Raw genomic sequence first — 111,129 nt, 5'->3', positions numbered from 1 at the left:
GTCCTCAGAATCCAGCCAGAATCTCCCCTAGCACATTATAACACATTTTACTGGCTTGAGCAGAGTCAAACACAGCCGTCTCCTCAAATGGCTGGCTGGTGAGCTCCAGCAGCCCCTGCACGAGGCCGGGCTCACCATCTGTGTTCCTCCCAACGTCCGAAGCCCCTGCACAACTGCCAGCCCTTTGAAAAGCCAGCCTGTTTTTCTGATTGATTCACTTTTTAATGAACTGGGAAAGCCTGTGAACTTAAACCCTGACACCTCCACCTCCCTGCCTTCCTAGCCATCCCTGCAGCAATGTACTGATTATATTTCAAGTTATTATGGGATTAATACAGCTGCCCCCGGTGCCTCTTTCCCCTGAACTTCATCAATAAAAGTTGTGTCCTAGTCTTACTCTGGTTAGTTCAGATTCTTCCTGAATCTCTCCCTGTAACCTGTGACGTGTCAGCAAGGCTGTATCAGCCCTTCAAAGCTGCCAACACTGCTGATGTTTAAAACTTACTTGTGTCACGGCCTTGCATAAGCTTTGTGTATTTAAGAGGACATCTTGAGCTTTGCTGTGCACCGCATCAGCTCTCTAAGTGGGTAGCACATACTTAGCAGTATTGAAAATAATGAAATAAGATAATCCACCAAAAAACTTAAATAGATTGTGCCAGTGTCATCTTTCTTTGAATTCACAGTAGAGCTATAAAAAAGTACTTTATGCAGGCAAGTTCAACAGAAGAAAAAAAATAAGATGGGGGGGCAAAAATCCTGCACCCAGCAGAGTCCGGTTTTTCACCAACAGCATTTCTTTATACAGTACAAGCTTTAGGCTTACTTTTCTTGGTGGTTTATAGGTTGGGGTTTTTTCCCTCTCCAAGAATACTATTTCCTAAAAACATCATTAAAAATGTAATTAACTGGCTTATTCTTTGGAATGTCTGCAGTTGTTTACAGAAGAATTGCCACACAAGCTGCCACCTTCGACTGTGTTGAAGCAGGGAGTGATGTTCTTGTTTACAACAGTGCATCAATTTCACAATATATTTAGTTTTGGTACAAGTTACATATAAAATTCTTACTGAGTTTAATGTTGCATCAAATAACACATATAGTAAGTGAGTAGGATTTATCACTGGCTGTAATGTCGTTGTACATATTCAAAATATATACTGTGAATGATAGATACACGTGCACATGCAAACAAAATGGAAATATATTTAGTTTAAGAAATGATGAATTGTGCTTGCTTTCATTGTTCTCATTTTGTACGTAGGAGAATGGAGATGGAGCACATCCATGGAAATGTGGCTGGTTGGGATGGCATGTGTGAAGCAGCACAGTCACCGAGGAGCAGGCTGGAGAGGAAACAGCACCTCTGTACCCACGGCATGAGACCGGGGGCCCTCAGGAGCCAGCACCCCTGGGGTTGGTGGGACACAAACAAACCCCGTGGAGTCCCAAGGGGCTCCCACGAAGCATAAAATATCTATCCAGGTAAAACCCTTCCCCCAAGATGTTTTATTCAGGCTTGTTTTTTAGAAAGAAGTGGTAATTTTCCCCTTTAAATTCTGTTTTCTTTCCCCCCCCACCCCCCCGTTTGGTCTCTCCCATAAACACAGAGGCCAGAAGGCTATGCTTAAATAATTCATCTACAAATTTGCAATATCTTTTTGAACTATAGCAATTAAACGGAAAATAGAAAAATCAGCTCAGCATCCTGTTTGGATGTAATTAAAGGTATAATCTGTTCCATTTGAATACTTCAGTGCTTACCCTTCTTAAAACAACAAATAAGAATAGTAGCTCATTTGCAATATGCTTTTTTTTTTCAAGTCAGCTAAAAAGACTAACTGATGAAGCAAGAATAATAATTTTTAAATGTGGCATAAGCACAAAAATACCAACTACAGCTTTCAAATGATTGCTGCAGATCTCAAGTGTGATGAGAGTTCAGTAACAAGGGGTATAAGCTTTATGGCAAAACACTGAAGTCTTCCACTATTTGGTATCAGCATCTCGATATGGCTGATATAATTACCTATCAAATGCATCAGTGGAATGAATATCAGACAATATCCAAAAATATGTAAGTGGGATACATATCAGCTCAGTCTTTTAGGAGCTGTTTGATCTTAATGTTTTTTTCTCAGAATAAAAGGCAAATACTGCATTCGTTGCCCCTTTGTTTTCTATAAGCAGCTGAAGATTTTACTGCATAATAAAGTTAGCCTATTAATGGCTGGCTTATGAGTTTTAGCTGGATTTTTACCCTCCTACTGGACATTTCTTCTCTGCTCAAAGAAATTGAAGTCAGGTGTAAAGTTAATATCTGCCTTGTTCATTTATTCATATTGTAAGCAATCAAGATTTCCCCAAATCACAGGGCAATCTCTTGCCTTTCGAGAATTAATATAGGCCCCGTTCTCTCAACTTAGTTTAACAAAACAACTGGCATAGGTTCAATGGAAGAAATGATTATTCTGAGAGGTTATGGTGAACCACAGAAGTTGTTAGCGAGAACCTTGCCCGTAAAATCCCCGAAGAGGAAAAGTATATGGATATTTCAAAATGTAATTAACAGCATATTCCAACAATGTGGGAAAGAAACATCATCTGATCCAGCTGCAGAGGTGTCTGACTGCACAGGGAGAGCTCTGGCTCGCTCAGCAGCCACCACGAGGAGCAAAGGACATGCTGGGCACCAGAGGGGACCCCTCAGCAGTGCTGGGGCAGGCTCTGGCTGTGGGGGCTCCTTTCATGCTGCCCAGCACAGCAGCTTCCTCACGGGCAGCTTCACTGCAGCCAGCACCCAATCAGGAAGAACAACTTCTTTCAAAATGTCCATTTTCTCTCCATTTACTCTCTCAAAAAAAAAAAAGTCTTTTGGGGCAGGCATGTCTCGAGCCTAATTTTGATCTTAATGCTACAGTTTGTAGGATTGTTTCAACAAAATTGTTGAGGCTTTTTGTTTTGATTTTGGTTTTTTAAAGTTAAATACATAGCAGCCAATAAAACAATTCTGAAAAGCAAAACATTTTATTTTTTTAACATTTTGATAATTAAAAATAAAAGCAATTTTCAAGCTTCAGCGTTTGTAAGCTCAGGTGAATAATGAGGCAGAGAACTGATTGAAGACGAAATGATCTCAAAAATGTAAGAGCAGTGTTACACAGGGGAACACAACAGCACAGTGGTCTACAAGGTCTCCATTATGACGATGAATATGAGAGAACTTTCAGCTTACATTTGCTGAAAGTTAGCGCCTATTAAAATCTCCAGCCTTGCTGGGGTGCATGCTGTGCTGTTTGAAAGGCCAGGCCCTTTTCAGGACTGGTCGTTCAGGGCCTTCAGTGGCCAAGCTGCAGGTGAGCAGGGTGAAAAACGCCCCCGGTGAGCCACCCCAGTACCCCCTACACCCTCGTGCCTCCCCCGCTGACCTGTGCAGCCTCCCGCACGCCAGAAACATTTCTGGGAGCTTAATGCTAGAACTACGGTTAAACTGCACAACAGCAGAACTCATTAAAAATACCCACAGAGGAAGAAAAAATTCCTCAACACAGTAGCGTCTGTCTCCAGTAAACAGGGCTCTTTTCAGGCCTTGGGCTCAGACACAGGACCACTCTAGCAGGGTGAATGAATTACTGTCAGCCGGGCCATTTGCACTCGGGTTTAAGCACAGGCATTTTACCTGCCGTTTGCCAGGAGCCAGGGCTGCTCAGGTGGCGTTTGTCATCCATGTGTCACCTGAGCACCAAACCTGCCGCAGTTTCCCCAGCAGCAGTCACCCACCCCATGCTCACACTGCAGGACCCAGCAGCAATCACCCCCACCAGAAACATCTCTCAGAGACAAGAATCTGGGCCTAAATGAAGCAATGCTTATCTCATGCATGCCACAGGTGTGATGTCATCCCCTCTGGCAGAGGAACCAGGATGTCTACAGCCTCCACTCTACAAAAATGCAGGAACTGAAGTTAACATGTCTCAGACTTGGTTAAAATATGGTGATAATTAAAAAACAAAATTACCACCACAAAGTTAATTCCTCTCTGAGTTCTTACAAACAAGTTTGTAATTTGCACCAAAAATTTACATTTCAGATTTCACGTCAACCAGGAATGGCACAAGCTTGGCCAGGGACTCCAGGCAGTGGCTGGTGGGTTCTGTGAAGCCTCGGGGCAAGAGCACTGTGGCTCCCCAGGAACATCACAAGCAAATAGCTGCCAGCTAACCCCAGGTGCACACAGGTAAGCCCGTGGGATTGCTTTAAACTCCCATCCCTTGTAAGAGCGTGAAAATGATCACTGTGTCAGATAAACTGCTTTTTTTTTAAAAAAAAACCCAAACAAAACAAACCAAACTTATAAGGTAATTGATTGCTTTCTTCTAGTCTTTTATTAGTTATGATTAAGGAGCTATAGTAGCCCTGTTTACACAGTCTAACAAGTCAGGACCTGCAGAACGTTATTGGCTTGGGGCCCACAACTTGCCGTCCATTCTCAACAGAATCAATCTGGAGCTGAAAACATCCCCGCAGGAAGTGTACACATCCCTGCTTCTACAGGAACAGAAACAGCAATAACTTCAGGTCCTGTAAGCTGCAAGTTCAGCTCACAGAGATCAGCCCTGGCTTGTCATCGCTCTCAGCATGCTGGGGATGAGATCAGAGCACCTCGCCAAGGACTCCTGCTCCAGCTTGACAAGGGACAGAGGTGAGCGTGTTACACCTCACTGCCACCCGCCCCTCCAGCTGCAGAAGGGAATCGAGGGCCCCCCTGTTTAACATGCACTCACAGCACTGCCAATCTAAAATGGCTGATCAGTAATACTTTAATTGCAGTTTCATAGAAACAAATTGCTATTTAATTGCAATAAGCTTGTCTGTGGCTTAGCTGGACTGACAATAGGCATACACCTGGAAGTAACAGTAACAAGCAGCAACAAGGGTTATCTGGTACTGCAGGTACACGAGTGTCAGGCAGTGCCATCAAACCCAGAACACAATTTCACACCGATTAAATGTAATACTTAAAAAATGTATATACATAAATTCCCTAATCTCAATTTGATTATTTTAATAGAGCTGTTCAGAATAGATACTTGCAAAAAGCTGCACACTTCACATATAACTACCAGCAAAATACTTTGGTGGAAGATTTAAATTGAAGTGATCTTTTGAAATCACAGAATGAGGTTGTAAAAGACCTGTGAGATCATCGAGTTGAATTGAACACCACCGTGTCAAGCAGACTGTGGCACTCAGTGCCATGTCCAGTCTTTCCCTAAACACCTCCAGGAGCGGTGACTCCACCGCCTCGACAGCACTGCATACTCTGCCAGTATGTGAGTATGGGGGTTTTAGTGTTTACCCTAATGTCAGGTGATGCAAGTTTTATCACTGTTAACTAACAGGGAAAAAGGGAGACAAACTCAGTGTGGTTAATATTCTGAAGGTGTGACTTAATTTCATAGGCTTCATTTTGTTAAGACATTCTCATTTTATATTTCATAAGATACTGCATAACCTGTTAAAATATTTAAAGATAAATCATGTAGGACTGAAAAGACAGTATCTTGTTGCAAACAGAATTTGGTTTGGAAAAGCTTAATGTCCCACTGCCTGCCAGGATGCGTAAATCTCATAACTAGACAGCTGGATAGGTAAAAACATTAAACCCATTTAGAGGGCAATCTTTTTACAAAATTGTTTCATTAATAAGAGTGACAATTTATATGATTGAGATGTTTAGATGCAGTATAGACAGAGCATTTTATCCAGGTTCATGAGGATGATTTCAGATTAGTAGTATTTCCTTTGATTCTTTTTTTAACAGCATTCATTTTTGAAAGTAAGGGAAGCTCTTACTGAATGATTATTTGACTTTTCAGCAGCACTAAATGCAAAGAGTGTATTTCAGCCTCAGTGCAGCAAATACACGTGATAAAAGGTGAACACATATGTGTTTTTCTTTAGAGATCTCCTTAAAAAGAAGTTATTTTTCTTATAAAGAAAAATTTAAGTGTATCCAGTAGCCTTCTGCCCACACCTACCATCCCCATTACAGCCTGTTTCATTGTGTGAAATGCCTCTGGTTTCAAGAAAGTGTTTTACCTAAAGCAAGAATACTACTTAAATATGTTCTATTGTATATTCATAGCTCCATTAGTCCTCCTGCAATTTAGCACATCAAAGCAAAGGCTTCATCACTTGCATGTGGATTATGCTAACATGAGTGACATTTGTAATCTTATAGGTCTGCAACTTAAGAAATGCTTTTAAAGTAAGCTATTAAATAGGTAGCTGTGCTTTACAAATGAGTCATATAATAGTTTATTTAAAGCTGTTAATGAACTTCAACCTCTACATCACTAAATGCAATACTACATTACTTACTAGAAGTTATTAGCTATCTTCTTAGCACTTCTAGGTTATATTGGACAACCAAAAATCTGTACATGTTAGATTTAAACACTGTACCTTGAGTGCTTATACTGAAAGAATATAAAAAGATGTCGACAGTCTAACTAATACTTGAATTCTATATTCATATGACTGCTAGTGTCTTTTCAAAGATATTGAAGCAGCACAATTTGCAGGACTCTGAAGACTTTAATGCCAGATCAAAAAGCTTAGAAACTTATTTAAAATACCCACAAGTGCATTTAATTAAAAGTTATACATAGTGTCAGTCATTTATGTTGTGTTTTACGTTATGCAAGTAGTCTTTTGTCTTTACTGTCTGATACTGTACGTGGCTACATTTTCTTTTCTCTGAAAGAGCTTCTTCCTCAAGCACTGAAGTGTTAAAAGAAATTCTGCCCTCCAATATACTAGAGGTCACGAAGTAAAATCTGAAACAAAAATATCTGCTCTTGGTTGTTTAGACAGATAAATCTATAAATCAGCTTTTTGTGTATTGGCATCACAACAAAAATAAGTCAAGCTCACTCCATAACCAAGCAGCGGAGCAGTGAACACCTTCTCAAAAAACGAATTAAAATAATGATGTGTTGTGAATGTATTAGTTTCCTATAAAAGTAGAGTATTTCTTGATATTGATTTGCTTTGGATTGCAGCGAAGGTAGATTCGTTGCTTGCAGCTTCCTGACTGAAGTATACAGTGGACAGCCACAGATCCATGTTAGTATGCTGGCTAAAAACATGAGAAGTCAGATTTTTTTGTTTTTCTCAAAAGTATTCCGCACAGATCTACCACAAAACAGCTGATGGGAAAATTGTGCAGAATGAAGTTGTTCCCTTTCTAAGCTTCGAAGCTCTGCTGCTTTACGGGGAGGTGGTTTTTGTTTGTTTGCTTTCAGAGAACAGATCACATTTTGAGATCAGCTGGTTCTCAGAAACAGCCCAGGAAGCAGGTTTTTCTTTCCTTAAGATTATCAGCATTGAAAAGTTAAAGTCTCTTACCCCAGCAAACACAACTTTATGTTGTTCAGATGAGAATAGCTATTGTATTCCTTTTCATGAACACTCAATTCTAGTGCTCAGCATGAGGTTCAGACCTTTCATTGGCTTTTATTTTTTTGACCTCTTATGGTATATTCATATCCTCTTATGCTTGCATGCTCAGAGACACAGGCACGTCCTTAACACAGAAGGAACTGGAAAGAAAGAGACCACAGTACCTCTGTGTGTGCTGTAATTCACTGCAAGAGGAATTATAATGTACTTGCTGTAACCAGAATTAAGAATCTCCATTAAAATATATATCATTTTGAAGTAGTACTTGTTATCCCTTGCCACAAGTAACACAGTAAGTAGTTTAGCAGAGTCTTTCCTGGTATAAGACAAAAAATCCGAACCAAAACCCTACTTTTAAAGGTAACTGACAATGAAGGTAACGACTATGAAAGATGGAAGTTGCAGAATGTTCTGAATATAATTTAAAAAAAAGCAAAGCTTCTAAAACCCATACTCAGTTTTGTTTTACTTTTTATTATTTAAATACACCATACTAGAGCAAATGTCTCTGAAAATATCACAAATAAAAGATTTTTCTTCATTCAGCAAATTAGAAGTAGGTGAAAATTTCTACACAGTAGCTGCTATGAGCCTGACTTTTTTTTTTTTTTTTGCCATGGGAAGTAGCAACATTAGGACAAAAACACTTACATGCATACATACATTGTATTTTACAGAGATACAATAAAAGTGTTTGTGATAGAATATCACAAAAGCCACATCTTTATCTCATGTTCAGTTTGATTGAAACACATTTCCTTACAACACTTAAATATACAAAGAGCAAATAGAATGTTGTTAAGGTAAAACACAGGGTACAAACTGGCCAGTGCCCTGCTAATTGTTAATGAGGGTAGAAAGCAGATTTCAATGCTTTTAATTAGCTTCATTAGTCATCTTCCCCACCCGCCCCCCCCAAGATGTCCTCCGGTGGATCTTTTTTCATTTTCTCTACAGTCTCCCATTAGCCCAGGTTCATGGAGTCCTTAATGTTCATATTCAGTCATTTTAATACACCAATAAATGTGGGAAGGGCAATCAAGAATAAAGAAGGTGCAATGGTATGGAGCTGGCATTGATGCTAGCTACAAAGGTGACTTGTCTACTTGGAGACATGGGATCCATCTGTGATGAACAAAATTTGAGATGAAGGCACGCATTCTGCATTACTCTGACCTTTTAGCAGACCTGTAAGAAATAAAAATGGGTATCTTAGCTAAATTTGAGATAGGAAACTACAACATGACTGCTTTTGTTTTTCCCTATTCACTAATCTCTTTTTTATTAGACTACTTTCCAACTGTGACTTGATTAAGGCTTTCTGCACTGTCCATTCATACTGCTAACGTTTCAACTTTAAATAGCAAAAAGCAAACATTTTTTCAGTTTCACTACTAAAGAAAGCAGACATGGAAAAAAAGAGACTACAACAAGAAATAAGTGTACTTTCTGGTAACAAATCATGCAGTGAATAAGGTGGTTTTTCTGGGCCCCGTCTGAAAGGGAAGAACCATTATGCCATGCCTTTGAAGGAGCGAGTAATATGATCTTGTAATTGGAAGAAATAGTGTGTAAAGCAAATATGAAGTACAGCCAATATCCTCCCAAGGCAACTTTGGTTAATATGCTGCATTGCACAAGAGCTAAATATAGATATTTCAGGATTCTCCCCTCCCATTTAAATTCCTCATCTGCTACGTTAGTTAATGTTACATAAACATTTTAATATATGAAGTCAAACATGTGCTTTCATACTGGTGTTAATGAATTGTGATAATTAAAAGTGTCTAACTCAATAAAAATCTAAACTTTCATGGATAAAATAGGAATGATCATCCATAGTCTTCAAATACAATCTATTTGCAATTACCAAAATGAAATAATATATATTAGATTTTTATGGCTTTTAAATGACATTTTGCTCTTCCCAGGAAGTTCTTTTTTCACCCTTTCTCTAAGTTACTAAAAGCCCGAGGTCTATTAGTAACTGCAACCCCCCACTTTCAAGCTAATTAAAGTAGTAGAGGCTTGGAGGTTTAATTCCCCAGAGCCGAAGCTCAGTGTGAGAAAGGTAATTTGTCTGTCCAGAACAAAGATTAGGGAGCAGCCAGCAAGCATATTTAATAAATGAGCATCAAATATCTTCTACTATGGACACAGACAACACCAATTATGTAACTACAAGGGAATTGTTGAGTGATGTGTAAACTAGAGGATTTTTAAGATCTTCTCTAAGAGATGTAACTCATACTTTATTTAAAATTATAGAAGCTGAAGACAAGCATTTGTTACAACATTGCCAACCCGTGGAAAACTTACACTTTTAGTAGGTGGTAATACTGTTGCAAACAAGAAATACTACAGGAATACTACCAGTACAAAAAAAAAAAAAAAAACGGAGAGAATTCTTGACAATACAACCCCTCCAAATGAACTGGCACACAGAACATCACAAACTAACTTTGCACTCTGCAGGCAAGCAGTACTGAGTTTAGAGAAAAAAACAGGGGGGTTTAAACTACAGGGCAGGTGATGGGAAGTTATAATTTACATGTGTGAATTGCCTCAGGGAGGCAAAAGGCAAGAATGGCAAACATCCCTGCATTAGCCTCCTTTAAAAAAAAACAAAACAAGTTTTTAAACGAAGTTATGCCATGCAACCTTTCCTGCCTGCACTGGTCACCTGTAAACTGCAGGGACACAAGAGTAAGTTCGTAATTGTCACCTTCATATGCACAACAAAAATGTGGTTTAATGCTGGGAGTGTCTCAATCTCTTTGGTTAAATTAAAAAAAACAAACCTGTATTCTGCTGTCTCTGTAATCTCTAGTGACAGAATAACATGGACAGTGATCTGTAATGTTTAATAAAAAGTATCTGGTACAGCCAATTCTGTTACACTGGAAGAATATTTTTCATCAGTGCCCCTAAAACATGCAGCTTTCTGGAAAACATCTCTGATGTTAAAATCTTTAGACTGTTAAAAAGGCAAAATATAAAACATAACTCTCTTAGCAACTGCCCCTATAGCTTCCGAAGTTCCCAAAACCTGACAAATACATGAATTATCAACTTGAGTGCTTGAGCTCAAGCGCTCCTCTTTAATTGTGTTTGGTTTCTGGTGTTTCGGCACTCTGCAATTCCCTTTGAAAACCAGTAGGAGAAGTTATAACAATTTCTAGAGAGATTGTATTATAAAGAAAAAACCCCTCAGACTAAGTGTCCCCTCAACCTTCTCCCCACCAGCTGCTCATCTGCCTCAGCTCTGGCCACAGCAGTCAGTGAGAGCAGCTAACAAAAACCTGCTCTCACCACCCTCCTTGCGTTTGGCTCCCACCAGCACCTGCAGTCACAAGCTCTGCAAGCCCAGTCCTGTTTCACTTCTCTTTCCCATGTTCTATGTTCCTCATCATGTCTGCTGCTTTTATTGCAACTAAATCATTTTTATGTTTTGCTAAAGCAGAGAAAGAAACTGATAAAACTAAATGACAATTTAGACACCTATTTGAAGTTACATTAAACTTTACATTCGGAGAAGACAAGTGGATAAACCACTCTCAGAATGGTAAACCTTTTACTGCAGTGTATAAAGATGAATGGTTTTACCTATATTTTGAAATGGGATACCTATAAATATTCATTTAACAGAATCACTGCTAGCTAGTCTATATTACAGATTTGTTTCATTAAAATTCACAACAGTATAAATCTATGAATCTTTAACTGTATTTGTACTTCCTTGAGAAGAGGCTGCACATTCTCTTCCAATCTTAATTATCTTTGTTCTGCCTAACTATGTAGCATTTTTGTACTCAATTCTCTCATCACCCCGATTGACAAATTAAGTAAATAAAAAAGGTCCATGCTTTATTTTGATGTAATTACATTCACAGTATAAGACTTGAAAGAATACTTAAAATTAATCAGTAAATTTATGCACAGAAAAAAAAAAAAGCAAATACAGATATTGAAATGTAGCAACACAACCAAAAAAAAAAAGTCACGTAAATTAAAGAACAGTTTCTGTTTTCTCAGACATATTTCTCCCACTGACTAGAAGCACTACAAAATATACTGTACCCTACAGAATAGATCAGCCCGGGATTTGTCCCAGATTTTTTTTTTTAATATTATGAATTCCTACTTGCAGATAAATGTTATTTTTTGTGATCCTTGCAGACATTAATGAAGTTCCTATTGTAAATCTATAAAGAATTACCAACTGAAGTGTGCACTTTTTGTTTCATTGCAATAACTCAGTGCTGTGTGATTGCCTGGGTTAATGATGAAAAAGTCAAATATACTATCAGAGCTGATGGAAAAATCTATCACCAATCTGAAATTAAAATTCATCTGTGGTCAATAAGATTTAATATCCATGCAAGTGGCGCTGTAAAGAGTAAATGAATCAATGTCATCAATACATAATCAGTATGAAATATGATGTGAATAAAATTATGTGCAAGAGTCATACATCCACTCTTTTCTGGACCAGGGTGGAATGAACAGTCTCTTAACTCAAGGTTGACAGTAATTGTTACAAATTAGGCACAGCAGTTATCAAAATGCACTCACTTGCATAGCTTTAGGACTGATTAAGAAGATTAAAATACATCTAAAACTATCTAGTTTCAGAGTTACAAGACAACTGTTGATCAGATTTTTCTTTCCTTCTTCTTCACTCTATGATCTGTACAGTCATTATTTACTCATTTAGCTAGAAACCAAAACCATCAACCACAGAGATACACAATCTCTAGTTGAGCTATTAGTGTTATGGAACAGTAAGAAAATAGGACTTTGGTTTTAAAATCTGAGTTATGACACACAAAACAGGCAAGAAAATACTTCTGAAAGAGCACCCCAGCATGCTTCCTCAACTAAAATCTTAATATTAAAATGAAATACATTAGATTAGTCCAGGAACCTTCTCTTCATAAGACATTTATTTCCATATTAAAGGACCTAATTGTCCTCCCTCAGAAACCTGCTCTCTTATAGCCCTTAATTTCAAGATTATAAAATAAAATACTTCTGTTTCTCAAAAGTCTGTATTAATGTACGCTCTCCATTTTGCTTAGTACATCAGGAGTTCAACACCTGTACAGATGCACGTGCCCAACCCAAAATAAACTGACTCACCCTAAATGTCATATTTAAAAGGTTACTATTTTCTCCCCACACCTTGTGCCTAAATAACTTCAGGTAAGTTCAGCTACTTAAAGGTCTCTTTGCAGGGGTAGGGAATGTCCACTATTAGAATGAAAAGAAATTGATCTTCATTTAGCTCTAAGAAAGCTTATTAGTAATTGTGGAGTATTCACCTTCTGGTCTGGCAGTAGTGGATTACTCTGAAGTGAATTCAAATGGCCGTTGATGAGAGCTGTAGGTCTATCATGTTCACAAAATAAACTGCCATTGATGTAGTGAAACCGATCTCCGGGGACCAGGCGATTCCGGCAGGTAGAGCATGTAAAACACTGGGAGAGGAGAGAGACAGCAAGTGAAACTACAGCACAAATTAACTATGCTGCAGGTTGGAAAATTACACTTCAGAGACTGCACGTGCAGCTGAGCTATGGAGCTGCCTGGTTTCTGGTACCTCCAAATATGGCATTAGTCTTACCTGTTGGGACTACGCAGGACATAACTCAAGCAGAGTTTTACCGATGACGAGGGAACAAAGCTACGCACTAAGGAAAGCTTTATAATAGACACCCCTTCTCCTAGTTACTATTGTACATTTCGTTCATTAGCAGATGCAGGTTTTACACTAAAGAGGCATCGCAGTACTACTCTGCTGCTAAAAATTAAAGTACACAGAAAAAACCCTCACCTTAAGATGATAGACATTGCCCTGTGCCCTCATGACCAGCTCACTAGCAGGAATGGACTGTCCACAGGCACTGCAAGCACCACTATTTCCAAATAACCTGAAACAGAGGTGATGATCGTGAATAATTTAATACACAGAAGGCTCTAGGCATTTTTGCACATCACTGCCATGGTTTATTACACAACTATTTTAGACTTCTGACCCCCGTCTTCCAACTTGCTTATGTTTCATAATACGAAAAAGTATATTTTTGTGTAACAACTGGTAGCTTCACCTTACCTTGGATGTGGTTACACAGGATTTAATCAGAAATATTGACTTACACCTCTAGAAACACAAACAATTCTGTACTACACACATTTTATCAGATTACTGGGTTCATCATAAAAAAAAGATACAATTCATGACTGGAGTTTAAATGCATTGTGTCCTTGAAATTATATGAAGAACTCTTTTGTACTTTAATCATATCTTGAGATATGAGTCATCAAAAGGGTTAAGAGGATTTGATTGTATATCTAAGAAGACATCATGCTCAGTGTATTGAAACTCCAGTAAACCTCCATCAGTGCAGAGTTTCCATTAGAAACTCTCTGCTATCCAGGTTGATATATAATGTGTATGGGTTAACCTTTTCAATCATGGTGTCAACACTTTAGATTTGCCTCTGCTCATCTCTTTCATCCTAACCTTCTCTCTCTCTTGATAATGAAATGCTTGCTCCAACTTCCCTCTATCTGCTCCTGAGTCCACAATTTAGATTACTTCATCTCTGCTAGCAACAAACTGAATGAAATTTCGATTTGAGCAGAAAGTAATTTACCGGGATCTGGACCCATTTGTCATCATATCTCTCTGGGTGTTTGCTGTATCACTGCAGTTTTCCTATGCAATCAAATGAGACCACAACATCTGCCATTGGGGGGGGCACACGCAGTGGGGGGAGGGGGATAGGCAGAAGAGTGGTGAAGAAAAATATATACATAATTCTTCAAATCCATTTAAAGGCACAAGGCATCGATTCAAAATATAATACAGTAATGATTATTGAGTTCTACTTTTACAGGCGGCCTTAGCTAGAATTAGAAAAACCTTTATTTGCTTTCGCGCGAGTCTCTAATAGACACAAATATTTATAAAGACTACCACAATTCATTTTGCAGTAAAAAAGAAAACTGAACTAGCTGGCAGGGTCACAGACCCACTTTTCTGCACGATGTAAAACATAGTGATAGGATTTACAAATTAGCGTATTGGTGTCATAATAAATATTAATATTTGCATCCCCTTCCTGTCCAAATAAAGTAATAAAATTCTGTTTGTGTCAACCTAGGACACGCATTACAACAGAATCCCCGTAATCTGAATGATTGCAGTGTGCCTCTGTATAAAAATAATTGCTTTGAATTTTCAGAATCTGAGCTTGCAGAGGAGGCTTGTCATGTTCAAACTACTAATTTGCTGTCGCCACTTTATTGAAAATAGCCTGTAAGTTGTTATTAAATGTATCGACTGAACGACAGAGAGAGTAGTAAAACTGCCCCTTAAGATGGCTTTTAATAGGAAGCTGAGAAACAAATTTTGCAGCAGCATCGATTTGAAGAGTTCAATCAAAACTCCATTTCAAAACTAATTAGTCTGAGATCCACGACACATTGACACGTTCTTGCAGAATCACAGCGGTTACAAAGGGAAAGCTGAACTAATACATTGTCAGGACCTCCCGCCAAAGGGGCTAAACTGTCTGGAAACGAAAGGTCCATCACTGAGGCACCTTCCAAACCAGGACCAGGTCTGAACAGCTACATGATACACCCAGGTTACTCCTGAAGCACTGCAATCCGCATTTTTCCTCCTCCATCGTCTCTGGTAATGAAGTTGGCACTAGAGACAGTGCACGGGGAGGGCTGTGAGAGGAGGCAGAAAGGCACTGCTGCATTTCTAGAGCAAAGAGCCAACAGTCCAGAGTAGGGGGCCAGCAGGGGCATTGCTGGGTAGGAGGGCAGAGATGGACAGGTGATGTCAGTTGTTCAGGAGAATCTGAACAAATCACAACCCCCTTCTTCCCCTTGGACAATTGCACCACCCAACTGAAAACACAGCTTTCAAAATGCTGATCTCATTGCACTGCTTGTCTTGCATTAAGCATTCATTGGTTATACTATTCTCTCTGAACCAGAGTGGTCCCACACCTTGAATGTCTGAATTCTAATAAACAGTCAAACTAATCCCAAGCTTTCCACACATCTTAAGTCTTCCCCAGGCACATTCCCAGAACAACTCTACTTTGGGAAGTCACTTCAGCTAAATCTTCTGCTAAAATAGCTAAAAATTACTTACAAACTCAGAACACCTTTCTGCTGCTTATTATTATTTACCAAGAAAATTAAACTTATTTTTCCTTTTCTACTGTTATGAATGGTTTTGCTCTGTAATGCCATTAACAGGAAAAGGTTTTATCTTTTAAAAAATGTTATTTCTCCTTACCAGAAAAGGAAGTCTTCCACATTAACTATTCTTTACTGAAAAAGTTGTTTTGCATGGTTTCTGGGAAGCTGGAGAGCTAATTATCTAACCAGGGGGACTGTCCAGGACAGTATTTGATTTAAAAGGCTTGAGGCTTTAGGTGCTCAATTAAGTAGCTATCGGTCTCAGACTGGACTTTAATGGGCTCTTTTCTCTTTAACTGCAGCAATGGGTAGAGATACCCCAGGTCAGGCTAATTAAAGCCAGGGGACTCTTTAATTGTGATGACAGAATTGGTTTCAGTTTCCTCTTTGGGTCCTCAGTCCAAGAAGGTCATTAATATTTCAACATTTGGGCAATGCAATCAATCACAAACATCAAGAGGTTCCCTGTACGGACAAGGCAGCTCTTCTACACTTAGCAGCATTTTACTGAGCCACCTTAAATTAACTACTGTGTGGTTCCAACACAGCATTCCCCGCACCCCCACATGCTTGCAGGCTTTTTTTGTTAGTGGGGTTTTTATTCGGAACTTTCTGTAGGAGAGTGGGAATGAAAGCAGCAAGAAATCTTCTCAACCCCGTTTCCCATCTTGCTGCTCAAAATTCAGCATCAGCAGAAACACGTCTCTAGCAACTTGTACCAACAAAGTAAGGTTCCACTGCTTTCCAAAATCATGGAGACAAATTTAAGCACTCTGATTCTTGCACGACATGGTGCACATTTGTGTCTACATACATACATCCAAGCCCTAGCAAAGAGAAATGCACATCAAGACCTACTGATCCAGAAGGAATCAGTGTTTTTGTACATTCCTCACATTTAATCTAAATTCTGCACCAGCTATATTAAATGTAACAAAGAAAGGCAACACAGAAATTACGCCTCAAGCCAAGTCCATTAAAGGTACTTCAGAATAACTAGAGACCAAGCACCTTAAAAGCACCAGAAGCTATTGATACTTAAAAGGGGGGCTGTGCATAATGGCAAGTGCTGCATTAGAGAAGAGGAAGAAAAAAAAAGGGAAAAAAAAAAAAAAACCAGCCAAATTACGCTTGGTTAATTCAGAGTAACAGATCTGCCCCCAAGTGAATTGGAGGCCTTGAATTAATTCTGTTATGACAAATCAAGATAAACGTTCCCCCTAAATTGCATGCGATTTAATTAATTTTTGAGATCCTGTTTTTTTTTTTTTTTCCTAGCTAATAGTTCACATGCTCCTGTGCTGTCATTGTGCTTGAGTGGGCAGACTTCAAAGTGATATTAAATAACCAACTATTAGATTTACCTAGCACGTCCTATTGGAAAAGTGCCATTTAATTACCTAGCCTGTTCAATTAAAGGGACAGCATTCCCTGAATATAGCAGCTTGCCGCTGATTACCAGGGAAATGAACTGGCTGCCCGCGGCCCCTCCCCGGCCGCGGCCGCCCCCGCCCCGGGCCGCGCTGCGCGGAGCGGCCCCGCGAGGGGCGCCGGGCGCTGCCCCTTTAAGAGGCGCCCGGGCAGTCTCCCCCTCTCCCCCTTCCCCACCACTCCCTGCTCTCTCTTAGAGGCCAATTTTGTTAATTAAATGTTTTGTTTGCGACGCGGCTCTCATTCATTTCGGACACGTCATTCCGAGCAGATCTAAGCCAGCGACCAGATCTCATTAGATAAAACCTATCAGAACTAAGAGAAAATGGAGGAGACACTAATTAAAGCTTTTAATTGTGCGGATTCGCTGCCACGCTGCTGCTTTATCTGGCATCTCAAGGTTGGGAGGGCTGCGCTCCGCTCCCCTCCCTGAGCGCCCTGCTCGCCGTGGGGAGGGAAGGGAGCGGACCGGGGTTTTCACCTCCCTCTTTTCCCAGGAACCTTGGCCTTCAATGAAGGCAGCTGTAGCTCTACGGCCAGGGGTTTTTTGGTTTTTGGAGGGGAGAGGGAGGGAAAGGGGAGTGTTGTGTTGTTTAAGCAACAACAACAACAAAACCCCACATATGCAGCCTCAGACCGCTAAAAAGCTCATTAATAAATGGCCCTGTGGTCTTGGCCCGAAGGAGTCGGGTCCCCTTCACCTGGCGCCTGCAGGGCAGATCAATCCTCTTCCCACTTTGCCAGCCGTGCCCAGCACCGGCTGAGAGCGGGCCCTGCCTCTTGCCTGGGGAAGAGAACGCGCCACCACAAAGGCCCGCCGGAAAATTAACAGGGGAGAAGGATGGCAGAGGGAACCAGAGAGAGTCAGTGGCATTGCCTCCACAACCAAACGTGACCATCTCAAACACAAGAAGGGCAAGGGCTTTGCTCATGCCAGCGTGACCCAAGAGGAGCCTGCGAAGTCCATTTCCAGCGGGAAAGCTCCAAGTTAACTCAGCCCGGGCAGCACCAGGCCATCCTACCCCACCTTGAGTGTACAGTGTCCAGTTCAAGTTTCAGAAAGCATCTGCCAGAGTTATTTTTGCAAGTCAAATTACACAGATCTAAAGAGAAGTCAGGCGATAGGACAAGGAGATCAATTCAAACTCCTCATCTGATAAAGCATCCTATTCATAATTGCCTACATTAAAATAAACGAGTATTAATTTTTGGCAACACAAAACCAGAGGACAGCGATAAGCTTGCCTGAACTTGCCTCTGGGACACAGTGGACACATCTTCTCTTTTTAATTAGTAGCAATCAGACATGAGGGTTTGTTTGATGGTGTTGGTCGAGTGATGAATCTGTACTATTCAGTGCATCTTAACAGTAGAGTCAATTTTTCCACTTCAAACGAGAGACTTTCCTTACACCGTTCTGCTCTATTTAATTACTATTCTGCCAGGCTTAGGCTTGTTGCTGAGGATGACGACCAAAAAGCACCATTAACCCCCCACAACGTGCTGATTTTTCAGCATTTCTCTCTAAAAGTACCTCTAAAACTAGCAAAGCTAAGGCTTCAGTTCCTCAGCCATACCACAGGACCCGCTTCATGTACTTCACTACGCGAAGCCAAGGCCCGCACTGGGTCAGAGACTGCACTATCAGAGTCACCAAATCTTAACTCCATCCTCCAGACTAAGGAGTTCTGGGCACAATCCGCATCTTCTCAAACCTAAGTTTTACAATATAAGCAAACTTGTAACATTTGATGGCTGCTTTTGGTAGGGTGTTTTTTCCTCCTTCAGAAAATATTAAAATAAGTGGAACTTCTTGGCCATCAGAAAGAAGGGAAATCCTGGCTTAACTCTTGACATTTACTGTTAATGAGGAGCCAGAAGCATTTAAACAGAACACAATTTGTTTTAACTAAGCATTTCTGTGATGCTGGGAAGGTATGGGGCTTTTTTGTTGTTTTTTTTAATTACTGAATGTTGAAACAGAACACCTCCTTGAAGCATTCATGTGCATCAGTCTATCAAACCATTTACTCAAATTAAATGTGTAATCCTTCAAAATGCCTCCTTTTAAATTAATGAGTTTAAGTAGCTTGAGTTCACCTGAAAAGATCGTACAGGCACCTGACCTCATGAATTCTTTCTATTAATTACATTGGAAACTTGTTGGAAGGGATACTCTGCATAATCTTACTGCACCCCAACAGATGCCAGATTAGTGAGGCCCCTACCCAAATCTGTGAAATTTAAAGCAAACAGCTTCAAAAGAGGAAGAGATAAGAAATAAAGGGCAAGAGCATATAGCTCCTCTGCTATCTCCTGCATTGTCTATCCTGGAAGTTAAGAGAAATATCAGTTCAAAGCTTCTCTACAACAATGCTGAGACAAACATCATACCGCTGGTTTTTGCTATAAGTAGAATCCGTAGCCCTCCAACTGATGGTTAATCAGCTCTTTCACAAGGAGAACAGAGAATGAGTCATTCTGTTTCCACTCAAAGGAGTTTAAAGGTGCTTATGTAAATATCATAATTAATCAGATACTAAAGGCAGGCATTTCATTATTTAGCACCTCTGCCACAGCCTTATTTAAGCTCTACGATTTTAACATTTACTGCTCAGATATGCACACTTCTCCTTCAACACTACAACAAAGCAGATTAATTTAGCCTCTCTGATTGCTGTTTATTTTTAGTTAGGACTTGTTTTGTGCTGACAAACCACTTTAAAGTTACAGTCGTCGCTCAGCCCCCCCACTCTTTCCTCCACTTGGCAGTCGCAACTCGCCCTGGGCTAGGCGCTAACATCCGCACCCGCACGTCTCTCCCTCCTAATGAAGGAGCCATCCTCAGCCAGCCCACCCCTCTGCCCTGCGGACACCCACCACGAGAAATAAAGGGAGGGGAAGAGAAAAATGGAGAAAAGGCAGCGAAGAGGGGGGAAAGCTGTCCTCACCAGCCTGGCCGTCGCCTCACCTGATGTAGTCGTTTCTGCAGAGAATCATCCCGCTCTTGGTGTAGCAGGAGGTGCCGATGTCGCCCAGCTGGGCCTGGCAGCAGGAGCACTTGAGGCAGCGGCTGTGCCAGTAGCTGTCCATGGCGTAGAGCAGGAAGCGGTCGGCGATCTTCCCCCCGCAGCCGGCGCACCTCTTCCAGGAGAGGGAGCCCGCCGTGACCGGGGGCGGCTGCGCGCTGCCGCCGGGGTTCACCATGGCCTGCGCGGAGAGAGGGGCGGGGGCGGTCAGCGCCGGGCCGGGCCCTGCGGGGCAGCGCGGCCGGGCCGCGGGCAGGGGCGCGGCCGCAGCTGGCGGGAGCGGGGCGAGCGCGGCCCGCCGCCCCCCCGCTCCGGGCTTGTGCAGCTGCAGCTCGCAAGTCAGGAACAGTCCCGGGGTTTGTTTTGCTTATGAAAAAAGTGTGTGAAGAGTGGAGGGAAAAAAAAAAAAAAAAGTTGTGAAACTGGTTTTTCAGTCTAGGAGAGGCTCCGTAGGCTCGGGGCGGCAACGAGGGGCTCCGGACCGGCCCTCGAGGCCTTGGGATTTTATTTTTTGTAGTTTTATTTTTTGAGAACTAAAAGCACCCAGAGAAAACACTCCAGATTGAGGACGTTGGCCCGAATAATAGATCATTGAACTTTAGGACGCCTGTTAACTTCCTACACAAACATACTCAACTTTTGTCTCGCTAATCTGCCCTTGATCAGCAGTTTAAATGCTAAAGCTTTGTTACTAAAAAAAAAAAAAAAAAAAAAAAGAAAAAGTTTACCGACCCTAGGAAAGCAGCAGAGTAATGAAGTGCATCGCTCCGGCTGCGGCTACTCTGGCCGCCCCCGAAACTGCTACTAAGGGCATTTTTCACTTTCTAATAAATGCTTTATGCAAGCAGGACAACCGAGAGATAATATAGGAATCAATTCATAAAGCTTACTCTAAACCGATTAATTTGTTGCCTTCAATCCAGGGTCCAATAAACTCCCGGTGTTCCTCTAGTCACTTATACTATAAAAAGATCAAGTTATTTACTGCCAATTAAGCAGCATGTTTTGTCTTTGTCCTTTGTAAGCCGTATGTGCTCATGCCGAGGCATCTGGCTATCTGCTAAGGACCTTCAGACTGATACGTCCAGAGCAGCGAGGACGAACTTTTCCTGCCACTGGCCCAACTCGGCTGCAGGAGGAGAACTGAGGCCGATTTAAACACACATTTCCTCAGAAAGAGTACCTGGAGGTATGTCCAGTGACCGCACAATAAACCAGGAGAACTGCACCAATTAAGCTGTAACAAAAACCCCGAGACTTTGGAAAGAAAACCACTCTAAAAGCCATTAGCATTGCATTTATCCGAACGCATCGCGTACCTTTATGTAAATTGATTTCTGATGCATTTGTTCAAGGAATTGCCTTTTGTTACAGTTTCCAGCTACAGCCTAATGAATCTGCATTTCCTGCTCCGAGTCTTTAAACCGTTTTCCTATGCCTTAAATCACTTTGTATTTCTTAAAAGAAAGAAAAAGGCTCCATGCCACCACCTTAACCTGTCTTTGTCGAAGACTAATATGTATAAATATAAAATGGGAAACGTTACACTGAGAAAACCATCCAGTAACCCCATTAAGCTAAAGCTCTTAAGGACAAGCAATACCTTAATGCTGATTAAATCTAAAAAGATGAATCAAGAGGACTGACCAGAAAGTGACTCCCTTGATAACTAAGGACGGGCCCTCATCAAGTTTCATTTAGAGTTGGGGGGGGGGAAGCTTTTAACTTAAATAGGCTTACTCTAGTAATTACAGAGCCAAGCAATTTAGGTCCTGGGATAGGAGTCAGTGAAATAGAAAGCAGAGCTACAAGCTAGAGGCAAAATATCCCCTTTTAACAGCGTCTCTGGTGCTTTTTTAATGGAGACCAAGGGAGGGACAAGCGGAGAGCTGGAAATTTGTAGTACAAAAATGGATGCTTAATTCATGTCTTGGTTTTAATTAGGTGATTCACCGAATTTCTCCTGGATTGAAACAAAAGACTGTGTGGGGGGCAGGACGGGAAACGGAGAGGAGAAAAATAGAGAGCTCACTTTGATCTTTTCTGCCACTGTTTCAGAACAGTGTTTACTACGGGGGAAGCGGGTGCCCCAGCCTCCCCCCACCCACCCCCCCGTCCCCTCCATTCACAGCCGAGGCAGGCAGAGCCCTTTCCCGGCGGCAGCTGGGAAGGGGGGTAAGGGAAGGCGCTCCGGAGGCCGCCAGGCTTTGTACGGGGGCCCGCGACAATGCCCGGGGCCCGCGGCGCCCCGCTCCGCGCCCCTCCGCCCGGCGGCAGCGGGACGGCGGCGGCGGGAGGGCACCGCGCACACAACGCTGCGAAACGCGGGGGAGCGACCGGCACTTCTTACCTGCTTCCCCTCTATATTGCAAAAGGCCGGGGAGCGCCGCTCGGGGTGCCTGGAGAGGTCTTCTTGCAAAGAAACAAGCACAGCGCTCGCCCTCTCGCCGGCTGGAGGGAGCCCCCCGCCCGGCAAGGGGCAGCCCAGGCTGGAAAAATATAGATATTGCTATGAGAGGCGTCTGCCCGGGTCCTTCCTCCAGCTCCCGCTTCCCGGGAGGGGAGCTGCAGAGCTCGGTCCCCGCCGCTGAGCCGCACACGCAGGGCGCCGCCGCCGCTCGCTGCTGCAATCGCCGGGCAAGTTTGGCAATGTGGCTTCACTTTGTGCCGCTTCCCCCGCGCTCCCCCACCTCCGCCCCCTCTCCGGGCTGCGGCGGCTCCCGAGCCTCCCGCGGCGCGGAGCCGGCCGGCCGCGGCCCGCCGGAGCGCCTCAGCGGAGCGGGCGGGAGCCGGCGAGTTTGAGCGGGGCCGGGCGCGGAGCTGCTGCCGGGATCCTGCGGCGGCGGCGGCGCTGGCGGGGCGCGGGGGGCGGCCCTTGTGCCCGTCTAAGCGTGAGGCTGCAAGTGCGTGTGTGCCCGCACGGTGCGCGTGTGCCCGCTGCCCTCACACATGTGTTACTGACAGAGCAGAATCCCAACTACACTCCGGCTCGGCGCCCCCGTCAGCCCGCCGCAGCCAATCCGCCCCCGGCTTGTTCAGGCGGAATAATAAAACCTGCCAATCCCCGGGAAGACAAAGGAATGAGTGAGAGGGGAGGAAAAAAAAAAAAAAAAAGAGAGAGAGAGAGAGGAAGGGAGGGGGCGAGGAGGAGGAGGAGGGGAATGGAGAGGAAGGAGGGAGTCAGGTGGGCAGCGCTGGCCGCGCCGTCCGCCCGGGCGCTGAGGGAGGCGCGCGGCCGTGAGGGCACCGTCCGCCCCGCCCCGCCCGCCAGCTCCCGGCCACCAGTTGAGAAACTTGGCGGCGAGGGGTCGTCCCGGCTGTGTCCGAGGGCAGGCCCGCTCTGCCTGGGGGGAGACGTCCCTCGGAGCCTTCCCGGCCGCTGGGCGCTTCCCCCGCCGGGCCGCGGGAGGCGCCGAGGGGAGGCGCGGCCGCCGCAGGCGCTGCTTGCCGCCTTCGTGGCGCCCCCCGCTGTCCGCGGCCGCGTCCGGCCGCAGTGCCCTCACCCCGTCCGGGGGTCCCGCGGGCGAGGTGAGAGGCGGCGACGGGCCGTGCCCGGCTGGCCCTGCGGCGCAGGGGCCGTGTCGAGCCGCCGACTGTCACGCGTTCCCCGCGGAGCTGCGCTGCGCCGCTCAGGCGGGGCCCGCGGTGGCCGCCCCAGTGGAGGTTTCGGTGGGTAAGGAGCCGTAGTTGGCGGCACCGCTCGTCAGCAGGGCAGGCAGCTGCATTTCTGAGGGAGAAGCCCTGGGATGACGGCAAATCGAAAGAAGTGATGCCTAGTGGGGACGCTTAGGACTGTGAAAAACCCGCTACGTATTAACCGCACGCCTGTGAGGCCTAAGTGCAGCAGCCAGGCTAAGCACAGCCGCGCACCGCTGAACAGACCCCCGGTTGGCCAAGGTGCTCCACAGCGCGGGCGCTGTCCCTGCGCAGCTCCGCGCCCGCCAGTGCCCGGCACAGGGCACACGCGGCCGCGCTCTGCTCGCGGCGGCCGAGCCCCCTCAGTGCACATTCCCGGCATCTGTTGAAGGACAGAAAAACTTCCTAACAGGAGTTTCTCGATCCCACACCGCTGACGTAAGCAGCGGCCACTGCAGCGCTGGCCGGACGGCAGCAGCGCTACGGCCGCGCTGGACGTGCGCCGCGGGCAGGGCACGTTCGCTGGCCGGTCAAGTACGTGGTGATGGCAGCGTGACCGAGCTACGGGCTCCGTGCGCCGCCCCCGATGCCCGAGACAGCAGAGTGTTTTAAACGTGCTCCTGCCGGCGGCTCACGCAGAGGCGGTGCCCCGCACAGGTACACGGAACTGTTCCCGGGAGCGCTTCCTCACGAGTGAGCGCCCCGCGCAGGAATGCCCCCGCCCGCCCGCCTGCGGACAGCCTGACGCTGAGCCCGCTCCGGTAGGCGCAGCCCAGGTGTGCCTTAACCACAACGCCACCTGTGGGTGTCCTGCAGCCCCGGCCTGCGCTGGGCACGCAGCCGGGAGCCCAGCAACCACTTAGAACTGAAAGGAAAATCGCCTACCCGGGAGAAATGGACTTGGGAAAACGTAGGATAGCGAAGATACATTTTGCTTCTAAATATATAGGAAATAAAATATCGACATTTGAATGGCACCGCAGGTATGATTTAAACACGGGAGAAAATTCTATTTGTATGTTTCCCCATAGAGTGGGTATGTTCAGAGTCTGCTTAACGCGGTCTTGGGAGCTCATGGAAAGCTTCCACCAGGAAAGGGGAGAGGACCAGTGTTATGGTTAAAATATTTTTTAGCATAGGTCTATGAAATACATCATCTGGATGTAATCTCCGTGTACATATTACATTGAAACATACTCAGCAGTTTTAGATTTGTTATGTAGGATCTGGTACAATTTAAAATATATAAAGCAACAAGGCATGCTACAGATAATCAACAATCACTGATATTTTAGCTCTCTGACAGTTAAGAGCACAAGAACAGAGCAAATGCCAAGCTAAAATAAAATCTACATTGTCTAATTATCTAAGCCTGTAATGGCTGGAAGCTACCAAATTCAGACTCTGGGAGAGCCATTAGGACCTCTCCTTATTGGAAAAGATATTCTACCAAGGAACTCTGCCATAGGCACTAAAATGTTTACTAGTCTTAAAAATGAGAGTGATACAAAAAACAGGAATTACCTTCTCAAGGAGTTTTAAATCGCTTAATGATGTCTTCCAAATAGCATTACAGTGTTCATATCTTTTTCTGAAATCTGATCATCACTAATTTTTGTGATTAATTTTAACAGAGGAAACCTTAACTGAGAGCATTTTGCAGAGCAATATTTTTCTAATTTTTCTTTTGTGCAGCATCTGCTGTTGCTGTGCTGTCATCTTCGTTATGTTTTTCATTGTCTATGTGCCATAATGTAATTAGTTAGTTCAACATCATCTGTGCTATTAGATGAGATGTTTCTATGGTAAGTTAACATAGTTCTGTGTAATTGGTAGATTTCAGCAGTAGGCATGAATGTATCCATCAACTTTAGGTCGATTTGAGTCCACAAGATTTAAATTCACTTGGCATACGTTATCCTAGAAGACTGTTAATTTTGGCTGAATGGATAAAAAACACAATGCAGAAGAAAATCTGGCTGCTTATATTGCAGTACTGTTGGAGTCAGGGAAGGGAAAGCATAAAATTGCTGGCTTAGTAGTTGCAATCTGAATGTCTGGAAAATGTTACAGCCTGGGATCCAAATCATTCTTAAACCTAGATGTGCCCCTAAGATACCAGGTAGTCCAGAATTCATCAGTTATCTCTCTGTTCAGGAAAGGAGTCTTGGTTCTCTCCCTAAATACTGCATTCCTATGGGACCTCTAGGTTCCTGAATAGTGCACACCTAGGGGACTTTCTTTTCCTTTTCTCTTTAGAGAGAAAAGTTGAGGCTGCTGCTTTGAGATCTTCCATGTAGCACTTTGCTAATCCATATGTCTTGCAAACTGTACCTTTTGAACAAACAAGCTTCTAAAACCCTCTGACCCCAAGTCCTTCCAGAAACAGTGATGAAAAATCAACAGCCATTCCTTACTTTAAACTAATGCATTCTCTTACTGACATAGGATCTTCTGGTTCAGGCCTCAATCAATTTAAAAATGTGACTGGATTAAGTATTTAAGTTGGATATCCAGTGATAGGGCAGAGTCACATCCTGGCAGAAGCTGGAGAGAATCCTGGATGGCTTCACTCTTAGCATTCTTTTCTAAGCAGTAGACAGCACTGTTTGCCCAAAAGAGTAAGATAAGTTACATCTAGAAATATGTGTATGGATTTTGACTTGCTTATAAATATATGAGTAACTTTATTTACAGGAACCCAGAACCATGGGAGATAATTAGTAAGCACAGTTTGCTTAGGTAAGGGCTTGCAAGGCCTTTTATCATCACTGTATCCATAACTTAGGACAGAAGCCAAATAATATAAATGTCAGTAATTACAGACATATATTTATAATAACAATGAAGTCCACTTTTGGAAGAGCTAAGGCTGTATTTGTAATGACGTCAAATGGCTGAAATTCCATTCACCAATTTGTCCTGTGCACATTTCTGTCAGGAGAAATTGATACATTACCACAAGCCATCAGTAGCAGCAAGTCCTGCAAGAGGGTTCTGTGACTACAGGCAAAGCTATCAGACTTTGAAATTATATGCAGTTTTTGTTTAAAATTAAAAGTCTCAAAAGGCCTCTAGAATATGTGTATGTAATAACAAGTTCATGACATTAAAAAAAAGTTGGAAATGCAATGTGAATTTTGAAAGAAGGCTTTACATTCCACAGTCTATAGGCTTTTTTAAGCAAATCAGTTAACATTAATTTGCTACTCTTAAACATACTGATAATTGATTCTTGTGATTACATAAATGTAGTGATATTTTGTCTCAAATATGAATATTTTTATGATTCATATGTCTCCATCTTTAACAGGAAAAATATCCTTTGACAAATACCTAATATAAACTGATATAGAACTTACCCTTTGGGGTAAAAAAATTATTTCTTCACAGATACTTTTATAGAACTGGCATTAACATGTTGCCTCTATTCACTAGTCACCTCAACAAATGGGAGGGTGGGACAGCACAAATTGATGCTGTTTGGAAGGCTCAAATTATACATAAAAGTAGCCACTGAGCTACTTTAAATTTATAGTACAAAGAAGATCAACAGGAAAGGAATTACAAAAATAAAAATCTGACTCAATCAGCTGACCAAAATGCACTTACCTAATGCAGAGGTATGTGTTTATAACATTATCATTTATGCAATGTCTTGCAATGAAAAATGAAAACTTAACTCTAGCCTGTATTATCTAATTAATTAGCCAAGTAACTTTAAATATGCAGAAAAAATTAGTATATTATTCCTGAGTGAATAAATAGCGTGTTTAATATTTTTTCATGGTGTTGTCCACACAAAATACCTTTATAATTGCATTGAAATTATTTTCAAAGATGTGTGTCCAGTAGCAAATCCTGTGTAATTAGAATATCTGTCTGAGTGTATCCAGGAAATGAATTATTTACATGTGGCTCATTGCAATGGAGGAGTATGTCTGATATCTTTATGAAGTTCCCATGATCTCTGAACAATGCTCTAATGTACAGAAAGGTCCATGACCAGTGTTTTCCACCTATTTTTCACCTATCCACAGAGAAGACCTCGGTGGTCCCTGGATTGAGCCGTAGTAAACCAATGCAGGAACATTTGCTTGAGCTGTTTTCTCTGTAGGTCTTCAGGGGTTCTCAACCTAGAACTTCATAGGGTGTTGTTGTGTGATACATCATTCATGAGAAGGCACAGTTCTAGCTAATCCATCTAGATGTTTGTGGTGGTTGTTTCTGGAAATTTGGCACGGGGTATTGTTTCAGAAAGCTGAGAGAAAGCAGGGTGCAATCTGAGCACTGAAACACATCACAGAGATCCCCTGTTGAAGCTGTCTTTTTAATTTAAGGGCTACCAGCAATGCCATGAGAAAATGGAGGGTTACAAAAATGAAGAGGAAGAGGAAGAGCAGCCTGGTGACTTGTGCCTGGCAGAGATGCCTCTATCGTATTTGATTTGAAATTTACATAGATGCCAGCAGTTATGACACAACAGTCATTTTAAGTTCACTTAACTGGACATGAAACAATAATGACAAACAATCAGAATGACAGTTCTCCTTCTATTCTGCAGTGAGGTTCTTCACATCTCAATTCTGCAACATTTCTTCTGTTCACTCTGCCAGACAAATGTGTTTCTGTTATTATGATTTCTCTGTTTGGCTCGGTGCAGCATTGCTAAAAGCAAGAGCGAGAGTTTCTAAGCTTTCTATTTAGTTTTTCAGCCATAACATTTATCAAGGAAGGAGTTTCTCAGTAACAGTTTTTAACATTAACTCTTTAATAGTTACCTTCCCAATGTAATCCATTATTTAAAAACATTGTATTGCATAAGAATATTACATTATTTTTCATATAAAAATATAACTTTCTACTCTCAGGTTGTTTTTCATAACTGAAGGGACTACTATACTCCATGACCATAACTCTTTTTATCATTCTACTATGATTCAGTAGCTTTTGCTGTCTTATAAACAATCTTACAATTAAGAGCTAATGTTAATGGAATAGATTGTTGTCATAGGATAATGGTTTCCTGCTGCTAGATAAATGCTGTGGCAATGCTAGGACATTTATTGAAAGTAATAGTGAAGACAAAGCTAAAAGATTTATTTTTAAAGCAGGTGCCACAGATCCAGTGACACCATTCTGTTAAAATTGTTTTATTTCTATTTCACTAAGAGACTGATGAAGATGGAAGCATTTTGCCTGATGTATGCAAGTGCAGCAAAGTGACAGTGGCTCATTTCACTGTAACCGAATAAGCTGCATTGCACTTGGCTTGGGAAGAGATTTATTGTGTGGTTCATCCAATCAGAAAACAGTTTATCCATTAACTACGGCTTTAAAATATGTTGTATTTCCATGAACAAGATGGGGCTTGATGCTTTCTTTCACAGGAACAGTTATACAGGGTTCACAGAACAGGAGGGAAGTGTGGCCCTGCAGTGCTTGTTCCACCAGTCATTCCAGAGGGCTCCGTGTCCTCCGTGCCGCAGGGAGGGCAGGCTGAGGGAGTGAGCCTGTCTATGCTGTGTTCCCCTGCTCCTAAATCAATGGCTCCTTGTCTCCCTTCTGCATTGGAGGCTGTTGTCTCAGCGTTAGCAAAACAGAAATGGCAGCATTGTTCTTACCAGCACTGCTGTGCAAAGGGTGGACAGGAAAGTTTTTGTGTCGTCTAATGTTTCCTTTGTCTTTGCATTTACAGGATCTCAAAGTTTTAGAAAATATGCATTCTTCCTTTTCCATGACTCTCAAAATTGCTCACCCCTGAATTCTCTAACAGAGAACTGTGAAAAGCAGAGCTTGTAGAGCTGCATATGGCCTCTATCTGCTCTTGTGGAATTGTAATAAAACACCTTGATTGCCCCAAATCTACAGCTCCTACAAAACTGGAGTCAGTTGTCAGGAAGTACATGGGATCCATTCAATTCAATGAGCTTTCTCTGGACAGATATGCCCTAATTGCCTGACTTAGGCTTCAACAAATCCTTTGTCTTTGCTTTTGAACTGTGGAGCAGCTATTCCAAGTGGCAGTGCTGTAGCCATGACAGCTTGAGGATATTCCACAAATAATAAAAAACATAATCCCTTCCCACAAACTCTGATCATTCCAAAGCATCTTTAAAATTGTGTTGTAAAACAGTATAATGACTTTATATAACCATGAAGTCCCTGCTAGGGTTTCCTTAAGAAACAAACTAATTTTATGATTAAGGCCCACGGACCTTGACATCAAACCAGCAATTGACTGCTGCAAGGACTTACTCTCTGTAGCGCTCAAAGCACAGTTCTGAATTAACTTCTAAGACCAGAGCTTGAAGGCAGTAAACAACTTTAACCTTTTCTTGACCCCAGACACATCGCACAAACAGGAGTTCAGTAAATACAAAAATTTCACTTTAACCCATGTGCAGATATTCTGAGAACTAATTCATTCTTCAATTTTTGAGTTTTAAGAAAATGTTTATACTAACAAGTGGGCAAGTGTCACAGTACTTGTTCCAAAGGGCCATCAGGTAAGGTTGTTCCTCTGCTGAGCCCTTATGAAGGGTGAGCCCCAGAGAGAACATCACAGAGAAAAACAGAGACCAGCAATCGTGACAGAATTAACCCTTGCAGCTGTGAGGTCTGTTAGGTCATCTGCAGAGCACACAGTGCAGAGCTCCAGCAAATACTTACCTTCCAACTAAATCTCCATAGCACCTGATCTTCTGTTTGTGTCTTCTGGTATCAATCTCCTGTCTAAAGTTTAGGATTCACAGGAATGATCTAAGAGATGGAGAATTCCCACATCGTTAAATCATTGGAGTCATTTACCTAAGTACCTTTAAGGATGTGACTGTAAGCATTGTAAAGCCTTATGATTTTATTAAAATATTTAGTGTACCTGTTTAAAGTCCAAACTCTGGAATCATGGTCCAAATCTGCTTTCAACTTTTTAGTAGGAATTTTGAGTCTTCCAGGTTAAGCAAAACATTGGTATCTCTTTAAGAACATTAATTCTTAAGGATCAACCAGAGACAAATGAAAATAATTTGTTCCCATTTAGTATTCTATTAAAAAATATTCTCCATTTGATCTAATAAATAGTGAGGAGTCATGACTTCTGGATTTTTGGGATTGCCAGTGCAGTAGTCAAATGTCCTATCACCACATCCTGAATCTGCCCAAGAAATCCTCCTCAATTCAAGGAATTGTTAAACCTATTTTGTTGTTAGGTTTCTCAGCATCACATGGGAGTGCACACAATCAATCAGTATTTCATTTCCATACCCCATACTGCTCCCCCAAGAGAGCAGAGTCCCCCATGTCAGTTATCCTATCACAAGGCAGATCCCCAGCCTCTTGCAGCTCTTTGAACTAAGGCTGTGTATATCCCACCTGGATCTGGCCCAGATGCTTTATTTCTATTGCATGAGATGATTAATTATGTGGTTTCTTTCTGTTGGTCTGATAGAAGCTGAGGTAAGAGAATGATGGTTGCTTAGTGCACTGTTATTAAAAAGCTGCTTTTGATAGCCCTGAACAGGCTTGAGTTGTGTGCTACAACTAATCATAAAGCTGCTTGCTTGGAAATGTAATGCTTGTTAATACTACACTGTACTTTTGTAAGTAAACGAAATTTTGATTGGCTGGAGTTTAACTATAATCAGTAATTAAGGGTCAGCCATCCAGTAAACTCATTAGTTTACACCAATTACATTTGGTATAGTAACTAATGATTTCAGGGATCAAGCCATTTATTTCTAAGCTTTCAAAGTATAATTATTGTGTAAATCAGATAGAGTGTAAATCTTTTCCATACGTTTTGGTTGGTAATTGAGAAATAAAATGGTTTCCAAATGTATTCTCTGTCCAGTTTTTGTTCTGCAGTAGATCTCTCTGGGGACTCTTTAAAATATATGGAAAAGGTGATGTCAACAGAAGTGTACGCTGGGCAAACTGAAACAGGATTAATTAATAGAGATGAAAGAGAAAAGCCAGCCCCTTGCAAATCATGGTCCAGGTCTCAACTTGGACATCACACCTTAAAATGACAGTTTACAATCTTAAGCATGAGTCACACAGATTGACAAGTATTCAAAATAGAAGGGAATTAAAAGTCCTTTATGTTTAATGTATAAAGGCCTTTCCAATATGCAGTCTTTAAGATGGTGTAATCTCTGGAGCATTTTGCTTTGAAGTTTAATATGTAGCTCCTCACATCCACAGAACATTTTCAACACGTTAAACAAATTAGTCTCTGGTTACAGAAGTTTTTAGATATTTACAAGTTGCCGTTTAACTAAATTTAATATGTGCCAGTGAAGTTGCTCATGCACTTGTTCATTTAGAAAAATGCACTTTTGGAATGATTAATAAATAAACCAGCCTTTCCTATGCCTTCAACTTTGGTGTTTATTTGAAAGCGATCTACTTTAAAAAGACATTAATATCCCTAGAATTATTATTAGAATAATTGCTTTTACTCTTCTTGGAACACACATTTTTTCTCATTTCCCTTCAGCTTAGACAGCTTTTGACTCAGATATAAACTTCCTATTATTATTCCTCACTCCCCACCCCAAAAATGAAGAATAGGAATTATACACTTTTCACTAAGGAATAATTAATTTGTCTCAAGTATTAGAACAGAGAATTGTAGAATGACTTTGAATGGTAGTCTCGAAGGAATAGCATTGTTTGTTCTCTTCAGTCTTTAATGAGCTTTAGTAAATGGCCAGGAAAAATTACCTTCTTTCTGTAATATGAGAGAAGCGAAGAATGAAGGAAGCTATAGAATCCCGAGGAGAAAAGGAGCAGCCACACACACACACACACACACCCTGTAGCACATCACTTCCAATGGTTAGTGTTCTTCTTTGGAACTGAGCACTAGAGCTCTAGTTTTCCATTACAGTTAATACATATAATGTCCCTAATATTTTTGCAGGAGAGAAAATTCCTGGATGTCTCCCACATACTGACAGTATCTGGCTTGTGTTGGGGGACAACTGTGTATAGCTGAGATCTGGAAGTCATTCTGGCTTTCTCTGTTTTGGCATTTTGTATTTTAAGACTCTTTAGTCTGTTTTTATTGTATTTCCACCTTTAAAAGCAATTTGCCTTGTAGTGCTCCAGCGTGCTGCCCTGTCTTTTAACAGAATTCTTTTCCCTCCACCACATATTTGCTGCCATTCCTGTCCAGAATGGTGACTGAGGCAGCACTGGCAGGTGTTTGTTTGAGCTACAACTACAAACCTGGCACCATGGATAAGAGAGTATGTTCAGGAGCACACGACCCTCCCCTCCAGTCTCCACACATGTCCTCAGTTCCCAGTCCCATATCAAGTCAGTGGTGCTGAGGCAGCTCCGTGGCTGCTGTGGGGTATGGGGGAGCTGACCCACAGCAGCCAAGTGGGATCAGCACAGTTCTAAAAGGATCTTGTTGAGCAGGGTCTTTCTCCAGTCCATCCTGTTGGAGCTGTTCCAGCTTGTGTGGAATAATTAAATGGATTAAATTGATTGTTCTGTCTGATTGCTCTCAAAGCGCTACTGAGAGGCAGAAACCTGGAGTTTGCTACTGTCTTCCAGGGAATACCTCCATATTTGGTTTTAAGTATGGACTGGGGCAGACGTGGTTTCCCCACCCAGGTGAGTGTCTCCACTACAAGACTGAAGAGTCAAGCTCAAGCTTTCCCACCCGAAGAAAGGACTCAGGTCACCCTGCTCACAGAAGAGCTGATAATCTCTTGGGTAGGGTGCAAATTCAGGGGGCGAGAGATTCAAGTTCAAATTGCCTCAGGCAGAGCCTAAATACAAGTCTCCCATATCCTGGCTGAACTGCACCAGCCAGGAGACTGAGCCACAAAGCTCAGGGGAGGAAGATGGGCACAGGAGCAAGGAGCAGAGACGTGCAAAAGGCGACAGTGCTGTCATTATTATTCTGTGAGAACAACCTGGCACAGGTGTGCAGTTCCTAGAAAGCAGCAGAGCAAGCGTGGTAAGTAGGTAAAGCAACACACGGTGTTACAACATCTTAGTCTGATTGTGGCTTTGGCTCATGGGAGGTGCTCTCATGGCAGACATCAGATTGCTGACTAGAGCTCAGGGTCACGAGGGATGTGAAGACAGATGATGAAAGCGGGGAGAGCTGCCTGGACCCATCCCAGACATTCAGAGAAAAGATAAAAGTAAAAAGCTGCTGCCAAAGTAAAAATCATTTCTATCATGGGCTCTCTTCAGTGCAATTGTCGGAGAAGAATAAATGGAGAAAGATGGTTGAAAGAAAGATAGGAGACGGTGAGAACGGGACTAGTAAGTGAGGCAGAAATGTTGGAAAGAAGACAAAGAGGAAGAAACATCAGAGAGCAACAGGAGGATTGGACAAAGAAAATGGAAAAAAACATTACTTACCAAGACACTTCACCTCTCATTGCCTCAATCTTCTGGCAATAAAATAATAACAGTAAGAGAATCACAGAGCATTTCAGTGACTTTGAAGTCCATAAATATTTAGAAGACATTTAAGTGTCCTGTTGATTGGGATTGTGTTAAAAAAACAGCAGGAAAATTTACAAGAATATTTTGACAAGTCTAAATCAGGGCTATCAGGAGGTAAAAAAGGAATAGGACTTACATGCTTAATTTTGTATGTGTAACGGAGTATTAAAATCCACACCCAAGAATAGTTATGCTTCTTAATAGTAGAAAAAAAGGGGCCTTTTTCAGACTAGAAAGAACACATGGTTTAAGGCATGCAGCCGCTCTTTCTTCAGTAACAACCCACTGTAACTCCTATGATTTATTTCTCCCAAGATTCATTTGAACATCTGCAGTATCATTATTTGAGTTTGTTATACTATTAGCTTTAAAATTTTATAAGCCATACAGTAGGATAGGTGACAAGTTGAAAAGTTAAGGAGGGTTAATTTAAAAGTTTTAAAGCAAAGCTATTTTTGAGTTATATAAGTTTAAAAAAAATGCATCTGAATCCAAACCTCCATGGTTACATTTAAGTAACTCAGAAACTGCTGAAAGGATTTTCTTCAAACTTCACTCAAGACAAATCCCTCTGGGCTAAGACCAAGCATGAGAATTTAACTCAAAAGGTGATTGTTGTCTGAAGGGAGTTTTCTTTTTCCTTTTTTTTTCCCTCCCCTCTTTTTGCTTGTTTTGTTTTCAATGTTCTGAAAAAACTAAATAGCACTAAAAAAAAAAAAAAAAAAAGGATCTGGAGTGTAACTGTTTTGTATCCATTTTATCATTATAATAAGAAAAATTATGTGCATGAACTACCTTTTCATTAAAAGCAGACCTCCTGCTTTGCCTTCAGCCGTTCTAGCAGTCTTGGTACCCACCTCTAGTGAGCATTTGATAATGCTGTAACTGGTGGCTGAACAGAGAAGTATCAAGCCGTACTCTCAGCCCCATCTGCAGCTCCTCTGCATGCCTCAGCAGCTCTGAGCAGCTCTAATACTACCCTAAATGGACAACTGAGGATTCTCCCTAACAGGAAGTCTTCAGAGAGCAGACAAAGAGCTGCACTCTTCCCTTCGCTTCCCCATCCCCAGTTCATGGGAGGTGAAGCATGCTCTGTACCTGCACACTGACCTAAACCATGTCTTGATTTCTCGCTGCTCCAAGATTTGGAAGGCAAGAAAGGCAGCTGGCAGTCAGGCTTTTCTCACTCACTGTTAATTTGGGGCATCTGGCACTGTCATTCAGCCTTCCCCTTTACGGCTGCAACTAAGGGACTCACCTCTTAGTTGTGTGGCTAAAGGAATCTCTGTAAAGGAAAAACCTGAACAGCAAAGTTTGAAATTTCTATTTCCTTTTTCAAAGGCCTTGAAGTCAGTCATCTTTCATAGCAGCATCATGGGTCCTGGTAACCTTAATATTGGATTAAAAAAAATAAAGGGCAGTGGAATTTTTTTTCTCCTATTCATTTCAACTCTCCCCCACATTTTGGTTTCTACAAATTGTCCCAGGGCAGACAAGAGCCTTTCCCTCCCCCTTCTACCAAGCTTATTTCTGATTCTCTGGCAGCACATCCCAGTTACTCACTCTTTGTTTGTTTTTCCATTTGCAACTTTTGCCCCCTCCAAAGAGCTGGCTTGCCCAGGGAAATTACAGTAACTTATTTCATTTCAAATGCATTCAGAAAGGCATTTTAATAGTTTCTTTTAATTTAGAGCAACATCCACATTTGGAATTTGTGAAAAACTGAAGGGGAAGGTTTAGAATGTATTTGCTACAATAACTCACCATGTTTAACACAGGCAACTCAGATATATGCAGAATCAGCTTCCCTTGCCTATCTTTCATATACATGACCTGGATTAAAGCTGCTTTGGGCAAGGGCCAGCTCATTGTTTGTGGCCCTAACACAATGTGGCAATACTGTAGCACCTAGGGATTTGTTTCAGGAGACCCTGATTTTGGAACCAAAATACATGTTTTACAATGACTGCTAACAGTGAACAGTGGGAAATATAGGCTGAAATGAGATGCATCAGGAATCCATAGTCTTAGATTCAGTTCTTTGTTTTAATTTTTGGGAAGTCTACTGTGGCAAAGCAGAGAGGCCTCAGAGTTGATGTCAGGATGTGGTAGTCTGCAGAGGGATAAGCAGATCCTGGAAGCTTGCAGCTGTACCACCCTACAGGCACAGGCAAATTTGTACAAACATTGGAAAAAACAGAGAAACTTTTTAAAAACCCAAAACTCCACAATATTTAAGCATTCAGAAAGCTTTTCCATTCATAAATGTCCCATTTACCTCCACTACCAAATTCTGGGTATCATTTTTCAGTCAGCAATTGGCATTCAGCACTTTTAGCTGTCTGCTGCTATCTCATTCATACAGCTTTTTCATTGCAGGTCAATATTATCTGACTAGGTTCAGATTAAATCTTAATACACCGTTCATCTGAAAAACACCAACTCCAAGCACATTTGAAAAATTGCAAACATAAACAGTATAGCTTCCATGGATGAGGATGTATTAAAATGTATTCCAAAGGGAAGAGTACCAGGAAAAAGAGGAATGTGAAGTTATGATCACAGAAGAGAATGCCCTTTTTCAGCTGGGATTTTATGTAAGAGCGAGAACGAATGTGGCAAAGAGAAGAAAGATCTGTCTCCTCACTGCTGCTTCTCTAGCAAAGATGATTTCCACATCAGCCATGGTAAAATTAGACAGAGGAATAGCAGATCTGAATATTGTATGGGAAGATGTGAAATGAGGAAGAGTTCAGTGCAGTTCAAGGATGGCAAAGCATAATGAAGGCAAATGGAAAGTAAGAGCTGAAACTGGAAGAGATGAACTGAAGGAGCCTAATATGAAGCCCCAACTTTAATTAATAAAGAGAGGCAGAGCAAGATGAACAGAGAAGACTCAATGAAAATGTCAAAATGTATCTTTCGTTCCGGCAGCTAAAGTAAAAATAAAGGCAATATACACAGAAAAAACATGGAAGTTGAGGGGTGCAAGATTGAGTTCAAGGATGGGAGTGCTGTGAAAACCCGAGATTATAGGAAAGCTCCTCTGGCAGATGACAGCACTGTTTCTAGAGCTTATTGCTGTCTTCCAAAAACCCAACACACTGCTCCATTAGTAAAAGGGATCACAAATCACCTAATCTGTTTAAGCTAAGGCAGCCAGTGTCATTTCACCTGGTGATGAACATGGATATGAGCTAACCAGGCTGGCTTTACTTGTAGTGCATTAGGGAATGCTTGCTTCTGATGGCAGAGATATGGGGAGGCACCAGGGCAAGCAGCAAAATGTGGTGTGGTTTTCAGCTAGTAAAGGGTGTCTAAAGGCCCTGTGAAGATATTTGTTTGGTCTAGGTGAACACATGAACATGAAGACTGGAACCAATACAATCTTAAAGTTAAATAAAACTCAAGGAAAAAGTTTTCATCAGCAACACAGAGAGGAAGAAAACATCATCTTTCTACATGTCACTGATATGAGTAAGGAGCACTTGCATCAAGTGAATTGGTAGAGCTAGGAAGCACACCAAAAACTGAGTTTCCATACCAATAATTTACTTCTGTTATCCAGAGTGGTTCTGTTCTTCAAGGTAGGTAGATCATCGGAAGCTTGTTTCACTTCAGCTATTGCTACAACAATTCAAAGACAGAATTTTGGTTCTAAAAGTGGAGAGATTTTAGAAACATTAAAATAACATATTACACTGAAACACGGAAATATTCTCAGTAGTCACCCCTGTGTTGCTCCCTGTAATTATAGCTGAGGATCACAAATACACATTTTGTTGAGAGGCCACCCCTTCTGTATTTTTAGGGGCTCTGAAGCTCTAAAATCTTTGCCATTAACTTTATATCTCTCTTCCATATTATCACTTGTATTGAGGCCCTGACTCAGTAGGCCTTATGTTGTTTAGTTTTCCACTATTTATCTCCTTATTTTGGCCAGCTGTCATTCACATTTCTGTAAAGTTCAGCTTAAAGTTCAGCTGAAACCAGTAGTTCATGCTACTGGTACTTTGCATTGTAAAAATTAAGCAGTAGACTTTGCAATCCAAGTTGTTCACAGAACACACTTACACAGCACATAATTTGCCAACAGCTAAATTAATCTTGCTTCACAATGTGTGGCTGTGTACATGCGGTTTCTGATACAAAGGACTCCAGTGAAATCAACAGTATAGGCATCATATTAACTCAGAACCAGCTTCTTCAGGTCCATGAAGCTTAGTCATGTGCCTGCTAATTTTGAACTCAAAGGTAAGCAGGAATCTCAGCTCTCCTTTTTAAACAGTGTGAAGTTTCAATCCAATTTACCTTGCGTAGATGAAAACATAAATCAGTAGCTGGTCTCCACTGCACGTACTAATTTCATGAGCTGGAGCTTTGACCACATGTGTATACACACTCTGGAAACCTGAAGACCTTTCTCTCTGTACTGCATTAAGTTTGGATGCATGCCAAAGAACTATCTGTAAGCTGAAGGGAATAGGGAAAGGCAGTTTGGCCCCCCAGTCAGCACCAGGGCTAAAACAAGGGAATGAGACACAAGTCAGGGGTCAAGCACCATCCATAACCTCCAACTGATGATCAGTTGAAGATATTCAAGAGCTGCTGCAAGTAGCACCAAAGCCCAGGCAGCAGCCCCAAACATATCTCAGGACAATGTCTAAGGTCACCACAGCTCAGCTGGCATGGGCTGAATCCAGTACAACACAGAAGATCTGGAAGAAAGTTCCAAGAAGAGGGTGACACAAAGGTTTCCTCAGACCTACATTTTGGCTCATTGCCTAGGGTACTACAAAACAAAGCATATTTGCCTTTTTTTCCTAGTAGGTCTTTAAAAAATGTGTGTAATGACAACTCTGTTGGAATGTGAAATGAAGTTTATAATAAAAAAGATAGAGGATAAGTATTTGTTCACAACCACCAAGTCTGCTACGGCACGTTTCATACTGTGACTTTTGTTGACCTGACAAGACTGTGACCTGAAACACAGACTGCAAGACAGCAGTGTCTCCTGAGTTCTGTCTCCTCTCTGTCTTGTCCCAAAGACCATTGACCCAGAGGGATGAAGCCTTGGATTTATCATTCTCAGACCTCCATGCATCTGAGTCTATTCACAAACAGCTCCCTTCTGCAGTACTAGTCTAAACCAATTCTCTTTACACACTTGTCCGGGTAACAATTCATCCAGTCCCAAGCTGTTGTTTCAGACGTGCAAAATAGTGAAAATAGACTTATCTGGGGAGATGATCCTGAGCAGATAATCTTAAAAACATGACTACCAACGTCAGGTATCTTTGGCTTCACAGAGAAAGTCAAGGTAAAGCCAGGAAAAAGCAAAATAAAAGCAATGGATATTGGTACAGTATAGAAAATGAAAATGCTGCTGGAACATCAATTCATCATACAAAAGCAGAGATTGCAAGGCACATTCAGATAGGGTCATACTGGTCACCTCTGGTTATGGTTACACTCCTCTGTCTACTACGAGAAGAATTAAATCCATGTCAGATTTTTGCCTAGGTGTCAAAGGAAAAACAAAATTATATTAACCATCTTTGAGAATCTGAACAACAGAATTAGTAATTTATGCCTGAAATTAATTTAAAAGCATGTTTATCTCAGCTTATCAAATCACATTTATTAAAAACAAAAAAATGAGAAGTTCTGTGATGTGAGAACAAGTTACACTGGGAGTGGAATGTCAGGACATCTCCAGTCTGTGGGATGTGATGGGAGGGCCATCTGCTATCAACACCTAGGAAACCTGCTTTTGGTGGAGAATTTTCTTGCAGTCTCTGTTAAAGTAACTGAGTTTGCTCTTATTGCTTTGGTTCTATCCATAACTGTAGTTCAGAGTGTCTCAAATCTATGCCTTGCTGAGGACCCAAGCTCACTGCCCTCTAAAAGGGGGTAGTCCTCTATGCTGGGGTCTCTTGGTGGAGTCATGCTGAAATCAAAATAACTCTGCACAGGCACAGGAATCCCTGCTGCCAGGATCCAGACCATAATACAAATAACACTTGTCTAGGGAACACACACACACAGGTTTTCTGCCTTGAAGAAAAGCCAGCAGAAACAATTTGATTATATTTCTTTCTCTCTTAGCTAGATGACAGTGTAATTTATTTTTGCATATTTTCATATGCAAAGTCACACTGGACCCAACAGTGCAAGTATCCCCTTCGTTCTGCTGGTGTTTGGTTTCTTATTAGAAATGTTATCAAAAGATAAACACAATGCACAGGAAGGTTTGCTGCAAAGTAACAAGGTTTCAATACCATACCATATCATGCCGACAACACAGAAATATTTTATCAGGTTAAAACTATTTTTGGTAATTACAAAGAAACTGAAAGAAAAAGCATACCCCTTAAGCTGACAACACACATTTTATACAGAAAGAGACAAGATATGAGACCATGAAAATTGTACAGACACAAATATTTGAGATGTAACTGAGAAGCAGAAAAATATATTAAAATGATTGTTGACTGAGCAACATGGAAAAAATTATCTTAGCAGGAAAAACCAGATTTTTACAGGTCTCTGAGAAAGCAGAACAGACACTGTTTGTGTTATGTGACAATACATAACACTTTCACCTGAAATTTTACAGCCACTTCTAGATATTGATGACTGTCTCTTTTGATATAGCTATTATTGCCTTTTTTTTTTTTTTTTTTTTTTTTTTTTTTTTTTTTTTTTTTTTACAGACAGAGAAACCAGGTTTCCAGAATGACTAAAAGACTTTACTAAGGTCAAACAGTAAGTCAGGGACAAAGACAGAAACAGACCGGTTCTTCCCAATCTTTTTCTCAATCTACCCCATTAACAGATCGTACAACCATGAAAAACGATCTCTTCCCTGTGAAAAGGTAGGTTTTGCAAGGAAGATAACAAGTTCCACCCGTCTCTCCAGCTGATACTAGCAATAGTGAAAATTTCATTCTGCAGAAAAACTGCCGATGCAGCACTTGTAAAAAACCTCCAAATTCATGTGCAGATCAGAAACTGCCGGAGCGCTTTCAACAGCTGCAGCTACCACACACTTGCAGAGAGTCATTTGAACTCATCAGATCTGACTCCGGGACAGAGAGCAGAGCCCAGATGGCTCGGCTGTGCACAAAGCCATGCAGCCTCACGTGGGACGGGGCACGGCGTGCTGGGGCCCCGCACATTTTCTGGGCGCCAGGTTAGGATGGCAGGGCGCAGTGCAGCAGCCCAGCCGCCGGCAGGACACACACACGTGCAAGCGTTTAAATAGTTGTTCTTGGGGACTACACGAAAGCCTACAATAGACATTTTGCCTTGGGATGTTTTTACTGCTCTGTTGCAAAAAAAGCAATAAAAATATGTGCTAGTCTGAGGGCTCTTTTTCTGCTTAACCAGCCCCTTTATTACTGCCCAGCTTCTCTCAGTGCATACCCTTTCTCCTGACAAGCCTGTACTGCTCCAAAGGGCAAAGCTTATATCTCAGGGGTTCTCGACACACACTTTCCTCACGTGTCTGACTGCGCTACGGTCGGTCTGGGATGAATTCGAGGGTGTCTGTCCTCAGGCCTGTACAGAGCCGGACCACGTAAGCGATCCGAAGCCCAGGCTGACTGCACAGGGCGGGTGAGAGCCGTGCCGGCCCTGCGCTCAGCCCCAGCGCCCCGCCCGTGCCGCTGGGAGCACCCACAGCAAAAGGGTCTGCAGCAGCGCCGGCCGTCCACATCCCCGGCAGAAACCAGCTGGAGGAAGCTTGGAAAGCCCGGCCTTTTTATTCTCCAGAATTAAGACTTTGATTAGCTGCTGGCACAAGACCAAGACTCCATCTGAAATGCTTTAGACAACCCATCTGCACTGGGTTTGGGAGTCTGAGGAGCGCATGCTGTGGCCCGCTCCTCACCCGTGCCAGGCGAAAACACGGGGGAGAGCAGGGGGTGAGGAGCTGGCGGGGAGCAGCGCCCAGGGGCAGCGGGAGCGCTCTCACCGCGCACCCAGCCCGCACACCCGGCTGCCCCGCCCGCAGAGCCGCGGCTCCGCGCCCAGCCCGGGGGTCGCAGGGGGGAGCCTGGGCCCCGCTCCCCCTGCACCCGACCGTGCCTGGGGGCCCTTCCCTCCCACACCCCTGTGGTCCCATGAGCACCTCATGATAAATTCCACAATTATTCAGCTCTTACTACCAACACCAAAATACATCGCTCAGAGTAAGTTAGCAGAGATTCATTAGAATAAGATATCTAGTAGGCACATGTACTTTATTAGCCTCTTACACCAATAGTTTTAATTAGGTACATATTTCACAGCTCTGAAGCTGCTCGAGTGAAGGGCTCCTTTTATCTCTTTTATTTACAGTAACAAGCTATCAAACAAATACCACCATAATTAAACTCAGATTAAAAAAAAAAAAAAATCACTAATGGTGACCTGCTCAGAGCCTTAGGTTTGGGAAACTTTGGCTTTTCAGCTGATGAAGGAAACACCCGCAGCCGGACAGGGCGCTGGGGTGGGTGCCCCTGGCTCCAGCCCTGCCTCCATGTCACCTTCAGGTAGGGAGAAGAGCGCTGCCTCGGATAGAGACCGCGGGGATGAGAAAAGTGATTAAAATCCAGAACGTCGCTAAATTATTAATGAGAAATTTAAATGATGTTATAAAAGAGGGAAATACAGGCGAAAATGTTACACATTCATGGAATTTTTACTCATGCATAATAATAAGTTGAAAACACTTTAGTTGTAATGCTTCCGAAATTGCAGGGCGGACAGGGGGGTGGGCGCGATGCGTTTCTCGGGCCCGCCCGCCCTCACGCCACTCGCCGAGCAAGGGCGCCACCTGGCGGGCGCTGCGGCGAACGGCGCGCGGGGCCGGCCATGGCGGGGCCGGCGATGGCGGGGCCGGGGACGGCGGGGCCGGCGATGGCGGGGCCGCGATGGGCCCTGCCCGGCCCGGGGTCTGCGTCCCGGCGGGCAGCGGGCGTGGGTGCGGCGGTCCCGCTGGCGGGCGTTAGTCCCGCGGCGGCCCCCGCGTTCTTTGCTTTCCCCCACGGGCAGACGGGTTTTCGCAGGTGTTGGCAGAGCCCGTGCGTGGGGAGAGCAGCCTGTCTGCTTACATCCAGCCGCCCTGTCAGCCTCTGGGGCTGATACTGCCTATGCTGTAAATAAACAAATAAAAACAACATTGCGGGGAATAGGCATACGAGAAGACCCCTCCTTTGTGCCCCCTGCATACGGAGCCCGCCTGCTCCTGGGCAGCCGGGTGAGCTGCTGGAGCCCGCCAGGGGCTGTGGACACCTGTCCGAAACCTCGCCGAGCCGCCCCCCGGGGAGCAACAGCAGCAGCTGGGACATGGACAACAAAAGGACAACCCACGGCAACGCTGCAAGTGGCATGTACCGCACAGAGCTGTGTTTTTGTCAAATGTCTATATAGGCTTTTCTGTAAAGAATTACTACACTGTCTCTCAAGACTCTCCATGCCAAAGTGCAGTTTGTCTCACCTAAAGAATCAGACACAAAGGTTTCCTTTGCCACAAGTTCCAGTCATCATTTTCCTCTTCCATGGCAGGGAAAGAAACCTGCTGGTTCACAAAACTGGAATACAGCCTTAGCCACAAAATCTCTCAGACCTCCAGGTCCCTCTGGATGAATTCCTTGGGGACATCCTGTGCTTCCAGGTGCCTTTCAGTCTGGTCAAGCTGGTTTTGGTAGTTCTGCAAAGCAGAGAGCCACCAGCTGATTATAGTGGAAGCAAATAAGGCAAGAACAATCCCAGGCCATTCTGGGCTGTAAGGTCTATACAAATCCTGAAGTCCTGCTGAATGCTAACTGGCAGCAAGCACCAATTACTGAGTAATGGGCTCTCCACATGCCCTTTCACTTAATAAGTAGACACAGTCTGCACTCACTTTCGGAGCTCAGTTGTCTCTGGTTGTAACACCAAGTGAATGCTTTGCAGAGGGCCAGTCTCACAGTGACTAAAAGCTCAGATTGTTATAGCAAAGTCTCAACCAAAAGAAAGTGCCATGCTCTTCCCAATTGGAGCAGATGAAATAAAGGCTCTTGGACACAGTTCCTATGTAGGAGCCTGCCAGAGCCTAAAAACTGCAACACAATGTGAGTCTAAAACAAAGTGTCATGGAGAGATACCCAGGCTAATTCTGAGGGTGTTAAATTTGCCTGGATGAAACTCTTCATTAGCACAGTGTTATTTCCACCACTTCTCCAACCATTTGTGGTCCCTTTGCCTGTGTCACTGCACAGAGTATATTCACTGTGGTGAGCCGTGGATGGCAGCTGGGGTCCCTCTGGGCAAAGTAATGACATTCAGACCTGGATAAAATTTGTGCTTTCTTTTCTCCTTTGCTTCCTACGAAGTCTCAATTGACCATATATTCTCATTATTCTTTTGCCTGGACAACACTATGTAAATTTTTTGCTGAATTTTGGGCAGTGTGGTCCCTTCACATTTTCTATCACAGGACAGGCCTGACTTTAGCTAGGTGGAGATGCAAACTAGATTTCACTGAATGCTCAAGCACCACATTTTCTCCCCAGATCTTCAAAGGAGTATGCTGCAGAGAAGATAACAGAGATGATCTCTGTGAAATCATGGTGCAAAAAGAAGTTACTGCCAAATAATCCCAAAGCATCTGAGATAGTTTCCACAAAGAAAGCAGCAGGGACTCCTAAAACACAGTTTGTATGCATCCTTATTAGGAATATGACACCATTACTATCACAGCTAACACTATGAAAGGCTGCTGAAATGTTCAAAGGAACTTTGGTAGGTTTATTTTTCTCTTTGGGAAACAAAAGTTATCACTAAAGGTCTTATAAAAAGTAAGAAACTTTGACAACCTTGAGTCTCTGCAGGCAGCAGTTAAATGCAAAAGGTTGCCTCCAGTTTATATCCCTTAGCTGTTTTACATTTTTGACTGAAAGGAGGGTTTTTGTAGTCAAGTAGTTCGCATCATGTTATTGTTTAATGAAACCAGCTGCATAAGTGTAATGCCATGGCCAAGACTTTTTTACATGTAAGCAAGTCAGTGAATTCAGAACCATGGTTTTGCAGCAGCCACGATTTTTACCCCAGGTATTACAGACAAGGAGCCATCTCTGTGCGTGCCAGAAGTGAGAAGCCAGCCACTGCACAGAAGCCCAGCTGAATTTCAGGTGTCCCAAAAGACACATTAAATTCAAGCTTCAGGGATTTGTTACCATACATTTAATTGATGTGGTCATTTTTATCTGAAATTAGTTTCATCCTTGTTTTGTATAGAATGTTCAACACAGTGAGGTAATGATGACTGTCCCATACACACAGTTTAGTTCTATGCCATGACATCCTGTTAAATGTAGTTACCAGGGTGGACTTTCCTTTGGTTTTAATTCTGAAGTGTGTACAGGAGGTGGAAATAGAGCCCACTGACTGCACTAGTTCATTGTGTGAACCAGGCAGCCAATACAGATGTGGAACTCCGTATTCATGCCTCAGCATGGGTATCTCTTCAGTATCGCACCTGCAGGTATTTATATGATCACACACTGAAATAAATGCAGCATGTGTGGGTGTGTAGAGCTGCACCTGTACACATAATGAGACATTGGAAGAAAGACACCAAGTTTTGTTGCAATCTCTCTTGACAACATTCTTGTCCATTTTGTCCTGTGTGTTCTATGTTCTCTAGCTTTGTCCCTGCTGCCGCTGAATCTTTCTCTGGTCTGGACTGGACTGTCCTGTGTACTCACCTCCCTCTCTCATCCCAGGGGAACAAACCTCCTACTTTGTCACTTCCTAACTGCTTTCATTCTAAAGACCAAAATCTGTGAACCATCTGCCCGTCCAACCTCTGCTTAGCATGAAGTAGCTAGAAATGAAACTGTGCAGAGAAGACAATTTCCACACCCTTTGGGTCGGCTTATTTGCCTGCTTCATAAAGATCACATGAGCTTTTCCTATAGGGCAGCTACTGACTGGCAAGTCCTGCTCTGGCACGGAAATATTACATGTCCTGGGATTGGTTTTGAGAGCCCTCTTCCAGACAGGGAAAGGACACAAACCTAAAATCTCACAGGGTTTGTGCAGTGTAGAGCCTAGTATTTAGTATAGTAAAAATATTATTACATCAAAGAGCACAAGGAACACAGACATTGTTCTCCCCATTTTTCAGAGGAGGAAACTGAGCCAAGGTATCCAAGTAAACTGCCCAAGAAAGCATCAATTAGGCTGAATGTTGGAACATCCCTTCTTACATGGAATTTCAAGCTGTGAAGTAATTTAAAGCTCCTTAAGACTGAACATGTGCCTGCCAGAAAGGTTAGACATCACATCATAGGTGGTAACTTAGACTACAAGAGAAAACAGCAAGAAAATGAAACCATTATTGCTATGCAAAAGTTCTGAAGCCACTGGACAGTGACTTAGAAATATTTGGATGTTGTGTCGTAGTTCCACTCCACCATAAAGACTTGATGTATGTGTATCTGTATATATTTTAAGGAAACAGGAATATTAAGAAATATAAGTTGTCAATACTTGACAGGCAGACTCAGCATTTCCTAATTGTAAGTGTAGGAGAAAGTGCTACTTTAGTCTTTAGGCTAAGGGACTTTTGCCTCATAACTGGCTAAATCAATCATTCCATGCTTTAGTTAACACATCTGTATCACAGATAACATCTCAAAGTATTTCCTTCTTCCAAAGGGGAGGGCCCCTCTTTACCCAGTCACAGATTCTGTTTTCCCTTCCCTTCTGACAGATGCTTTGGTGAAAGAGAGATTTGTTTTATGACATTTATTGCATTTGTTGTGCTGACATCACAGAGTCAATGAGAACAAGTATTTATACTTCTATTACGCCTTCATTGAACTGAACAAGGTGTTCAACAGGACATTTTAATTATAATCCCACTTCTAACAGCATGAGTAAAGGTGTTTAAAAAACACAATCAAGCATGAAATAGAACAGTAAACATGCCATTTCAATTACAAAATTATGTATAAGCACATCCTTGCACAGCATAACATTTGAAGACTGCAAGAGATGCTAAAATCCTCACTGAAACCCTGGGAGGTTTTGTACACAGGACTGAAGGAGCCAAAATACTCCTTCCTCACACTCCTTTGTAAATTTGCATTGAATGTTTGACTCCAGAGAGAAATTCATAAAGCCCCAAACTGACAATTTTTTGTAGATTTCCATGGAGAAAAAATAGCCTTGAGCTTTTTCTCCCATTGCACTGTCATGTCAGACACCTGTTCTGTTTGCAGAGCTCTCTTTCACTTCCCAGCCCAACAGTGCTGGAATTGAAAAGCAAATGTCCTGCCAGATCCTTGCACTGTTATCTAGCCCGCCTACCTGTACCAGTAAAATGCTCTCCAGCAGGAAGGTAGCAGAGGAAATACTATTTCATGTGTATAATGACGTGTGACCCACCAGAAACTTCTGGACATCTGTGGCCCTGCTGGGCACAGGAGGATACTGGGCTGCCCTGCAAAGTGCTGTAAATCCCCCAGGCTGCCACGGATGTGATGTGACTTCACCTAGTCCTCGGTTCAGGAAGCTGGTGCAACGCATTGTTTTACTGTGGATGTTCGGGGAACTTTGCTTCCAAAGCTGCAGCCTGCAAACAGCTGTGAAGCTGCCTTCTGATTGCACAGACGCTCACTCCAGGAGCTTCTGAGCGAGTATGGATGATGTTCAGTTTGGCAAATCCCACCCTCTCTCTTCAGTGAATCAACACACACTGCTCAGAATAGTACAACCAGGTTGTCACAGAAGCCTGACAGCTGTGACAGGCTGCTGTAACTCAGATCTCTCCAGCATTCTAAACAAAAGAGAATGTTGGTGCTTCTAGTGGTTAGGGCCAGGGGCAGGACAGCAACGCCAGTTCTGTCCAATATCTTGGGGTGACTGAGACACTGTGTGGAGACAAGTGTGCAGGAAAAGGGCTGCTGAGATGGGAAGATAAAGGTGGATTTGCCAGCTTTCTGCAGCCAGATGAGGATGGGACACTGCTAGGTGCAACTTTTCCCTGTCCTTCAGGTAAACTCCTCTCTCCAAAGCAGCAGAACAATGCCCTCCTGTTTCTCCGCACAGCCCCAGCAAAGAGAAAATTGGAACAACTTGCATTTCTGCCATGCAGATTAGACTTAAACCAATGCTGTATGCATTAAGCTCACAAAGACATCTGGAATTCATAATGTGAAATCTGGTGCTATCTCATGATCTGGACTATTATCTTTTCCACAAAGTGTATGGTTCTGTTTAATAGACTATGTGATTGTCCATGGTATAGAGTCTTCTAGAAAATTCAACCTGAAAAATGACTCCATTACTGTAATTTGATATTATTAACTTTCTCAAAAATTTTATGGTCATTTAAGTGACCCTGAAAATACAGTCAATAATTAGGTGAGGTATGTATCAATATTTAATGAGCTGCCAAATATATATGTAAAAGCATTTAATTGACAAGAAACTATATGGACATCTTTAGGTATTTAATAGCACAGACAGCATTAAAAGTTTGATTGTCATCCCTTTTTTGAAATACAATTTGTTATTCTTTCACTAGCCTTTCAGAACTGAAGGAAAAACTCAGCGTATTTTTTCCATTTCTGGAAGAACCTGTCTTTCTTAAAATGCCAGAGCACCTCATTAGTGGAAGCCTTGGTTAGCTTGTAGATAGCTGGCAGAGGTGTTTTGTTGTGCTTGTTTCCACTTCATTTTTCTCCGCTATTATGAGTAAGTAGAAGTAAAAGCACAGTTTTCATTGCCTTTAATGGGAGCAGAATCTGCTTTTACTTCATGGCTATTTTCCATTCTTCCCCTGGCACTACACAGAAATGCATGCGAGGTGAGATGCAGTAGAGAGGTGACTCAGCGGTGAGAGTTCCAAAAGCCAACACTAAATGCAGATAACATATTTTTTACTAGTTATGCACATCTACAGGCCCTGACAGAAATTTAAGAGAAACCCTATATGGAGAAGTCATTAACCAAGATTTAAGTTTGGGAAACACAGGAAATATGGAGGAACCTAAAATTAAAGGCTCACATTTAACATCTCTCTACTTAAAGCAAATCAGCAAATGAAGCAAAGCTGTGAAGTTCATTAATACTAGAAGAAATGAACATGAGACCTGCCTGATTCCTGAAGCTTCTCCTTGAATGTACCATTTTTGTTAGAGGACAGTTGTGCTGCTTATTCTCCCTTTCCAAACGGCTGGAGCCAGTTCAGGTCTTCCCCAGCTTCTGGATAAATTGAGTTCCAACATCTACAATTGAACAAACACAGAGAAGGTTTTAAATAATTTTCTCACCACCAGATATAACTCAGGGCATAATTATAAATTGGGATCATAACTAGTTTGTCCTGAATAGTTATGAGAGGTAACGATGCATGGGAAGGAAAACATCTCATTGATGAAGAGAACATAATTTTCAGGGTCAGTTTTAGAAAGCCATATATTTTATCTATACATTCAACACAGAAACAAGCATGAATCTTGGCATTTGAAAGGTCAGATTTTAAATTGAAGCCATTGTTCAAACATCTTCCCTTGCAATGAGAAGCAGAAACAGCTAAGGCAAAGCAATCCACGTCTTCCCTTTCTGGCTGTTTTGTGCATGAGGGAGCTGGATTCAGGAGCAGTCTCAGGGCTGGTTTATCTGTGCCTGCCTCAGTAGGCATTTGTTTCTCTTCCCCAGGGACAGGCATGCCCAGAGGATGAAACCTGTGGAGGAGGAGTTCCTGACCATTGCTGCTGGGCATTGCTGAGGCCCAGAGCCTGCACCGTGGGTCAGCGTGTGCTGCTGTGGGGCTGGGCACCTGGAGCACCAGCCAAGCCCACAGACAGGGTGAAGAGCGGTGACATCGGCTCATCAGCAAGCCCAGGAGATGTCAAGACTTTGCAGGCACAAAGGCAAAGAGGGGAGTGGAAAGGAATTAGCTGAGAGATGATACAACTGCTCTGCAGAGCACAGCCACAACGGGAGCTGTAATCACAGAGGAAACAGAGTGTCTGTCTGAAACACTATTTCTGCTTTTTTTTTGTGTAAATATAGGAACTATGACTTCATGTCTCGCACTTCGAGAGATGTACTCTTGGGTTTGTTGTCTTCTATATCAGAGCTCTAAGAAATCCAAAACGTGTCTCTCTATTTCAGTTCTGGCTGGAGGTTAATCTCTAGAAACAAGTAATGTAACATTTCCATCTATCTTTTCTACTCTTTTGGCAGTTTTAATTATACTAATATGCTATGACAATTTAAACAAGACACATCTCAGCTTCTGGCCTGCTCTGTAATGGTTCAGCTGCTACATGTGCTCCAGCATATTTTGCTCAGACAGGCTGGTGCTGGAGGCAAGGGGGAGGCAGAATAGTGCCCTTCTGTCATGAGAGGTTTCATTGCACTGATCATTGTATGTTTGACAGATTCTTTGTCAATGTCAAGTGTCTTTTGTGGTTAAGCCCAGTAAAGCTAAAACAAAAGGTCTCCTAGATATTAGATGTATAGTGACATTACTGAATTCACTTGGAGGCAGTAATTTTTTGTCAGCCTATGAAAAGAAAAATGGAGCTAATGGGAAAACAAAAGGAAGATGCTGGCATGCCTTTTTAGCTATTTTTGTTTATGTCAGACATTGTGATTGACATCTGGCCCAGAACACCCCTTCAACCACTGAGCCTGGTGTCATGAAATAGAACAAAGAGAAATTGCCAGCCAAGAAAACACCACTGGCTCAGAAAGCACAGATTTTTGTTTATTTTCTTTTAAGTGTTTCATTTTCAGTGATCAGTATTGTTACACAAAAGTAGTTCACTCACATGCACCCCCCCATTACTACTTGGACTTTTAAGATTCCTTCATGTTTGCTTTTTTCCTGCTTGCTTGAATGGTAACAGAATGCTGGTTTGGTTGGATGACAGTCTGTCATAACAGTGATGTTTGAGGTTAGTGAAAACTGACATGAAAAATAAAATCCACTGGCCTTTAACCGAAATAGCAGCTCTGGTTTTTGTGGAGTTGGCAGGCAGCATTTTTAAACCCCTTTTACGGTGAAGGCAGTTACAACATGTTTTTCTCTGTATCAAGCAGTTCCATCATGAACTACATTATCTATGTCTGTTGTCATATCAGGATATTGCCTTTGAAGAGCAGTCTGCTGTTTCTTATATGAGCACTGCTCTTTTGAAGTGTCCTAAAAGGGTTAAGGTAATTTTAAGGCTATTCTCCAGGGCCAGGCCAAATACAAAGCTTTAAAATTTGTTTAAGAGTGATTTTAGGGAAATACCAGAGAGCAGAATAGGTCATGCAGACACAACAGCAAGGAGTCTTTGTCACCATTGTTCTACTTGTGCAGCAGAATTTCAGAGACCTGATCAAAATTATGTATCAGCAGGAGGAAATTATTCCTTAAATTTCTAACTTCATCTTGAAAGTATGATGCTGAACATAATAGCAAAATAAGACTTTTCACGAGATGAGAGCAAGGCAGTCCATCAGCCACTTCCCTCCATACACTTACATGCTGAAATCATATCAGAATATTTACCCTAAGAAAACCCTACCTTAATCACTTTAAAAAATTCGGTGGAAGTTGGCCCTTGAACGCATCACATGTTCCTGAGTTAAACATTCTTGCACCATTTTAACAGGGTGCCCTTCAGGAACACTGGGGTGTATTCTCCTGTAGAAGCAGACACTTAACTCCCCTCAGCATTCACAGCAGATATGCTTACACTTCGAGTGGAGAATTTCTCTCTGTCTCTTTGCACAGTGCTCTAAGAGGAACTTTGAAGAAATTGAGAAAAACAGAGAGCACAGTATATTAATTTTAAGGAGATGAAAGCAGTACATGTCATCCCTAAATTTCATGGAAAATGCACCGTTAGTAACAAAGATGAGTAGAAAATTTCAAAATCATTCTGAGCAGCATTAAAATCAGTCTTCCCTGATTTTCTGTTTTCCCCTTCTTTTCAAAGCACATACATTAAACTCATTTTATGCTTATAATGTATATAATGATTCTAGACAACATAAGAAAGACATCGGGATTCTTCCTATTTCAACATATAAAGTGGCAAGCCAATTTATGCAGCTTAAACCATAGCTAAAGAAGATGTATCAAAAATTGCCTGTGATCATTACAAATAACAGCCTGAAATGTTCACAAGAAGCTGTTTGCTTATCATATTTTCATTAAAACATCTTTTCACCTGATTTTCTTTTCCCATGCCTGTAACCTGCATTGTAATCAGTCTTATTAACTGAGAACATAAATATGATTTATTATGGTCTGATAATGGAAGCTACATGGACCAAGAGAAGGGATATATTGTCCTTTGATAAAATGGCTCTTTTCTCTCAAATAGAGCTCTATCATGAGAGCATGCAGAATGTAGTGAGTGATTATTTCCTGAGGGTGAATGATGGCAGAACCCTACAGAAAATCTTCTTGTTGGCCATGACAGCCTCCGAGTGTCCCCAAATCTCACTGAGTTTGACAACCTGCAGACACTTTTGATGAACTGTATTCTTCTGTCAGAGACAGCCTGTCTGGGAGGAGAAAAGGGAACCTTTATCGTCTGATCTGCTATTATTGTCTTGATCTTTTATAAGCAATCTCTAATGCACATGAATATAATATCCTTTCACAGAAGTGCCAAACATAATAGAAATGTAGTTAAAGGACCCTTTTCCCGGTTATGTAAATGTCCTAATACCATAATTAGAAAAGATGGGTTGTGAATGATAGAAGCAAGGAAAGGGTAATCAAAATGTTTTAACATTATCTTTCTGTTTTAAAGACCAAAATCTGTGATAAATAGCATTTATGGTAGATCTGGGGAACCAGCTTGTGCTGAAGCTTTTACCTAAAAAGAAAATAGTTTTGAGTGTAAAACTGTTATATTTTCATAAAACACATAAATGGCAGCTGGTCTTAAGCCAGGAATGATTACTGGCAGATATGACTTAAAGAAAATGAGTATTCCACTCAAAATCCCTCCATGGCTGTTACAGAAAGAACAAAGCGCTATTATTAAATAGTGTATTCGAACAGAGGGGTGTTCAAAACCAACAAAGTTCGCCAACAAATCTCCCTTTTATCTACATCCAGAAGAACAAGCATACCCAAATCTTTTTCAATTAGCAGCTGTACACATTAGCGAAATACCCGTCTTTCTCAGCTCAAGCAGTCTAGCTTATTTATCAGAAAAAATGAACTGTTTTGGAGGGAAGGTTTCCAAGTTCCCCAGTAAAAGCAAGATACTTGATTTTTCATTAACCTTTTGACATCTGGGGCTGGGATGTCCCAATATTAACTACTAATGGTCTTCAGCATTACCAGTTGGTGTTGAGAGAAGTCCCAATTGTCAGAGTCAAAAGGTTAATCAGCAATTTCACACCGGTGATGTGGTCAGAGTTCGCATGTTACTGCCTAAACAGGAAGAAGAAGAAAATAAAGTCATTAACAGAAAACAACATCCCAATATTATTAAATCCCTCTTGGTTTTGTTTTTGTTTTTGTTTTTGCTAAAAAATATTTCATGATCTGTTTACTAAATATCCTGACTTTTTAGAGGACTTCGCAAACCTTTGCTGAGAAGTCTAGGTCCAAATATGTGACCAACTTCTTTGGTTTGTTCTACTTTTCAAAAGGAAAAAGAAGTAAAATTTTACTTACCCACCAAGTCCTCAGTCCAGACCAGTGTGAGAGAAAAGTCTCGTGTCTGTAACCCATGGAGATTTTGGTAAACCTCTCCAATTGGCCTAATTCAGCCTGACAGTTGTGTCTTCTCTGCTGGAAGTGAAGACATCTGAGTGTCCATTCTTTCAGGGTGAATTTCATAGAGCAGATGCTGTATCAGAACACTGCAGAGCAAAAATGAGAGTGTAGACTTTTCCCTCCTACCCCTCTTTCTGTTTTGATTGCAGAAAATAAGTCAACAGCAGCATTCCCTTAACAAATAAGGACAGCAATATTATTTCATGAGAAAGTATCCACATAAACAGCCAGACCACCACCTCAGCTGGTGTCACGTTACCATAGCATACTTTAACTTGGGGGTCAAGAGCTCTCCTCTACATAGAAAATACAGATTTATTTTCTAAAACAAAATATAAAATATATGAATACTGAAAAATACTGAAAAATTACAGCTTAGCATTTGCTAACAATAACAATGTTCACACAAAAAGACTTCTCGTTTGCCCTGCTATTATCTGAAAATGTTAACCATTGCTTATCTTGTGTTTAGCCCTGATCAAAGATCTTCTGATATCACCATATTTATCAGCTGAGTTCTATGGTCTTGAAACATTCTGTCTTTTTCCTGTGTCCAAGACAAATGAGTAAGGAATCTTGCCCAAAACAACCACCTTCATCCTGGATATTTTCTGCATCAGATAATTCCTCTCATCTCTTTCTCCAGTTCCAACAGAATCTATAGCAAAAATCTTTCCTCTCTTGATTGCCTCAGTTTAAATGGGGACAGGATTATACCCTAGAATGTTCTGAAAAAATGCCAGTCTTTCCAAGTGCCCTATTACTTAGTCCACCAATTAGCTGCTCATGGAGCCTGAGTGTCCTTGTACATCATCCCAGTCCCCACCTGCATACTTGGCTGCTTATGTTTATGCAGTTGGAAATGGCGAAAATCTAATAAAATTAGGACAAACCTGAGCGAGCTATAATTCTGTTTAATCTCTCAAACTGGATTGTTGAAAACTTGCTGAATTCCCCAAACGTCTCTGAGGTGCCAATGAATGAGTCAATATCATACCAAAGATCTCACAGCATAGCAGACATAAATTCTACTTCCAGAATCTCATACACACCCTCAAATAATGAATCTAATGTCTCTAAAGTACTGCCAGAGGGGAAAAAAAAATAAGGCAGTTTCCTCCAGTTACCAGCATTGTACTCAGTGGCCCACAGTGTAAAAATAAAACAACACAGGGTAGATCTGTGTGGAGAAGGAGAGGTCACTTTAAAGGCCTGAGCCTTCTTGCACTATATATGTATATATCTACTGGAGCAATCCAAGTCTCCTGCCTCTAAGAGAGGACCATTGACATTAGCATACTTGGCTTTGCTAGGTCCTGTTGGCAAGCCCTGAGAAATTCCAAGATGGGAGAATTAAAGTTTGTTTTGTTTCACCTCAATCTGATGCCTCTCCAGATTTTACTTTTAAAAGTCTGTTTTGCACTTTGTTTTATAGAATGATAGTAACCAGTGCCTTGCATAGAAATAATCACCAGTCTAGAATAATCCCAGATCACTTCATTAAGTGTGACTTTGGTTGAAATAAGAAGGAATTTTCCTTGAATGGGAGAACAGAATTATTTAGAGTTGAAGCACAGTAGATCAATTAATAACTCTGTTCTTGGAAGAAAGACCCTGAGATCTTTTAACTCAAGTTGTTTTGAGGGCTTTGAGTTTGTATCTAAGCCAAACTATGTATTGTTGCAGAATGGGGCTGTTCAGTATGAGGACGAAATCACAAGTTTTGTGGCATTGGGTCCATAGATCAGAAGAAAATGTTGTCTGCAGATCAACCAGTTCCTTTTCCTTTTTCCCCCCTCTATATTAATTTTCCTCATAGATTTTATTTCCTAATATGTGCCTTGTTCACTCTTTGAGATCATAGAGAATTTTGGTGAGGACGTGACCAGGTCAGAAACAGGTCTTCCATGATCACACAACTGAGGCACTGCTCCCACTCATGCACTATGGAATGCTGAGGTCATAGAAAATACAACTGGAAGGGTTCATCCAATAGCTGGCAGCATTCCCCAGATTTTTGACTACTCTGTCATAGCAGTGATAAGTACTTCATCATCACCCCAGTCAATTATCCCAACAGGTAACTCTCCTTTCCTAAGTGACAAATACAGCCTAACTGTGAGAGAGACCACTTTTTTAGGCATTATATTTTCTGCTCAAATACAGCTTAAATGTATTTATGCCTTTCACCTTGCTTTTTCATCTTTTTCTGTCTCTGTTACCAGTCCTTCACCATTTTTTATTTCACTTTTCTCCCTACTACCTTACTATTTCTACATTAAGTCTTCTGAACTACATGCTCATTGGTACCCTTGGATTTCTTTTCTTCTTTGTGTCTTTCCAAACACATGAAAAACAAACTCTCACATACCAGCAGCCTGGATACAGAGACGATCTCCTGACATTTCCCAGAAGGCAGCTAAAATGCCACACTTTTATTCATTGTATCAGAACCACTTTCTTTAAACAATGAGAAATTAAACAGACATATTCAAATTCAGGTCTGAAGGTGATGTTCTTGAGATACGACTGAAGAGCTAGCTATGAGGAGTACTCAATATGCTCTGAACTCACATATGAAGGAGCAGGCATTACACAGCCTCTGAAGAAGTAAATCAGAACTCCTGGCAGTCGTGGAAAGCAGATGCTTGCTTCCTGCTGACTGGTAAGGCGTTTCGTGTACAAAATGAGTTACAACACAGGTGTGGACCTGCAGGTTCCAGAGCACCAAATTAAGTGACTTTGTCTCAAATTTATGCCAGATAGAGTACCATCAAAAAGAGTTAAGGTGGAGCATTATCATGGCAGAAAATTGTTTTACTTTTATTGCCTCAAGTCAGGCCCTTTGCAATATTGTAAGGTACAGGTAGTACAGAAGTCCAGTACTGTCCCTGGGGCACTGAAGGCTGCTTAGTCTGACGGACATTTGGAGATCCCAAGATAATGTCCAAAATTCAGTGCAGCTCAAGCACCAGTGTTTCTTAAAAACAACTGTTTCAATTTATTCTTTCATATTTTGGCAGAAAATTATTAAAGAGGTGACCATGCTATCTTCATGCTTTGGCAGGAAGCAGTATGATCAATAAATGGGAGGAATAAAGAAACTTACTCCGTGCTTACAAGAGGAAAACAAGTTTGTTTCCCTGCACATTTCACAGTGTATTGTTGCTACCATGTAAATTTTTTGAACTGCAGTATTTTCCTATCTGCTTTGACCAGGATCTGTGCCTGAGAGGGCTGAATGCAGTGGTCTGAAGCCAGACTGTTGAGGTCACCTGATAGAGGAGCAGCTGGCATTAGCACTCAGGGTGCACAGCGAGAAGCTCAGGCTGTGCCTCTCCATGGAAGGTACACATATAAAACAGGGAAACTAAACTTGGACTTGAGAGGTAGAGGTTCTTTGTTCCCTACATGATCTCGTACAACATATTTCCTCTCTCCAAGACTCATTTTTTCCCCAAAATAGGGACTGACAGCTTCCTGTCTTTTCTCTCTGGGCTGGTGGCTCTTCTGGCTAGTGGCTGTTCCTGATTATGGGTAGGTCTGAGGACTGTGAGTCTGACCTCCAGGAGGCCTCTGGACACTTCTATATTATATTTGATAATGAAGCCTCCTGTCTTATCCAATCAAGACAAAAAAAGTAAGTCAGACCAGAAAAAACTGTCTCAGCACAAAATGGCAGCCTCAGTGCAGCAAAGTCAGAGCCATTAGCTATTGACTACTACAGAAATACTGAAACTGCATCAGGGATTTCTTTCTTTAATTGCTATTTAGGGATTTAAATGAGATTTTTAAAAAGAGAGAAAGACAGAATGTTTAGTCTACAATCACTCTTTGCTGCCAATACAGGCTATCATATAAATTACTTAGACACTTTTAAAAATACATTATTTACTCAATAACCCATAATGGGTCCAGAGCTCCTTTTACACGCTATTATAGAAGTACATAATTGCTGAATTTTCAAATGGATATTTCTTTTAGGCAATAGTCTGTAATGGCTCCTTCAAAGCTCTTAGGCTTTTATCATATGAAGGCCTAAGTAGAAAATGTTTAGTTCACTGATCATTGACCTAATAGAGAGCAACAGCTTCTCTGGAACAACTATTGTCTGTTGGGGCAGATGATGTATGAATGACATTTAAAAAAATTCTTGGAAGTATGTGCTAGGGAAAAATTACTGTTCTGTACAAAGCAAATACTGCTGATGAGCTCTTCAGAATTCTTTTGTTTGGTTCTGCTTGGTTTAATTTTTTATTTGCTGTGTGAGCCTAAGAGCAAAAGAAAACAGTTGGTTTTGTGTATGAAATGCAAACTCAGTCTAGGACCCATTCAGATCAATGAGAGACATTTTGATGTTCTCAGAGATCATTCAGCTCAATTAAAAGTTGTCTCAAATGAAAATGCAATATAAGAAGCTGAAATGTGAAATTAGAGAAGTAAGGGATGCTGCAACGGGGCAAATCACATTTCTTAAAGTCATGCTGAACACAGTAAAACACACAGGCCTATTGTGAGCTTGATCTAGAAAGGAAATAGGCAACTTGACACATTTTTCAGCACTATTGCTATGAATTTCATAATCACTGAGCTGCTGTTCTCTTCTCACATTTAGCTTTGAAGTCTGCTGCTTCCGTTTCAGACACAAAAAAAGGTTCAGGTTCCTAAAAGCTTGGTGTAAGGGAACACATTTTCTCTTCCTACACACTTTGGGCAGTAACCCCTTGGTATTACTGCCAAATAAATGTCAACTGGATCTAAGTGCAGGACCAGCAAGGATGAATGTGAGCTGGGGACAGTCAGGCAGAGACCCTCAGAGATGCTGAAGGATACCTCCAGCTATGAGCTTGGTGGGCCAGGGGAGAGGCCCTTGCTGGGTGACACAGCTCCCTCACGGGCTTGGGGCAATAGGATGTGCAGCTCACCAAAGGAGGCTGCTGAATAACCTGGTCAGGAGCTGGGTGTGATCTCAGCACTGTGTGCCATCCAACCAGACCAACCATCCCCAGCACAGCACTGTTTTGTATGTGAACTGACATCAGAAACACTGCCATGCTTTTTATCATTGGATTTTTCCAGCCTGGTAAGGCTGCCTGGGACTCCTAGTACTCTGGTGATTAACACAAAAAAATACAGTTGCTGGCAATTCTAATAGTTCCTTCTGTTTGATGCATCTGATCGAAGAGAAACTGAAATCACAGACCAATATGCACCCAGGCTGCACCAGTTAGCCTCATCATGCAAATGAGGCACACTTGCAGGTGAACTTATTAGAGATCAAATAGTTTTAGGCACTGCAGATAATGAAGGCAGAGCGCTTATGTTGCAACAGTCAGAGCTGGAATTTAATCATGTTGTTGATACCTACTGCAGCAGCAAATAAACACAGAAACAGCCACAAAAATAAAACTCTTAGAATGAAAAGAAGGTATAAACCAGACAAATAATAAGAATAAAAAACACCCAAACCAAGGAGCACAGCGGTTTTCAAGAAGGAAAAATCTTGCTTGTTATATCTAGAAAGACTTTGAGCCCTGCTTTTTTCAGCCAAGCAGTTGGATAAGTGGGGGTTGCAAGAAGCTGATGGGGTGTCACTGTCTGTTCCAAGAGAGAAATGGCTCCTGCCTTTGGAGATGGCCCTGCAAGGAGAAGGGGGAATGCCAAGCAGCACAATGCTTGAAATCAGTGAGAGGCTGAAACACAGCCCACACTGGGAAGCAGCATCTACTAGGAAAGAATTAAGAATAAAACATAGAAACAGCTTCCTGGGGTGGAATTTATAACAGAGGTTACACAACTGACAGGCTGGATTAGCAATTTGGTAGACATTAAGAATAAATACATTTTTCAGAGGCATTAGCCCCTTCTGTCTCAGTAACCCCTCACATGCACTTACCATCCTTTATGCAAACATCTGGAGAGACCCTGAGAAGGCCCACTAAGGTTTGCTCCTTTTAAAAAGCAAAGATGAGACCCAGCAGGTGAAACCTGCAAAAGGGAAACATTTGAATTCCTTTTGGCAGACAGAAATGGATAAAAATACAGCTTGGCATTTCTTCTAATACCATTTGGTAGTAGAAGAGCTCCAAAGATGTCAACAGGAAGCCCTAGAGGTTAGAGGGAATGATGTAACCATATGTGACATAATGCTTGTTGTAGAGATTTCCTGGAACTGATTAGTGCCATTCATGATAACAGCAGCCAGCGAGAGTGTGAGGACTGGGTGAAGGCCCAGGCAGCATTCAGGCATTGGATATTTTTCATTCTCTTTTAACGCAATGTCTGGTCTCTCTTGTTTCAGATGCAGAATAGAATAACTATGTGGTATTCCCATGCAGCTTTGTCTGGGAAGACTTGGAAGCAGCACACTTACCAGCAATGTGCAGCTGCTCCCACGCAAAGGGCCACAGAGAGAGAACTGCAGAGGTGGAAGGACAATGAATACTCTTAGCTCCTCCTTCCTCTAGAATGCCCTCCCTTCCATTCCTCTCTTAGTCGCAGAAATATAAGGTGCAGTCAGGTCACCTTCACCAGGATATTGTTTTATGCCTAGTCTATATAGAAATGCTATGAAGTGCCATCTATATTTAACAGGAGGCCTCTGATCTCTGTGAGTGGGTGGAAACGATAGTGAGTGACATGGATGCTGACAATGGCACACAAACTCCACGACACTCTTAAAACTTTTAATTGCATTTTAAAGTAATGTAACAAGGCAATGTTTAATGAGTACTTTGTTAAAGAAATTCTGACTTTATACGCTAATTAAAGAGAAGGGAGGGTTACTGCACTAGGGCAAGAAATCCAGGCTGCTGAATGTCTATACTGTAGCAACATGTAATTCAGATTCAATTGGCAGCTTTGCAAATCTCCAGCCAGCCAGAATGAATGATTACTTCTTTTTTTGATGGGCAAATAAATTATTATTATCATCATGATTATGTTAATAGAAAAAAGTAAAGGATAGGCAAGTACTTTTTTTGCCAGGGCTGGTAAATTTTCATGACACTTTTTGCAAAGCTGTCATATGGCTGGCTTAGATGAAACTGGAAGGCTTTATGTGGGTAACATTTAACTTTAAACATTCTTCATGGAAACTTACATGGCACATAATTTACATATTCAATACCAGTGACAATTTACTTCTCCCATCTGAGCAGGGCTTTCAACTATGCCACTTGAACTAAATTAATAAACAGTAATTAGAGAATGTTGTGCGAGCGAGCTGTTGATGTTGAGAAGATTCTAATCAACACCTTCTTTTAAGGGCCAATTAAAGCTGAATGTATGCAATATAAACATCTTCTTGTATTTAGACATGAACTGGTGAACAAGGTAAAAAATAAAAATCAGAACAATTACAGCAGGTTACAGATGATCCAATGGAAAGATGAAGCTTCATTAATAGTGAAAACAGCAGCAATTTCTGAAAACCAATGACCACCTTCCACAGAGAAGCACTGACAACTTGTGCAAGTTAATTCTGACCAGGATAAACCTCAATGCTTTCACTGTCAGGCTTTTCTCTGAAAGCAGCTCTGTAGCTGCCTCCAATTTCCATTGCAGTATTTCCCTGTCTGTAAGACAGCCCTGCGTCTAAAGTGAGTGCAGAGCTGCAGTAGAAAGCAGGCCGCCCTGGGGCAGGCAGTAAAGGTGAATGTAGCCACCCTTTACTGCTGCCTCCCAGCAGAAAGAGAGTCCCTGGAAGGTGATCTGGGGAACAATTTGCCCAGCACAGCCCCCAGCAGCTCTGCTGGTGGGAATACAAACACAAGGATGAGCCTGAGTGAGAGGTAAAGCTGCCCCACACTGTCTCAGTTCTGTTACTGGGGAGCCAGAACAGAAGAGCCAATGCACTTGTACCTGTTACCTGTGAGTAATCCCTCACCCCACCACAAAGGTAATGTGGTTTACTCCTGAAAGGTGAACTTAAGACAACCCTTGTTTCCAAAATTCCAGGAGGACAGAGGGAAGGCCATCTTTGACTTAAACAGAGAGGATCCTTAGTGTACCAAAGGGAGCCTGCAGTAGCAACGGAGACTTGTGTATCACCACTATGACCTGTCAGTCAGTTAAAAATAAGCATAACTTCATCCAAACCACAGCTCACTGCTTCCTAAAGCACATCTTTTTAAAAAACCGTCTAAGCTGGTGCAATGAAGCAAAAGCAAAATTTGTCCTCCAAGTTAGAAGATACAACAGGCTAATAAAGGTAAGGGAAACATCTGTTCCAATACTGCACCAGTATCATTTGGAGAAAATGACTGCATCACTTACAGCCATTTGGTATCCTGAAACACTGCCACAGTAATAGGATGCTGTCACCTCAGGCTCTACTGAAATCTACAGGAATTTTACTTGTTTAAGAATATAGGATTAGGCACATGATCAGTGTTTCTTCCCTTTGAAAACAAACATTTCCACTTACCATTTCTACAGTGGTGTGAGATCATTATCGTATGACAGTATTTCGTTCCACTGGCATTATCTCCTAATTAGCTATTTAAAAATATATGTAAGGGGGTGGAGGTGGCGAGTGGACTTGTAAACCTGACAGGTCTGATGTGTTCTTACAAGCTCTACTAATCCCAAACATTGAAAATATATTAGTAAAACCAAATTAGCCCTTTAAAGAACAACACAGCAAAAGCCTCATGTCTTGAACTCCTTAAGTTCAGGATGCCTCAGAGGGGCTCTTACACCCAGCACAAAGCCCTTGGGCAGGGGAGGGGAGCAGGAGCAGGGAGAAGTGAGGAGCAGCATGCCAAATGGGAAATCAGCCCTGGGAAGTGAGCACCACAGAAAGGCTGATAACCTTTACAGTGTGGTCAGACCTACATTACAGTAGTAGCATTACCTAAGGTGTTTGGTGTAGGGCTTGGGGACTTCTGAATAGCCAAGCACAGAGAAGTTTACCATGGATGAAAAGATACAAATAATACCAAGAGAAAATACCTAACAAACTGTGTTCAATATCCTCTGTACTTTCTTCATATCCTGAGAGATTATTGCATTTATAGGCCCAAAATCATAAAAGCTTCCTCCAAGATGCTTCATAATATATGAGGCAGGTCTAGGGTCTCAGTTGTGAAATGGTAAGATTTAGGAAGATGGGTATTCTGGTAAGCTGGACTCATTTCTTCTCTCAAGAGGTAGGCTAAATTCCTAGCAATTTTGCTTTGCAACAGAAGAAACCAGGACACATGACAGGTCATTTTGGAGGTACTCAGACACATACAGGAAGCACCCTCTTGCCAACAGTATTCTTCTAGCCAGCAGAGCCAAAAGCTGTGATTTATTTCTGTTTCTGAGTTGCTTTTAAAACTCAGTTCAGTAGATGTGTTGGTGATTTTCACGGTGTTCTGAAGGAGCAAAGTAGATATCTGAAGAACACTGATAGTATGACACAGGCTCTAAAAAGGCATTTACTCCAATATCTGCAGTTCAATTCAATATGCAGCATGCAATATTACTTTTCTTCTGATCAGATGGGACTTTAGGCCGGAATCTGCTTCCAATACCCATGGTCCATCAGTAACTTCACAGCAAACAGGGAGGTGCAGAGGAAAAGCTCACATAAGCAGGAAGGGAATCAATCTACATTAATGTCCTCTGTAGATTTTTGTTTTCCATTGAAAGTTTTCTCTTGCCTAGCATCCCTTCATAGAATAAATTGGATTGGAAGGGGCCTTAAACATTATCTAGTTCCAACCCCTCTGCAAGGGACAGGGACGCCTTCCATGAGAGCTGGTTGCTCGAAGACCCGCCCAACCTGGCTGACTTCAGTCCTTTTTTCACACCTCTTCAAGCCCACTTGGTGAATAAATTAAATTAAATTCCTCACTTGCTCTAGATACTTTTTAAATGCAAGCCAAGCCTCTTGGCTTTTTATACCTGGACATCTACATTTTTAAAAATGCAGTTGGATAATTTCTCTCTTTCATAGGTTGGTGCATTGGCCTACATGCACCTTGTGCACTCCCTAAGGCTCATGCATAACTGCAATGGACGATTAGTCCAGCTAAGTCTCCAGCAATTTCAATGGCTTATGCAAGAGTAGATGGGGCACAATATGTAATTTCAGCTTTTTTTGTAAGGCTTTTCAATCTTTCCATGGACTAAATCATTTTATCAGTTTCATTCTCTCTTTTTTTTTTTTTTTAAATTTGTCCCATTAAACTACAGAACTGGAACATATTCATGAATAGTTTCTTTCTGCTTTAACTCAAGGAGTTCCTGACATAACAAAAACTGGTAATTAACTGGCTCAAAGACTTTTACAATAGCCTCTTTAAATAAGTCCTGGTATGCGGCACTTGGAGCACTGACTCCATGTTGCTGATACCACTGCAATGCACCCTGTGTTAAACAAGGTTTGCTACTCTACCTCAGCAGCAATTCTTGGCTGTTTTCATCACTGCTCTCCTGCTTGGAAACACCAAGGTCCTCCCACATTTCTTTGCATGGAAAAGGCTGCCGAGCTCCTCCACGATGATTGCCTGGTCTCAATCCACTTGGCTCTGTGACACTTCCTTAAACACTCCATTATCAGAGGGCCACTTGCCACCAGCACAAGGACCAAGTGGCAGGTCTCCAGAGGCTGAGCACAGCCTAGCTAGTGTCACAGCTGCTCTGTGCTGTTGGCACAGATGCTTTTTGGCACACTTTGGCGGTCCCCATGACCTGCTCCTGCCTCACACCCTACTTAGAGCAGGAAGGGCTCTTCCTGATAGAAGAATCAAGCTTCAATTTTTCAGGTGTCACTCAGCAGTGTGTGATTTGTAGCTGCTGTTGCATGTTGGCTCTAAGCATTGTCTAAGTTTTGCCTACTCATGCTTATCTCCCCTGGTTACAGTACATTCTGTTTCTAATGAAAATATTACTCTGAGGAGTATTTGGCTCCACTATACATTTATGCTCCCTGCTAACTAGCCCAAGCCTTACTGTTGCAGTTCCTAATGTTTTGCATCATTTGTAGAGCCAGCAACCTAGTCTGTAAATAGCAAGAAAGAAAACTTTAATATACATCTTCCCCAGTGCTCCGGACAGATTGGTTCACTGTGGAACAATTACATGTGTTAGCCTATATTTCCTGTAAAATCAAATCATCTCAGCCAGAACAAGCCATAAAGCTAGATGAGGAAAGGAAAAAAAAAATCTCCAAATATGTACAGCTTAAGTTACAAAACTTTAAGAAAATAAAGCAAAATTGAAAAGGGCAAAGGAGACAAAATGTAAACAAAAATTTTTATACACTGTGTAATACAGAGTGAATGTCATTCTGATATTCCGATATCATGGGCTGCCAATATAGTTCAGAAAAGAAAGAGATATCTGCAGAATTATGATAATGCTGCTCGCTCACAACAAAGCTGGTTACAAGATCTATGTTTGTGGTTGCTCAGTTGAACTGCCTGCTTGGAAACTCAGCAAGGAGAAATAATATCCTGAATAATTGTATTTTAAGTGTCCAGAAAGATCATGAATCTTCGTAACCACCTTTGGAAATGCAGCCCTTTTAGTGGGAGCCCTCAACCACACCCTTCGGTGCAATAAGTGCCTCGTGGCACCTGAAAGTCCCCCAAACCTGCTGCACTCAGGCCTTCTGTAGGACATCAAGGAAGCAATTGTAACACATCACTAAGTTGATTTTATGCCTTTGAAAAATCTCCTCCTTAACACAAATACTCTATCACTGTCAGCTGAACACATTTAACTGTTGAATTAATATTATTTTTCAGAGTTCAGACATGTGACAGTAAAACGAGTCCTTTGCCAAGCCATGTATTTCATGTCTGCATCTGAATTTCCCCAGAGCCTGGTACTGTTTAAATACAAGTAACTGCCTCTGGCTCATGGCTAATACAAAACTTCTGTTCTCTGGGCTCCTTCAAGGCTCTGCCCATGGCTTCCTTCCCCACACAGGGGTGGGCAGACACACCCGCTCAGTGCCCTCTCTCACAGTACTCACTGCTTAGCAGGTCAGGCAGACCTACCAGCCAGAATGTAGGAATGATGGCAGCTGTTTTCCCTCCCATTTTGTCCCCAGCCTGAACCTGCCAGGTGTTTAGGTGGAGCTTTGGATGGTAGCCGGGTGGCTTGTGAGGAGTCATGCCTCCACCAAGGGCACAGCTGCCAGCCTGCCCTGGCACCACCGGTGTGGCTGCTGGTCTGCCTAGCGCTCATGGGGTGGTGGAGAGGAGCAGAAACCTCTGGGAACAGGGAGAGTGGCTGCCTGCTCACACAGAGGACTCTTATAGAGGAAGACAAAGATGGTCTCCACTCTAGGGATGGTGTATTTTATATTACATTGCAATTGTATGAAATAGCCAACCAGCACTCTGTACAGTAACTTCTGGTGGTTATACAGATCTAGGATGTTCAGAAGTATTTCAGGAAGCACAATTTCTGGAGACACATACAGCTAAAGATGCGTGGGCTCTGCTTTTTGGTAGAAACAGGTAACATGTCTGCCCCACCACTGCAGTCCCTGTGACTCCAGCAGCCGTTGGTCAGTGTCGGTGAGCTTTGGGACAGGTCTGGTTTGTGAGTGGTTCCACAGCCCAGTTCCCCTGATAAAGGAAGTCACAGATTTCTGCAGTACAGTGTCACAGCAAGGCTGCTGTCACCAAATTAACTATTAACAATACCAACTAATATTGCATAAACATTGACATTAGCTTTCCCCAAGCAATAATGCTATAAATCCTGCTCCTCTGCTGTGGACTGCTGAGAGGATTTGAGGGACACAGGCCCCCTCTCCAGACCTACCTTCATGTACATGGCAATTCCTGTGATTCTTTTTCTCTCAGTCTCTCAGCACAGGTAGGGTTCAGATCTTCTGTCAGTTAAATTGTATTCTCCAGCCTGCTTAGTAATTCAGATAGTGTTTTGGTTCTCTTGGCTGGCAGAGACTATTTTCACCACACCCTTGTCTCCTCAGACAAACAACGTCTTTTCTAACCGCTGGCAGAGCCAAACCTAGTGAGTAAGAAGGAGCAGTAGTTAAGGCATAATAAATAAAGCTGCCCTGAAGAAATACCTACGCAAAGCAAGATGAATGGGCATCAGCTACCTGGACAGTGTTGCTGCTAAACAAGGGAGGAATAAATCAGACATGTCAGGAGCACTAGGACACCTGACAAACAGGGAACGACGTTTCTTGAAACTGTAGTTTTATCTCTGCTTATTTGGATCAAACACTTGTAATAGTTGTGGATTAATTTCCTTCCCATAGTCAAAACAATAAAAGCCAGGCACCATTTTATTAATTTCCAAACCAGCGTCAGATAAGCAGAATTGCATTTAAAAAAGTAAACACCCTGCCATAGAATTGGAGGATATGTAAGCGTTTGGGTTTTTTTTTCCCTGTGTCTATAAAAGGGGGAGAGTTTTAACATTATGAATAGATTTCATTTTGTAAGTTGCACTACAAAGCACTGATAAGACCACGGGAAAACAGCAGAGATTGAGGCAGAGCAGGAAGAAATACCACCCATATTAGGAGACAGCCACTTACTTAGTGGCTCCCATTTGAATAAAGATGCCATTGTTCAGCCAGAAGAATGCACATATTCACAGGCCCTGCACAGAATAGCTCACTGTATCTAGAACTCCAGAAGTGTCCAAATTACAGCCGCGGGGCCAAAACTGCCCTTGAGTCTTTCTGAAGAATGACCCTCTGCCTAATTAATCAGTGCTTTAACTGTGAGTGATCCCAGGACACACTTTTCTCAGGCCTTTTTCTTAGCCCTGCTTGTTCAGAACAAACCTTTAAATGTTCTCTGAGTGATTTTTGACCATTTTTTCCCCTTTCAAGATTATTATTTCCTGTTTTACTGTGAAAACTCATTAGAAACGAAGACCAGAATCTAGATGATCTCAGTCCAGTTTACTTGGATAGGAAATGACTGACTCGGGATGGAGAGACACTGGCTCCCTTTCAAGGCCTCCCACAAAAGATTAAGTCCACAGACTCCCAGAATATTGCAACTGCAATTTTCTTTCCATATATTAAGTTCACAGACTCTCAGAATATTGCTCCTGCAATTTTCTTGCCACATAACACATAAGAATTATAGCAGGGTTCATGAGCTTGTGAGTGCCATTCTGTTAGTCATATTGATCCCACTGCCATAACTCCAGCTGTTGTGCATGGGATCTACCAAGATCGCATCTCCATTTACTCTACACAAGACAAGTTTAAATTTTCAGCACTGAGTAATTCTTGCTGTCACAGGCCAGGTTGTCTGGATTCTCATAAAGATTTTTTTCTTTTCTATCTGGAACAGAAATTTGATAGGAATGAGAAATGCATGAAGGCAGTGAAAATCATTGTGCAATATTTCTCTCCAAATGAGACTACACCTTGTCCATCTAGCTTTCATGATAAAATTCCTCCTATTCTAACTGAAGTTAAACAAGGAAAGACAAAGGTTTTGCTTAAAATGAAAACAGCATCTTTTTTTTAACAGTGGTCTTTACTGTGAGAACCAATTTAATTCTGACCATATTTATAAACTTGTAACAAAATAGACAAACTAAAAAATGTTAAGACTTCAAAAAACTTACCATGAATGTTTTGAAAAGCGATAGTGATAATACAATCTGCAGCTGGAGAAGATGGAGTCATACTGTTTGATAGGCCCTATCTTATGATATCCAATATTAAGCTAAGTAAAATGATATGACCGGATGGCCTAACTAAATTTAGTAGTCTGGTGAATTGCCACTCTACTAAATTTAGTCGGCCCATAATGGGCATTGAATATCTACATCCCAAATGATAAAATCTGTCTTGCTTTTTTAGGCTGCCAGCAAATGCAGAATATACTAGGTTGCACTATTAAGAAATAAGCAAATCTGCAAGGGAAAGCATGAGAAGGGGGAACCAGGACCTTAAGGAACACAGAATGAATCAGGGTGGATCAATCCACATCCTCATGCTCAACATTACCCAGCAGCAGATGCAGGGTGTTCCCCAGATATGTGACCTGAAGGAAAGGAGGACGAGGAGGAGGTGGAAGGCGAGGAAGAATCTCTAGGCACCATAATCCTCTCCAGTAGTAGTATAAAATTGCCACTCCAAATGTAACTTTGTGTTGGAGCCATGGGAAGAAGACTGGTTGCAACAGGTAGTTAGGCTCTCTGAGCCTTGCTGCTCTTACAGAACACATGCTGGCTCTGGTTTCATACCATTCCTTTTACACTTCCATTTCGGGCTCTGTAATCCTGATGGTAGACAGGGAAGTATATTTCTGCATAGATTTCCATGCATCTGTGAGCCAGCTTTACAGCTATGAAAACTGCTAAGTCACTTTTCTCAAAACCGTATTTGAGGTGTTACTTACACATTTCCTGCTGTTTAAGGGGATTTCTTCTCAGTCTGTGTGTTGTGACCTCTCTACTGGTGTGAAACCATGTAGGACACTTTTTTTTTTATTAAATGTGAAATATAACAAGGCTAGAAGCTTAAAAAAATTCTGTTATTCACTAGTAGAAAATAGTAATTGGACATGAAAAGGAATCACCATAAGATTATTCTTAAAAAGAGTTGCATCCTTCTGTCCTCATGTAAAAATCTATTGGATGCTGCATGCAACTCAGTGATGCTTTTTAATAACAGACAAGAAATAGTGCCCTTGTCCTCACTTCAGTTCCCAGTGCAGCAACAGAGACACAGACATGATATTCAGGAGGTTCTGCAGGCCTAGCTTTATACTGAAGGCTGAATATCATAAACTGTAAGTGAGCTTTGATCCCCTCCTTAGAACAGGCAAATTTAACCTGTCTGAAGTTCTGTAAGCATCATTCTCTGCAAGATGCAATTTTATTGATCATAGCTGGGTGTACATGTTCAACAGTCAGAAACTGGCTTTAAAGAATAATATATCTCAAAATAATCAGTATAGAAACTCCTCATTTCCTTAACCCTTTACACTAAAAGGGAACAAATAGCATCTTGGAAAAATGTTTTGTCCTTTTGGCAGGGGAGGATGAGAATCTTCTAAAGTAATAGCTGAGAAGTAGGAATGAAAATAAGATCATTACAGCTATTGTCTCTATGTTCTACATCCATGTAGGCACAGTGTTTTAGAGACAAAAAAAAAGAAAAAAAGGAGAGGGGCAGGATCTCAAAATTCAGAGCATTTTGTTAGTTTGTGACATTCTAATTTTCAGTCAGAATTTGCCCTCTTTCAAGATTTTAGTCTGAGTTCCCAGTAAATGGTTGTGGCAAATGAGATCACTGTCTCTCAGTTCCCTCCTCAGAACCTTTGGAAAGGTTTGCCATTTGACCCCAGTTGCATTTGGAGGTTGTGCAGGGCTCAAACACACAGGACTATCACAGATGTCATAAAGTGCATCCCTACCAATGCCCCCATTGAGGTGCCAGCCACTCCTGCCTCAGAGGGGCTGTCACAGAGGAAACCTATCAGCCACCTGAGAATCTAGCCACAGTATCTAAATACACCACGAACCAGGGTGTCCTAGTTCTGCTGCTCACACAGTAACTTGTTTTTCTTTTTATAATTATGTCTTAATCATTCTTTATGCTGAAATAATCATAACATATTTACAACCAGACTCTATTTTAATTTTTGTCTTCAGATCACTTTCTATGTGGCCTCATACTGCCATTCTCAGCCCAAATGACACCCTTCCTATCAAAGCCAATTTGGATTTATTTTCTTAAACACAAGTTTGCAAGGTATTTCTGTCAAATGATTTACTCAAGTTCAGATGTTGCAAATAGATCTGCTGGTGTAAAGAGGCAGAGCAGCAATTCTGGATCTGACCCAGCAGGTATTGGGTTTCTCATTGGTGTATTTTGAAACTTTATAACGATGTCTCATTTGTGTATCATGGCTTCATAACCCAAAAAATGTGATGCTTGGCTTCATAACCCAACAGACACGTTGCTTGCCTGCTCACTCCAGTTGTGCTTCTTGTTTTGAGTACAGATGAGTACTTACTGGCAGATAATCACTGGCATTCTTTTTCCAAACATCATTAGCTTTTTTTGAGGCTGTTGTTGCTATTTTTTTCCTGATATGACTTTTCCTCCACCTGCCATGGGTAAATATTTGGAAAAATCCATTAGCTTCTCATCATTCTTTAGATGAGTTTCATCTAGACTTGCTCATTTACACATATTCATGTTTTACAAGTTCTTTCCCCCTCACTTTTTAATCAAACCCCTGTTTCCACAAGGCCCCCACTTCTTCCTAATTGTCAGTCCTTATTATTTTTGTTCAGGACTGATTTTTTTTCTTTAGAAAAAAGCAGCTCTGATGCTCATCCATTTTAAAATCATAATTAACTTCATCTCCTTCCTCATTTGCTAATGGGTCTATTTTCTCTCCAGTACTTCCTTTTCCCCTGGTAGACTCATAAAGTCTCTCTTGTTTCTCTTATCCCCTTTGGCTAACTTTAACTCATTCTGCCTTAAGCTGGGGAAAGGGAGACCTTCACAACACAGTGCTCAGAACTTCCACACCATTTTATACTTTGAAAGTCCTTTGCAGATGCCAACTCATTAACTCTCATAACATGCCAGGGAGGTAGAGAAGTATTTATAGCTTTATTTTGATAAGGAAAGGGAAGGAGAGGCCTTGCATAATTGATGCTGTCTGCAGAGGGGCTGCTCTAAGGGCCAAAACCCCAGCTCATGTGTCCAGGCAAGTAGACAGTGAAGCCTAGTGGTGGGCACAGCACCATCTTCTGCAAAGCTGGAAAGCTGAGCTCAAAAACCTTGCTTTCAGCTGCCTTCGTATCAGTGTAATTTTTTAGGTGAAGATTCCACAGAGTTACCCACCTAAACTTCTGTTCAGTTCTGCTGGTCAGATGTTCCTCCACAGTATTGGTACATCTGGCCAAAAAACACCAAGGGTGAAAGCAGTATTGTATGCCTAGAGGATTTTTTTTTGAAGTTGTCACTTTACACGAGCACCCAACAAACATCTTTGCTCGTTGATAGTCATTACTCTTAGAAAAACAATTTCAAAACCATATGCTTAAGGTGCTTGAATTAAGATTTAACTAACTCATTTCACACAAGGGCATGTCATGGGCTAGGTTTATTTTCGCATGCAAGTATGCCAGCCTGTATTTCCTGTAATTTCCTTTAGTTTCCTTATACCCACACAGCACTGTGAGTACAGGATTTTCAGAGTGTTTCTTAGCATGTGGTCCATGGATCACTGGTGGGCTACAAGAAATCAGGAAGTGGCATATGAAACAACTGCATCATTTCCAAGAAAGACCAAGAGCCTAAGCCATGCAAGCACATTCCACAAAGAGCAAAGCAAAAGGGGTGAAATCAAATTAACAAATGAACAATCAAACCTATCTGGATTTTTTGTTGGCTTGCAAATGAAAAACATTGTGCTTAGGCATACAACACAGCCTGAGGATATTTTTGTCCTGACCTTAAACAGTGGTCAAACACTGCTTTGTATGTCTGGAAATCTAAAAAGTTAAATGATTTCATAAGATTCTTCTAAGCTGATGTCAGCAACATCTTCATCACCCTTGCTTGAACAGTGGTGCATCACAACACTGCTCCCTGGAGCTTTTTTTTATTGCAGTCCTGCCCCCTACAATTGCTGACCACGGGGATCCTTACTGAGCTCTCTGAGGAGTCCTCTCCCTTCCCATTCTGTCCACACTGCCTTCATTGTCCACCATGCCTCTCTTTCACAGGCACAGCCCCTGCCCAAAGGCTTCCAGAGGGCAAAGCTGGTGCCATGGTGCAGTTTATGCAGACCAGATGAGGTACAAATCTGTGATCTCCCTCTCTCCTGGGGGACTTCCCAGGGTGGAAAGTCAGATGTGATGGTCTAGTTCCTTCACCTCCAGTGAAGGTGCCTTTTCAAGAAAATGGTCCACTTTAGGTCCTGGATCTCCGTTTGTATTTGTGTGTGTATGTGTAGGGGAAAGCATGGGAAGCATCCAACCCATAAAATTGACTTGCAGGAGAGGCTCAGCACACAGCCTGCTTAGCACTCCCAAATTGTGCTGGCTAACTACCCAGTTCCGATGTTTATGGAGGTTTCTTTCTGAGGGCTGAAAGTTTGCATCTGTGCTTCTAGTTCAAGTCCTCTCAGAAATTTGAACAAAGAGCTTGTAAAGTTCAGCATCTTCCAAATTGCCCCATATAAGTCACTGCTGAAACCACATCCAAATGGCTGCCCCCCCCGCCATACCTTCCACAGAAATGACCTAAACTTTGTCAGGTTCACATGTCCCTAGAGATGATCTCATTTCACTGCTTCAAAAGAGCTTTGGTCTGCACAGCCTGTAGCAGCAAATTTACACTTCAAAAAGCAGACAGCTTTTTCCACATCTTATTCACTTAATGGGTGAGAATGTAAAATTAGTTCCGTTGCTGATGAGGACCTTGAGCCAAATGAAAAGTGTTCATTTGTCAGCACAGACTTACAGCCTAAAACATGATTATATAGCTAATCCAATAATGGATTTTGATGCTGAGCATTTATTTATATACAGAATGTCTTGTTATCTGTTGATAATCAGGCTCTGCAATTTACTCTCTTTTGTGTCATTAGCCATAGCAACATCTTCCAGACATACTACATTTGCGTGTCAACATACAAACACACACAAAATCTTCCTGACCAAAATGCTGTCTTTGCCTATTTTTCTTGAAAGAGCAATGGAATCTGAGATTTTTGTAGTTTAAAATATTAGTAGGAAATGAATCATTTTTGACTGAGAACCTCTCTGCATCTTAGAAGTCTTAATAGATTAAAATTTGAAACATAAATTTTGTTTCCTTATCTGTAACATCATACGAACTGATTTATTATTTTTTGCCTGATGTGAATGCCAGTACCTAATTATCCTGTGTATAAATTTGTATACCTTAAATGGTCCCTGTCCTAAAGTATTCCATGTCCTAACATCAGAGGCTATATTAGACTTTGCTAACTATACAAACACCATTATTTGATGGCTGAACAGATCCACCTTTTATAGAAAAGTAAAACATTTTAAGGTCAATATCAGGCATCGATCCTACATCAGGTACATTAAAATCAATCAGAAAACCAGAAAGCTGTTTGCATGTCCTTTTTCAACTTTCTGACTAATTGCTGTTGCTACCTGGTACTCCTGCAGTTGTGTGTATGACTGTAACTATCTAACACTGAAGTACTGGGACAGTTTACTACTCATTTAAATACAGAATACATAAAATTCAAATATTTAAAATGGGGAGACATTTTAATAGCTATACTACAGTAACATTCACCAGATATTTAAAAAAAATAAAAAAGTCTGTGGGAAAGTAAAATCACTCCAGTATTAAACTGGGAGTTAATTGCAAATGTGGGGCACACCTGCAAACTCTGTGAACAATCCTACAACACCACACAATAATTTCTGTGCTAAAGGATAGCTCTGCCTGCAGAAACACCCAGGAACACTTCTGGAGGTTGGATGAAGTCTTTTCTAAATTTGGCAGTCAGGAACAACTTAAAAGTAAAGACATTAAGTAAAATTTACCTCAAAGGATACTACAAATCAAGGGTGCAGGTGAGATGATGTATGAGCCAAACTCGAGCTGTGCCACTGCCTCTCCTAGAAGCAGGATCAGGCCTCCCTGTGTGCTTTTGTTTAGCTGAAATTTAGTCTACAATAAATACTTATATATTGCTGCAACATGATGTTTTATTGGGCTGCACTAGTTTACTAAAAACAGCAGGCTGGTAATAGCTGTGCTTGTGGTTCTGCCTGTAATTCATTTGTGGATGGTAATGCACAGGGAGAGATATGATACAAGATAATAAGGCAAATTAAAAAAACTACTAAACTCAGTACTGGCAATATACAGTATATTAGGGCCATGTTCAGACAGGCTGATTCTTTGGATACTTTTATTTTTTTTGTTTTACCTCGGCAAGGTAATTCATTAGATATTCGCTTGGGTAAAGAATAAATGAATATAGCATACATTATATCCTCACTTTAGTTGCAGAAACAAATCTTTCCTGTACCTGCCAATGTAATCTTCAGAGTTTTGGTTATATAAAACACCTCAAGAAAAATGCACCTTGGTAAGATTTACACTTTATTACTCTAATGATTCTACAAACACTGCCACAATGTGATGAAAGGCAAAGCAGTCCTGATCTGATTGAGAGCTAATAAAAATCAGTACTGAAAACTGAAAATAGCACCCTTATCATCTTTCTTTCATTTAGACCTGATTACTAGGGGATTATAATGCAATCACAGCTATGTGTGAGAGGTAGCTATGGGAACCAGTTTTAACTGTTTATCTAGCCAAAGATCTTAATTTAAGTTTGAACACTCTGATTCATTTATATGTAAGACACCAAGGAGACAAAATGCAGAAGAAACAGATGCTCACTTGTTCTTTCCATTTAACTTCATAAGCTACCAGCCAATTTGTCTTTCAGGGACAAAATTAATTTCTGATGACAATGTGAGCAAGTAATAAACTAGGAGTTCCTGTCCTGGGAAACTTGTTAAGGCCATGTAATGTTCTGGAGTTATTTAGAAAAAAACAATTTGCTCATAGACTTGCAGGGACATCTGTAACAGAGTTTTCTTTGTCCCTGAGCTGTTACTCATTTCTGGGGGCTTTATGACACCTTTTCCAGAGGCTGATTTGAAAAAGTTCAAAAGGAAATATATTGCCCATTATTTCTTTCCTTTGGGGTATTTTCTTTTTCTTAGTCTGTTCTTTTTTTCCCCCCTTCATATTCACAAATCATGCAAACCTCAACCCAGTTTGCTTTGCTATTTTCACACAGCCAGAGAAACCAACCAGCCAGGAGACCTACAAAATTAATCAAAAATTATCTGAGGAAAAGAGTTTGTTGGAAATTTTGAAGTAAGTGCACATCTGAAAACGTGACAGAGCACTATGAAAAAGTCTGTGGCACATTTAGGTGGAGAGCTTTGCCCATTAATGCTGTAAACTCTGTTACGTTACCATCATGAGCAGGGGGGAAAATGCCAAAATGAGGCAGGGAGAGAGCAAGAGAGAGAGAGCTATCTCTCCCTAAGAGCTTGCATTTTCAATATGGGCTGTGTGTACATGCTCCTGCATCACTTAACCAAAATGTTCTCCATCCTTCAATATCTTTGCTGGCACTATTTCCCCATTTCAGTATTTATTTCGCATGTACAACTCTTTACTCTGGTAATACTTTTCTATCATTTGGCTCATTTATTGGGGTTTTATCCTCACCTGGCAGGCCCTCCACATCTCAGGTTTTCTCTTAGCTAAATTCCTACAGTGTAATATCTGTCCATTAGCACATTTAAAATTGCTTCTTCTGCTGTGCTTAACATTCATTTATAGCTTATGTGCTTCACATGAAATGTTCCTTTTCCAGCAGTTCTTTTGAAGAAAGTTTAAAGTAAGTTGCAAAATGTTTCTTTTTCATCTAAACAGGGAAATGAATTTAAGAAAGGAAGAGAAGAGCCTGAAGGTTTAGCTCTTTCAAAATTTAAACAGAATTCAAAACACTGTTGGAACACATCTGTCAGAGAAAGCATGAGAGCACCTGCATTTTAAGAATGAATCTCATCCCTAACTCCCTCTTTGATAATAGCTTGCATGAACAGCACCTTTAAACCACATCAATCCCAGATGCTTTCCATCCATCCAGTTATTATTTCCCTTGGCACTGAAGTGCAGCTACCTCTAGACTGAAGCTCCTCAGTGACATGCAGCCTACTGTACAGCACCATGGCTCACAACAAGAAGTCATTAAAACTACTCAGCTGAAATTATAAAACAAGGGGAATTTTAAAGAAGAAATTCAAACCCCAGCTTGGCCAGGATAATGCACAGAGCTGTATTAACTCTTGATTTAAAGGCCAGATGGTTTCAAACACTAATAATAAGAATGAACTTTGGACAGGAAAAAGCCCAAGAATTCAATGAAAATGATAAACGACCATGGTTCTGTTTGTATTTACATAGCAGGATCTCAGCAGCCCCCTGCTTGAGCACACAGGCCATGGCCTGGCTCTGGACCTGCAGTGAACAGTGCACCACAGCTCAGCTGTTTCCCACTGCTGTGCTTTACCTTCAGTTCGTTTGCAGTGATAAGGCAGAGCTTCTAGACACAGCCACCCAAGTGTGGTGGCTTGGCCATTAGCACCAATAAGGGTGCCACTGGTAAGGACCACTGCAAACTTCTGATCAGTGGGACCCATAGAAAATTTCATTTCATTGCTTGAACAGCTATTTCTTTTCATACTGTCTTTGCCACACAGCTTTGAAGGCTTTTATGCAAAGGCAGGCTACATACTGAGGCCACACAGATGAAAACAGAGCATTGACTTATGTTTCAAGAACACAGAATAAGGAAAGTTCACACACTTCAGAAAAAAAACCACAACACTTTGCAAATTAAATTAGTGCTTGGGAGAGATGAGATCAGTCAGTGCTCTGGCATCCTCTTTCACAGGGATCTGCAGCAGGGACATCAGAGCAGTGTTCCTTTAGGGGGATGCTGATGAAATTTCCCACCAAGACACTCCACAGGTTTGGGACATATTGATTAACAAGGCAAATTTAATAAAAAAGAATGTAAGGATATAAAAGAAAGAGACTCTTGAGAAGTTTTGGGTGGGGGAAGTTTGACTGGTTATTTGTAGAGCTCTGTGACAATTCTTAAAATTCACGTTGGCCTGCTGGGAAGCTGAAGAGTCACATGGGGGAAAAAATCCAATTGGTTTTCTGGGCTGCAGGTACAGGAAAGGGATGGCTGAGGTAGGCCTATAGTTTACATAATATTAATCCTCCACAAAACAAAAATTTTAGTTAGCATACAATTAAGGTAGAAAGTATCCTTAGGTTGGGAAAATCCTAAACCAATAATGTAGATTAGTCATAAAGTACAAATACTGGAAAAATTGAGCATTTCAGTCCACTTCACCAGTTACTCAGAATTCCTGGCAAACTGACTCAGTAAGAGCAGTTGAAGGTGGGGAAGGAGGGGGGTGGAGAGCTGGGCTGGAACAATTTTGGGAAACCTGTTCTACAGAATCTCATCTGCCGCTTTATTTCCTGTGCAAGTCTGAGACCTGACAACACCATAGTGCAAAATTTCTTAGCTATATCTTTTAAAACCTTGCAGACCAGGAAGACATTAGTAGAACAATGAAAAACTTGGCATCTAAATAACTCTATAAAGTATTTCCAAAACCAAACAGATATTTTCCACTCTTTCACAAAACTCAATATAATGTAACTTATTACACATTTTAATGCAGAAAGTCTTATATAACCTCTCTCCACTTCAGTAAAGCTGTAAATTTGGGGGCTGTATATATGACATGCAATTTTGATTAAGTAAAGAAGGGGGAATAGCACAGCTGGGCTGGAGTCACATGAGTTAGAGAAGAAAGATTCCACAGGCCTCTCTAAAAATCTCTCATCACAAAGTGAATCTATAACATTGCCTTTATGGTAATTAGCCCACAAGCCCGGGAGATGTTGAAGCAGGATGCCCAAGCTTTGGCCTAGCTTAGTGTTTTACAGATCATAACCACCATATTCCTGCAAAAACAGAAGCAACATGAGCTCCCTCAGCAGTACATTAAGGTCTGAATTGACAACAGAAAAAGGAAGTGTTTCTTTTAGCTCTAAAAATTAGTGCAAAAAGCATATGTGAGCTACATGCAATCTGTGTCACTAATACCTCAGTCTTCAGTGAAATGATCCCAGACTGGTTCACCTCTGATCTTGGAGGGCATCAGTTTTCAGAAGACAAAGAAGTCAGCAGATGCTCATCCTTTCTGCAATGTCTCAGTAGAAACCAGATCTTTGTTTCATGGTGCATAAATGATGTGAAACGAATGAAGCTCTGAAATCTCAAGGACTACAAAATAAACCCACTCCTGTGCAGTGCTAATACAGGAAATTCCAGCGTGAGAGAATGCAGCCTCTGTCCAACATACCACAACTAGCAGAAGAATGTGGCTTCCCAGGAAAAAAACCTTTTAACTAGTTCCTAATGGGCTTATGCATAAGTTGACATCGTGTTACAGTAACATTGTAGCCCATTGCTCCGTTCAGCCATGGATGTATTTCAGCTGGCCTTGCTGTGAGAGCAGCAGAGCCATGGTAGACAGCCTGCTACGTGTGCCGTGTGGGCCTGTGAGACCAGGGACACATCAAAGGGTGACTTGCTTTTCCTGATGAGCTCAGGGGAGGCAGGTAGTACTGTGAAAGTCTCTCCCTTTGTGTGAAATTAGAACTGCCCTAAGGCGACCACCTTCTCTCCCTGCTTGTGAAGTCAGTAAAAACCATCAACACCTAACATTTTAATTTAACTAAGTAGAAAATATAAATTGAAGCATATCTTCTATCATGAGAAATGGTCTTCAGTGTCTTCTGCAGCTGGCAAGACTAGCAGTTAGCACACATATTGTCTGTACCTGTGTAATAGTAACCTGACTACTGAGGCCTACGACCCATGGACACCATACATGGCCTTCAGAGATAACTATTCTGGAAATGCTGGGGGGAAAAAAAGAGAAAAGATGAGAATTGGGCCCTGAGGCTGGCATAGTTCCAATAATGACAGCTTAGGGCCTGCCACTCTCATCTTTCCTCTGATAAACAGGTAGCAAGGGAATGCAAAGACACAAAGTTGGGTCTGAGGGTCCCTCTGAAGAGGTCCAAGCACAGTGGCACCATGCCCAGGGGCACTGCAGGGTTGGTGGCAGAGCGTGCATTGGGGTGCAGATCCCAGAGTCTGCAATTTCCTTCTCTTCCAGTTCTATGTGCCTCTGTGGCACAGGGCAGGGACAGCATGGATGCACCTGGTGCTTTGAATTTGTTACTCGCAGCAGTTCTTTACAATGATGTGCCAACTCAGCTGGAGTAAATCCAGTCTTTTAGGTTTAGTCATATTATAAATGATAGTCAGCTATCACAAAAGCAAAATCCCCTCCTTTTTTACACAAGGGCTCTGTCCATCACCCAGGTGAAAGCTAACAACCTGAGAGCAATTGTAACCAACACATAAAAGCTTGGTTGTTCCAGCTACATGAAAGGCACCAAACCTGAGACAAATATTTTGTCAACCTTCATGAGGAATCTTATAAAGCCATCTCCCATCCTGTAACCGCTCTGTGGTTAAATAGCAGCTTCAGTTCTCTGATGTTGCAATCCAGCACCTTTCACAGGCATTAAATTCCCTCTAAATTAATTCTAAGGGAAAAAATGCTTTCTACTCAGAGTTATTTCTATTGCCCAGTTATTTTATATGAATCTGATAACTAGTTTCCTGCTACAGAGGTTACATCTTGAATACTTAATCCCAAATTTGAAATTTTTTAGACAAAACAAAAACACATCTAAAACAGAACACACAGTTTAGCTAAGTGTAGAACATTAATGCAAGGCATGACTGTAAAAACAGCAAATAAGTAGGAGGAGGGGAGCAGATTCAGTGGATATCTCTCAGGGTTAGTACATGCTGTAATTGGTCATTCAGACATTTCTGGTTCTGCAAGTACATTCTTTTTAGCATAAAAATCTCAGGGTTCAACAATTTTTAAAAAAGTTAGAAAGAAGGATAGAGTGCAGCCAAAGGACAGCCTTTAATGATCATTTCAAAATGCAATCTAAATATGCTTACATAATAGATAATTGTTGGCTTCCAGGGAAGCCTTACAACACTTTAATTCCATCCTGGACTGCGATGTATGGAATTGTTTTGAATTTCCGTAAGTGTCCAGAGCTCTCTGATAAGGATACAAACTGATATTTTGATTCATATAATAGAAGCTATTTTTCCCCTGAAGTAACTCCCTGGGCTCTCTTTGGCAACTTTCTTTTCTTCCTTTTGAGCTGCAGTACAATTTTATTTATAGGACTATACAATAATTACTCTTCTCATATTTTCATCAGCTACTGATAACTCAACTGCACCATTTTTGCTACATGGATTTCAGGATCTACATTTTAAAAAACAATCAGAAGTTTCTTCCCCCCGTTACTTAAAACTCAGCAAACAGTGGTTTGCATATTGGTCACAAGGTTTACTTTCATGCTCCTCCTCCATAAAAAGTTCTTTGAAAGGTTTTCTTATTCTTCCTAGCCAAACCAGCAGTGGCCAGTCCATGGTCTATGGCCCGTCACACTCACTGCATGCACACATACAGAATAACTGGAGGATAGATAAATTAAGGCTCAACTATCCCTAACCTAACGTATTGCAAGATTAGACCTGATGAGTTATCTGAATGGTGCAATGACCTGAGGCTGCAATGAAAGAGCAGGCAATTATATTGCCAGGAATAGATGAGGAAAATGCAATCCTGAATTTGAAATTATCAGACCTAGTTGAGGTTTGTGGACTTCCGAGAAGAGTAGGAAGGTACCTGATCCCTAGACACACTAGGTATCTCTCCATCTGTATTTTGTCCTTGTTCATATACAAGTAAAATGAGTAAAAAAACCCTGTAAATGGCTCAGTCAATCAATGGTTGTTAACAAGAAACAATATATCAAGAAACGGCTCTTGACAGCCTGGTACAGGCAGCCCGTTTCTCACTGCTGGCCCCAGTGCTGGCTCCAGCCCTCATGCAGCAGCTGGCAGTGCCTCATCCTCCAGGGCCTGGAGACCTGGAAACAAAGGGGCACTGGTTCCTCCCTAGGCAGACCTGCTCAGTCACTGCTTCCATGGGCAGCACCAGCAACTTAACACACAAATATCTCTTGAGGAAAGTAGAGATGCAGTGACCAGGGGCACTGGTGATGACAACCTTTTCACGCACACAGACTTACAGTGTTAAGTTGCAAGCAACAGACAGAAGCAGGACTGTTGGCCAACAAGTAATATTTTGAAGAGCTGATGCCATATGTCATATATTAAAAATCTTACATCAACAAAACACATGGTTTAATGCTAAATCTGAGGGTGTCCCAATGAAGCCAATTGCACCTCTCATGGTCTTTGAGAGAGCTATCCAACAAGTTGCACAAATGGAGTTTAATTATTTTACTATAACTTTTCCTTCATGTTAGCATTCTTTTCCAGGTTGCATGCTTAAAGTTGAAGGAAATTACATGAAAAAGCAAAATAAAATTAAAGTAGGATTCATAGCAAAGAATGTAGGTACTTTGATTCTACAGGCACTTAAAATTAGGGAGGAACTTGAAAGGCCAAAGAAAATGTCCCATGGTGCTAAACAATTTTTATAAGTTGTCATGGAGTATGATGCTTTTAAGCAAATCCATCACTGGAGGCTGTCCTCTATCACTGAACCCAAAACCCTGTACGATGTTTTTATCTAGCTTTCCATGGCTAGTGTATTTCAAGACAGGAGTGAGATCTTATCAAAACAGGAGAGATTAGAAACGGCAAGCAAACATGCTCAGCAAACAGATATGAATCTGGAGATACATCCTCTATTGACAAAAACACATCCTACAGGTATGGGTTAAAATTGGTTAAAATGGCTATTTAAAAAAGTTGAAAAACCATTTGGCTTCTGCAGACTGAAAGGTGATTCTACACTCTAACTGCTCATTGGGCAGAGGCATATACAAACCCTTTAGTATGGCTGCCCAAGCAGTAGCCCAGGAAGAGTAGCTTTCACAATTTGGCAGCTGCATGTGGAGATAATCATGTGGATATGGGCCCTGACCTCTCTGCTACAACAGATAACAAAAGAAAAAAAAAAAAAAAGAGGAAGATGGCAAGGAGATACTTGATTTCTTTGGGTAATTACGATTTACGTTTGTTATCACACTTAAGTTGAACATCAACGAATTTTGGGGGTTTTGTGAATTTTTAGGGAAAATTGATAACATCAGCAGTCACATATCTCCTATTGCCGCTCTCTCGGTTCCTAACACAACTAATCATTCAGATCTGATGGGCTCCTTTTGATCTCTTTGGGCCAAGGTGTGGGCTAACAGAAAATGATTGCAAAAGATGGCAGCTGAGAAGAGGCTTGCCTGGCCACAGCACTAACCTTTTGTACAGCTGCAAACCTGCACCACGGATATTGTGTCGCCCTCGGTATTTGCTCCGCTGCCAAGGACGGTCACTACTTTGGCCACACGGCTTGTTCCCTGGATGCAGGAACCTGCTCACATCAGCCTTTGCTTTCTCTCCAGTGCCAGGAAGAGGTTCCTCCACCTCTGAAAGACTGAAGTGGATACCTCATTAGGCCTTGATTATCCTCAAGCAATTGCTTAGATTTCTTCCCTATTACTGATCTGCCTTTTTTAGCAGGGGTCGTGGAATGGGCAGTGGCTGTCTTGTCTTCGTTATAATGCATGATTTGAAACTTTTCAATTAAGCTTCAGATCAGGCCACGGTACTGAGACCACTTTAACGAGGGTGAGTAATGACCTTGTGCTGCACGCGATTTCTGGCACACCATCAGTTTTAATTCTTCTTGATCTTACTGTAACCCTTTGATACTTTGGATCAAGGGTTCTCTTGAAATGCTTTAAGCACATCGTAGGACTTTCAGGGACTGTTCTGACATGGTTTCTATCCTACTTGTCTCAACATAGCCAGACTGTCACCTGTAAGTTTTCCATATAAATTCAAATTGTCAAAGATTAAAAGGGAGCTGAAAATCTGGCCTGTGTGCAGAACCGGGGAAATCTGGTGTGGGTCCCTAGAGTGAGCAAATCTAAGGAGGATTCTGCTACGAGAGCCAGGTAACCCCTTTGATGTGCCATGCCCAAGTATAGCAGTGCTATGATTAGAACAGAAAGCTACATTATGCTGGAGTAGTGAATTTAATAAGAACTACTGAGAGAGAGACTTCCAGAAATTTAGACTTCCCAGTTAATACCTATCTTTATATTACCTATAGGTCAAACTAAAAATCTGTGGTTTTAAACACAGGATAGACCCTCATCCAGTTAAGAAAGCACATTGACATCAGTAGGATACATGTCTCGCCTTTGAATTAAGGACTATTTGGACCCAGGTCCAAATCCAAGCCTTGTAGCTGGAATCAATTTCCAAACAGTCTCTGGACAAAGCAGATCAACCTTGGTATTTTCTAGGTTCTTTCCCAAGTCTTGAAGTCTCATGAACCTGGACTTCCTTCTCTTGTGGGAAGCAACATCATCTAAATATAAAATTAAACTCAGAAAGAGTTTCTAGGAGGCTCTTGACTTCTCCTAGGTTTCTGGGCTCCCCACACCTAACACAAAACTCCCATGAGCAGGAGGCAATGAAACAGATACAAGTTTGGTCATAAAAACTCATAAAACACTTCTCATACAAACTCATATAAAACTCACATATTACTTTTAGGTATGAACATTTCACAACATCTGGATGCACAAATCCTCAAAACAGAGTCCTTTTCCACAGGAGCAATCAGTTCCTCTTAACAGCACAAGACCAAACACCAGATGCCCTGAGGGGCCAGACTCAGCATCCATGAGGGACAGAAGCAGCTAGGAGCCTCAGCCCCAAACCATGGGCAGTACCAAGCAACTTTTCTATTGAGGAGACTGAGAACAGACTGCAGCCTACGCCTCACACAGGTGTGTGGGAGCCTGCGCTGCCCGGCCCACAGCCCTGCTCTGTCCTCTCAAGGTACCCAGCACGGGGACGATGCTTGCTGGGCTTGCCAGAGGAGAGAACTTTTAGCTAGCTCTTGTCATCTGAAGTCTTCTCTTCAGACATCCCAAAAGCTCCTCTCCTGGCTGACAGGGCACATCGGGGCTGTCACCCCTGAGCACGCTGATTTAAGCCTGGCTGCTGACAGTCTCACAGGCTGCCTACCAACAGAGCGAAGCAATGAGACATTCCCCTTCTGCTACAGTTGAGACATTTTCAACTTTAAAATCAATGGACTGAGCTACTTTAAACCAAAAATTCCTTGTACTTTTAAAAAAAAACTCTTGAAGCTCTTCTTACAAGCAGTGTGGCGGGGGTGGTGTATCTGCAAGGGTAGCAGAGAAACCTACATGTTTTATTGCAGTTGGATGGTACTAACAGGGAAGTGAAAAAGCTTTCAAACTAACTATCAGTTACTTGATATATGCAGGAGTTGATTTTTATTGCTATGCCTCTAGTCACCGACGGAAATGGTTCATCTTTTGTTACACCCTTTATAGGAGGCCTTTTCCACTGCACTTGCCTGGTGGCTTCTGCAGAGCTGGTAACATTGAGCAAAACTCATTTCCCAAACCAAGCCTATTGGATAGAAACACTTTTTTTTTCTAGGATGTAGCAAGCAGAAATCACTCTCATCTGACACTTCCTTGGTTGCAAGGAGAGCCGATCAGCAGTACCATAAGTGTCCTACAAGAGCAGGCATTGAAATGAGGTGAAGGAATCCCATGGATTTCACTCTAGACAAAATTATCATTGCCATGTCAGGATTGACTTCTCTGTTAGCCTAACAGGGTCACACCTATTTGCATGAAAAAAGGCATTGGTCATTTAACACAGCCCCCTTTACTGTGTACTGGAAACACACATTCCAGCTCCTGTGACTCTTAACAAAGCTGCAAAGAGCAAATCACAGCAGTGTGCTGTATCCCCATCTCAGGTCCTCCAGGCAGCAATTATAGAAAACGTTTCTGTTATCGCCACATTTCAAAGTCAGAGTATGGCCATGCTGATGTGTGGCTCTAAACCCAGTGGAGCTTGATCTATTAAATGCATAAAGGGGTCTCTGTGTCAAAAGAGTCTGGTCTAATCAGGGGACAGAAACCACAAACTTAAAAATTCGAAACTGAGATTTCTTTGGCTATTTGACCAGCAATTCAGAGCACATCCATACATTTTAAATTTCACACTCTAATAGGAATACATAGCAATGCTCCTTTCAGAGGTGTTGCATTGATTAATAAGCTTGTCACTGAGGATGGAAATTGCTACATAAGTGTTAAGCACTGTTAACTAATGAAAGACAATTCCATACATTCTGCTGGAATCTAGAGAACTTCAGCAAAAATTATTAGTTTCATTTGCATTTGTACTCTGTCTGACAACAGTGATCAAGCTGGTGAATGTTATTTCAAATGTTTATGCTCCATGACTGCAGAAAAAATTAGAGGCAAAATTCTGGCTCATAAGGCAGAATCGTGCCTGCTGAAAAATCCTTAATTTCTGAAATATATAAAGTGCACAAACAACTATTTCTCTCATCAAATATGCACACACCTCAGTGATATTCAACTTAATAACTGTTCAAAGAAGGAGGGGTATCGATGAATTTCAAGTACAGAACAACATTCAGCAGGGAAACTGCTAATGCTTTCCATTTCAGTCACATGTCCTCATTAAGGGCCCAGGCTTCCTGGCAAACTAGAGAACATCTGTTTTAGCAACTTCTAGCCCTGTTCTTCTGTGATTCACCTTCAATGCCACATCACCAGTGTGAAATACTATGGACCACCTGAGACTTTACTGGCACACGTCTATGGGCACTACTTTTGGATTCTCAGAAATCTATGTTTTTCCTCAAATAAACAAAATGGATCAATCTCTGTATCTCTAAATTCATCTTTTCTATGAACACTTCCTGTGACAGAGTTCAGGATTAGAAACTGCAGATTTAAACTTCCCTTTCTATGTCTTTATCATAAACCCATGATTTCTCTTCATCGGGTTTGTAAACAAACAAACAAAAGCAGCTGAGCAAGACTGGCAGCTTCTGCCTCCAGGACTTCCAGAGAAGAAGCCTGCTGAGTTTGTGAGCTAGCAGATGGTAGGCTGCAAGAGTCTCAAGAACACAGGATACTTCTCCAACACTGGCCTACTCTGTGATGAAGCAAATCATTTTACCTCCAGTTCTTTCTGTTTGTCTGGGTCAATGGTGCCTCTTAACTGATGTTGGTACTGCATCTCTCAGGACAATGGGGTTCAAATGGCCCTATGTGCTGTTACAGCATGGCTTTCTCTCTGTTTCCTTTGTTCTAACCAACCATTTAGATATGGAGAGAGATTTATCTCTCTTTGGGTTACAGTTCTGTGGAAAGAAAAAAGAAATAAAACACTCAACAGGCATAATTTCCTGACTTATTTGTACATGCCCATTTTGTCAAGGGATGTGCTGTGCATCTACTGTGAATTGCTAAAAATGTAAGGTAGCTATGAAACATGATGTTCTTGTGCTTACCAGCCCTTTGCCTTTAAAAGATCTGTAGCCTAAACAGGCAGCTTTAGGAACTCTCCTGGCTCAATTGTAATCAAGATACTATCTACTTAAATAAGCATTTGTACTCCCAGTGATTTTAGGAGATGAATTACTGATCTTATTACCATAGTAAATACCCTTGAGGCAATGTACAGGCCAACAGAATATTGCTTTCTGCTGGTACAGTACCCATTTTTAGGAGAACTCTACGAGTGTTTTTAGTCATATGGTAATAATAGAAGATTTGCTTAGACTGTATTTGCCAGAAAGTCCTATTTGCAGAAGTGGCTTTTAAATCTCTGACACTGTTCAGGGAAACAGCTTGTCAGCTATGGAAATATTCCTACCAGCTCCTGTATATCAGCCTTACCACTGGGGAAAAGAGATTTTCAGGTGGCATAGCCCAATAGCAAGCAGAGAAACTTCTCAGCTGGTACGGTGAGTAGCAGAGTAGCATTACTTGGATAGGCAAAGGTGGGTTTTGCCTGCCAGCAGCAGTGCAGCCTGCAGTGCCTTTTGAGGACAGTCCCCTTTCCGTGCACAACTCTGTGTCTGGGCAGGCAGCAGGAGCCAGAGGACAGGGAGTGATGGCGTGTGGGAGGCCTCCAGCTCAAGCACACTCCATTTATTTATCACTGAACCGTCATCTGGTCAACAGGAAAAGTTGATAAAACTGTTACCTTCGGGGCTCTGTTCTCCTTGGGAATAATGAAAAGGTGAAGCTGGTTAAGGTCAGTGCACAGGAGGCCCTATTGAAGGTGGGAGCAGGTTGGCCATGAATTACTGAGCATCATCTGGTATCGCAGATAAGCAAAATGGGTAAGAGACTAGGCAGGCTCTACAATAAGGGATGGATTTAATTAACAATTGCACAGAGGGAGCAGACTGTAGCATTCTGGCACGAGGACATCCTACATCTGACAGTTGCTTAAAGAGACAGGGAGCACCCTATTATAAAAAATATATGACTCCTCAATGTATTTTAAAAATTACACGAGAAACAATAACATATTGTATTACCCTTTCTCTCCAGAGCTGCCTGATTACACCAGCACTGAGCACCGCAGGCTCTCTGCAGATATTCTGCACTGGGGCCTATTTAAAAACATCAGTCCAAACTTGGTTGCAAAAGTACAACACTGCTGAAGTCAGGGGTTGTGCAGATGTAACTAAAGGCAGATGTTGACCCATATTAACTAAACTATTAAATACATCAATCCTACCCAACCATCTGACACCTTGTCCTACTTTCCAATATTTTGTTTCCCAAAAGTTTATTTAAATTCAGCCAGCTGACAATTTGCAAGCTTCTGGGCAACACTTTTTTTATAATTTCTTGCTTTCAACCCCACCTCCCCCTCCCCTTTCTCCCTCTTTTCCTTCCCCAACCCTCTTTTCCTTAAAGTTATTACTTTAATGTTAAGTGAATCTTCTAATTATTTTGAAAGTTCAACGTGATCATCATTGCACAGTTCTAGCTGTTCCTCTCTTCAGTCAGTAAAAAACAACAACAAAACGCCGTGGAAAGAAGCTGAAACAAACCAGAGAGCAATTCTTATTTCTTTTCACGTAAGTGTTAGCAAAACAATTAAGTAATGTACAAGCTCCTGAACTCATGGGTCTGCTTTCAAAAAATGCAGACAACCAAATTGGATGATCCCAGCTTCAGTCCCAGTGGGTGTTTAACCACATCCCACAGATCAGTAGAGCTTTAGTGAATGGACTCTTCCCCCCAGGCAGCCAAGCATGGGAGACACCATTGCTAAAATGGACATATATGGAAAATAGAAAAATACATCCCCAAATACATCTGCATTAATAAACTACCTTTTTTTCTTTCACCTGAATAAAGCACTGCCCAGTCACTGGGAACAATAAATTAGGGGAGGAAAATTGTTTATTAATCAATCTATAGGAAAAAAAGTTCAGAGATTTCAGAGCTTCCTTGCCAGTAATGTATCTGACTTCCTATGTTACACCAGCTTTGAGGTCATACAATATGACTTTGATTTTTCACTGATGACAAGCAAGACCCACCACTGTATCCATGGGCTTTTGTAAACATATCTGTTTACTAGAGACCAGCCTGTAGAAGTAGATAGTTCTTTCTGAATCATGCCTAAACATCAGTGCTGTAAATTATACTCTTTTAAAAAAGCCATAGAAAAGGTGTGACTTGAATGCATAAGAATTTTTTGAATGAATGGAGCCCTTAACATTTAGTTTTGCCTAATGAAGTAGGGCAGCAATGTAAAAGGATTAGTATTCCCGTAACATTCAATTCACACACACAAAGTGTAATTCATGGAACCTGGCTTTAATTTTTTTACATATAAATAATTAATGCTGCATTTAAAGCATGTTAAAATGTTTTATTTCTTAATCAGCTTATTTGACTGAGAAACAAAGATGCTTTTATTTTCATTTTCCTTGACTACAGTTACTGTAGTAAAAAGTCCCCTCTAGCTTTTGGCTTTTGACTCTCAAGTTTGCTGCTGCCAATTAGTTTTCTAAAGTCACTATTTTGCAAAATGTTTCTCACTTTTTAAAAAATGTAATTGAATGTCTGTACATCATAGAGTTTCTTGTGTGCAGACACGGGGTGTTAAACATTCTTTGGGTTGACTTGGGTCAGCTTTAAAAAAATCTCAGACACTGAAACTTGAGAAGCAGTCGTGTGCTAGTGTTTTCTCCACATCCTGTTAAGTATTAAGTGGTTATTTAAAATAGAGCTGTTATACTCAGCAACTGACTTAAAGTGCTTGATATAGTTTACAAGACGATTAATTAAATGAGAGCATAGCATGTGATGCACATGTATTTCCATAATCATTCACATTGGCCTATAGTTGCCCTTTAATTTTCATACTAATTAAAGTAACACATTGAACTGCAAATTGTAAATGGCTGCATTTCTCAGTAGATGTTAACACTGATGTAAGCTGAATGGCAAATAAAAAACCTCAAGAATTAAGCAGAGTGTTTTTTGACTCTGATCTATTCCAGTTTTCCTACTCATTCTATTACTGGACCATGTCCACATTTTAACAAGACTGCATTTTTCCTGTGTTTTCAGCCTCATATTTTTCTGAGGTACAATGCGTGTATTTTTTTGTGTTGTGGTGTCTGGTTAGTTGGTTTCCACACAATAGAGCAGTTATGCTGGGTTTGCTGTTACAGGTTAGTTTTTTTGAGTGATGGTGGGGCTAAGGTTTGTAATCTGATGGGCAGAAAGAAACAAAACCTATCTCACCAGTAGTTTCACTTCTTACTTACATCTGACCCATTATCCTCCTTGGTTCTTGTTCAAATCTTGACACGGCTGACTTGGAACCTGAAATGCAAACTGGAGGGCTGCACTTTCAGGTTGCATCAAGGAAGGGGGAAGTTACTCCCTAGAACATTTACTGGGACTTGGAAAAGAGAAGAAACAGATAGGAACAATTATCCTGTGGCTCACACAGCCGCTGGCACTTTGACTTGACACATGCTCTGATGGGGACCACTGCATCCACCTCAAGCAGTCTCCAGCATGTAATGGACATATGGTAATTGCTATTGAATGAGAAGTAACCTTGGACTATAGGCATATGAAAGACACCTTTAAAAGAAATCCTTGACAAAAAACCTCCTCTGTCAGGGCCAACAGCTCAAAAATTAACAACTAATCACTCCTTTCAAAGTGTCCTCCATCTAATTGCTTCCATGATGAGGTAGAGTTTTTTTTTCTTTCAGAAATGAGCATTATAAAAGATTTCTTTTTAATTTATAATGAAAAATTCCTCCACTCCCAGGTGACCTATCCAAGAGAAATAATAATAAGCACTCGATTGCTCAGAGAGCATCAGCTCTCACACGTATTACAAGGCTGAGCGTTCATGCTCCCTCCCACCCCACCCTGCTCCCTTCCCGCAGCGTGTCCTATCTCCAGATCCTAACTTGGCTTGGCCAAGATGTTATTTGTTAAAATTAACTTTCAGATCAGGCTGGAGTCAGTGTACTTGGCAAGGAGGAGAGGAAGCAAGACTGCAAGGGAGGGAATGGCTTCAGGAGGCAAAGAGGGAAGCTGTAGCCCAAGCAGGGTTTTGGGAAGGGGAACAGGCCACAGCAGCACTGCAGCAGGACACAGAAGTGAAGCCAAGTTTGCCCCCGGTTTTGTCACTGCCACCTTGAGCACTATACTGTCCCCAAGTCCCTTGCTGAGTGCCACACAAAGGCTTCTCCTACACCTGCCCCCAGCCCTCTGCTACAGCCAGGCAGGGCTGAGCTCCTGCTCCTGTCTTGGTGGGGGCACCCAATGTTCCCTTGATATGCTTTGTTTCAGCAAAAGTCTTCGGAAGTTCAGCTGTGGCAATGCTGAACAGCCACGCATTGCAAAATGAATGGAGTCACGCTGAGAGAAGACTGATAGACTATGGTAATAATGCAAGACCTTTTTTTCCCCTCATAAACCAAATTTCCCATACATTTCTGGAAGATTAATTTAGATTTAGGGAGGTTTCAACTGAGATACTGGAAAAAAAGGCTCTAAATGCAAGGTTGGTTTCTACCTGACCTCAACTACTACATCAGCTACCACTGCTCCAGTACGTTTATATATGAAATGTTCTGGCACTTCAGCTTAATTACCTAAGGACTCTACAAAAGAAAGCCTTTAAAATGTTTTAATTGCAAATTTAGTCTTTCTGAGTACACAGCAGTGGTATCATCCATTGAATAATTAACCATGTATTTAAAGAAAAAAAAATAGTAACTCTCAGCTACATGGGCACAGTCCTGCTTGTCTTAAGTAGATGATGTATAAACATGGGCACATACAAAATTAAGTAGTAATTTGATTTTGCTGGATTTCGTTTTTCCTTTGACACTGATTGGTGTAAATGCAACATTATTTTCAAGTTTATCCTTAAACTCTATTATAACAAGGAAGGGATTACAGAGTGGGAAGAAAATCCTAAAAGAAAAAAGCTCATGAAGCTTTCTGACTCTATGGCAGAAAAGGGCTGCTATGTTTCCAAGTGGCAGGTTCAGCTGACTCTTCCACTTGGACACCAGTCTCCTCTCCCCCTCTCTCATTCCTCTAACCTTCATTTGCACTCACCAGCTACATCCAGCATGGACTTTCTCCTCCTCTGTTGCAGCCTGCAGACTGCCTCCCATGGGACCCTGCTGGTGAGATGCAGGTGGATGGTGTCAGCTGCTGGCAGGGCAGTTTGCTGGGCTGGCACTGCTGCCTCAGTGGGCCCACAGAGCACACAATAAAAGCAGGGCTGCTTCAGCTCAGCAGCATACTGGCCAGCCAGCAAGGGTGCTTACATACAAATCAAGGGCCTGGGAAGTCTTTCATCTTTCCAGAATCAAACCCTTTTTTTACACACACTCATGACAGCTGGTTATGATGAGCAAATTAAAACTAATTTAAAAGTTACTCTCGGGCACAATTGTCAGGATTTCATTCAGGAAACTCTAAACAAGCTCTTAAGTTTAAGCAGGTGCCTAAATCCCACTGAACACAGTAGGATTTATACACCTGTTTTAGTGCTTTCCTGGGCAGGGACAGCCCTCAGCAAGCAGTATGTTCATCCCACGAGTCCCAAAGTCCAGGTGTCTTATTCTCATCCAGGTTTAATTGCCAATGCCCTGGCAGCACTGGGACAACACCACTCCTAACTGGATTTTTTATTTTAGTGCACATTCTGCTGTACTACAAACCTGCCGCAGTCCCACAGGCAGCTCTCGTGCTAATGAGCTGCAGCACAGAAATCTGAGCAGGAGAGCCATCTAAGAAGGTTCATGGACACAAACTGCCACTGTGGATAGCAATGCTGTTCTTTCAAGCCATGAATACCTCATTGAGCCATTCCTTGAAGTTAAGAGCTGGGGCTTCCCTTCCTTTTTTATTCTTCTGATGACCATCATTGCAATCAGCAGGGTTAGCACTGAGGAGCACCAGAAGTCCTCTCCTACCACAGAAGCAGAGTGTGGGGAGGGTGCACATTCATGGTAATCTCCTTTTTACAAGATATAGATGAGCCTGCTCACTGGCAAAATTAGCATGCTGGGAACAGCTCTTCTCACCCTAAAGCAGCAAACTGCAGAGCTGGTGGGAGGAGAAGGGAAAGGAAAACAGGAGTCTGGCAATATGACAAGTACTGTGAAGTATTTTTTGACATTAACACAGACCTAGGCAAGACACAAAGTTGAAAAGTAGCAAGGATTTTCAAGGAAAACCCCACCACGTTTCCTAAACTTTGAGTCATTCTTGTTACTTAATTGAAAAACAAACCCTGAGTTTTCATTTCTCTTTCTCTGTCTCCATGCTGGCAAGAGGAGGATGGGAAAGGAAACAGAGAAAGAAAGGGTCACCACTAAGCTTTCTGAGGTCTTTCTTTTTGATACTGTGACTTGTTTTGGTTATTTTTTCATTACTTATTTTCACTGAAGTAGAAGGTCTCCAGGAAAGCATTTGCTTTGGTTAAAATCAAAATTAAATCTGACCTATCATTGAGGGAAAAAACCAACCGACTCTAAAGTAAAGACAAACTCTGTATCTGTGTGCTCACATATTAAAGGGGGCATGTGCGAGTCAAATTGCACTGACAGACCAGCATAGGTCAGATCTGTGAAAAAAAAAAAAAAAAGGATTTTAAACAATCTTTCAGCCCTTCTTTATTAGCCCTTAATTAAATCAATGGGTCAAAGCAACACAGGGCAAAAATGGTTCAGCTAGGGGACACTAATCATCCCCTTTCAGTGGACTGAAAAATATCTTAAGCAAGAAGCAAGCTTTAAATCAACATCTGCCTCATGTAACACATAAACATAGATATTGCTGCTTAAGAAAAAAGACCTTTTCTTGATAATATAAAACATTTATAAAAGAAAATATTGCTCATAACCACTAGGTAGATCAGTGAGCATGCTTGAATAAGGACAACCAGGCAAATCCTTTGGGGTTTGAACAGCATCCTTACACATGCTGCGAATTTTAGAGAACAAGAGCTGAACTGAGCACCAGCTCCTGAGTCGTCAGTTGGTGCTCTTGCAATCACACAGTGACATGGCTCTGTTGACCATCAGACCTCTGAGTAGCAACTGAACCATGTAACTTGATTAATACCAAATCTGGAGTTGGCCTTTTTTTTTGTCCCCACAAATTTCGGCTAGAAACCTGAACACTGTCGTAAGACCTCAGTCATATGCATGACAAATTCAGTTACATCAATGCAACCTCAGTAGCACTAGGAAAACAAAAGGGCTTCATCCCTGTGACTGAGAGTGGCACTTGAGCCACCACGGCCAACATGACTGACAGAATGAATGTTGGCAGTACTCAGCAACAGAGTCTGGTTCCCAAATTAGCATGTAACCCCCTGCAAGAGCTGTACTGCAAACAGACAATGCAGAGAACACATCACAAGAAAACGGCTAAGATGAGCATTCTGCCTTGAAGACATAAATGATTGCTTTTGAGGATATTCAGCACAAAACTACATTTCCTGATCTTCACAGAATATGTTCAGTGTGCTTGCACTGCAGGAGCCAAGCCAAGTGGTGAGACTGAGCCAGCATGCAGCACGGCTGTATCCCTCTGTCCCAGCACAAGCACAGGGGAAGGAAACATGACTCAGAGCTGGGGGTTTTTCCCCTACTCACTCCTGGCTGGAGAAGCTGAATTCCCATGTGCCTGGGTTGTGGCTGGAGATGAGGAACACCTCTCTAGTGCTCGTCCCTCTGCTAGGTTTTGTGCAGATCAGGTCATCTTAAATACATTTCTTGTTGGGATCCAGGAAGCTTCTGTTATGGCCCCACAAAAGACAAGATAGATTTTGTCATCTCAATCTATACTGAATTAGGAGATAATCTTATATCCTAAAGATGATAGTTTAGTTTTTAACTAAAGTATAGCAATCAGTAATGAACAAAGTCTGATTTGTAGTACTTACCTATTAAATAATATATATATACTACTTCAAATTAGCTTAAAATTGCAAATCTGCTGGTTCAGTATTTATTGGTCATAGCTGAGGAGGTAACATTACTAAGGGAATCACTACCTGAAGAGCGTTTGGAGCCACACTCCATGTGCCATTTAGCCAAAGAGAGTGCTGATCTCTCCAGACACAATTGGCTCTGTGCAGTTTTCATGACAGGCTGCATCCAAGAACTACCACCAAGTTACCATATAATATCTTGCTTATTATAATAATTATTCGTCTCTACTGCTTAAACCACTGTTGCATGACAAAGTTAATATTTCCAAGGCAATCAGTAGAATACCTTTCCCAGAAAACATGCTCTCAACAGGAAACCCAAACACTGTGCTAGAGAGTTATCTTAAGCAGATTTAAATAATTAAATCCAAAATTCTCAAACCACTTGCTGTTTCAAATTTATTTCTTTAATAACATGCTTGTTTCAGCAACACACTGGATTAGGGTTTCATTTACTCAAAATTTAAGGTCTGTCCCACTCTGAGTGTTATTTTAAGTATTTAGGGGAATTTTTGTGCTTGTGAAAATGAAGAGATTGTTGCATTATAAATTCATTTCCTCTGTTATTGCACAGGCCATGCACAGTGCAGCTGTGAAAGCTCTATAAGAGCCCCGGCACCATCCTCAAGCTCAGCGTAGATGGCCGAGCCTTTGTTTTGCACAAAGAGGAGCTGGTCCTTTCTTATGGCGTCAGCTACAGGTAAACAGCTTCCTAAACAGCACTGCTGACTCTGGGCAGCCGTGCCAAACGAAGAGAAGGAGTTCAGTGACAGCCATGACTATCCACATTCCCTGGGGGCCAGCAGCCATTTTTGTGCAGGACTTGCAAGAGGGGTTGAGCCCAGTGCCCACAGGCTCACACCAAGCAGCAAGCATGCAAGCAGCTCCTGTAGCAGGTGTTACCTCCTAAAGAAGGGCTCGGTGGCGGTTGCCATCCACACCAGCAATTTTACAAACAAGCAAGTTTCTTATGTGTTCTCCATCACCTCCAGGCATTCATATTCTTTTTAAGTACAGGAACATTAATTAGGTTTTGACCACAGACCCCAGATTTGACTTACGCTGACAGGGTTTCCATTAGTGTAATCTGTAGGGGAATTCACTGTTTCAACATCTGTGTGCCTAAGGCCTATCTCACATTTACTGCCGCTGCCTGAAAAGCCTCCCTTGTATGGCTGTGTGTTTCTTCATGCTCCCAATTTCACAGAAGTCATTTCAGCACCAAACGGTAATTAGCAAAGGGATGGGCCTCAGCTGACATGAATGCAATTTATTGTTTTCCACAAGGCCCTGAACAGAGCAAACAAAGAACTCAGTCTTGCTGTCTGGCATTTTATTAACTTGTATTGTGTGATGTACCTTACTGAAGGGAGATCTCCCACTAAATGCAGCAGCAAGGAACCAGTAACATGCGTGCTTTTGAAGAATATTAATTTCGGTTCAATTAGGCAAGTTTTGCGGGACCTCAGCCTCTAAAATAGGACAGCCACTTTTATAATTATCTTCTGTATTAACTTTATCACCACCCGACTTTTTACATAAATGCAACCTTTCATCTTTAAAATGCCAACACTTCTTCAATTTTGGCAACCGTACAGCATTGCTAATTATTTGCTCATTATGTGTGGTTAACTGATGAATCATTAATAAATGAATGAATGGCTAATATATTTTTATGGTAATTGGAGATATAACTGATTGCAGACTTCCTTTGCTTCTCAGAACTGCCCTGAATGAGCAGTAGCTGCTTAATTGTTTACAGATGATATTTATGCCACTGCCAAGCCCTTCCTATAGCCTTGGTGTCTGAGAGGTGAGCCCTCCCTGTGCCCACGTGGGCATGGCAGGGCGCTGCTCTCCCCTCCCGCAGGTGCAGCGGCCGGGCAGGCACACACATTTCAGACAGGCACACACATTTTGGGCAGGCACACACATTTTGGGCAGGCACACACATTTCAGACAGGCACACACATTTCGGACAGACACACACATTTTGGGCAGACACACACATTTCAGACAGGCACACACATTTTGGGCAGGCACACACATTTCGTACAGGTTTCCTGGCAGCTCCCCACAATGGCTGGGAGCAGGACTAATGACACCATCCCAGCTACTGCGGGCATTCCCCAGTACCACCAGAGCCTGACAGGGAAATGACACCTTTCTGCAAGCGTTCTCCCAAAGCCTGGGTGTCTGCAGTGAGTACCGCAGATAGGAAAGGGAAATCAGGCTCCAGTGACATTTTGTTTTAACTCCATACTGTGCATTACAGTAAATGGCTTACACAACCTCTTGCTGCTAGTGCACAGTTAATGAATTCAGAGATAATTGCAGGGTTGATTTCTTTCTTTCTGTTTTTTTTTTTTTTAATAACCTATCTTTCCATAAATCATTCTATAGGGTGCATGGTTCCAAAACACATAATTTAAATCTGCTTGACAATTCATATCAAAAACAGAAGATAGTAAGATGTCCAAACAAGGCTCCTTTAGCTATGCACACGCATCCTGAAGATCAAGTTAAAAATGCAAAGGAGATTACCAATTCTTAATTATAATTATTTAACCAGGTGGGTAGTTTCTCTAATGAACATTTCTATGAAAACAGAATAACTAATGATGGTCTTAAAGAAGTCTTTGTCTTCCCATGTACTAATGATCACATTTATAAATATGCAGGAAGGCCCCCATGTACATTGCTAATGATAAGTAATTAAGCACCAGGCGTCAAAAGCTATAGAAAAGGGTCAGGGTAATGCAAGAGAAAATTAAAAATGCAATAAAATAAGTTGTGGAGCAAAATTAAATTTCTGGCTTCTGCAGACCCGGCTATAAAGAAATCTTTTCCCTTTCAGTATAAACCACGGCTGCTGTGGGGTATCCAAACAAAATCTTCTAAGCACTTTCATTAGATTTTACTTGCCTCTGTGCTTGTACTCATATTAAAACCAAGTGAACCACCAGCCATTTAAAACAGATGCTGTATTCAGTAAAGCTGCAGTTTCTCTCAGTGTTTAGAGAAATCACTGTGGCTGAGATTATGGCTATCACCAGCCTTCTCAGAAGCATTTTAGAACTTCTGATGAAAGAGAACAGGGACATGTTAAAATTGAAACCTGGTTTTGTGATTATTGTTTTAATGTGGAGGTCAACTCATGAAGGGCCTGTGATTCAATCCTGTCAGGGTCTCCACCAAGAAGATTCAGACCCAGGACGCACAGAGGGCTGGCTCAAGCCCACACCTTCAGTTCAGCTGCGGAACCCATACCACAGACCATCGCAAAGCATTAAAGGCAGTTTCCAAATTAAATTAAATGGGTTGTCTTTGGTAGGAAAGACATGTTTTTTTCTCTAAATGAGAAGCTGTTAAATTAGGTAACACTGACATTCTTTCCTGGAGGCTCAGCACAGGGCTGTGGGAGCCTGGGGGTCCCTGTGCTCCTGCTGGCTGCCACAGTGCCCCTTGCTGGCCTCCCACCAGCATCCCACACCAATGGTCCACGCCATGGCTAATGCCCCCGCACCAAAATCCCACTTTCTGCTGCTGCAGTTCAGGGTTCACTAAGACAACAGTCTGGGTCTGAAGGGAATAATGTTTGTTCCTTATGCTTATTACTTCTCACTGAAAGCAGGATTAAACTGTTTGTAAAATCACGGTGAGTAAACAGTAAGAAGTAGAGAGAGGGAGTGTCGGAGTAGGGGGACACAAACAAGTGCTGACCCTCTACCGAGCACCTCACAAAACGGTGTTTCAGTGGCTGATGGAGCCCTGCCATGCTGCATGGCCATAGTCTGTCCCAGGGCAGCAAATACACAAGATTTCTTGGCTGGATCTCAAGTTTTACCAGCAGGTTAGATTAAAGCACACGTAGTCTTTGTATTTAGAGATTGTGGACATTCTGGCAGTAATTGCAAATAATGCTGTGGCAATTTTCAGTTGAAACTAGCGACTTTCCCACATTTCTAGGCTTTCAGGACTTCTTTTTGAAAATGATCTTAATATTTACTTCCAGACTGACCTTCCATTGCCTCACACTGGGTATTTCCACCACCACCTTTAGTCCAGCCGTGGCCCTGGCTCTCACACGAAGCACCAGGAGTGCAAGCCCCACTAGGCCAGGCGACGCCCGCTGACAAGGCAGCGCGGTTTCCACTTTTATGGGCCGTGCAGCCAGCCTGCCTGCTCGAGCTGTTTCATTTTGTCTGCAGCCCAGACTCCAATAACCTGCAGTAAGGCTGTGACGGTGAGACACTGCCGTGCTAGTGAGCACACTTGGCCCTGAGAGCGCAGCGCATGCTAGTGAGTGGCTGCAGGCAGCCAAGCCCCACCTGGGGCCCAAATCCACCCTCCAGGGGCAACTTTTCCTGCAAAATACCTACGGGGATATCTCTGAAAGAGACACCTCAGGGAGTTCATGACTGCCACCTTGTCCCTTGGGTCAGTGAGCCCATGCCTGGGGCTCAGCCTCCTGATGCTGACAGCCCACGAGGGACAGCCTGCACCACAGCAGGGCTGCTGTCACGGCCAGGGTCTGGAGGACAGGGGATGAGTGTCTGTGCTGCTGCTTGCAACCACTAAAATACAGGAGGGGTAGGAAAAGCAGGTATTAGGTTACAGTTATCTTCAATTAAAAAACTGTTTATCTTTGAAAATACGTATCTGTTACTGACAAGCTCTGAAAACCACTACTCCAAGTCTGTCAGTAAAACCAAATGTTAAATGGAAAATATTTGCCAGGATTTAAAATTAGACCTACACATTACTTACAGATGTTCCAATGAAAAACACTTGAAACTCAACCACATAGAGTAATAAACCCCACAATGGTCTATTTTTTTTATTTCCAAGTTAATTTTTATTATATAAGTAGCCATACGAAGAAGCCATTGCATACTGCTTAAATTAAATGTGGAGGAATGAAATCAGCAGTATCCCTTTACAGCATATGGTCCAGCAAATCAAATTATAAAGCTTTCCACATCTCATTAACTGCAATGAGTACAGTGAGATTTCTAATAAGTCACTTCTTTTTCATGTGAGAGGTGAGCAGTGACTTATTGTAACTATTCTCACAGGATGACCCTTGTGCTGAAATTAAGAACTAATCTAAAATGGGAAAGGTCATTTGGTCAAGTCTGATCATAACATTTCCTCGTTATTGTTTTAGTTGGCATTGAAGCACATGCTTTCCCAGTGCATCAGCTGAAAAATGCCTTTGATAATTTCACTGACAGCGAGTAACCCACACACTGCCATTTAATGAGTTTGGGCTGGATTAGCTGACAATAAAGAATACAGTATAAATGCTTTTATAGAATGAGTTTTTCAGCAGGAAAATTTCATGCAGGCGTACTTAACTAATTTATTTGCATTTACCACTGAGATGTCAGTCCAAGTACCACTCTGGTGAAAACTTCTGGTCCCCATTAGACAGCAGCCTCACCAATCTCTGCCTCTCCTTGGAAGGAACCTGCTCAGTGCCCCCCTCTCACGGGCCACCTGTAGCCGCAGCTTCAGTTGCAGTGGTTGTGCCAAGGAGAGAACTGCATTCAAAGCTCACTTCCTCCTCTGCATGGAAAATCAAATCAACATACAATTGCTCATCATGTGGCTTTGCTTTATGTGGATTCCTGATTTAGTGGCAGATCTGATTCAGGAACTGAGGCATTCCTGGCTCCCTGTCCCGGGCTTGAATCTCTAACCTGAATCCAATCTCCCTTCCGCCATCAGTCTGAAATTGTTTGGTAGAGGATATGTTGACCATAAAAATACAGTACAGTGCACAATGAGAGAAACATCTCAAGACAGTGGAAAAGAGAAAGCACAGCCAGGCCAGCTGAAACACTTGGGAGGAAAATCAACAGGCTGTTTTTAGCAATTACAAAGTTGTTGGCTGATCTCATGTAGCTGGGCAGGAAATTCCATAGTTTTTGGAAACCATTGACAAAAATGTTCTGGCAGTTCTATTCTCCATTTTGTACTTCAAGAAGAGTTAATGCACGGTGCCCAAGAAGTTCAGTATGCAAAGCAAAATGGGAGAAAGCTTTTCAACTGAATATGGAGACAACTGTCTTCCACAGCAGCAGAAAATTCCTGTGAGTTGCTTGAAATCTCCTGATATACCATTGTAATGACCAGGCAGTAGTGAGAATGTGATTATTCCTGCCAGGACATTTCACTTGGTTATTAACCTCATGGAAAATTCTGGAGGACTGTAAACTAATCCTCAAAGGATGGATTTCTTATTTGGTCTAAAAACACTGCCTTACTTTTGTGCAGCCACTACTGAGAAGTCTGAAACCTAGCTACTGTTTAGATTAATTTAATTTCCCCTTAATGTTCATTAAATACTAAGTTGTTAGTTTAGGGCACCTCAACACGAGTGGTTAGAGCTAATTTTTGGAAAAAGTAGTGTTTGAGTGCAAAACCTGACATGCAGGGGATGTTCATGTCATTTCCTTTGGGCTATTTTAAGCTTCTAGCAATGAATCAGTTCAGCAGACCTGATGTCCTCTGGCCCATGAGTGGGGACCAGCAGGCACCTGCAGCCATCTCAAGCCCCAAGAAGAGGGGGACAAGGTCTCTGAGCGCCTCCATCAAATGGCAGCCAGCCATGGGCTTGCCTGAGTGGGGGCTTGGGATCAGCAGCAGTGGGGAGGAGACCGGGAGAGGGAGGATGGGCACCACGAGGCTGTCTGGTCCCACTGGCCCACAGCCACACTGTGAGGCACCAGTTCCACTGTCAGCCTGTGCTTTCCATGTCCCCTCTGCAACAGCCAAGCCTGCTCTCACTCTGCTTCCCAAAACATTTGGTGGGTTGGATGGTATTTTTTTTCAATTGCATATGAAAATTCAGGGGGTGGGGAAACCTTACAAACACAGGCTGGAACGGTGACACTCAGACTGCAGAATGCTTGAAATAACAAATTTTTTTGGCAAACATGGAGAACTCTCACATCTCAATAGAATTAACTTTTGACCTCCAGACCTCAGAGTGTCAGAGTTTCAAAAAATGCAGCTTTGCACAATGTGCACTGAATTTCTACAGTTCTCATGTCCATACAATCAGATAATTATGTATGCAAAAAGTTTAAATTAAGGCCAGAACAGACAATGTATTTTAAAACACTCTGAGCCTTAAAAGTGTGTGTTGTTGTGTTACAGTGAGTTAAGCTGAACGCAACAAAGAATTTACCAAATAAAAGCTCTGCCTCTTCCTTTATGCAATGATTACATTGTCCAAAGTACAGTCCTTTGGCACTCCAGCAATACACCACTGCCTTTAGCATCTGCTGAAGATCCACTGTAGAAGGAGGACAGTGCATTACGGCACAGTTGCAGGGCCTTCAGTGAAAAAGGATCTCATTTAAGAGGGCATTTGCAACTCTCTGGTGGATTCATCTGATGATCTTGATCATGCCTAGTTACTTCATTTATCTAACCACATATTGATATTCTGGGTATATGGGAAAAAAACCTGAGAAAAGCCAAAGTGATGATACACTTAAGCACAGTACCCTGCAGCTGTTCTGGAGGGATTAATTTTCAAAATATGGGGCAAGCCCTTAAAAACTTGTAATTCCCACTTTGAGAACTTGGACAGGCTGGTCTGCATGAAGGTTCAGGGTGTATGGTGCAGACATGAGGTCACCCCTCAGGCTCATTAGACCCACGACTAAGCAAAGCTATCACTTTTCAAACACCAAATGTGGGCAATTGCTATCAGCATTTCCATGCATGTTTTACTTTAAATAGTTGCTACTTGCTCATCCTTCTCTTAGCTGAAAATTACCTACATACCTAAATGCATACACTTGTTATGTGCTTGCATATATTTATTTTAAAATAGCTTATGCATATATAACACAGAGACACAAAAGTTCTCTGATGCTTGCTCCTGGAGGGGTAATAACACAGAAATATTTAAGATGATTCAACAGTGGACGGCTCAGCAGATGTCTCCAGCATGGTGCAAGACATTAACGTCTGCTGACTCATCATAGCAGTTAATTCGTGCCTGGCTCATGTTCCCATCATCTCAGCAGCAATTTAGTACTTGGTGAATTTTCTCTCATCAGGAGTAAATGTTATCACAGACTTGTGATTATGTGCTATTTGAAACTGGTAGAGCTAAAGCCATGTGTGATAATAAAAGGTAATTGTTTACCTTTGAAGTTGATATCTATGGCCTTTGCGGCACTCTGCAGGAAATTGGGCCAGTCCATGACTGCTTGGGCAGTCAGGCTGCGTCTGACATCCCTTTCCAGGGTGTGAAAATGAGGTGGGTGCACATGCAGAAGTAGAAACAAGCTAGTGGCACTTTTATAGACTTGTTTTCCCCTACTGAGTGAAGCCGAAGACACTAAAGAATTCAGTAAGGGAAAGGTTCCCCTTCTATTTAATGCAATGACATTGCTGGCTGGAGTAATGGAGTTTTCTTGCAGTGGAAGGATGAGCGACGCAATACCAGCTATGTACCCACAGGCACACCGAGCACAGGCCCAGGTGTCAGGGACACAAGGGAAGGCACAAGGGGACCGTGCCAGCGTGGGGGTGCCCCGTGGCTCCAGGCCAGCCCTCAGGCACTGCACAGGCCTGGCCACACCCCCTGCAAGCAGTGCCTCGAACATGAGGCCACCATGTCCTGGGACATGGCACAGCCAGCATCACCTCCATGTCTGGGACTTGATGCACGTCAGCTGCAGCATTTTGGGTGCTTCAGGGGCAGTTTTTCCTTCAGGAGGCAGAAGCTGGGGTAGCAGTTTCATGCTATCCTTAGCAAGTAGATCCATCAGAGCCCGAACCTGGCTCTGCAGTTACTGGCCTAGCTGCAGGCAGACACAAACTGCATTTACCATGAATTCCCTGATCTAAGAAACGGAGAAAGGTGTAAATCAGAAGTACCAGTTGAAGGGATTTAGTGTTTGTAACGTATGCCATTTACATACTGTTAGCTTTCACAACTCATTTTCAGCAGATTATAACTACTCCTAACAGAAATGGCCAGGGAGATGAAGAGGTCTCAACATTTTAGCCTGCTTTTCCTTTTTCCATCTTATTCTCCCAAACAATCCACAATGGAATTCATAAATAAAGACATATGCACATTTGGAGCATGTTCAGATCAATTATCCCACATCATTTTTTTGGAGCTGGGAAGAAGGTATATTGCCTAAACGGTAATGCCTATGGATCTTTAATATTAATGCGATGCTCAAGAGATAATTACTTCTCATGAACCGGAATGAGTCTGGCCAAAAAGGTCGAACACATCCAAATTCAGCTGATTTGAGTGTAGCTAATTCTGGCTGAGGTTTTTTTCCCCCTTCTGGACACATTGCCAGATGTAATAGAAATAAACCCCATTGAAACTGGCTGAGGATACGTATCATATTCTGATTGGTAACAGATTTGCAGATTATTGGACAGGGGAGGAGAATTTACTAAAAACCAAAAGTCAGTTAAAGTAGCATCCTGGTTCAAGTATAGCCCCTCCAAAAAGTAAGAGTCTTTCCCAAGAGGAATCCTCACATGGAAATATACCTTCTGACCTGGCCCAGGGGCCCAGAAAGAAGAGAAGGGAAACCATTTACTGCAATCCTGCCCATGGCCAAATGCAAGAGAACTCTGGTGCCAATAGGACTTCTGGAAAAAGAAGAAAAGATTAGGTTTGGATTGAACTAAAACCTAGGAGTGTCAGACCTGTGGCAGGATGCTTAGTGGGTAACCTATAGAAAATGGCAAGGTTCAAAGCCTGAGTAAATAAAAGCTGCCTCCATCACTTCACAGAGGGAAAAGCATCTCTGTCCCTTGTATGGGAAGGGTATGAGAGCCCTTGCATACCTGCCCTGCAAAGCAACACTGAGCCCAGCTGACACAAGCACAGCAAGTTAATTCCTGCAGCCTGGAGAACTGCTCCTCTGCATGGGACTGCCTTCCAGAAAGCTGCCCAAAACTGGGCTGGTGAGTAAGGAAAGCAGCTCCTGGGCAGCCCAGCTCTGCCCTGGCTCCTCTGTCCCGCTGCGGATGAGTCATGTACAGAGCCGGAAAGGAAATAAATGCAAACACATGGCAGTCCAAATGGCTCTCACAGAAAAGAAAACACTGGGCTGGAGCTGCTGTGGGCGTGCAGCAGGGAGCTGGCCCTGGTGGGATGGGCACCTCTCGGTGTGCAGCTCTGTGCACACATCTGCCATGGCACAGGCACCTACCAACATTTCCCGACCTGCTAAAGCTGTTCACCAAGGTCGGGTTAAATATATAATTTCTTCATAACTGGGGGTTAAATGTTTAATTTACATGGTTCTGTTTGACATTAAAAAGCCTGGAAGAGGGATAAAGGGGCGCCAGACCAAAGGAAAAAGCCAGCAACCCTGGATACAGCAGGAGTGGAGGGACGTAAGGGGAAAAATTTATCTGGAAAGAATACATCTGTCTACTTCTAGTATTAAATGTAAATACACACTTAGACATATAAGTTATACTTTCAAATCTGGAAATATCATATATTTATCCTGTGCCATTTTTATTTCACTTCCTCATATAAGGACTGTCTAATGGTTTTTAATCGCCCTATCATGTCCTCACCTCTCCATAGCACCTCCTTGCAAAGGCAGGTGACAGATGAACTGTGGTGTAGCAGATCCCTCCTGCAGGAACCCCCTTTGCTTTGGAAGAAGGATTTTAGCTGGGCTTTTTTTAAGGCTGGTACTTCTCCTCAAGAAGTACCCCAACAGTTGCTCTTGCTGAGTTTTCTGCTCTAACAGGAGTGTAAAAGAACCTATAGAACACCCCCATAATTTTTATTTTGGTGGTCTGACACCATTTTCCCAATAAATTAAAGGCAAAAGACAATTATATATTTAAGAAAAGGTCCCAAAATTTGATAATGGGAACAATAACAACAACAACAAAAGGGTCAGGTTCTTACTTTCTGATGAATACCCACATACATGTCGGGTGTAAAGGTGTAAGAGAACAGCCAGCCATGGCATGTTTTGTTGCCATGAGGCGAGATGCTCCATTCAGCTTTTGCATAACTATCCAGCCATGATTTTAAGCATTCAGTTCTATTTGTATGACTTCTTAAAATTCCCTGCAATATAATTATACTGATGGGAATGCAGAAAGATAATTGCTTTTAGAGGAAAGTTTCTCTTTTGTTTCATATTCATCTGGCTTCCCTAAATAGAACGGGAGACCTTGAACAGCAGCAATATGCATCCATGTGTCTCTAGCTATTTATTTACAAAGCTAGACCTTGACAAATCTAATTTGTTCAATAAAATTAAAAAGTATGCACAATAATTCAGTTAGACAAAAAGGCCTGAAAAGGAACATCACTGGGAGTGTGTCTCATCACTGGAAGTGATCAGCTGATTCCTCAAGAATTGGCAGGTGCTCTCCTTTTGGAAAGCAGCAGTGAGGTAGTACTTAGGAGAGGAAAAAAGTGAGCTAGGAATCAGAGTAGTTCTTTATTCAGACAATAATTATACAAATTAGATCCATGAAAGCCAGAGAATGACTGTGCCTTGAACCCTGTCTGTGTGCATAGAACAATGGAGAAATTAATAATTAAATCTATTACATATGCTCAAAACTCAGCACAAAAGATACTTCACTAGCTCAAACAATTCTGCATTTTCATTTGAATAAAGCTTTCACACATTTTTTCTCATTATATATGTATTATATTTTAAATTTAACAGCTTATTTTGTTGCCTTTATGCCTTGAATTAATAAGGCCACACTTTAATGCACTAATGTTGAATAGCATTAGCATGCTTTACAGTCATTACTTGGGTGGGGGCAAAAAAAGTCCCAAGTTTCCCAGTGGTGAAATCAATTTGCCCATAACTTCCTGTCTCTCATAACCTCTGCTAGCATAGCCTGAAACTTTGTGCTGCTTTTCGTACCAGAAGACTTGTTTATATGTTCTGGCTGCGGCTGGGGCAGGATCTGAAGGTAACACTATTCCGTTAAGTTTGCACAAACAGTTCAGGAACAGACTGAAATCTTTTCAGCCAGTTAAAGCAATTAGCAGCCAGATACACCGACCTAATGCTATTTCCTTTTAAGAAATAATTTAGCCTCAGAAACACAGATGGCTCAGTGAGTTCTGACCCAGAACTATTTTCCTTTGGCCGGGCGGGGGGACGCAGACACACGGGGGGGCTGGTGGGGGAGCGGGGCGGCGGCCGGGGACCGGCCCACTGCGCCCCTTCCCAGCTGGAAAGGAGCACTGGCTGCAGCATCTGAATGCCGAGAGTGGAAAGAATAGGATATGGGGGAGAGAAACCACTGAGAGACTTCAGATGTAAAAATTACTGAGAGTTCCTCCAAAGTCCTCTTCCTAGATGGAGGCTGACTCCGGGCCCTCACAGCCTACAGCCCACGCAGGCCCTCCGACGGTTGCCAAGTCAAATAACACTAATTGAATTACAGATTGCAAGCAGAATTCGCTGTTCTTTTCAACTAAACCCAAGACTTTCCATTTTGTATGGGGAATTTAAGCGGTGTGCACATTCCTACTGCCAGCCAGGATATGGGGTTAGGAAAGGGGTGCCAATCGCTCACTCAGAGACCAAAAGCAGATCTGTAAACTTGAGAAACCGGAGAGGGTAACTGAAGGAGCAGGCTAGAGACTGGCAGCTGTGGGAACAGGAGCCTTGGCTGCCCCTCACACACCCTGGGTAGTGCAGCCACCCCCAGTGGACGGGGGTAGCTGCACCCTGGTCCAGTGTGGGGAGTGCAGATGCTGCTGTGCCTCGCCACAGGAGCACGCAAACCTCCTGCTCCCCAACAAGGGACACCCACACCCGCAGCCACGCTCCCTGTGCCACCACGGGAGGCATCAGTGGGGTCATCCTGCGCGGGACACTGAGCCACAGCATAGCACCCACCCATCCCCAGAAACGGCAGTGTGGGACAAGCAGTGCTGAGGCTGCTCCCTGAGCACCACTGGGGAAACAACCCATCTCAGGGGGCACAACCACAGCTAGCTGTGCTCCCCGTAGCAGTACACAGGGGAGTGACTTTTAGCATCACAGCACAAAACTCCCCCACGTCTCCATAACTTTTGGAGTAAATTTTAAAAGGTTTAAAAACTTCTGTAGGAAATCAGATGCCCATATTTAACTTTAAAACTTCACGTCATCCTATTATTTCCTCAGAAATCTGTAATACAGAAATGCACGTATGTGTCCTGTCTCTTTATGCTTAGTTGCACGTCGCATTCAAAATCCCTAACTCTACTCAGTATTAAAGTACTTTGCAATTATTAGGATGGCTCCCTTTGTCTGGCAGCCTCCAAGGAGAAATGAACTCCAATTTTTGGAGTGAACAGAAATTCAGACAAACCCTCCCATCGGTCATTTAATATGGAAGACTCCAGTCCTCTTGAAGACCTGCCCAGGATTGCTCATCTCACTCCATCAGCTGCAATGCAATAACATTTTGCACTGCAGCATCCTTTTCAGAGGCATTTCAGCTGAACAGAGATGTTAGACTGTCACGCTTATTTAAGCAGAAGGGTTATCACTGTTCCTTCACACAGTACTATATAGCTCAAAGGTGCCATAAGAAGCCCCAGAAATATGCCAAAAAAGGTTTGTGAAAATAAACAACGTCGATTTGCTCCTTCAAGTATCATCATGACAAATTTACCGGGAGGCCTGAGAGATAAAATGCAGCACTTTAAATACCTAAACTAATCAATAGAGAGAGCCAAGCATGCAATCCATTTTCTGAGAAGGGCAACCTTTTAAGGTTAATTCTTCATTCATATAAATACAATGCCAGGGTCATTATTTAACTTGAAGCAGCCCTTCATTAAACTATAATAATTGGGCTCAATTTAGCACTAAAATGAGCCACCCCGAGCAGCCGCCTTGCTGCACAGGCGGGCCGGGCGCGGGGAGGCCGCGGGAGGGCCGCGCTGCGGCGGGGGCGGCGCGGCGGCGCCTGCCCGCTCCTCGGGCGCCATCTCGCGGCCGCTGGCGGGGAGGCCGCGGCCCGGGCCCTCAGCGCTTCGCTCCGCCCTCAGCACACGGGGGTCGGGCAGGAGCACTCTGTCCGTGCCGAGCCCCCCCGACCCCACAGCTGCCGTCTGACAGTGGGCCGCAGAATCGCAGAATTATTAACGTTGGAAAAGACGTCAAAGGCCATGGAGTCCAACCATTAGCTTAACACTGTCAGGTCCACCATTAAACTGTGCCCCTAAGTGCCATACCTGTAAATTTTTTTAACATTTCCAGGTATGGTGGTTCTACCACTTCTTCCGCCAAGACTACTTTATGTGTCCTCAGATCCAACTTAGCACATCATCTGATTAAAGACTAGGCTTTTTCCTGATAAAAGTGATAAAAAAGCACAAATGATCTGATTACCAGCCTTGTCACTCGACTGTGCCGCCTCCTGCCACGGGCACGGGACGGCGAGCAGCGTGCGCGCAGCCCCCGCTGTCCGCGCCGCCTCTGCCGCGCCACACGAGCCCGCCGCGGCTCGGACCCGGCCCCGCCGCTGCCCCGGCCTCGGCCCGCCGGGTGAGAGTCCCTGTTCGCAGAGGGGGCCTGAGCAGGGAGGCCGGGGCCACATCCCACTCAGACACCACCCTCCAGGGCTCTCTGGAACACAGGACTTCAGTCATTTGTTGGCCGGATCATTCCATATGTTAGTGCCAATAAAAAAAAAAAAATTCCTGTCTGACCTCGAGGAAGCCACTGGATCCTGCCATGCCTCATTTTTCCCATGATAAACCAGCGCTAAATGCTTCTTCTAGCTGTATAATTGTACTGTAAAAAGTGCTGTTTCCATTGTGCTCATGTCTGAATATCCCTGCTTTTGTAATACATTATCTAATTTCTGTCCCCTAATTAACTCAATTGCTACTCCATCACCCTTCAAATACTGGTTAGAGAAGGAAACAAAGCCTCTGTGACTAAACAAGTAAGCTTTTCTCAAACCTTTCAAATGTTGCCCACTGCAGTCTGTGACACTGGGGAGCACTGGTATCACCATCTGCTGAGGTGCAGCACCTCACGGGGACAGACACAGCCACCCCCATAGTCCTGGGACAGACATGCTCTGGCAGCCACTGGCCTGCCACACAGTCGGTGTTCATGCACAGTCAACTCCACAAGAAGGAAAAGGATTAGCAGCACTTCTGGTCAAAGCAAAGGAGATAGCACGAGTTCAAAATGACTTTCCCGTGACCACACAGGAAATCTGCAGTGAGATGGAGGGTATGACCGGAGACTTGTGACCACTGCTCACGCTGGGCACGGCAAGGGGCCACCCCTTCTGCAGTGCTGGAAAGGCACATGCACATGCTTCTGAGATATGGATACAGAGTGAGCTTAATGCCTTTCCTTGGCAGAACCCATCTGCAATGTTGCTGCAACTGGCCTAAGAGGTGAATTAAAAGTGAACTCTCTCTCAGCACTTGCATTGGATTTCTTTGCTTCGGACTTCATTTCTCATAAGCAGAGCTTTACTTAAATCTAGTGAACTGAATTTGTGAAAGAAAATAAATTTTTATGCCTATTAAAAAAAAAATCAAAACCCAACAACAAACAACCAAAAATGAAACAGTTCTCCTGCCTTTTGTGAGAGTCTTCTGAAACACGCAGCCATGGAGAGTCTGTCCTGTGTGTGCTGAGCGCTGGTGTAGCCAGCAGCAGTTCCAGGCAGGAACTGATTTCACTGGTTTCCCAAAAGTAAGTGAATTAGCACAGATCCCTGCCTAAGACAGTAGAGAAGTGAGGGCAAACACAGGAGACACACGACATCTTCAACAAGAAGGCCAAAGGCAGCAGTAGAGCTGTGGGACTCTGCCGGGTTGGCAGGGTGGGGATTGCTCAGAAGTGGGGTAATGGCAGCATGTTCCTGGTGAGCACCACAGATGTCACACGCCCTGGACACAAAGATCCTTCCACCC

At 42.3% G+C, this 111,129-nt stretch overlaps 1 protein-coding gene and 2 long non-coding RNA genes across 8 annotated transcripts in view; 1 reads left to right on the top strand and 2 right to left on the bottom strand.

Moving 5' to 3' along the window:
- Positions 1-8,120, top strand: part of LOC134555645 (uncharacterized) — a 278,752-nt gene extending 270,632 nt beyond the window's left edge. For all 5 annotated transcript variants that reach the window (XR_010081466.1, XR_010081465.1, XR_010081464.1 and 2 more), the window contains 3 exons: positions 1,265-1,485; positions 4,091-4,237; positions 4,497-8,120. This is a non-coding gene — a long non-coding RNA (uncharacterized LOC134555645). The remainder of the gene's footprint in view (positions 1-1,264; positions 1,486-4,090; positions 4,238-4,496) is intronic.
- LMO4 (LIM domain only 4) lies at positions 7,922-22,637 on the bottom strand. Its single transcript, XM_063407449.1, has 5 exons — positions 22,504-22,637; positions 20,096-20,334; positions 13,304-13,400; positions 12,792-12,947; positions 7,922-8,655 (listed from the first exon to the last, which is right to left on the bottom strand). The coding sequence occupies exons 2-5, from the start codon at positions 20,329-20,331 to the stop codon at positions 8,647-8,649; spliced, it is 498 nt and encodes a 165-aa protein (XP_063263519.1). The 5' UTR covers positions 20,332-20,334; positions 22,504-22,637; the 3' UTR covers positions 7,922-8,646.
- A 24,641-nt stretch (positions 22,638-47,278) lies between these two features.
- Positions 47,279-110,913, bottom strand: LOC134555312 (uncharacterized). Of its 2 annotated transcripts, none has more exons than XR_010081401.1 (5): positions 109,580-110,913; positions 53,947-54,134; positions 53,608-53,700; positions 51,830-52,052; positions 47,279-49,531 (listed from the first exon to the last, which is right to left on the bottom strand). It is a non-coding gene; the product is annotated as an uncharacterized LOC134555312 (long non-coding RNA). The 2 variants fall into 2 exon arrangements; XR_010081402.1 differs by lacking the exon at positions 109,580-110,913 and adding an exon at positions 59,945-60,042.
- Between the last annotated feature and the right edge of the window lie 216 nt (positions 110,914-111,129).

This window comes from Prinia subflava, chromosome 10 (assembly GCF_021018805.1).
Source record: "Prinia subflava isolate CZ2003 ecotype Zambia chromosome 10, Cam_Psub_1.2, whole genome shotgun sequence".
Lineage (NCBI taxonomy): Eukaryota > Metazoa > Chordata > Aves > Passeriformes > Cisticolidae > Prinia > Prinia subflava.
This window is presented reverse-complemented; position numbering and strand designations above follow the sequence as displayed.

Bases quoted from the DNA above. Each gene is read 5' to 3' on its own strand.
- LMO4 (XM_063407449.1), bottom strand. From the start codon at position 20,331: ATGGTGAACCCCGGCGGCAGCGCGCAGCCGCCCCCGGTCACGGCGGGC. The intron at 13,401-20,095 runs GTGAGGCGACGG...CCTCTGTTTCAG, and splicing joins TGCAGAAACGACTACATCAG to GTTATTTGGAAATAGTGGTG. The intron at 12,948-13,303 runs GTGAGGGTTTTT...CTCCTCTCCCAG, and splicing joins GCAATGTCTATCATCTTAAG to TGTTTTACATGCTCTACCTG.